A 144,179-nucleotide genomic window follows, 5' to 3' on the forward strand; every position below is an offset into this window, starting at 1 on the left:
GACAGTTCAGAGTTCCACCTTTGGCAGGACAACCATGATATGGAAGGAATTTTCTTAAAATCTAACATTTGACTGCTGTGACCCACTGACTTTTCTGAAGTTGCATGCAATAATTTAAAAAGTTTCATATATTACAAAGCCACAGGATGAATTTCTATTTAACTACATAATAAAATATATTTTGAATATATTCATATTATAGAAAAGAGTGCTGCACTACTTTGTTGCAACTGCTTTGTCTAATGATTTTGAACTAGCTGCTTAGAGATTATGCTCGTCTGCCTTTATGGGTATGTTGACAGTCATATCCTACAAAATTCAGGCAGTGTGTTGCCCTACTGACTGAAAAGTGAGATTACAAGAATGTTTTCTCATTAACTGATTTCCTGTATTTATATGCATATGGCAAAAGTGAATTGAAAAAGTTGTATTAATTAGCAAATGTCCCTGAATTTATCTATAGGGCACAATAGCACATCTACATTGCAAATGTTGCCATACAAATGAACCCCAAATTTGAAAATTATAAAGGCGAACTTCTGTTAATAAACAATTTAAAAATTAATTTGACATTTGGATTTTGAAAGCTTATATTGCAGAGCAACACTGAAAATTTTTCTAGTCTGTCAGTCCTGATGAGAAGGGATTCATAAACCTAAAAGCTTGTCTGGCCTTATTAAAGCATCTAATATACTTGGATAAAAGATACTACCGCTTTCCTCAGAATTTCATTCTATTGCAAGTGTATAAATCTTTTTTATAGGAAAGCCTCTATTTGCTAGGTAGAAATATATCACCATTTTTTTTCTCTACTTTATCTAAGATAATATAGATTCACAGTTTTTGTAAGATTATTTAAAATTCTGTACGCTGTCTTTCTGCAAATTATATGAACAATATACAATACTGTCTAACCTTTTAAAATTTATTTAAACCTGCTTTGTAGAGTTTTTAGAATCAAGCTTCTAATATACGTGCAACGATCTGGCTTAAAATACTGAAAGAGATCTCCTTTATGTCACTGAATTCATGTGTGAATTGCATCAGATTACATCACTATTATAAGCATGTGTTTGTAGAAAAATGTAGTGCAAAACTCATTTTCATTACATTTTTAAGGGCTTTTCATAAAATCAAGAGAAAGACCATTAACATGAGGATTTTTTTACCTCTGAAATATTATAGTTTTCATAATACTTTGCAATGACTTTGGTGTTGTTAAGTACATCAACACATCACTGACTCTGGAAGAAAAATGCAGTGGGTGAAATCTGGCCCTTGGTGGTAGTGCTGTGCAAAAACTGGCTGAAAAACAGTTCAGGGTTGGCTGAACATCAGTGACAACAAATATTCTGGCACTATTGTACAAGATGGTTGAAGGCACTCAGCCATGGTACAGAAAAAAACACACTGCCATTGCTTTGGAAAAGATCAAACTTCCCCCTTGGTCAGTAAGCTGCAGATGGTAGCATATGTATTAGCAGGTGGGGAAACTGTTTACTCTCTTTGGCTCTCACTCTGGATCCTGTTGGATGTTGCTGTGCTGCTTGGTGTCCATTCTGTATTCTAATTTGAGTGTTAGTTGAAACAAAGCCCTTCATTTGCACAGGGGATGACGTTGAAAAACCTCCTCATGTCTTGTTTTCTCTCTGCATCTCTACTGAAGGCTGCTCAGGCTTTTTCCTAGAGATTTGTCATTAAATTACAAATCTGGAATTGCTGGGGAAAAATTTGGTTTTTTCTTCAGCAATCAAAAGATAATGTCTCATCAAGAAATCAAATGGAAAGGCATGGAAGGAGTCCTTAGAAATAAAAAACAATCAGCTCTGAGGGAGTGGAGATCAGCTGCTGTGGGGTACTACAAGCTGATATTCTTCCACTGTCCACTCTTTCTGTACCACCATTATCTGCTTTAAATGAACGATTAACTTTTAAGTTAAAGCTGCTTCTTTGTCAAATCTCAGCACAGTCCTGCAGCTTTTAGGGTTTACTGCACATTTTGTCTGTCCTTTTCCCTTTGTACCCGGAATCAATCACTTCTTTCATTCACTTCCTGCAGGAGGCAAGCCCAGGAAAGCAACTCAGCATTCCTCTTGAAACTACCTTGAACCTGTCTCCAAAACACATACCTGTCCAAAACACAATCTTAGTTTGGAAAGGATCTTTGACAGATGGTGTCACATGGAAGGGTTTCCTCTGAAACTTGAGGGACAGCAAACGCTAATTAAACGCAAAATTTCTGATAATTTTAAACAGTGAAGGCACATAAATTAATGTCTCCTAAACGGTTAGCTGTCCTCAAGGCAGTGTGACCTGTGGAGAGAAGAGTAGTTTTCTGCTTCTGTCTTCACTGTTGTCCTGCTGGGTGTCCTTGGGGAAACTGGTGCACAAATAAGTGCTTTTCCTACCTGTAAAACGGTGATAATGACACTGACCTTCTTTGTAAAAAAGCTTTAAAAACTAGGGATAAAAAGCATTATATAAGGAGTGAGTATTATTATCGTTGCCCCTAGCAACTAGCAGCCTGCTTCCTGACAGCCACAAGAGCAATTCTCAAGTGACAAAAATCCCAGCCCTAATTTCTTTCTCACCATTTTTACTTGTGAAACTATAGCTTTCACTTATTCTTCCATTAGTATGTGCCAGTTATATACTTATGTGATGTAGTGCCTGGGAGGGTCCTTCTACCTCTGGCTGCTGTAGCAAAAGAAATGCTGCAAGGATTGTTTTTGGGGTCCTGTGTTGCTCCAAAGATATCCTAAATGTCTAAATGTCTACCAGTAACTCAAAAGGTAAATTGAAGGACAGAACTACAAGCAATGAACAATGTTATTATCATTTAACACCCACCAAAAGTCAAAACCTGTGTTTGTGCAGGCTTACTTTGTACAACCTGTCACTCCCCTGTGAGAAGTGATGGGAGAAATGCTTGGCACACTGACTCTAAAAGCAAATGCTTTTAAAATTACAGAGTTCATTCCAAGTTTGATAAAGGTATATTAATAGGTGTTATGACAGGAACTATGTCAAATTCCATGATAAAATGAACAAATCAGGAATATGCTCATACTTTAAGTTACAGGACTTTTATGAAAACATATTTCCTGCTAAAACAGAGCACAAGAAAAAGACATTGAAGTGGTGACAAGACATTGTCACTTCTTCAGCATTTACTGGTGATCGAAATTTGCTAAAAAGTATTCTAATGAATTTTGCGGAGTGGGCGAAGGGTGCTGCAGAGTGTTTTGCTTTGAATACGGGTGGTGGAGCAGCAGGGAGTAAAAGGAAAGAAATATGCGTTCCTGGATTTCCTCTGCTGCATGGAGCCCGGTGACAGCCAGTGGGCTGATTCCAAGCAAAGGCACTCACTTTCCCTGCAGAAATAACGTCAATGTGATTTCTTTGGAACACAAGAACATTGATATTCACAACACTCTTTTGCTGCATTTCATTTCAATAGGATTTTAATGAACATGAAAAATCCCAAATTTGGAAGTGATTTTTAGACAGAGTTCAGATCAAATCTCTTCTTGTTTGATTCGTGAACTGAAATTGAACTGAAGAGTAAAATATACCTTCTAACAGGATGCTAGAATATAAATCTGTGAAATCAGATTGTTTTATGTCTTTTGGTTTACACCTAATTGAATGTGTCTTGTGTTCTTCCATGGATTTTTTCCTTTTAGATGGGCATCTCTGTTTGAATAAGTGTGGTACTTAAAGGTTAACCCTATAGATAATAAAGTGGGGATTTTTTTAATATATGTATATATATTCACTCACCCCTACATATAAAATGAAAAAACAGATGCATACAAATAATATCCATGTCACGTTCCTGAAAATGCTTCTAATATTAATCTGCTTTCTTTTGTTTGGTTGGTTGGTTGTTTTTTTTTTCTTTTGTGTTTTGTTTTGTTTCTGGAACTGCTCAAGTCTTTCTAAAAGTTCAATTGTAAAACATAAAGTGTAACAATACTTCAATATGCAATGACCTGAACACTTATGCATGCTGTCTGCTTAGCATAAGTGAGGAATGGAGTATAAATATAACTTTAAAATACAACTTTCAGTGTAAATTAGGCCATTAGCAGTTGAAATGCCTTTGGTAGAACAAAAGGTGTTAATATCTGTTGTCATCAAAGCATAAGAAAAGCACTAAGGGAAAGTTTCATATATTTTTTTGTTCTGTTCTCTGTGTGACTATGCTGTTCTGAAAACAGTCATTTAATGAAAGGACTAAAAATTTTGGGAATGTTTATGTATGATGGTGGTTGTACTTAGAATGCTTAATCTGGCATAAAGAGGAGTCTGTCTGAGTATTTAATTGAAAGATGTAACTTTCTATAGGAGATTTTCTCCAGAATTATTTTTTACTGATGAGGTGATTTACCAGAATAAGCTTGTAACTCTATGTGGATGGTACAAAAATTCAGTTTAAATGAAAAGAAATAGCAAATACATAAATATTACAAAGAAGACCTCCATCAAGGTGGAATGGATTTCTGTTAGGCTTTGGTTTTGGTGGGTTTGTTTGTTTGTTTTTAGTTTGTTGTTGTTGTTGTTGGGGTTTTTTTTGAACATTCAGTTGGAATTTTTCTGTGTACATTTTTACTCCCTTTTCTCAGCTTATTTTTTTCTGAAGACTAGAAAGAATCTGTTCAAAATTGATTTAAGTCAATTCAGAATGATCACGAAATATAACATTATTTCCTCAGAAGTTACTAAATTTATCTTAGGTCTTAGCAGTCACAAGTAGTTTTTCTGCAAAAGATCCTGAGTTAGTCTTGTAAATTCTAAGTGTTTCCAACTACTTCTTCTCCTTTGCAGTGAACCACAACAGATCTGAGTGGCAGAAAAGTAGATCCTTGGTAAGATTAACACAAAAAAAAATAGTTTTCTCCTTTCTCTTGAGCCTGTTCTAAGGTCCTATGGCCTTGAACTCCCCTGAGAGACATGTCTGAGGTTTTAGGCAATCCCATGGATCCAGAATTTTGCTAAGCACTGTTGACTTCACAGAGGATAAAGATGTGTATAAACATGAAATACCCAGCACTTCTGTGCCTCTGTTCTCTCACAGAGGGAGGAACATCTGCAGAAGCATCACTGGAAGGAGTTCTGACTTCTTGTCTCTCTCTCTACTTCCTGATGCTTAACTGGTATGGCATATCCTACTGTGTTATTTAGCACTTCTGCCCATTATTGGACCAATATTTTTTGCCTATTCAGCTGAATCCTGGTCTTTTTTGTTGGACTTTTTGTAAGTTGTATCCATTAATGTCACTCATCTTAAAATGCCAAAGGAAGCTAATAACTTCATCAGTACCATCAGACTGGACAAGCTCCTTCCATAACATGAGAGTAGTAGTATCCACACTGGATCTCACCCAGATCCTCCAAATATAGACAAAAATAAAGCCACCAAATTCTAAGAGGTTTCTCATAACCTTCTTTTCCTTCTCTGTATCTTTGGGAATCCAAATACAATGTTGCAGCAAGGTCTGGGTGTGATCCTGCCTTTAGGACTTAGAGAAATCATATAGGCATTGTTTCACTGATGGTTAAAAGATGACTTACTAGTATCTGGACTTCAAATACGTTGTTCAGATACATGTTTAGTATCCAATCTCCTTTCCTTCTCTATCAAAATTCCTGTTTGTTCATTGAATTATGGACTATGTTTATATTTGTTTCACAAAAATATTTTTTAAATTATCAAAAAATTTATGTACATAACTCCATCAGTTTGAACTTACTAATTGAAAATAGAAGTTAGTCAAAGGGTGATCTGAAGTTTTTCTGCCACCTTTATAATCTGAAAATGTAGATTTCTGGATCTGTCAATGCTATGCAATTTCCTGTTAGTTCCTCTACCTGGTCCTTTGCCTGTTCACAGTAGTTTCCACTGTGAATATAAATTCCCCATCTGTGATGTGCTGTTTACTGTGTTGTTTCAAACACAAGAGCAAAAGAAGATCTATTAAAAAAAGAAAAAGGCAATTTTAATAGAAAAAAAAATAGTTTATGTAGTCCATTTGAATGAAGAAGCTCAAAGAACTACCGGTTAGACATGTCAGGTGATAAAGTGTCAACTACTTTTATTCATTGTATGAATGCTTGAAATCTTTAACAATTTTGAGAAATTACTTGTTTTGCTATGTCAACTATGCAAAATTCTGTGAGCTCTAAATCCATGTAGGTCATCTTTGAAACATATGTTACTTTAAGGAATGCAGGGTTCTTAAATTCACAGCTCATTTTCCTAAGCATGGGAAAGTCTCATTCTCTTGCTGAAGACAAAGGCTAAAGATCCCTCTCTTTACTTTAGTGACAATGACTCATGGGATGAGAAAACTTACAGTAAGAGAAGGCAAGGAGGTACTTTTATTTGTTGATTTTCTGGACTTTCTGCTCTTCCCAAAGTACAACAATGGTACCATGACGTAATGATATCGAGGACATATCTCTACCAGAACCTTTTGTGAGGTGACTTCTACAATACTCCTTTTTTCTTTCTGTCATTGAAGAAAAGCAAACTAAAATCCTAAAATACAGAAATAAGATTATTTCTTTATGGAAAATACAATTTCTTAATTAATTTTATATGTCTTGAAGGGATAAGAATTTCTCACACCCTATTTCTTTCATCGTGCTTTCACTAGAAGCCTCTTTGAAATTCCACTGGAACTCTGATGTGTCCTGCACCAAGCCTTGACATCTTAAAAACTTAGTCAACTCCATGGACATATACCTTGTCTGTATCTGTCCTTACCTGAGGACAGATGTATTTTCACTTTCCTCTCTCTTGCCATTTTACTTCACTGATATTCAGACTTCTGATCACTGAAACACTCCTCTTAGTCCAATCTACTTTGTAAGATGATTTCTGGTGTACAGTTTCTATAAGTCAAAGAAGTTTATATTCTCTATTCTATTTCTATTTTGGGGGTTTTTTTGGGTTTCACCACACTCCCTCTTGGTTCTCTCACCCCCAGTCATTTCTCTTCAGGGACATAGCTGTTTTATTCTTTGGGTTTTTGTTTGTTTTTTTTTTCTTTTTTTCTATCTCATCTTAAGGCAGTACCTTAAAATTATGGGAATTGAATTCAAAGACTAATGGATTTCCATGTACTTTACTTTGTCAGCAACAATGTTGAGAACACACACTCCATAAATCTTTTGCTTTCACCTCCAAAAGACAAAAACCACATACATGCATTCCTATACCATCAAATTATACACTGATGTCTTACCACTGTATCACATCCATGTATATAGCTGACACATGCCTGCACGTTATTTTGACCTTTTTTGTGTCACTGGAGTATTTTGTTTGCAACATAATGTTGCAGACCTGACATGCAGCTCACAGCAAGATGTTCAGGTGCTTGTTCGGAACCACAGTTACAAACACACACATTCTGCTCCCCATAAAAAGGAGTTCAGTGTGAGAAAACTTGAAGTGAGATGTCTTGGGGCTGACAGAAGAGTCTAGTAGAAGGATAAAATAAATAATAATAAAGAAATATTTTTGATAAATAATCTAAGGGCCAAAATAGTAGAGAGGAAAATATTAGGCAGGGGTGTGGTCCTATGTCTGGCTGAAAAGCCTTTACTGGAGCCTCTTTATAATCTTTTTGATAAGAGATGAGTGCCTTAGTAGTCCAAATTATATTGTCAATGTGTTTCTTAAGTTTCTTTCTGAAAGGACCTGAAAAATAGCTAGGTAACATAGAGAAAACCTTAAAACATTATTATTTTGAACATCTGTATGAAATTGGTTTTCCCTGAAGTTGATACTAAAAATGGAAATTCTGTGGATAGTGTACATCATACATTGTTGACATATTTCATTTTTTTCCCTACATTTGAGGGTCTTCATTTTTCTTTTTTATTAAACAAATGTGGACAAACCCTTCAACCCCCAGTTAGATAACGTGATACATTTAAATTCCTCTTATCCTCTTATTGTGAAAAAGAATGTGCATTGCATAAAAGCTGATCCAGCAAATATATTTTAAAAACAAATATATACTTGACGACTACTATTAAGGCTTTAGGAAATACGCAAATGTATGCACTTCTTTGAAGGAATAGAAGATTAACATCTTTAATAAAATATTAGTTGGACTTTGGTTTTATTGCTTGGCTCACTTTCATTTAAAAGAAACTATTAGTAACATTAGATTTGTCTAATTTTCTCAAAGCCCTCCAATTTTCTCTTATTATTCCAATGAGATTAGAATACAAAAGCCTTCCTTTAATTTTGATGTTTGCTTAATTATTCATTTTTAAAAAGATATATTATAAAATTGTTTTAATATATACCAGACTAAACTTTTATACTTCTTTAAATCCTCAGACATATATTTGTTAAGTCTGCTAACTGGTCACCTGTTCATATAAGAAGTGGGAGTGAGTTTCACCATGAAACTATATTGTTGTGTCATATAGTAATACACATTGCAAATCAGAGTGCGTTTATTTATAATTACTTTCTCATATAGTTTTTCTTTTTCTACACTGCATTCCTATTACAGAGCACTCTGTCTATATCATTCTTGCACAGTACATTTTAACCACTAATCCAATATAAGGAGATGCATTAAAAAATGAAGTATTGCACAATATGCAATTTCTTTTGCTCAGACAGATTGGACAGTTCTTCACAATTAACAAAGTACGTGAGTAAGTAGTGTTTTTATAAATACTAATTTATTTAATAAAAATACAAAAATATAAATATACATATATAAAAATATTGGGATGAATCAACACACAGAAATTCTTTAACTCAAGAAATATGGCAGTAATATTAATCGATTTGAAGTATATTTTTGAGATTATGTTACAATGTAGGTGCACACTGTCCAAGATAGTAGGAAAAGTAATGCAAAGCAATTTAAAAAAATGGAGTTTCCATGTCATTATTAAAGGCACAAAAAGCCTTTTTTTTTTTCATTCTAAATAAAACCCTTTCATCTGAGGCTTCTAGGCAGAGAGGGTGAATTATAGATTTTTAAAAATCTAAATCATTCATATTCATTCACGTTGACTTATTGATTAAGCAAACCCTTACTAAGACAACACTTATTTTTTGTAAATTTTTTATTCCCAAGTAAGAGAGAGTAGGCCACTTTATCTAGTAACATAGACATGAATTCCACTAACACTGACCAGGTCACAGATTATTTTCTCAGTCTCGATCACTATCCTCTCCACCATACATATCTGCCAGTTTTTTAAACCGAGGTCCCCAGTCACTGAGGTACTCATAGTCTTGATTGCCTTCAGTGGTAAGTGACTCCAGGGAACTGAGTGAATTTGCTATGGAATCATTTCCTTCATAGGCATATGTTGCTAGTGAATCATAAGGAGGGGCAGCTGGGTCTAAATCGTTTTCCTTTAACCTTCTATGAATAAAATCTTGGACATCGATGTTTTCCCAAAGAGGTGCAGTCCGCCTTATCTGAAATATTGTTTCTGGGATGACGTCTCTTCTCATCTTACTTTCCTCCCTCGCTTCTGGATTTCTCAGTGTACCAATGTCAAAAGCCTGGGTATCTTCTTCCCCACCTCCTTCATCATTGTAGGTCACAATGTTGTCCCGAACATCATCCTTGGAGATGATCAAGGGTTCTTTCTTCCTCTGTCTCTTGAGAGCCGTAAACAAGACAACTAATACTAAAAGGGAACAAAAGATAAATGAAGAAATATGTAGTTAGCAACTAAATAAATGAGCAAATATTTTATATCGTCTGTTGAACCAGAAAATTTTTTAGGCTGAAATGGGATTTTTAGTAGGAAAATATTGATAAAAGCTGTCTCCAAGTTGAAGGTAATAAGAAAAAGTATTAATGATTTTATAGCAGTGAAAAAAGTATGCTTTTTTAAAACCTGTGAGAGCAACGATCAAAATACTATATATTTTAAATAGATATACAATTAAGCTGAAGTTAAAAAGCAGACAATGCCTTACAATATATGATCCAACTAAAGTTTGACTGTATTTTTAGTTTTGTGAAGTGCCACAGTTCTGGCAGTCACTAAGGGTGATTTCCTCAAGTATAGTTGAATCTCCTGGCAAAAGTAATTCGCACACTTGAAAGCTTGTGATTTAGGTATTCCTAAGTGTCTAATTCACTTTTAAATATGAGATCTACAGGTCCTTCTGAAAATAAGAACCTGAAGACCTTCAGCTATCAATATTATTGACAAAACCATTTCTGGCTTCAGTGACTGCAAGAATTGAAATCCAGTCTTTGCTACTGTTTCTTTTGAAAAACCTGATCCTCCTAGTTTAAGTGCTAGTTGAATGACTCTTTCTTCTGAAGAGGTGAGGATTGACACAAAAATGAACCTCTGCAAAAACAGGTGAAAAAAAATGAAGTTAAGATTTTTAAATACATTGTAATGCTATTGATTTTAGGAGGAATTCAATGCTTAAATGCATTTTAAAATCTGATCCTAGCTGCAGTAGCTGGAGTAAATAGGAGAGGCCAGAAAGACTATCTGTCAATGAGGTACAACAGTGGTTGCTAAACCATACATTACAATAGTGCTGAATGCTTTTGTTGATTCTTAGGAGCTAAGTTTTTACCCTGAGTGATTTGAGTACTGATGAATAAAATGTAAGATTGGACATGCTGTAGGTAGGGAGAAGGAAACAGAAATCTTCCACATGCCATAGAATAATGTTGTGAATATAAAGGCTGTTCTGTTCTGTTTTGGTTTGTTAGCTTTTTTTTCTTTCTATCTATACAGGAGCCACTTTTTTTCAAGCTTTCATAATGCTAGACAAGAAATAGCATTATGAGCATTACAAGAAAAGTAAGTTTAAGAACTCCAAGGACAGATCACTAAAAGGTTACTATGAAGAAGTGTCTTTCACAACCTAGTACTTAATAGGTTTCTCCTATGTTGGGCATGTTGACATCAGTCTACTATTCTAAAACACTGCACTTCATTAAAAAATTAAATAAGGTGCTGAGTATCACACTAGCTGTAGACTAACAGTTCTGTTTAGATGCTCTACAGCCATATACTTCTTTCATTTCAGATATGTCTGTAATGCTAAGTAGAGCAGGGCCTCTAACCCTGGGGCTAAAGACAGGACGTGGTCATATTTGCTCTGCATGACAATGGTCCCTGATCCTGTTCTGTCTCACGTGCTATTGATGTGATCCTAAGGCACATTTAGATTTTCTTTTTTAGTTCATTCTTTCTGTACTAAAAGGATTGCAGCTGATCAGAGCAATATTTTCACTGTGAGTGAGTAAGGGTATGCCTTTCATGTTTCATCTTTTCATGTTCTATGTTGGGGCATGACGGATGGTTTTGAAGATGCAGAGCCTGTTGACTGGTGTTAAGAACTTTGCAAGGTGAACAGCTAGGTCTGGCAGAATTGAAGCATAATTGTCTGCTGGTGGGGGTTCCCTGCAAGTTCTACTGCTCAAACTATGCCTGGGCAATGTTGCCCATTGAAAATCAGTTTGTCAGAACTCAAGTATCCTCCCTTCCCTATGCCCAACATTACAAACATAGTTCCTAGATATTGCCCCTCTCCTAATAACCTCTGTGACCCTCTGAATATTTACTGGAGGTATCTTGAATCTAGTCTAGAAACTGGGGGAAAAAAAAGTGATCTCCTTATAATTATATAAACCAATACCTGTAGCTTCTCATTGCCCCCTTGCCTAACTGTGTTTGCTACGGCAAGTGGAAGGGGTTTTCTGCAGACTTTTACTGGAAAGTTAAGATGATGGCACTTTTAAGGAGGCACTTCTCTGGTAAGCAAAACATGCAAGTTGCAATTTTTTTGTTCTTAATACCAGGGTATGAGTAGCATTTATTCTAGTTTTCTCATGTATCAATGCATTTTTCCAATGCTTCCACTCTCCAACTACCCATCTAACTTCTGTGATCACACTTTATTTAGTCAGCTGTTCTTGCTATTACTTGCAAATGATCAAAAATATCTATGTTTTTGAGCTAAACATTTCCTGAGCAGAAAAGAATACAAACCATTCACCATTTAATAGCTAGTATAATTTATATCATTTAGTCACTGCAAAACTTAACACTCAGATTAAGGAATATGATTTTAAAGTTCTGGATCTAAATGAAGATCTGATTATTGTAAAAACATTATTCAAATAAGCACGACATCTAAAACTGACCTGTATTTTCAAATTTACTTAATCTAAATAGCGCAGTCTCATTCCTTTTACATATTCTTCTGAATAGTAAGGATGACAAACAGCCCATAGTACCTCCCTCTCCCCCTCTCCCTGTTCCTTTTCCCTCTTAGACAACAGTTGGTAAAAAAAAAAAAAAAAAATGGAGAAAAAGACCATATCAGGTATGAAATATTGTTCTGTGGCTCATGTGAACAATGACCTTTGCCTAGTCAAGTAAAGATCTCATCACAGATACTTGCCTAGCAGGATAATGATGCAGAGGAGAATGGCAACCAGTGCCCCTGTACTGAGGCCGGCAGGGAGGAGCAAGGCCTCCGCACTGCAGGACTGCATGTTCCCCCGGCTGTCACAGGCACACACTCGAATGGTCAGCGTGCCCGTGCTGCTCTGGATCGGGTAGTCGTTGTCAAATATTATGATTGGTAGAAAATAGGTACTCATCTTACTACGGTTGTATCCATTTCTTCTAGTCAGAATTCCTGCTGTGTTATCTAGAACGGAAAAGTAGAATCAATAAATGTTTCTGGATTAAGTTTTATGTGATATTGAGGAGGGGATGGTACAGTCAGCGATTACCTTTGTTGTCTACAATGGAGAAGTTAGGGTGAACAGCAAATTCTGGCACCAACTCAAAGAAAAATTTGTGTCCTCGAGGAGGCTGATCTTTGTCAATTGCACTCACAGTCTGTATCAGCTATAAAGAAAAGAGTATTTTATACTATTTTAGAAATCATGTGTTTCAAACCTCTGCTTTTCATGTCCAGTAATAGTCCAATGAATCTCTATCTGAAGACATAAACGGACATCTTAAGCCAAATGTTTCCTACATAAACCAGTAGAGGTTATGGTAAATATTTTGTTTTATTATTTAAATACATAATGAAGGATGGAAAAGGATCCAGTCCTCACTGCAAAACAACCATGTGCTTTGATTTGTACTCATTATCTTGCAGTGTTACACAAACAATTCCCCTTCTGTATAAGCTGTAAACCTCCTGTGGCCTCATTGTAGCAATGATATTGTGTAAACCAGTTGTTGACTGGGTCTGATTCTCAGTCCACCTCATCTGCTCCTGGCGATAAATTGGAGTACTGCACTGGCAGGATGCTTGATTCTCCTGAGGTAATAAAAAGAGATGCTTTACTCTCTCCTAAATTGAAAGCTCTTACTGTGGAACTTAATAGCTGCCCTAACAAGGCCACTCAAGCCCGGCTGGGAATGAGTGATAAATGTAGCAGTACAGGGTGAGAGCAGAGAGGACTAAAAAAAAGAAGCCACAGCAGTACCTCTGAATTGCACAAGCTTTTCTGTTGCATCAAAATGTGCAAATATGTGTACTCTACTCATGTGTGTATAGGCATGCATATGCACTAGTAATTTGACTCTTTTTCTGCTTTCTCTGTCTATCTGGACTGATAGATAGATTCTAAGGGAAACAGATCCAGAACTGAGGAAGGAGAAACTGCCTGGGAGTAGCTGTGGTTTATGAGCGGACTTGCAACAGTTAAAATGCCACACTACATGAGTCACAGTAATGCCAGTAAGCCGTATAAATAAATGATTGTTCTATCCTTTGCCCTTCTTGATGGGTATCACACTAGAGAGTAGCCCCTAGTCCACCTTGGCTTGCAAGGACATGTTTGGGTTCAGTAACAAGATGACAAAACTTCATGGCATAAGACCAAGGAGTAAGTCTCAACTGAGGATGCTTTAACTCAGTAGAGGTGCATTCCTGTGATACCTAAACTTAAAGGCAGAATGAGTTTGTTTCTTTCAAAGCTACAAGAGAGTCAATGACTTCTTGAGTTTTCAGGTATTTCCATTGCACAGGTTGTCTTGAAATCCCGCAGACATCAAAACAACTTTTTATCAAAGACTTTGTTTTTTGTTTTTCTTTTATTTCCACAGAAGGCGCAGCATGACTTCTTCAAGAAATACAGTAGTTGACAAGTAGCACTGATACAATCTTTAAGGAATTACTTTTACTTATGTACTTTGAACACCAGCTTGAGTAGGACTTGAGGATACAGTTAAATTTTGGAGGGTATTTAGTATCTCACAGAATGGAACACTATTTTAGGCAAACATATTTATAGGGTTACAAAATATAATAAAGCATTTTTATTACTGTAACATTCAGAAACATGCTGCTGCTAAGGTGCTGTACTGCATCATGGGTATTCAACCCATTTTTTTCTAGTTAACTTTGGAATAATTTTATTACAGCTAGTAATATTAAGGTGCAATTAAAACAAACATAACACAAAAACAGTAAAGAGGTCTGAGTTTAGCTTGTTCAACTCCTAGCAACTCCTTCTAAAACAACCACAACACTTTTCTTTTTATAATTTCTTTTTATTTTTGAGGCATATCGAGGAACTTGAAAGGTAATTTGTGAGCATCAGCCTTGCACAAAAGGATGTGACTATATTGAAAGCAGGATTAGGCAGTTTCTAAGTGCTATTAGAATAATAAGTACATGTTAAGATCACTTTTAAAGCACTTAAAGATCATTGTTCTTTAAATCATTATTTTTTCCCAAGATTACTCAAATTCTCATTTATGGTTAAGTACCTTGTTCAGTATGTTTCTGAGTCTCTGTTTATACCAACATTTTTCCAATGTCCCATTGCTTTGATCTTTGCTGTAATCTACCTCTGAGACCATTAGTACAGCAAGCAAGAAAAAGGATTGGACTTAATTTTAGTTTTACAATGTTTAATAATAGTGTTAACAAAAAAAAAAAAAACAGAGAGAAGAGAGAATAAGTGACATTATTTGTGCAGTTACCTGCTGGAAAACCTAAGGAGAAAATACCCAAATCCTCATGTAATAACCACCAAAAATTACAATTTAGTATCTTGGGGCTTTTTGAGATGCAATCAGTGGGGTATTTGTAAGATCTGGATTTGATTCTCTTCATGTGCAAATCACATGGAGAAGCACAATTGTATGAGGCATAGAGGAACCTAATTGCAATGAAATATTATTGTTGAGGGTAAGGCAGAAGAAGAAATAAAAAAACCCCAACCTTATTACCTGTTCTAACTGTTGGGTTCATAAATTGAGAACCAACTGTTCTTCTACCAGAAAAGATGGGAGAATAAAAGAACAATGAGAACAGATGATTGCACGTGAATTGTGTTAAATGATGAATAGGTGAAAGGAAATTAGAAATTTTATCTAATTAAGGATTTTTTTTTTTTCAGTTATACAGCTGTAAATAACAGAGAATGATGTCAATGATAATTTCTGCAGAAATGAAACAAATCTGGCTATTTTTAAGTATCACATTTATATGAATAAATTTAGTGTTTTGTGTACATTTTGTAATTTCATGTTGGAAATATATTTAGATACAGTTATGGACATTGAATTATGATTGCTCTTCACCATGGCTTCAGAGAAAGATCTCTGATGCTGTAAGATTTATGAGAGAAGACTTATTTCAAGAAAATTACTTTTACCGGAATATATTTCAAGAGTATCAGGCTTAGAGAAGATAAAAAGCATTCCCATTCTTTTCTTTCTTTCATACTTTCCTGTGCAAATGAGCACACTTTAGAAAATACAGCATTATTGTCACTATTTTTTTGACAGCTGCCTATGCATGTGCATGTGCATGTGAACTCCTGTATGTTTTAAGAAACAGTGTCATACTCTTGAGTGGATCTTATTCGATGGATTCAAGTTTTTAGAGGTTGTTTTTCTTTGAGGGTAATGAAAATTTAAACATAAGCATTGACATAAACTTTTCTCTTTGCATTCAGAACAAGGTGTTGGTAGCAGTTTGACAATGTAAAATGTGTTGTGAATTAGGAATTATTCTCAATGGAAACATTTCTCGAAGATCTTGGGACTAGTGCTGTTTAGCCATGATTTTTACTGGTGCTCTGACAAAGACCAGTGTCTTGGGACAGATGCTCTTTAATATCTTTGTCATGACAGACAGCAAGATAGAGTGCATCTTCAGCAAGTTTGCAGATGACATGAAGCTGAGTAGTGCAACTGACACAGCAGAAGGAAGAGATCCCATCCAGAGGGACCTGGAAAACTTGAGAAGTGGACCTACAAGAATCTCATGAAGTTCAACAAGTCCAAGTGTAAAGTGCTGCACCTGGGCTAGGGCAATCCCAGATATGAGTACAGACTGGGAGAAGAACTCATTGAGAGCAGTCCTGCAGAGAAGGACTTGGGGGTTCTGATGGAAAAAAGCTGGATATGACCCAGTAGTGTGCACTTGCAGCACAGAAGACCAAGTGTGTCCTGGGCTCATCAAAAGTTGTGTGGTCAGCAGATCAAGGGAGTTGATTCTACTGCTCTACTCTGCCCTTGAGAGACTCCACTTGGAGAACTGCATCTATGTCTGGCGTCCTCAGCACAAGAGAGATGTGGGTCTATTAAAGTGAGTCCAGAGGAGGGAAACAAAGATGATCAGGGATCTGGAGCACCTCTCCTATGAAGACAGGATGAGATAGCAAAATTGTTGAGCCTGGAGAAGATAAGGCTCTGGAGTGAAATTATTGTGGTTCTCCAGTACCTAAAGGGGGTTTATAAAAAAGAGGGAGTCTGACTTCTCTACACAGGTAGGCAGTGATAGGACAAGAGGGAATGGTTTTAAACTAAAAAAGGAGAGATTTAGATTAGACATTGGAAAATAATTCTTTACTCAAAGAATAGTGAGGCACCAAAACAGGTTGCTCAGAGACACTGTGAATGGTCCATCCCTGGAAGTGTTCCAAGCTGGGTTGGATGGGGCCCTGAGTAACCCAACCAGTCTGGTGGGTGACATTCCTGACCATGGCCAAGAGGGTTGGAACTAAATAAACTTTAAGGTCCTTTCCAATCCAAATCATTACATGATTCTATGATTCCATTATTCTGTTTATTTCTTTCATGATGAAGACAGAGATTCTGTTAAAGGGTTTGGACCTGTTTCCCTTTTTTTTTTTTTTTTTTTTTTTTCCAAACATGGCAAATGTTCAATTATAATACTGTTTTTTACTGTTGTTTTGTTGTTGTTTTTTTCTCCTGGATGCTGTGTTTTTAAGGCCATGACTTTACATCACAGTCAAAATTGTGACAGTCAGTCTAGTTTATAGTTATTCATACTCATGTCTGAAAAAGTGATTGGGGCTGAATACACAGCCTAGTAACAGATTTCTTATGTGTACCTGATACATCCTTAGACAAAGGCTACTCTCTAGTTTTCTTCAAGTTGTTTAAAAGAGAAAAAGCAAGTAAAAGCTAGGTGGGGGAATTCTGAAATAGGAAGGTTCACTTTGCACATCAGAGCATGCTTTTAGTGCTCCTGAGGCTGCATTTGTGGATGCAGAGACCTGCACAAGTGGAAGACTTGGGTCATGAGCTAAGCCTTGGGAATACCTTTAAAAGGAATATAGGAACCATAAGGAAATGTTAAGATAATAGTGCATTTTTAACAGTACAGAGGTCGGCGACAGCTAGTCACATTTTAGATGGGCTTTCAGCCTGTGCTGGCTTGGCATGTCATGCAAATAAATGACAGTTGCACATTGGGTCCAGGGTATACACTTAAACATGCAGCCATATGCTTCGTAAAGATTCTTGAAAAATTCACTGAAGAAAGATGAACAAGATGAAGTCCATGGGTGGACAGATACGATGTATTTTCAGGTTAAACACTTTAATTAATAAAACAAAATCTGAGACAAATAGAATGTACACAACTAAATCTGCTGCTACTCCTTTTCAAAACAGCAACATGTTTGTGGTTGCTGTCTGGTATTTAAGCCTTCTTTTTTTTTTTTTTTTTCAAAATTCCTTATTTTGAAATTCCCTGTAAGACAGTGAAAAATAATTTAAAGATGGTCAGTGTTGTAGACAGTACCTTCTGAAGTATTAAAATAATATCATTACCACATAACATAAAAGTTGTACTTCTAGTCACAAAGAAGTAAGACCACTGGAGACAGTAGTTGCTAAGCTAGAGATACAGTAACAGCTGCTGAATTTTGTTGTTTCTGTATGCAACTGTAGAGTTGCAGAATCTAGGCTTTTAATCCACTTGAATCTTTTGGGCTTTCATTCTTGTTATATTATTCTCTTAGTTAAATCTAGTTATTGTACAACAGACATATTGTCTAATGTCACTTATCTACTTTCAGCTGTTTCAGAGATTAGACTTAAAAATACTACTAGGCATTTAAGGAAGGAATGTTGGGGGAATTTTAACATTTGTTTTTGTCTAACATTTTTCAGAAGTGGTATAGAAGAGAAAAGAACAAATTCTAGACCTCAGCACACTGGTTTTGTCATTCTTGAAAGTAATCAATCTTGTTTTCAGCTGCAAGTGTTTTTCTAGGAATCTGAAAAGATGTCACTAGTTTGTCTGCAATAAACTATGGGGAAAAATATGGTGAGAGAGACTGTGTTTTGGACAATCATGAGAACACAGTAGTGTGCAAATATTATTGGGGAACGGTGGAAGAACAGCTTTGTGTTTCTCCTGTCCTTTCTTTCCCTTGCTTCTTTTTCCTGCCTGTATGATCTAGTAGGGCCAATCCCTAACTAATCTTGAATGTAACAATTAGTAAACAAACAGCATAGTGTAAATGTGAGGGAGGAAGATTCTGTAGAATGTTTTAAGTAGCTACATTTCTCTAAGAGTGAAGCAATGTGATGATTCATAGAAGTGTTTCAAGATCAATCCAGCTGTCACTGGATGTCCATCTTGTCATTATGCGGCTTGAGTGATCACACATGAACAAACACAATTCTAGGATATACACCTGTAAGCTCCTAGCTGCAGAAAACAGCCTCCATCACATGTGCACAAGCTAGAATACATGCCTGCCACTTAACAAAGCTTCATGTTGAGTAAAGCAAAGCAGTTTGGTTTTCAGATATTAGCTCTGTTCCAGAAATTTGTTGGCAGTTTTAAAGCAGGACTGAATGCTTATCAGGAGTTGGAAAACTCTCTCTTGCAGTTCAATTCTTACTTCAAAAGAGAGACAGATTGTTACATGGGTCTCTTACTAAATCAAGCCAATAGGTGTCTACCTAGAGCAGCAGCTACAATGTATAAACAAGTCATGACTCATAATTATCAGTGGCCACATGAGAAAAAGTGATCTCTATCTTTAGAAGTCTGCTCTATCTTTAGAAGAGAGGGAGGGTATGGAGAGTAATGAAATGAAAAATCAGCCAGCTCTCTGAAGGAGGAAACAAACTTTCTCCATTCTGATGTCTGAGAGCCTCTGAATGGCAGGAAAGAATATAGCATCAGTGGGAAAAAAATAAAAAAAAGTAAAAAAAAAGTGACCCAGGTTATTTTCTTCAATATTATTATGGGTGGATGTTGAAATTAGCCAACTTTTTTACCAACAAATTGTTCAGTTAAATGAGTCTCCTTTTCAAGTAAATTTTCCTGGTTTCCATGGAGAGGACTCATCCTCTAATCCAGCTAAAAAGACCCAATTAATTCCTGTGACAAGGCCATGAGAGAACTTTTACCAGAGCCTTCCCCACAACAGTCCCTGGAGCTCCAGCATGCCATTAAAGGATTAGGGATTTCTAAATTGAATGAGAGGAAGGCTGCTTCATACTTTTCTTTAGCCTGTGTACTAGCCCGTGGAACGAGATTCACATGGTGACAAATGTGTTCCAGCCTAGTGAACACAGTTTTTTATTAACCTTTAGTGATAATGTTTCTCCCCAGTCATACCATTGTTGTTTGGAGGCAAAAGAGGAGGAGAGACTCTGCAGGATTTCCTTTCCTCTGACCCTCCTAAGGCTACCTGAAAAACACGAGTGCAGCCTCTAATATCTACTGATGTTGCAAATAAGTAATGTCACTTGCTAGCAGAGAGCAATGTTTGATCAGTCTGACTGCTTCCTGATGCCCCTGAGATTTAGAGAGCAGTGTGATTAATAAAAAAATGTGTAGTTAAAAAAATAAATTTAGAAATTAACTAAATATATTTATGTTCTCAGTCTGTCTCTTCTGCTATGTGCATCAGATGTAGAAGCAGTGCTGTGATGTGTCAGGAAGCAGCAATGTTTCTAATAAGACGGCTGGTTTAGGTGATCTCCAAAATAAGGTGGAGCAGTACTAAATGAACACATGATTCCATATCTTTCTTGTATTGTAGGGGACTGCTAGACACAAGCAATACAGGCCATCTGGAACTTAGCATCCTTGACCAAAATATTCAAGTTTCTATCTCTATACTTGTTATTTTTAAGCACCAAAATAAAAGTAGTCTCACGTACTAAAGGTAGTCAACTATCTGTAAATGTCCATACCTGTATTCAAGGTGCCTGTCTTGAGGAACTCAACTATTAATAAATAGAAAACAATCTGGCTCTGTCATTTTTCTGTAGCTACACTTGGTGCATACTGTCTTTCTAGTAGTTTTGTGGGGTTTTCCAGTGAGGGAAAGTAATTGCTGAAATTATGTTGGTAAACTAGATGTACGGGAGGTCTGAACAACAGTATGCCTGTTGTATGGGTCTCTGTCATCTCTGTTTTTAGGAAAACACAGAATTTACCAGAAAGGTAAATGAAATGTCATACATTAATGGATATTTCATCAAATATGCCAGACTAGATGGAAATGGACTTAAGGAAACTGACAGGCAATATGCCTGGGTTGAACTTCTTCAAATATATAAAAAAAGCTGTGTTTGCTGCTTGATAAAATTGCACAAGAATAATTTCAATAAAATCTTCATTTGTAAGCTTTAGAAAAAAATGTTTTTGTAATGCAATTAAAATACATGACTCACTTTTCTAACTGTCATTATACTGAGATTTTAAGATTTATTTGCTTCAGTTTCATCTTCTGCAATGACACTGATACACAGACAGAATTTAGGTTCTATGATATCTGTTTGAAATTAATGGATAGAGTTCTCTGAATGTATTCCACCTGGAAAAACAGCTTATAAATCATAAACCAAAACAATATTGTTAGAATAACCAAAAGTTTAGGGAATTTTTGTACATTCTTAAACTATATTTTTGCAGTGACAATTTAAGTCGCTGGTTAGGACAGAATGTTATGATCATAAACCTTAGTTGTTTTGAAAAGTGCTCTTTGCTCATTTTTCTGATATTATAGTTCCTTCCACTTTTCTAATTTAATTCATCACTGCCTTTGATATGTATATTCATCTATTTATGTCATTTGTATGAAAAATAGTAAAACTTTCTTAAAAAATAGTTAAAATAATGGTCAAGTACCATTAAAGCCAAGTAATTTTAATCCAGCTATCCTCTGTCATTCTAACTATAATAAATAGAATTGAATGCAGTCTACAATAATCTACTGTATCCTCTTTTTCTCCTTTTTTTCCCTTTTTCTATCTGTTAAACTATTCATAAAACATCATTTGAATTGCAACTGGTAAATTATGTGTTCTTTCTCTGTACAGAGTTCTCAGTACCTGAAATTCTAGACTCATCTCAAGTACCATCTATGCTACTTTCAGTAGAGCCTCTGAAACTACGTTAAATACAATAGTGGGCAGGAACAAAGGTAAAACATAAGCATGCTATGCTTCCTGATGTGTATCCATATCCACCATCTTTGTAAAGTCTTTGAATGTTGCATGGTCACTGTGCTCTAAAAACAAAATATTATACACATACTGTCTGTGAAGTCAGCCAGCTTTTTTTGGATGATGACAGAATAAAATTAGTGAGACATGAGGATAGACCTAAACCGACCTTAGGGTTCCAACTTGGACTTTCTTTGCTAGAGTAGGAACACACTCACATTTGTGCTGGCAAAAATAATGATCTCAATATTTTTCTTCCTGTCAAGAATGGATCAGTCCAGACAAGAGGCTCATGTATGGTCTTAGGCCTATTCTTGAAAGATAATCTTGAGGTCATAATAACATATATCTTTCTTCACAGGATTTAAAACTGAAAGACTGACTGACATTACCATAAACAGACGATGTTGTAACATCAGTAATATTAAGAGATTTCTGTAATACACTGGCTCTGAGTTCTGTTGGTCTGTCTACTTACTCAAATCCAATTATGAGATTGTTTATAAAGGGATATATATGAGCTTTGACCAGATTCAACACAATACCAAACTGGGTTTCAACTTACAGTGGAAGCAGCTGCATTGCCTTTTATTTTTGTATGAGTTTATTTTTCACATCTTCTTTTCTGAGGTATAATAAAGATTTCCTGTTTTGTGTACTTGAAGTTGTGGCTACATTAACTAAGGCTTTGATAAAAATCCAGAAAGATATTGAATTATAAAACAGTGTAAAGGATTTTATAGCGTTATGCACAACTTTTTCCCAAAAATATGTTTTGATACTAGAAAAGGAAAGCCACCTAAAACTATCATTTTTTATTATATTCTGTGTTATTACACTATGGTATTATTCTTCATCTTTTATCTCCTCCTTTTTTGAACCAAACGGTATTTTCTGTATAAGATAAGAAATAAAGAGGCCAGGTTATTTTGCAGCTGCTCAAATTAACATATGTTGAAGTATCCATGATGGCATTCCAGGATAGTTTCATTGCAAGTTCTTCAGTAACATAAGCATTGGTTTACCTGTCCTGCTTTTGCATTTTCACAAACAAATGTTTCATAGTAGTTGGCAAACTCTGGTGCATGATCATTTATGTCTAAAATCCGGATGAAGACAGGTATCTGGCTACTTTGTTTAGGATTATCTGGAAAAAGAAAATTATTTATATTACAATACAAAGAGGAATGTCTGTGAAAATAGTCCAATACATTTTTTCCAACAGACATTAGAAATGTTCATTTTTATTATACTAAAACTATTATGTTTCATTTTCTACTGATGTACAATCCGTTTATATAAAAGCCCTATTTATACCTGAAAAAAATTTTTATTATGGTATGTATGATTTGAAATAATATAAAGTATACTTAAATGGATTCGCATTAAAAACAGGTGACGGAGTTATTGTTGCTTTGTATTCCATACATCAGTACAGCAAATGATTCATTGCAAAAGTTGTTTCACGGGGTCGAGCTGTCAAGAACACTTACTTTTTCAAATCAATAAAGCAGTAAAACAGTGTCAGTCAACAACGACAACACAAACACACACACAAAACCACAAAAAACCCCCCAACAAAAAGTTGTCCTTTCTCCCCAAAACGTAAAAAACAAAACAATAAAAGGAGATAGGTAAGATGTGATCAATCACTCCTCACAAATTTGACCTCCAATCTCAAGCTGTTGCCAGAAAAGGTTCTCACACTACACATATCAAAAATGGAGAACGTTTGACCAAAAAATGAAAAGAATTTATGAGGAAAAGATATCAGTGTTTCTGAAAATGGGGATAGGATTCATCTCTCCATATTACCTAAATCCCAAGCTGTTAAGCACACTGACTCCTAGGGAATCTATACAGAGAATGAAGTAAGGGAGAAAAGTTGTTCACTAAAATTAGTGTCTCTGTTTCCCCTTTGATTACTGTTGCCTGGAAAAAAAGTAGGCAAGAGACATCCATATCTATGAGTGCCTAGTAGAATAGTAAGGAATCCAAGTGAAAGACTAAGGCCTAAGGTTTGCTTCAGAAGTGGAGGGAAAGAATTTTCCTTGGCTTCAAACAAAACCAGTTTCTGAAATAAGTTAAAGTAGTTGAGGTAAAGCATAACTTCTTCCCATTTACAGTGGCCATTCTGACAATGTATTGTTGGTATGTCATGGACAATTTTTTATTTTTTTTTTCCAATGATTTTCCCAAAGACTTAACTTGGGTCAGAGCCAGTGCATCACACTTGCACCAAATTATTGTCTGTGAATTATCAGAGAACCAGTTAACTTGTCACATATATATATATATATAGTACATGGTTTTGTTGAGCCTGAGAATTCCAAATTATCTTTTCAAAAATGGGCAAAACCAATCTTAAAGTAATAAATTGAAATCTTAGATGTGCATTTAAAGTTGCTCTGTATATTGATAATATCCAAATAATAGCAAAAGTAATGAAACAAATAAGTCATAGATACTATAGAATTTAATTCTTTTCTCAATTCTAATATTCCTCTGAGATAAATTTTCTTCAACTTACTGATTTCAGTTGCTATGACAGTGATGTTGTGCCAGGGAGTTTCTTCTCGGTCAAGTGGCTTTGAGATGAATAAGGATCCATTTCCTGAATAGATGTTGAATATTCTGTCAAGGTCAGTGTGTCGATCCACAGAATATCTGTCAAGATACAGTAGAACTGAGCATTACTTTCTCCTGTTGCAGTCTCCAGTTTAGCTTACAGCCATCTCTAAAAGTTTTCTAATTTTAACTGTGGTTAATCAAGAATGTTTTCTTAACAAGTAACCTAACCCTTCCTGTAGCTACCTACATGCTACAAATAGCGAGAAACAAGTTTTTAAGACTAACGAGCAGGAGGAAGAGCAAATTATTATGTGGGCGGTTTGTAGATCGATACCGGAACTTACATTTCAGCTCATAAAGTGAATTCTGAAATAACAACTAAAAGCAGATATTTTTAGATAAGATTTTATGCAAATCAATTGTCTCTTAGAGAACTCTGTCACCAAAGGACACATATTGCAGATATAAGTATCAATTTTTAAAATAATATTTTTGGGGTGTCACAAGGACAATCAAACTCACCAGAAAAATCTTCATGTTAGTTGCTGTTTCAGATGAAATTTCTTAAAATCTTGTTTTATGATTCTTGCTTTTGCTTTGTTCTTACCCAGCAAAGAAAAACTTATTTTACAGGTGTTTTTTAATTAGCCTACTAGTTACAAGTCACTATCAAGTTAGATTGAGATATTATACATAGTTTACTTTAAAATATTTTATTCTCTTCCTCCTCTCACACTTCCCACCTCAACGTGTTCTTCTACAAGATACAAAAGGTTTGTTCAGAAATGCAGAGATCAGGTTTCATAATCACTTACATGGTAGATACACAAATTTAAGTGCTGTATTTGTCACTGCAGATAATAATAGCAGAGGGGTAACAATTACAGAAATTTCACAGTGCTGAACCCTCACCTCTAATTGTTATGACTTTCTAGCAATTGTTTCTTATTCAATATACTGTGATCATTAAATTGTTAAGCTATAGAACATGGTAGACAATATTATGTACAGAAGGCTGACTGCTATCAAGCTTCAAGGAACATAGAAATACACAATTTTGAGTTTTTACCTGATATAAAACATAACTTTATGAACAGTTTGGTGAAAGTACTAGAACATACCAACAGTTAAATGCTGACCTCTCCTTTCTTTTTACCTAGTACCTATAGGCTATTCTTCGAAAGCATTGTCTACACTGTTGATTGTGTTAATTGCATTTGTCTTCACAAGCTCCACAGCTCTCTGTTTGACACTTTTCAAGAGACCACATGTGCTTAGTTAGTCTCCTAATACATTTCACTCTCATCACTCTCAGTGCATGAGACTTGTCCCACATCCAAAGCATTTTATATTGTGTAAAGGCTTACTTTATTGCATTCTTTGCTATATCTGGATCTTGGGCTACAACTTGCCCAATAATGCTTCCTTCCCTGGCATCTTCATCTACCTCTATTAAATACCAGGGTCTGCTGAACACTGGAGGTTCATCAGTGTCTTCAATAGAAATTTTGACCAAAGCCGTGTCTTTGAATGGCCCCAGCTGAAGAAAACGAGGATCAGGATGAGCATTGGTTGCTTCCACTCTTAAGGTATATAGCACCTTGTTTTCAAAATCCAGATGCTGAGGATCAAATAATAATAATAAAGAAAATTATGTCACTTTACAAAAAATGTGAGTTTTATAATGCTGAATTAAAAATGGAAACATTTTTAGAAGTGAAACTCTAAACCTTAATGCATCCTGGTGAAGATTGAGTATATTAGGTCTTTTTCTAGGCATAACAAAAATAAGGATTGTTATAGGAGAGTAAGGCAAATATGATCCCTCTGCCTACTACTTGTTTAGGTTTGCAAAAACCAGAAGAGTTCAACCTATATAAAAATACAAAGAAAGAAAGACAGAACTGTCACTCAGTCCACAATTAGGAGTTGTTTAAAGTCTTATTTGTCTCATCTCATTGGTAGGAACAAGAGCAATTTTCTGTTACTAAATGTTCTGTCATATTTACCTTTTCTTTACTCCTCCCCCATTACCATCTGCCCTTGCCTGTTTGGCATCAGGAGCAACCCAGACTTGTCCCTGAACTCCATATTCCACAGTGAAAAGAAAAACCGTGAAATCTGATTTCCAACGTGACACTTACATTATTCATATCCATATATACGTACATATACAGACATTCATATCTACACATATGTACATACATAAATATATGTGTTTCCAAATATGTTTACAGATCTATATTATATGGAGAGAAATCAATTAATTCTCAATATATTCAATAATAGAACTGGAAAGAGTGTTCGGAGTCTAATGGGCTGAATTTTGAAAAGCAACCAATAAATATGTCAGAGATGGTATTTTGAATTAAGTTTCTACCAATGTCTTTGCTCTTTGGATTTTCACTGACATAACATGCAACAACCAAAGTTTCACCATGGTTGGACGTAAACTGAGACAGATTTCAGGCCCTGGAGGCTGTTGCACAATTAGAGAGGGAGAGTTTAGGCTTGGACATGTAAGTTCATCAAACTTCAGGTGAGCCTCCCAACCTGGTGAGTCTTACTGCAGCAATCAGCTGACAAATCCCACTATAAACTGAACCCCTCTAGCTTTTCACAATCCTAATTTGAAAGTACTGTGTGCGAGACTATATATATTGAACAGACAGCAGCCACTGAAATATTGCTTTATGTGAAGTGACACGCCAGTAAATTTCCCTTGAGACTTGAAAATAACAGATATCTGCTGAAGAAAGAGAAGAACAAAACTAATACAACAGCTCCTTGGCAGCCTGACCCCTTGTGAGATCTACCCTCCCTTCCCCTGGAAAAAGAAAAATAACTGTAACACTTGGAGAGCTAAGTACATATAAAAGAGAGGGAGGAAAAAATAAACCTTTTTGACAGTTATAATCCCTTCCTGTGTGTCCTTGTCAGTGACGATATCAAACATATCTGATCCATCCCCACTGGAGATGCTGTACTCAATCTCTGCATTTTCTCCCACGTCAGGGTCATTGGCTTTAATTCTGCCAAGAGGAGTCCCAGGTGGTGCAGATTCAGGAGAGCTGAATTGGTAGGTTCCTGGAAGAGCAAATTCAAGCATTTATTGCTTTGAGAAACTTTTTCTTCTGAATAAAAAACCCCTCGAATTTCACATGAATTTATTTAAGTAACTTGAAGTTCCAAACACATTAAGAAAAGTGCTGTTAGTCATCATACTAAACTTTAAAACACGGTTTGGAGTTAATTGACAAACTGTTACAAAAATCTGAAGTTATTCTTCAAAGCCATTCAGTACTGTACCTTTATTTTGTTGGGGTTTTTTTTCTTGTTTTTTCTTCATCTGTAAGGTGCAGAGAAGCTAAACAATAAGGTATCAGTTCTTATCTTGATTATCTAAAATTATATGTATATAAATGTATTCTCTCAGTTTTCTAGAAATGTTCCTAGATATATTTGGATATAGGAGGGGATTTAGTTTTGTTTTCTCAATGCATAAGCATCATAAAAAGCACAGAGGATTTTGGAAACAGACTAAAATAAAATAGGGATCTTTTTTTATTCTTTTGAAATATGTATTCAGGTAGGTGTTCTGTGTGAAAGTAATTAATTCATCCACTAGTGGCAACACCTACTAAAGAGTCATGGATATATGTTCATTTGGATATATGTTCATGTTAATTGCTATAGTTAATTGAAATGCAGATACATTCAGATTTTCCTTAATTTGCTCTGCATATACTTTTTGTGCTCTTTCAATGGTTGGTTTCATTTAATGTTTTTATAATCAGGGTTTTCTAAAAGAAATCTGATTACAAAGACATTTTAATCTTGCCCATGTACATGAAAAGTGAATTTATGTGTATTTTCTGACAATATTTGTAATAAAAATCAAATTATAAAACCATGCTGTTACAGAAGTATTAATTGGATGGATTTCCTGACCAGTCAGAACAAGGCATTGAAGAGTTTTCATCACTAGCAAGACAAAAAAAAAATTCAAAATCAGTATTTTCAGTTATTTATTAAAAAGAAAATGTAAAAAAAAATAAATTTGATATGTTCAGATTTTGCATAAGATGCCAGGATCTGGTATTTCTTTTGATCTTTTTTTTCCATGTAAATTCATATTAATTTACTGAGTTAGGTAGAAGCATTGGAGAAATACCTTAAGAGTCTGACAAAACTAGCACCTGATAAAATGTACAATCCTTATTTAAAGGGTTCAGTAAGAACCCTTCAATAAGTTGTGTTGACTTGTAGTGAAGTACAGTCAACTATCTTTCTTGCAACTACCATATTTCCTATATTTACATGCTCTTTACTGTCTTTTAAGACTCCTAAAGGGTCCTCAATGTTCCATTTAATACAAGGAAATACCAAACATCTGAGTGCTGGATGAGTTTCTGTCCCCAGTTGTACAAAGCACAAAAGAGAGTCACTGCAAATACCTTATATTAAAATATATGTGCAACAAAATGGAATCTAATGCTTGATGCCAAACTGTTGCAAATTCAAGGTTGTGAGTGAAAACTCAGAGCAGCCTGTTTGACTACAATCCACACAGACCAAAGTACATTTGTTTTCTTAAACCAATCTGAAAATGGGAAAAAAGGTAGGATTCTTGGAAGCTAAACCAAGAGTTTGAAGGCTTGAATCCTTGACAAATTCAAGGGTTTGACAGGTGAGCCAGAAATAGCATAAGAACAGATTTAATCATGTTACCTATTACTCCTTCCAGACAAATAATTCCCTTTAGTGCTTTTTCATTTGAAAGTATTCCTCATTTTTGTGATCCTGTGTGAATGTCACATATTTTTGGCATGTGAGGTGGATGTTTGGGTTAGAGTACAATAAAATTAAAAACGTGTAAGATTTCCGTTATGATGCCATTTAAATTCCATTTAGACCTAAGTCTTCTAGATGTCCAAGATTTCTTTCAGGAAACAAAACAAAACAGAAAATCTGTTTATGCAGATTTAATGCAGTCTGAACAACCAGTACTTCACAGTGCCTCTAAGAAATTAAGCTTTAGTTCTTAAATACCTTGATATTAACCGGTGCTGCTGGCAATTGCCATTCACCCTCTATTCTGGCAACATTTTCACTTATTGTTGCCTCACATAGGAGAAAATGGAAGACAAACGTTTTTGTAAGAAGCAAACTTCCAGAACTAGATAGTTCTTTGAAGGTATGCCCTGCTTCATAGCTATCTAAGAAGAACTCAAATCCTTCAGATGTTTCTCTATGTTTGATTTCCTAGTAAGTATTGAAAACCACCCTGCTGAGGAGAAAGAAAATGACAGGGAAGGGTCATCAGCAAAATTAAAATTGCACCACTGAACAGATTCCACAGCAAGCCTTCTATATGCCATCCAGTGTGTTTCAGTGGTGTTTGAAGTCGAACGCTGCAGAGAATATTGTATGAGGCATCAAATTGTGTAAATTTCTCTATAAAGTACGAAACACAAAGGTTATTGAAATAATCATAAGAACTTCCATAGACCTGGGCCTTTAGTTAATTTTGAAAGAGGAGCATCATAAGGAACACATGCTGAGGAGATTGGAAACCTTAAGTTATTTTGCAGTTCTATACATTTTTCATTTTTTATTTTATCTTATTTTATTCAGCAGCAAGGCTTGCAATACAATCTACTATACTAAATTATAATTTAGGTTCAAGAATTCTTATTTGCCGAAATATAACAGGCTCTTTCGTGCTATACATGTTTTAAAAGTATCCCCTCATAAAGTCAAACAGGTAATTTAGCTAAAAATTGCTGTTTGAGTATGCCATGTGAAGTTGATTTTCAGCAAGTGAATTCTCAAGAAGTGAATTCACTCTGAATGTGAATTCAAATTGTCTTTTCTTTATGAGTGTTGCAGTACTTCCTCTCCCTTCTTTTTTTAAAGTTATCGGTTATCATGGATAGAGATTAAAATAGTTATTTGTAATTCATTCTTCCATCCTGTCAGAGTTTTTCATTATTTTTTTAAAATCTGCTCTGGGTTGACCTGTTTGTACTGCTCTGCATGTACTTATTGTCATGGTACTGAAGTGCTTTTCAAGTTTCTTCAAGTCTGGAGGAACATTTTCTAAATTAGCTCTGTTTGTTCAGTCCTTAGTGAAACTGAAAGAGAGCCAGGTCCCTCATCAGCATGAACAAGCAATTCAAAATTTATAATGTGGACATTTTTCCAGCAGGCACTGAACTGAGGCCGTAAATTTCTCCTATCTGCAGCCTATCAAACAGTTATCAGACACTGACTATAACAATTTGAGATTGGATTTAAACCAGAGGCCTAGGATGAAAAGATCTGCAGTGTGCTACTGTAAAGCTGTTAGTATTGTGCAGCTTTCTGTTATTTGCCATTTTTTATTCTACAGATGTATTAAAAAAAACTTTATTGTGTCAGACTGGCCTAGATTTTCAAAATCACTCAACATCAAGAACTGAACAGAAATTACAAGTACCTAAAGCAAATATTTAGACTGCAAGCACAGCACACCACCTGATCAACTCTGTCTGGGCAAGGCAGAACATTAGAAAATTTGCTGACCTATTTGTTTGCCCAAATATACGGAACTAAAAGTGTCTCCCAAAACTGAACCCTATATTTTGCAATTAAATTTCTCTGAAGGCTTTCAAGTCCCTTCAGTTAGCCTAAGTCATTGTTACATCTTATATACCTGTAAGCAGAGTAAGAGTGAGAAGCAAGTTTATCATTCCAAGAAATAATTTACTATTAAAAAAATGTAGGCAGAGATTCCCATTTGCCTTAATGATGCTGCAGTGTAAACAGACACAGCAGTGGGCCAGTATTTACACTACCAAAATAATGAAGAAAAAAAGAAAAAAAGAAGTTTCCAGGTGGGCAAAGCAAACCAGGTGATTCTAGAAAGGTTCTTTGGAAAACAGAACTATTAGATGCTCCATACTCTGGGGGAAGCGAGGTGGATTGTCGTTGACATCAGTCAGTGTGATATTCACGGTGGTGGTCCCTGATAGTCCTCCCATCTGGCCTCCCATGTCTTTGGCCTGGATGACCACCTGATACTGTTCCCTGTTTTCTCTGCTCATGTCCGGTAAAGCAGTCTTGATTATACCTTGAAGAAGTGAGAAAAAGGAGAGACAGAGAGGTGAAGGAGAAGCACCACACACTTTGAACTCAGAATTTTTAAATGGATTCATATAAGATATACTGTGCAGATGATAATCCATAGCAATCACAACAAGATATACAGCAACAAGCCTTTCAATCTATAACTGATTTACTGTGATCTTAAGGAGAAAGATAAATAAATGTAACAGAGACATTAGTCGTTGTTTTTGATGTGCTAAATCAATTTAATTATTCCTTCAATGACAAAAATATCAATATATCTGTTGAATTAAGGAAATTTTTCATTTACTAATCCCAGTTATTATTTTAATACATTGTGTTATGTCCAGCTCTGGTGAAGTTTTGATATTATAACACAAGGCTAACTCTAACATGCCCTGTATTCATTATTCTGGGCTGCAATAGATCATAGATTGTAATGCTCAGTGATGGACACTGTAAATCAGGTAGGACTATAGCTAACAAAAGACTTGAACAAGACTGTAAAATTAGTGTTGGAAACCCTTTTTTGGGTGTTCAGTTTCAAAAATTTCATAAATGCAATTTAAATACATCAAGGTCTTGTATGGCACACAAAAAAAATAAGGGTCTCAGGTGAGAAAAACAAAAGACCTTTTCATTAAAGTGGGCATACACATTTTCTTTTAGAAAACCAAGCAGAGCTTTTTTTTTTTTCCCTTTTTCTTATTTTTATTTAGAAGGGTGGTGGCTTTGTAGGGCTGGAGTGATGAGAGTTTTCTCTTGTGAAGTCGAAAAATTTAAATATTGTGTCCTTTTCTGCTTGGAGGATTCCCACCCCTGTCCTTCCTTTCTCAGAAGAATGGTCTTGTTATAGGCTGTTAGATATTATACAGAAAACCACCCAATGAACAGAAAACAACTCTGGAAAACTTCTGCTTCTAGAAAGAGAGAAAAAACCCCTTTGTAGTTTAGTGGTTATGATATTTATGTTTGATCCAGGATTACCAGATTCTGATTACCATACCTAGGCTTGCTAGTATATGTAACATTAAACAGTATATTGGTTTAAAATGAAAGATAATCCCTGAACCAAAGGTGAGAGCCCAGGTCTGCTGCAAAGTGACTGCCTGCCTAACCACCTGCTACCATCAGTTACTGTCCATGTGATACTGGTCCTGTTTCCCTGATCATGCTTGTTAAAGGTGTTTGTGTAAGGGACTGGAGAAAAGAGAAAAAGGAGAGACATTGAAAAAGGCGGGGGAAAGTCAAACACTTTTATCCAAGGCAAAATCATTTTGCTCCCTTTTAAAACTGTAGCCTTGTGACTTATTTTCTTTTTTATACCATGCCCTTGCTATATTCTAAAAAGGAAGTTGTTTCGAAAGCACGTTAGCCATCTTCTGATCATGCTCAGTGGATTAGGAACTTCAGGGATTCTGGGCAAACTAGCTCTTAAATTCTCAGTTCTCAAATTAGAACAATTTTGATAACATGCAGGAACAAGCTAATGCAATTCCTGCTGAGTCTTGAGTCCCTTAGGACTCGTCTGGAGGAGAGGCTGTGGTTGAATGTTTCTTTTTTGAACCCTAATTTTGAATTATAGATATCCGAAGTTCACACATTTTTCTAAATTTTTGTGGTCTGTTTTTTTTTTTTTTCTTATACAATTTTCTGCATAACAATGAAAAAGACTTTCATTCGGGCTTTACAACATTCATGCTCCAGCCGCCTCTCGACTCGCGCTGGCTCTGCTCCAGTGCTGTGTCTGCCCACTGGTTGCAGCCCCCTGGTTGGCCGATTGGGCACCTCGTCGCCACCTCTCCCTGGCAGTGGGAGGGGGGGCGCGGTCTTAACTCAGCATCCTGGCCCAGTTACAAAGCTGTCCCAGGTTCTACTGAGTTAGGGCCGGGGAAGGAAAGAAGTCCCCGACCCCAATGGTTAGGACCGGGGGAAACCCCCTCCCCAGCCCGCTGTTTAACACGTGGCGTCTCAACTCATGGCGGCGTCTCAACTCATGACTGCCTCTCTTCCAGCTACACAATTAAAATTAACCTCTTCTCTTCCAAGGAGGCACTAAGTTTTTTAATTGGCCCAGTACTAAAAACACTACCCCTGGGGCAGACTATCACCAGCCCCAGTGGGGAAAGGTTTTTTCCAAACCACCACATTCTTGCTTCATTCTAATAAGTGTTGGAATTAGAATACAGTTTCATAAAGCATCTTCAGTTAAAAAGTGTCAGTGGTCAGGAATCAATTCCAAACTTTTAGAAATAATTAATTACCTATGAGATTTTTCTTTGGTTTTCACCCTATAATGTGAATTTGTTCATCTGCTATTTCCTTTTCTTAAGGATAAACACAAGAAATTCCCAGAAATTGGTGTAAAACAGGCTTGTGACTCATTTTGTTAGTTCTTTTTGACCTTTTACAATTAACAGTCATCTTCTGGAAATCTTACTCATACCATTTAAAACAGTTCTTCTTCAATAATTTCATTTTAACAGAAAAGGTGTACTTTTATTGTGATTCCAGTTTTCATTTAATGGTATCAGCTTTGTGTCAAGTCATATGATGTCATACACCTGTTCCAGTATTGAAATGGAAGCAAAAAGTGTCTTGGTCCCTGCATCCTGTCTCAGTTATTGCAAAAAGTAAGACTGAACGAGTTGCTAACCTGTTTCTGGATCCACTGAGAAATATGGTTGTCCCTGGAGGATGCTGTACACCACTTTGGCACTGTTTCCATAGTTGGCATCATCAGCATCTGTGGCTGTCACCTGAATAACAGATGTACCTAAATGGGTACCAAACAAGGAATCAGTAGATTTTAAGAAGGCATCTACTTCTTGTAAACCACATACAATTGTGACAGTACTGAATTCAGTAAGAAGTCAAAGTATCCAGTGGACAAATCCAAAGTTACTCTGCCCAAGAAACGGTAAAATAAAATCAAATCTCATCTTTCTTGTGACTAAATCTAAAATAATTATCACTTAAGATTCATGCTTCAATTAAACATGAGTAAACACATAGGGACTGACACATCTTTGAAACCCAATACAGCATTAGGTTTTTTGGTGATCAAACAGATTTGAGTATTGTTCTCTGGTACATGACCTCAGCTGAAACTGTTCACTTAAAGGTTTGCCTTAATCAATAAATAAACCTAAAGCAAATTTTCCCATACACATTTTCTGCCTAGATGGTAAACTCCAAATATCTGAAATCAGACTGAATGTAAAATTTTGTCTCATCCTAACTGATTTTTAAGATGCTCTTAAAAAATAGCTTGGTTTTGCAATGAGAAATTGAGTGTGGGGTTTGTTTCTTTCTTTCTTTTTTTCTTTCTTTGTCAAAGTTATCCATCTATTCAGCAAATAAATGTCAGTAAATGATAACTAATTTTTTTCAGCATTCAATTATTTTGTGTGACAATAGCTTACCCATGTCCTGTGATCATAATGAAGACACTATAGGCTATATGGGATCAAGAGCACTGTGAGTCAATACATTTGGCATAGTTTATGGATTAAAAGCAAATGAAAGTCTATAAAGACTTTTTTATAAGATATATAAAAGGACAAAGCTGTTCTTCACAAGCTTTTATTTCTTAGTACTTTTCAAGATGTCAGAATGCATTTTGCTAACAAAATTTTGAGCTGACAAATGTCTAGATAAATGCAGGCAGTCCAATAGCTAGAAGTGTAAAGGTCCTTCACTCCTTACCAGGAGAAGAAGGCTGACTGAGTAGAAGCTCTTTACCCTGTTTTTGGCTAGGTATTTTTTATGTATCTCACTTTCCTTGAAAGAAAAAGGTCTGTTGAGCACTGTTCATTTAAGTGAACATCATTCCCTATTCCTTTTTTTTAGATCTTCATCCTCTCTAGATTGAAATTTACCCAGATAACTTGCAACTTGACTATAAATTTAGAAGATGCTCATTTACCTGGGACTATTGGAATTGAAATGAATCATCTCTACTCTTGCTTTTCAGAATATACAAGGGATGGGGAAAAATAGAAATCCAAAGTAATCAAAACAGATTTCATATTAATATGAAATCCTGTTAGATGCAACTATTTTTTTCATAGTACATAATACAGCTTTACGAATAATTTTACCTATATAACAGCAACAATTTCCACTATTTCAGGTTATCTGAAAAGCATGTCAAGAAGGGAGGAATACTTCTTTCTTTGCAACAAACCAGCAGAACAAAGATGTAAAAATGATCTGTCACAAGTCATCAAACTCTAAAGAGGATTTTTGCCATCAGCTATCTGGATTACTTTTTTGCCTGGTTAAACAGTTGGAGGTCATCTGTGTGCCAAGCTTAGCTGCAAAGATAATCCCAAAGAAATTAATATTTAAGGACATTTTTATCACTAACTGTTCAGCAGAACTGCTCATCTGGACAAAAAATGAAGACAGCTTTTTGAGAATGGTAAAGTTCCATTAGTCTTATCTATTTTCAGAAAAGCAAGTAAGTTAAATCCCATGCCTCCTCAAGACTAACAGGGAGAGTCAATATCCCTTACTAGCCTAAAAAACCCCATAAAGGTAATCAGTAGACTCAAATGCTTATACTGTCTGCCATTATGGTATCTAGAAGTTACGAATCAAGAGAAATGTATGTATATATGTCCATCCCACCCTCCCATCTTGCCCCTCCAAAATAAACGAAAAAGAAAACCAACCAAAATACCTTCATCAAGAAAAGTTATTGGTGTGGCCTCCTGATCTAGACACTGTCATGAGACTGACACAGAAGTTTGAGTATGGTTATAACAAATGAATGCATATTAATGTTCTTTCTTTCTTTTCCTAGTGTACTGCTTTGATGAAAAAAGTCGCTGAATCTTTGAATTTCTTTTGAGGGTTTTTTTTGTTGTTTTTTTGTTTCTTTGAGGGTTTTTTTGTTTGTTTGGTTTGGTTTTTGTTTTTAAGACAGGTATATTACAGAGCTCAGGGCAGTCTTTGGGAAATTTCTGTCTTTGTCTCATTGGAATGTCTATCTTTCTTTCCTGAGGCTCAAGTGCCATATAATTATGGTTGCTCAGGAGAGTATAGAAGATGTAACCCTACAGAAACTTTTGGGATGGTGAATAAATAGTGTTACAAAGCTCATTCTTTCTAGGAAACTAACCATAAAACTGTGAAAAATAATTAACAAAAGTATATCCTCAGAAAATTCAGTGTCAGCCTGCAGTTAACTTTCTTCTCTGACACAGTCTGCTGTGTCGTAAAGGAGGATACGCACAAAAGATGGGTAATACCTGTGAAAGGTTTTTTCATGAGGAAGGAAACTTCTCTCAGTTTTTTGGGGTTGAAATGGAAGTGAAAAAAAGGTGGTGAAATAATGGAACTCAACACTAACTATGAAATCATTGGTAATGAGGCAAAAACAGTTTAGAACTTTTTAATTAAAGTATGTCTTTTCTATACCCCATTTGAATGGTACCCATAGAATTATCTATTTATTCATTTGTTCATTTATAGTCTAGATTACTTCACGAGCAGCCTCTTAGCACCTGTATTGATGAATACAGCAGGAATGAAGGGAGGAATTGGAGCCTGGGAAGAACTGGATGTGAAGGAAGGTGTTTTAGTGTTTATCTTTTTTCTTACCATCCAACTATTTTTAATGAGCAATAAATTAAATTGATTTTCCCAAGTGAAACCTGTTTTGGACATGATGGTAATTGATAAGCAATCACTCAGTCTGTATTTCAACCCATGAGCTTTTCGATTTTCTTTTCTCTCCCTGTTGTTTTTTTCAGCAGAAGGAGATAGCTGGGTGGGCTTCTGGCAGCCAGTCAAGATCAAATATGTCACAGGAGCAAATTGGTGCGAAAGATCACCAAGAAAATGTGAGAATGACTACAGTAGCAGTCTAAGCAGTGATAACACCACTCCTCTGCAAAACAGAGTCCACTTCAACCCAACCCAAACCAGCCAGCCTATTCTATCTCAGGATGATAAATAAATCTCAGAGTTCTCAAGAGGTGTGTCTTTTTCTTTTTCTCTTTTTCTTTTTCTTTTTCTTTTTCTTTTTCTTTTTCTTTTTCTTTTTCTTTTTCTTTTTCTTTTTCTTTTTCTTTTTCTTTTTCTTTTTCTTTTTCTTTTTCTTTTTCTTTTTCTTTTTCTTTTTCTTTTTCTTTTTCTTTTTCTTTTTCTTTTTCTTTTTCTTTTTCTTTCTTTTTCTTTTTCTTTTTCTTTCTTTTTTTTTTGTTTTTTCTTTTTCTTTTTCTTTTTTGTTTTTTTCTTTTTCTTTCTTATTTGTTTCGACAAATTCTCGATACTTCTTTAACACAGCTTATTGATCATTTTAGTGGCTTTGTCTCTCAAAGATTCTCTATCTGCACACAGTAGGCAAGAAATAGGAGTTTGCTGTATGTGTTGGATTTACCAAGCTTCATGAGTGCTATAGCATCAGCATTTCCCCCCCTTTTTTTCTTTGCTTTGAGTCTGGAAGCTCAAGCACTTTGATAACATATCTGTGATGTATGGGGTCCCAATGTAAGGGCAGAAAAATACAGAAAGATAATTGTGAAGCTAACCTGAGAGAAGGTAAATCTATGCTAAATCTGTGAAAGTAGTGTTGGTGCGCGTGTGCTTGTGTGTTCATATGTATTAATGTATGCTCATGTCAGAATGTAGAGTCCAAAAAGGAAAAATGAGCTAGAGAGAGCATCACTCCATATCTAGGACAATATAATTCAAATGTCAGAACTGAATGTCGCTAACACAGGCTACTAGAACTTATGAGGAGTGAGACATAAATTTGAAAAAACCCGCAACATTTGAAATGAGAATGTTTTTATAAATTATGTTTAAAATACTTTCTATCCTTTGTGCTGTGTTTGAAAGAGTCCCACTGGTATAACTAGGTCTTCCAGCATGACACCAGAGTGCATTGCAACACTGAAGTAAATAGCCTGAAGAGTATTGCTGTAGTGCAAAAGAGGTCTTCCACTAGATGAGAGGAAAATGTTTTGCTACATTTTCATATAAAGTCATGCTGTTCAGCATGCAACTCGTGATCCTACTTGACTCCTTTGGTTGACATGAATTCTGCCAATCAGAAGAATATATATGCCTCTATTGGAAAATGCTATTTTTACTGATAACTTGTTCTGTAACCTTCATTTTGAACAGTATTCTCAATCTTGGGTGAAGAAAATGAGCAGATTATGTTGTTAGTAATGTATGTTTCAAGATTCCACCATGAATATTGGATCAAAAAATGACAGTGATTTAAATATCATTCAGAACCATGTCAATTTTTTTATAAAAGGCAGTGCTATAACTTCAAAATGCATTTTGATTCTGACATTTTTATAAAAGTAGGATTTCAGAACAATTAAAAATTTTCATTTTAAGGAAAAATAAAAAGGCTTAGACTTTGGCCTTCTAATATAAAGCATTCAAAAATAATTTGGAAATAAAAAAATCTGAAAACACTGAAGTATTATGAGACAGCTTCATTTCTATTCTTTTTTTCAAGTCAACTTCTGTCAAAATTGGCAATTATTTAAAAGTTCTGGTTTTTACAGAGAAGTTTTGTCTGTGCATGTGCAGAAAGTCTGTTTCATTTTCAGAAATAGAAGACCAGCTGGGGCAAGTGAAGAGGCAGGAAGGACTCTATCTCCCTAAAGGAGAAACTCTTGTGCTTGCTTCCTGTTTTCAAGCACAATGACAATCTGCTGTTCGTCAAGTTTATTTACAGAGGGAAAATTTTAGAAGAGGATTACTTTTATAAGCAAAAAAATTTGGATGGGCTCTGGAAAACCTCTGGAATAAGGAATTTTGTATGGCTAGAAGCCTAAAGAAAATGAGTGGACAGGTAGTTTGCTCAGACAATAAGGCTCCAATGATTATGCAGGTATACTATGGAGGTGCCCCTGCTGAAGAAATAACTAAAATTTTAAGTGAGCAACAGAAACTGAGCGATGTTAAACTACCTTTTTCTTTGTGAGTAGATTGTTCTCTCCAGATAGTAGGCTGTGCTTAGGCAATGAACTGGACACATTATGCAATAGGAGCTAGATGGCACCACCCAAGCCCAGAAACATTGGACTCACCATCAAGGATCTCATTTCCACATCGGTTGGATGACTTCACTTCTGACTACTTTGTATACAAAAGGCAGGGCTAAATAAGGTTGAGCTACAACTCTCATATTTTGATTGTAAAACAAATCTACCTAGGAAGCTGAAGGAATTTCAACTTCACTGCAAAGTGAACTTTGCTCTTTTGTGCATGACCACAATTTAGTGGAGCTTTCACTAGACTACTCTTCCTTCGATGCAGAAAAGGACAGGAGGTTGGTAACATGAAAGATTTCATAGAGCAAAGGAAAGGAAAGAGTAAAAGCAGAAAAGGAGCAAGTGTCAGCAGGTAAGTAGATAAATGATCTAACGCTAGAAGAGGAGTAAATGGCCTTTACTGATTAAAAAAAATGAAGCCAACTGAGAACAAATAAAGAACCTGAGGAACCAGATTCAATAAAAGCAATAACACAACAATGGGAAATTAAAAAGTAACTTAGAATGTAGTTCAACCATATATATTGAGAAGAAATATCTAAAAAAGGAGGAAAAAAAAAGAGCTGATGCAAAAAGTTGACATAAAAAGGACATGTAATAAATAATTAATTTTTGTTTTTACTAGTCTACTGCATAGATATGAGGTGAAACTTAGGTTCACTTGAAAACATGTCTTATTTTTGTGTATATTGTCTCAGAAAATGTCTGATTGAGAAGTCAGCTGATATGCCAGCTACTGCAAATGGGTTCTGTGCCTTGAATTTCAATGTCCACTGATCGCCCATGCAGGAATCACAAACTTTGCACCGCTGTGGTGTACGTAAACAGTCACTGCAACCCCTGCTAATTTGACCAAAAGTAAATTGTGAGAGATGTAAGAAAGACAAGCATTAAAAGCAGACGGACCTTACCACCCATTTCAGAAATACAAGATGCTATTTCTATGCAGTTTTACTTCAGAAACAGTCTCATTTATTTTGTAAACATTATGGGGAAACAATGTTATAGTTTTTTGTGTGTGCTGCATTTTGAAGGTTTTGGGTTTTGTTTGATGTTTCCTTTTCGATGACAAAGAAGTCCCATTTTAAACTATGTCATCAAAATTTGCATTAAAGTAACTACCTGCTAATGATATTCTCATTAGGTACAATGTGACTAAACTATAATCTGACCTGTCTATAATCTGCCTGAAATGCTACATTTTCCAGTGAATACAATACGTATACTACTGTAACATAATGTCAAAATTTGAACTAGAAAAGAACTGCTAAAACTGAACAAAGCCTCTAGCCCTCATCCTCCTGCTGTTCAATACCTTGATACAGTAACTTAGGTTTCTTTTGGCAGTAATTGTAACTGTGAAGTGTATCAAATACCCTGCATGAGAATATGAAAAGCATTATATATGCACTAACAAGTGGGAAACAGTAAAAAAAATTAGGAATAATTTGAAGGATTGGTGAATGAACAACTCTAAGTTTATTCTTTTGTGAAGCTCCTTTTCCTCCTTCTCACCATAAAGTCTTTTACTCTTTCCTGAAACTGTAATACTGCTGCAATCAAATGTCAGAGATGAAACAGAGAAAAGAGTAGTCAGACTCTTTTAAGTGTTAATGTAGATTAGCTTTCACATTGCATTTTCTAGTGAATAAAGAGGTACAGTATAAAGTGATCTACCATCCATAATAAACGAACTACATGTTAGAAGTCCTCTTCATTTTGTTCAATATTGTGTACATACTTACAATTAGAAAACACACTTCTTTTAAGCAGAACAAATGTCTACAGTCCATGTTTAAAAAATAACTAAACCCTAAAATTAAAATAATCACTGAATAATCCTCAAAATTTCTATTCAAAATAATGATGAACGTCACCAGTAGCATGTTTCTGGGCCTGAAGCTGCTATGCATATGGTAGGGTTGTTCCAACTAGAAACAGTGTCTAATGAAATCAACATGTTGAAGGAGCAACAAGTAATTCTATAATATGGCACTTAATTACCTTGGTTACTCCTAATCTGACCACAATGCTTTTACAGAGTATGTGGAAATGGGCCAGCTGTGGGACCTGACAACTGTTCTCCATGACAGGTCAATCACAACTCCACTACTTGCTTCCTTTTATAAGATGAGAGCTAATATTTTTCATCCTTTGCCCCATCTTAATTTCTGGAATACTCCAACAGAGAGAAAAAACTTTCAGCTGCTTTTATGATTAACATGGGAAAAACTTATCCCTGTTGATCACATTAGACAAAGTAGTAGTTCATAAAGGTTGCAGCATGATTATCTGTTGGTTAAAAATCTCTATTCCTAGCCAACACTTCCAGAGAAGGCTTTAGTTCTATTTATAATTTTTAATTTAGAAAATAGTTAATTAATCATAGGAATATTATTTATTATTAGCTCCCTTTGTTCATGTAGCACAACTTTAAGACACTTTCTGCTTTGCCCTTTTCTCGAAAGAAGTTACTTGTGGTCCTCCATACAATTTGTAAAGTTCTCACTTAAAAAAAAAAAAAAAAAAGCAAGCTTAAAAGAATACATTCCTATACTGTTATTTATTTTGCAATGCAACACATAGAAGTTAATGAATTATTTTTTTTTTTGAGAAGGAACAAGTTAACTTTTTGTACTTATTTTTCATTTTGTCCTTTTCTAAGCTCAGCTTCTGCATTTACTTATTAGCTTTGGATTTCTATTTTTGAAAGGGAACTAGAAGCTTACTCTCATTTACGTCTTCAAAATTTGTCTGTAATGTGAATTAATAGAAACCTCTAGGGAGCTTCTACCTTTTGCCAGTTCTGCAAACAGATGCATTTTAGAATCACATGTGAATCTCTATTATGACCATGAGAATGTAAATAATTATTTTTAACATTATAGGCTGGTCCTATATTTATTTTACTTGGGGTCATCTCTTGCTTCTGTCATGTTTAGATACTGTGATGGCATCTATGAAAACAACAATAAAGACCTATAATTTTGAAGAGACATGGAGTCTAAAGCAAAGAAAAGGAAGCAAATTTCAGGGTTATTTCCATCGTTTGCTTTTTAAAATTACATCAATTAAAGTACCATTTTTAGACAAAAGCAAAACACTTCTAGGGCTTGCATAGGTAAATACAGATGTATTTATATATATGTGTGGGTGTAGGTACATGTATAGAGATAGAATATTAACTAAGGTCACTCATGGGACTCTTCTATTATTATTTCTAGACCTTTTATTTATCTTCAAAAGTGTTTAAAGGTCTTGAGAATAATCTGTCAAATGATTCACAGGCAGAAGTGTTCTGCTAAAGACTTTTCACAATGTTGGTAAATCAATTACAAGTGTGTTGGCTATTAACTGCAGGATTACGGTCACAGTAAATGATGCACATCATGAGGACAATTTCATTTGGACATATAGATTTGAAAACTTCTGGTTGAGAAAAATTAAAGGTGTTGATTACAAATTACTTGGTTGGGAAATACTCTTAAAAATACCTGAGCCAATTTCAAAAGGTTTAGACACTGAGTTGATTAGATCTCAGTGAAAATTAATTTGACATATACATTTAAACAGTTTGTTTATCTTCCTCAGGTAGACACATGTTCCCAATAGTCAAGGTGTCTTTTAAAATTGTAGTCATGAAGTCAGTAAGTATTAGTCTTCTAGACCATGAAATATAAGATTATTTTTTTTCCTTTCCTCTCTCTTAACCACCTCTGTGTGCTAAAGAGGTGTCTCTCCTTTAGGTGTTGTTTGGTTGGTTTTTTTTGCAACTGTCACATATTTTGACTTTATGAGGAAATAAACCTTTCAATTTTTTGTTTACATCTCCAGTATACTGTGTACATAGCCTTATTTATCACAGGTTATTTATCATTTGCCTTGGAGCAGAATGAAATAACTGTTATTAAGCTGGCTTTCTGACAAGAAGCTTTGATGAGAATCTGGGGTTTATTGACAGTTAAACGCAAGATATTCATGCATGTGTACATACTTCAGAGGACATTAAGTTGTTTTGTTCTGGTTTGATGGGGCGTTTTCATTTGTGTCAATTAAGTGTGAGCAATATATTTTAAATATGAAAATACGAACGACTTCTATAAGGAATAAAACTAATACTTGTACAGATCTTAAACACATTTGATCTTAATTTCACAGTGTCACACATCTATGAGGTTGTAGGAAAAAGCTATTCTGGAAACTATTCTCAGGCACTTGGTGAGATAGCAGATAATAAAATAAATGTGAACATCAGGATTGCTTGCATTGTGAAAACTTGCAGATGTGCATTTTGCAAGATATTGAGAAAAATACAGTGATTTCCAAGAGAAATGCAGTAACCCATCTTGTTCCACATACTTAGTAACAGATGAGTATCAGTGGGAATAATACAAAGTAGTTTTCAAATAGGCAGGACTTAGACAGGCTAATCCAGGATAAGGCTTTTTTTCCCTTTATTTTCTTGACTCTGTGAAGGGTGTGTATAGTACAGAAAATTTCCAAAATGACTATATGGTTGGCAAAAAGAAAAATACTGTTGTATAATAGAATTAAAACTAATTATTAATTGGACTAAGAAACCACAAATGCAGTAACTGTCATTTCTATAATTCATCATCTACGTTGCTAAAAATTGTAATAAATTCTCATACTTTCTTTAACAATTTAAGTTTAAAAATGTCATATTTATGTAACATATATATACACATATCTTTTTGTATATATACATATAAGCACATTTTAAGTGATAAATTTACTTATTTATTAATACTGTATCCATTATGAGCAGAGATTTCATAGTCCTTCTGTTTCTGTAAAGAATTATTTTATCATATCTGTTAAGGTAAATAGTTGACTTCTTGGGGACAGGTAATGTTCCTTTTCTGATCTTCCTACTCTTAGGCTGCTGGTATGCTGCAGTTAAATCATTTGTAATAGAAGTGGTTCTAATAATTAAGATTCACATGAGATAAAGGTTTAATTTTTCAGTGACTCTACTAAAATTAAGGATTAGGTTGGAGGGGGATACCTCACAAAAAGAGGTGTACAGGATAAACAAAGAGTTGAGTCTGGACCTTTGTTTTGTTACAGATTGATCCGTTTGATAAGACTACTATGGTTTTGGAAGATTGAAAATTATGTCAAAGCATCTTTCTGTACATTTTACTCTGTGTTTAATGGTTAATTACATTAATTTATATTGTATTAGAAAAAATATGTTTTATCTGGTATGCAAAAGCAAACCAAATCAAACCAAATCAAAACCACAGAAACAACCCTAGCTTTGTGTTTTACTTTTAAAATAGATGCCTATATGTGTTAGTAGGATTAAAAAGAAAATACAAAAGTAAATCTCTGAAATTTTACACTTAGTTACATAATGTTAGCAACTAAAATGTATATTCGAGCATTCAGAAAGTTGTTTTTCCTTTTATAAACAACTGAAAATATTCTGTGTTCAGTAGATTATACTAAGTGAGCATCCCAGATGTGTTTTAACAAAATTATTTAACAAAAAATAATAAAAAAAAAATTATATTTCTCAGTGTAGTTTGTAAATATCTTTTATGGCTATAAATAAACAATTCTCAAACAGGTTTACCTTATATCTAGTTAATTACAATTCTTGACCTAAATCTGTGTGAACAGCCTTCCCAGCCAACTACAGAACCAGCATTGAGAAATCCATTCTCAAAAATCATTTAAATGAAAAGCAAGAATTTTTTCAAACAGCCAAAACTGCACAAAGGACTTAATTACATGGTGTCAGGAAAGAACCCGGTGCATCAACGTAATATAAATCGTGGCATTAACATTAGCACTTTTAAGGCAAAAATCTGTCCTTAGACAACAGATTAACTCCTCTCCACTACTAACCTGTTTAATTTAATATCTACCATATTTTAGTTTTAAAGAAGGATATAACATATGTATGCCTCTATTTGACATGTTCCTTCTGATAAAGACACAAGTGTTCCTAATATCAGTGCTGTTAATTAGTACCAGTCCTTAGTACGAGCTGTTCAATTGCTGCAGGTTTCAATATGGTCCCATAAATGTGAGAAGGGGCTCACTGCAACTTGTATACTTTTTCTCAAAACAAGGAAAACTATTTGGTGGCTGGTAGCTGCAAAAGCTCACAAGGGAATAAATTAGCTATCTGTAAACTGGTATCATGCATAGAAACTCTATTTACTGTGGCTCTGAAAACAGGTTGCACATGGTTGTGAATTGTAACATGTTTATATCAAAGGATGTGTAAAAATGTGTATGTTCATATTAAGAGGTATACATACTGGCTGAAGCAACATGGCTATTCCTTAATAGTTTCAGAATGCCAGTGAGATTTTTAGTTTTCAGATGTGAAGCCATGAAAGATGGAAGGACCTTATCAGAGGGACAATATCATTGTATCAGAGGGACAGCATCTCTAATGATGCAAAATGTATCCCATTGTATTGCACTGTAGTATGAGCAAAACTGCTGATGTAAAGAATACAGGTCCTCTATGCTTCTGTTCAGAGATTATAGTGTTATAGCTGAAAATCTAATGAAATAAAATTAAGAAAAATTGATACATCAAAAAATGTTTAGTGTAAGTATGGGACAGGAATTTTAATGCTAATTCCAGGCTCTAATTTAGAGAGGTGCAGGTCTTTGGTTATTTTGTTGCTGGGAGTTTTTTTGGTGTATGTGGTTTTGGGGTTTTTTTTCCCATTTTGTTTTGTTTTCAATGTACACAGATAATGAAAAATTATAAATTTGTTGCAATAAAGTAGCCAGGCAAACAGTATTGTACTGAATCATTTCAGAGTGATATAAAGGGGAGGCATATTTAACATAACCCAGGCCTGAAAATTCCGCTTGGCAAGGAAACTGTCACTCCAAGGCACTGCAATGTCCATTGCTGTAGCAGCTGAACACAATAAGACATATTTATGAAGTAGAATTTTTCTAGTCTTCTACTAATTGGTGGGAATTTGAGAGTTTGTGGTCAGCTTAAAGATGCATCTCCAAAGTTTAGATTAACCAGCTGACAAATTCTGAAGTCCCATATAGTGCTTTAAAAGTCACCCATCCTGCTTACTAATTGCTGCATTTGAACTGCTGTCATCTTATTTCTTCCTATGAGAAATACTTTAGACCAGAACATAAGGAAGGGTCAGCAGGTGGAGGTCTAAGGACGCTCACAGTAGGTCACACACTGACAATGAGTTGACAGTGGCTCAGTTCTCACAGGACAGACATATGAAAATTATTTATGCTTTTCTATGTTAACAGCAAACACTAGCTACTTTTACTTGCTGACAGCGCTTCTACAAAACCTCAATTTCTTATAGCACCATAGGTGAGTTGTTACTCACAATGGGTGAGTAAATGATTCTGGTTTTCCCAATGTGTTGTCCAAGAATTGTGGTGTTTTAATAAGAAACCAAACTTCCTTCCACTCCCCTTCCAAAAAAAAAAAAAAGATTAGAGGGATTTGGAGCCGAAGAAAAATAGATATGTCAAGTGATCCTTTAGCTGAAGTTCGATACTGCTGGATGAAAGAGTCTCTCCTGCTTTTACCTGCTATACATTGCACACTCTTGCCACTTCCCTAGCACCAGTTCTGGCATTTAACCTCATGTGATCTGAACCAGGGAACAAGAGTAGCAGAAAAGGAACACTGACCTTGAACAACCCACTTTTATGATGATTTAGCTGCTTAAACTTTCTTCTTTTGAGTTCACAGAGACAGTGGAAAAGGCATAAGACAGAACACCTGGGAGCAGAGAGACCAAAAGGAGAAAAAGAGAGCCATTTCTTTTGTCTCTAGCTTGAGATCTTATCTGCAATATTAAAATGTTCTGTAAATCTTAAATTTGTAAATGATTTGAATTCTTCAGAAGCACTACATTGAATCTTGTTAAATCTTATGTTCCACACTTTTCTGAATTTTCGGTGTCTCTCAATTTTTTCAAGTGTGACATTAATACATTCTGCATAAACTTCAAAGAAAAGATGGTATTTCTGATGACTTATCAGAAATTTCCCAAATTTTATAAACATGATTTATTTACTTAAGTTTCCTCTTTACCTTCACAGATATCAGGCTTGCCCCGAGCAAGCTGTGGGATCAGATGCAAAGATTAAAGGGACAAGGTACTAGCAAGGGTGACTCAGAAGTGTGCCAGCTACACTGGAGCACACTTGCACTCCTACAGAGATGAGACATGGACTCTGGAGGTAAACAGAAGCCAAGAGGGAAACACCAGTGAAACATCTCAAAGGAATTCAGTGGTGTCCCTCTAGGAAGGCAACGTGCTTGACAGCCCAGATGAGGTTCCTTTAGAGCAGTGCAGGCAGCATGGATGAGAAATAGGAGGAGCTCAAAACCACCATGCTGCTAGAACCTAGTTGCTATTACTGAAACTTGGTGGGATAAATTCCATTATTAGAGTGCAACTATTGATGGCTACAGACGGCACAGAAGAGACAGAGGAAGAAGTAGAGGGGGAGGTATTGTCCCCTATGTAAAGAAGTGGATTGAGTGTGAAAAGCTGTTTCAGAAGAACAGCCATGAGCAGGTTGAAAGCCTGTGGGTAGGAATCAGAGACCAAGGCAACAAGGGAACCTTGTGTCTCACGTCTATTGGAGGCTACCTGATTGAGGGAGCCTACTGATGAAGTCTGCTCGCTCCAGCTACAGGAGCCTTTGCACTCACAGGTTTTTGCTCTTCATGAGGACTTCAACCACCCCAACATCTACTGGGAAATTAGCATGGTAAACTGTAGGCAATCCAGAAGACTCCTCGAATGCATGAAGGATAACTTTTTGAGCCAGATAATAGACAAGCCTACCAGAAGGGGTGTGTTATGGGTTCTGTTTGCACCAAGGAAAGTGAGCTAATTAGGTACATAAAAATCAAAGGCAGCCTGGGCTGCAGTGATCGTGTCTTGGCAGAGTTTGCAGTCCTGAGGGATGTAGGTCAGGTAAGGAGTAAAGTTAGACCCCTGAACTTTAGCAAAGTATATTTTCAGCTCTTCAGGAAGATAGTCAGTGGGATCCTATGAAAGGCTGCCCTCAGGGACAAGGGAGTGGAACAGAGCTGGTAGATCTTTATGGAAATATTCCATAGAGCACAAGACCTAGCAATTCCCAGGAGCAAGAAACAAGCAAGGAAGGCAAGTGACCAGCATGACTGAGTAGGGAACAGCTGGTCAAACTAAGGGGAAAGAAGCAAATGTACATGCAGTAGAAACAAGGACAGGTAACCTGGGAACAGGATAATGATGAAATACAGTTGTGCAGGGATGGGGTGTGGAAGTTCAAGACGAAGCTGAAACTGATCTTGGCAAGGGATGCAAAGAATAACAAGTAGGGCTTCTACAGATCTGTTAACCAGAAAAAGAAGGTCAAAGAAAGTTTACCCCTGCTCATAAACAACACTGGTTAACCAGTAACAATGGATGAGGTAAAGGCTGACGTACACAACAACTTTTTTGCCTCAGTTTTCAAGGATAACCACTCTTCCCACATGTCTCGACAGGATGGATAGTAGGATGCAGATTGGAGAAGCAAAGTGCTTCCCACTGTAAATAAAGATCAGGTTGACCACCTGAGGAACCCAAATATACATACCTATGGGACCCAATAAGATACATACCAGAGTCCTGAGGGAATTGGTTGATGTAGTTGCCAAGCCACTCTCCATGATATTTGAAAATTTATGGCAGTCAGCTGAAGTCCCAGATGACTGAAAAAGGGGAAACATTGCACCCATCTTTAAAAGGGGTAGAAAGGAAGACCCTTGGAACTACTGGCCTGTCAGCTTCATGTCTGTGCATGGGAAGATGATGGAACAGATCCTCCTAGAAGTTGTGCTAAGGCACATGAAGGACACAGAGATGACTCAAGACAGCCGGCATGAATTCATCAAGGGCAAGTCCTGCCTGACCAAGCTAGTGGCCTTCTATGATGGAGTGACTGCATCAGTGAATAAGGGAAGGGTTACAGACATTATCTATCAAGACTTCTGTAAAGCCTTTGACACACTCCCCCACAACATCCTTCTCTCAAAACTGGTAAGAGGTGGATTTGATGGGTGGACTGTTTGGTGGATAAGAAATTCATTGGGTGGTCGCATCCAGAAGGCAGTGGTCAATGTCTCAGAGTTCCAATGGACATCAGTGACAAGTGGTGTCCCTCAGGGATCTGTACTGGAACCAGTGTTATTTAGTTTCTTCATTGATGACATAGACAAAGGGATTGAGTGTACCCTCAGCACACTTGTAGATGACACCAAGCTGAGTGTTGCAGTTGACATATCTGAAAGACTGGATACCATCCAGAGGGACATGGACAAACTTGAGAAGTGAGGTGATGGGAATCTCATGACTATTAACATTCCAAGTGCAAGGTGCAACACCTGGGTCAGGGTAACCCATAGTATCAATACAGGCTGGGGGATGAACAGATCGAAAGCAGCCAAGAAGGACTTGGGGCTGCTGGTGGATGAGAGGCTGGACATGAGCTGGCAATGTGCACTTGTAGCCCAGAAAGCCAAAAGTGTCCTGGGCTGCATTAAAAGTAGTGTGGTCAGCAGGGTGAGCGAAGTGATTCTGTCCCTCTACTCTGCTCTGGTGAGAACACACCTGCAGTGCTGCAACCAGCTCTGGGGCCCCCAGCACAGGAAGGGCATTGACCTGTTGGAGCAAGTTGAGAGGTGGGCCACCAAATGATTAGCACGATGGAGAATGTCTTCTCTGAGGAAAGGCTAAGAAAATTGGAATTGTTCAGCCTAGAGAAAAGAAAGCTTCTGGGTGACCTAATTGCCGCCCTCCAGTACCAGAAGGAGGACAACGAGAAAGAGGGAGAAAGAATATTTACAGAGGCATGTAGTTATGTGACAAGGGAAATGGTTTTAAACTGAAAAAGTGCAGGTTTAGTCTAGATATTAGGAAGAAATTCTTTACTGTGAGGGTGGTGAGGACCTGGAACAAGTTGACCAGAGAAGTTGGACCTGTGAGTGTTCAAGGCCAGGTTGGATGGAGTTCTGAGTAACCTAGTGGAAGGTGCCCCTGCCCATGGCAGAGAAGGAGGAGCTAGATGATCTTTATGGTCCCTTCCAACCCAAACCATTCTATGATTATGTGATATACACAATATATGCATATTAGTTTTTTATGTGATTGCTTATATTATATTTTAGGTGTTTATTTTACCTTCATTCAGTAACAAAAAATAATAGTAGTTGTAAATGGATATTTGAATATTGCAGAGAGTATATACATTGATCATGAAATGAAGACCATGCAGGGAGATCCTATCACTTATGTAACATCCAGCTTGAAATCAGCAGAGCTGTACAAATTCAAAATAACATCTTTAAAGTATCAGAGATGCAATAAGTTGCTTGTTGAGTAGACATCCTTCTTGCTAAGAAAATGCTATCTGTATTATATACATAGATAAATGTATAGACAAATGATAGAATAATTTAAAGCAAAAATAATCATGATCTAAATAAGATTTCTTTGGTGTTCCAATGTTTTTCTTTTATTCCCTGGACATTTGAAGTTCTAGAGCACCCCGTGATATTACTATGAAAGAGTTCTGCCTCATGCCAAATGTAAAATCCTTTTATACATTTTCCTAATAAAAATGTAGTGCAAGCCTATTGTAAATAAAAATTCTATACGTCCTTAACAGAATGCATGATCAAAATTGAAAGAAAAAAAAACAAACAGATACTCCAAAGTTCTTGGAAAACATCCTGGAAACATGCATATTTTTAGCTATTTAACAAAAAGAGGTTTATGACTTTTTCACCTTGATGGTTTAAAGAAAATGTTACTGGGCATTGAACTCTTATTTTATTTTTTTTTTTTAAAGAGATTTTTTTCTTGTAAGAAAATAACAGAGAGCACAAATTAAGACAAAAAATCTGCTTATAAAGTTAACTGTATGCAGATTCTAACAGCTTTAGACGTTTTGAACTTCTTTAATTCTAGTGGCAAATACAAAAACAAATATAGGAAGTATTCTAGCTACCGGATTTATGCTGTCATGTTTATTTTGACTAAAAGGAATTCTAATTTTATATTTTAGTGGTAGAATGTAGAATATGAAGTTTTCTAATAAAATATTTATTTGAAATATATCTTTATCTTAAAGCTAACTCAATAATTCATTTTAAAATAGAGTGCAGATTAACAATTAGCATTTTGAAATTTTGCAAGTTAGCAAAGTAGTTTTCATAAGCTTCTGTCAAAGACAGTCATTCATAGCTTCTTTTTATAAACATCTGAAACCAGGGAAAATATGCAGAGGAGAAAATATAATTATTTCCTGCTGAAACATGAAAGATGAAAGCTGCCTCCCTTTAGTTGTTTACACACATCTGTAGATTAATGGTTACTGACATAAGCAAATTCAAAAATAGAAAATGTAATGGTTACTGCATTTGGCTCAGTTATTTTCCTTTTTTTTTTTTTTTACGGTAAGGCCTACTTGTTCTTACAAGATCTTCCTATACAAAGGAACAAACTGTTCTTGAAAAATATATTTATGATTATGTGATGCTGAAAACATGATGTAGCTAAAAATAATATCAGAATGGAGTGTAGTCTTACTTAAATGCAGTAGTAGTTGTGATGATTATAGATTCCCAAGAGATACTATAGAAAAAATGAAGAATGATAATAGAACTTCTAAGAGAATAATTGTATAATTGTTGTTTCTGTATATACTACTGTGCTCACAGACAATAGCACAGTAAGAAAAATGGTAATGTTAATACATTTTACCCTGTGTGTTTTACTGCAATTTCATCTCTCTTTTTCTTCATGTATATGTCTTTTATATATGTATATATATTTTATTTAGAGTAGATGTTAAATACAAGGCCTGTTTAATCATGCTATAATCCTGTATGCCTGAGATAAAAATGGCCATATTTATATTTCATATATAACATTCTTGCATCAAATCTCATAGATCAGCTAATGAAAACCTCTTGTATTCTATTTTCAATAAAAGCAGTATAATGGAAAAGTTATATGTTCTAAATTTAACCATTTAAAATAAGCTCCTCTATACTTATACAAATCTTGTCATGTAGAAATCCTGAACTATGTCAGGATTTAGATGTCTTTGGTTAGATCCATAAAATCTAGAAAGAAGCAGTTAAGTCTGAAGAAATGACTGCTAAGTTAAATTACACATTGTCCCTTCTCTTAATAAGATAAATTCAAAGATTAAAAATATGTTATGAAGTACTCATCAGCTACATGTTAAAGATGCTTAATGAGATAAAAATTAACAAAGAAGGTACAGAAGATGTAATATTGATCCTGGTGCCAAAAGGGATTGAATTCTACAGGACATCTCATTGCTAACCTCCCTTTTTAAAAATTTCTTAATAAGTGTTTTTCAGCATGAAATGTGATGTTAGTTTTTATTTTATTTTATTTTGGTTTTTTTTAGCAATTATGTTGCACTCGGAAAAATACTTGGACCATAACTTACACTCATGTAAGTTGAAGATGAAGATGAAATTAGTAGATTTTAAGAGTGATCAAGGCTGTACTTTTCCTTCTACATGAAGAGGAAATTAAAAGATTATTCTCATGATGCAAAATATGTATTTAGCTTCTCTGAAGTTTTCAGGTTTTTTGATAGGCAAACCAGAATAGATCATGCTTCAAATCCATGTATTCTTCATTGTCATCAAGATTGTACTTTACAACTTTAGTATTCCATCAATTTAATATATGATTGTCTTTTGTAAATTTACTTTCTATATTATGTTTTGATTAACCTTTATGGGTCTTTCTTGACTTTTTTTCTCCATTCTTGGAATTATTTTTTATTGAATTAATTTACAAAGTCTGACATAAATCCCAGGATTCTTCCAGTCAACTCCACTATTCTTCAAAAATATATCTATAGCAGTTATTACCCTCCAGTTCTTCAGTACAGTAGATGTTTTTAATGAGAATTCCATATGATTGAGTTTTAGAATCTTTTAAACTAACTTTCTCATTTAAGTTAATACCACTGTGAACATTTAATGTGATAATTTCCATAACGTGTATCTGAAATGCCACTGCAGTCAGCCCAGTTCAGTGGCTTTGACTGTTTCCAGTACTAAATTTGCTACACATCATTTTAGGTAAATGGTGGACTGGATCTCATTTAGACATAGCAAGGCTAATTTATTTATAGCTTGATGGCTGCACAAACTAGTGCACAAATAAGCATTTGTATTTCCCCCAGGCTTGAATAGGTTGTGCTGAAAATCCATGTTATGCTTTCACTCTTCTTACAACCAAACTAGTTAAACATGACTGAGATTTGCTCACTGGTACTGAAAATCACACATTCTGTCAAAGGTGTTGATTTACCATTTTCCCTTGTGTGCTCTAGACATACTTATTCCAAGAAACAGTCAGTAACACACTGAGAAGTACATAGTATGATATGTAATTTGAATAACAGATATACATGCAGCTGGAAACATTGCTAGTGAAGATTCCTCTTCAATTTATCAATCTTAGTGACATTTCTCTGAGCTTTCATAAATATCTGCTGTCGTATTTGTTGGACTTGGCAAACAAATATAATAGTCAAGAAAAAAATTGCATTTTGAGACAGAAAATTGGGAAGAGGTAAAGAATTGGAATAAACTGGGATTTTCCCACAGATTTTTGACTTGTTTATCATGAGTATATCTATTTCTTAAAATGTGTATAACATATACATAGTAATTTCTTTCTCTTTCTCTTTCTTTCTTTTTCTTTCTCTTTCTTTCTTTCTTTCTTTTGCTTTTCTTTAATCTTTCACTGTCCTTTTCTTTCAGTTGTACTTACTTTCACAGGGCAACAGCCCTAATATGCATTGCTCAATCAATAATTTTTCACTTTGTTCTTACTTCATGACTTGGCAGCCAGGAGAGCCAACCGTGTTCTAGGGTGCATCAAGCACAGCACTGCCAACCAGTCAAAGGAGGTGATTGTCCTGCTGTACTCTGCAGCCTCATCTCAAATAATGTGCAGTTTTGTGTGTCATAATATAAGAAAGAAATTAGAAAGACAGAAATTAGCATCTTTGGACACCATTAGAGAGGTGTCTAAAGCATAGAAAGGAGGGTTATGAAGATGGTGAAGGGCCTTGAGGGGAAGTCGTATGAGGCGTGGCTGAGGTCGCTTGGTCTGTTCAGCCTGGAAGACAGGAGATTGAGGGAAGACTGTTGGGGACGACGAGGAGAATCAGCGAGAGGAATGGGAAAGATACCAAGCGTGGAGGAGAGTTTACAATTCATAAAAAGACTATTTATCACTGGAATGGACATTTATAACCTGAAAAGACTGTACCCGGACTTGACAGTTACACCCCTGTTTCCCCCAGTTGCTTCCAGTTTACCCCAGTTTATTGTTGCAGAGTTATTAATGTGTTTGTACCCCTGGTTGTTGTTTTAAAATCCTTTCCTCCATATTGTCTCCTTCCTCCCCTCACAGTTTTCCCGCCAGAACCTGTTGTTCTCCCCTGCTTTCCCGCTCCTCTGCCTGTGATTGGCTACAGTTTGCCGCAGTGCAGAGGTAGCTCCCATTGGTCCTTTCCCCTGGAGACCCAATGTTACCACCCCTCCTAGTTATAATATCCAATCCCTATCTTTCCTGACCTGTCAATCCTTCCCTCCTCCCCTTGCTTGAGTCCAACCCCTTAAGCTACCCTATATAAGTCTGTGTTTCCCCCAATAAATTTGGCATTGCTTCCCTCACCCTCAACTGTGTCCTAGTCCTTACTGCAGTGCCCTATCCTTTCCCTTACAACCCACGAGCTGTGGCAGAAGACCTCACTGTAGTCTTCAACTTCCTTGTGAGGGGAAGAGGAAGGGCAGACACCAATCTCTTCTCTGTGGTGACCAGTGGTAGGACCTGAGGGAATGGCCTGAAATTGTGTCAGGGGAGGTTTAGGTTGGATATTAGGAAAAATTTCTTCACCCAAAGGATGGCTGGGCACTGGAACAGGCTCCCCAGGGAAGTGGTCACAGTACCAAGCCTGACAGAGTTCAAGGAGTGTTTGGACAATGCTCTCAGGAACATGTTATGATTCTCGGGGCTGTCTCATGGAGGGCCAGGAGTTGAACTTCAATGTCCCTGAGATTCCCTTCCAACTCAGGATATTCTATAATTTTATCATTCTATGGCTTAATTATCGCAACTCTACAACATCAAATTCAATTTTAAATTCTACAGTACCAAACAAACTAAAAGTTTGGCCCGTCTGCCTTAAAAAACTAGAGTTTAGGTTTCTATTTAAGCTGCTTTCTGCAGTTATAGCATTCACTTCCTTATCTGGACGAACAGAATAAAGAGACTCCAAGAAGGAATATATATGTGCATAATCCTTATTTACTTGTATGTACATCCTGACTCTTGAATTAGCATTCTTATGACTGACTTCAGCAACACTTCTGTTTCTAGAATGGACTGGTCTGGATTTTGGTTCTTATTCTCTTCCACTTAAATAAATTATAAAACTACTTTTACTCATTCAAATTCACACACTAAGACTTCCCATTCCAGTGTAGTTTTTATATCCCTAAATGGAAATGTCGAGGAAAGAATAACTCAGATCTCTATTTTTGCCTTCATATTGGAAACCAAAAGGCATTTTTTATTGTTTATATCCTTTTTCCCTAGTAAAAGGATATAAACTCTTCTTCATAGTATAACTCACCGTTACTTGGGTCTTTTGTGGACACTTTCTCAACTTAAAGTACATATACTGTCATCCTCCTCATCAAATATAGACATTTCATAGACTTTATATTTCTCAGGCAGTGCCAAAGCGCTGGATTTTATTTGGTTCTCTTTTATTCATGTGTCTCCATTTACTCTAATGAACTTGAACTAAGGGATAAGGTTAAACATAGCCATCATCTTTTCTGTCCAATCTCTTCCCAGAGAGTTCCTTCCTTAAAACTATATTTCAAATTACATATGACAGGTGTACTGACAAAATTTTTCTTTCAGTGATTATCAGCAGAGAAAACTCTGAATGGAAAGAATTTCTCTATTTTCCATGTATCTTTAAAAGAAGCATACTTGGACTCTTCTCATTACACGTAGTAGTGTAAGTGTTCCCTTCTCATTATTATAAAATAATATTTTATTACTATAAAATATTTTCTAAATATACAGTATTTTATTTTTATAAAATAATATTTTATAGCATCACAATTATACAATAAATTCCTGTTCTGTTTTACTTCTACTGCTCTCAGAGATAATTATTAGCTTCTGGAAATTATTTTACAAATATGCATATTAATCACAAGAGTCAATGGGTATTTTATTATCTCTCTTAGCAATGCCATCATCCTGGACTGATTTTGCAAACCATTACAATAACTCATGACAAAAAAATAACTCTTAAGAATTTATCTGTAATTGTTTTCCTTAGCCTATGTATTTTATGCTTACTCATCTTTTCAAAGAGACTGTCTCAGCTGCAAGAGAGTGGAGCACTTAGGCAATCATGATAACTTCTGATGAATGTGTGCTGGTGAATATTATCTATGACTTTTTATATTTAAACAAAACTCAGATAATTACTTTTTATGTTATATTTCTCAAAGAACTTCTAATGTAACTCCACATCTTTATTTTTCAGTGCAGCGGTAAGTTTTTACCCATGAAGACAAATATTTTTGAGACAAAACCAGTTTGTTTTCTGGGGACAGATTTCATATGGTATCAAAAAAGTCATGACCAAAAAGACAAGTCCATATTAAAAAAAAAACAAACACTACCACCACCACAACAATCAATATTGATACCAAAGAGAAAAAATAATTAAAAAATACATTCGTAGGAATATATTTTACATCATTTTGATATATTAATTGATTTACATACTTAGATGTTTAAAGTTGTTTGTGTCTAAAGGTACAGAAGTTTTTCAAAGCTTATACTTCAAAATACAAAGATGATACATTTTATGTAAGTGATATTCTCAGGTGCAACAAAACCGATAAGACAACCGTATATGCTCCATTTCCTTGATGATTCTCCTGGTCTTAAAAGAGCAGCTTATAGCATGGAAATAGGATTAAAAAGTGGATGAAGATCAAACAAATGAATAAAAGCAGAAACCAATCATTTATGATACGTTACTGGCAACAGAAATTGTTCCATGGATATTCAGAGAAGCTAGTAGTAAGTGTCTCAAAAAAAATTACTTATAAGTTCCAAATCAGCTCAAATGCATTTATATTTTACATAAGGATAAGTTTTTACCTACCGACTCCAGACATCTCTGGAACACTGGCGGTGTACATGTCCTTGGTGAATTTTGGTTCATTGTCATTGATATCATGGATTTTAATGATAAATTCAGACTCTGGCTCCACTTGTCTTCCAGTTTTTCTGTCTATAGCCTTGGCACGTAGCACATACAGGGACTTTTCTTCTCTGTCCAATTTCTTTGCAGCATGAATATCTCCTGTATTTTCATCTATAATGAACAGACTGCCAGCCCCATCTCCTGTTAATATGTATTTTAAATTTCCATCTCCTTTATCTTGGTCAGTGTGTAGCTTCAGAGAGGTAGAAAAGAAGAATTCTATAAATATATGTATTATTATTACAGACCAAATAATTCAGGATATATGAATAAGTCTGTACAATCTTGACTATAATTGGGGTCAGTAGTGGTTATCTTCTGTTTCACTGTTGGAAAAATTGAAAATTTTAGACTCAGTCATACACAAAAAATAGCTCTTATCAAACTCATAAGGACACAGGAGGATGTGTTGGAATAGTATTTAATTGGAATATATTGGAATAGTATTTAAAATTACCAACTTAAAACAAAAAAATATATTTCTTTGAACAGTCTGACCAGAAGTGACCAGAACTCACCTTTTTGAAGATGACAGGGGGTGTAGAACTCCCAGGTAAATAATCCTTGCCTTGCCATTTATTGGTTGCTGATAGGGCAACCAGTTAATTTGAAACAACATAGAAGAAATGGGTTTTAAGGATTAGAACTTCTGAACTTCCACAAATCACCTATAACCGTTCTGATTTAAGTAATTTATGTTTCTAGTTGTCTTCCTTTCTTTTCTTTTTCCTTTAGGAACATCTTACCTCAGTTAATTATTTTTTTCCTTCTAGTCCTCCTCATACAGGAGAAATAATTTTCAAGAACACTAGGAGGTAAATTTTCAAAGGATAAAGAGGGGTTTAACAGTCCTTTTCCTACTCCATCTCTTGTTAAGGGTTCAAAACACCGTCACTGTGAACTTACAGGCACTGGTTATTTTTCCATATAGCACCATTATGAAAAAGTGTTTGAAACCAAAGACAAAACAAGCCACTGAAGCTGACACAGGCACTAGAAATTCTCACATAATGCTCTTCTTCAGAAGTCTATTCTTCTAATTTCTTTTGCAGGGACACACAGTCCCTTTTTATGAGCTTCTGCAGGATGCTTTCCTTAGATATGTGCTTATAGTCACATCTGGCCACAGATCAGTGACCTGAGTGTTTATCAAATGTGGACAGAGCATTATCGCAGCATTTTTTTACTTCTATGAGTAGAAAAATATAGTATATCATCAACCTGAGAAAATATCAGTTATCAGTATCAGAAAATACAGGATCAGTAAAGGTATGACTCTAAATAGTCACTAGAGCAGTAAGTTATTTTTGCCACATTTTGCTTTGTTTCTGCCTTCTTGCCGGTGTTTGCCTCATGAACCATTGCAAATTTTTTATTACTCTACCTATATGAAGAATGATTGCAATGGATTTTGTTCAAATTCTTCACTTTAATTTTTTCCTTTATTTTAACATTGTAGCATAACACTAGTCACCAAATATTATGTGGTTATTGTTTTGAACTTGCAGAGGTAAGGCTGGATGGGATGACCATCCAGTTTTAGCACTTAGCATAATCAGAGTATATATGTAATAAATAGCTGTGAAAATTATTAAAGATTGCAAACAGTGGGTTGAAACAGTTATACACAACATGCCTTTAGCACTCAAAAAAACATGTTCCTATCAACTTGCAGCTCTACAGGCAATACAGAGAAAATAAACTTTAATACCTTATGGGAATCTTGACACAGAATACAGAGCATTAAGTAATCAGTTTCAAAGTTCATGAAAAATATTTGATTCTTATATTCATATTTGATATAGCAAAAAGGAGTAGACATGTCAAATACAAAATATGGCATATTTTTTTCAGTCAGATGATTTTGTCTTGTGTCGCACAGGAGAATTTCCTGCTCCTCAGAAACAGTGCACATTCCTTCTTGTTGAGATATTCCTCACCTTGTGACCTAAACATGGTTTTATCTTCTTTCTTGAGTTAGAAGATTTTTAAAATGTGCAAATAAGAATCAGATCTTTAGGATTGATGAGTACCACCTGAACTCAGCTTTCTCATGAAGACAAGTCAGCTCTTTTTGAGTCTTTAAAATGTTACAATGGTTTTGTTTTTATGTGCCCCCTTAACATGCTCAGCCAGCCAGCCAAGGGTTCAGCCAGAGTAAGAACTGTGCCTAAGGACACCATGAGGGATCAATCCCATGGGTAAGAAGAAGGGAAATAATTTAACATAAGGTTTAGGGAAGTTGGAGCCTCTGAGAAAATAACATCCTTTCTCAACACTTAATATAAGGAAGCACTTCTTGATTTTCACACTATGAGTCATCACTGACTAATCAGCAATTTATTAAACTGTTTGTAGCACTAACATTAGTCATGTACATGCTTACGTTATATAAGTTCTCAAAAGTTAAGTAGTTGTACATTCATTACTGAAGGAAAATATTGCACAGTTCTGAACTGAAAAATAAAAGAATGTGGTAGGAAGTAGAATGAGATTTTTAAATTTGTCTTGATTTAGAACAGAAAGCTAAATTCTCTATTTAAATAAGCATATACAGTATACATGGGATTTTATGAGAAATAATAATTACATAATATGCATTTTATTGGAAATTATATCTGGAATTATATTTTAATATGGTAAAGTGTAGTAGTAATGTATTTCATTTTTGAAAACCTTCTAAATGTTTTTCCCAGGCAGTTCTGCTGCCTAAAGAATCTTTCAGAGAACATAACTTGCAGTTAGAACAGAGCTGGTCATCTGTTAAAAGGAGGTCCTATGTACTAAAAGAATACAGATGCAGATGAGTATCAGGCTGTGAATGTAAATACTGTTAGCTTGGCAATCTCATTTTGACTGCTCAGATGAGCAACTCTGCTTCTATTCCAGGGTCAACAACATCTTGAAAGTGACAACAATAAGCAAGTAATGGGAGCAATGATCTTTTCTGTGCTAACAAGTGGTTCTGACAAAGAAATCACATCTGTCCAGTGGAATTCCTTTACCCTGCTTTTCATAGACTCACTGAGATTAGGTTAATTTATTTTATCTGTCTTTTCAAACTAACAACAAAGATGTCAGCTAGTTCAAACTGTGATGTGTATTTTAAGCTTCCTACTTATCTCATGTTTCTATGAAATGAGAAACAGGATTTTCAAGCATGATGAAATTGTGAATAAATAGTGATTTCCTAAGAATGAAGAGTTCCACCTCTTATTCCCAATTTACTAATAGAAACATCACAGAAAGTTGAAATATTTTGGTTTGGTTTACTCTACATGACCTTTTTTTCTCTGTTTGGGGTGGGGTAGGCTAGCAAGCAAAAACCCTACATGGTTGGAAAAAAGAACTTGTCAAATATTTCCTTTCCTATATCATAAATTGTTCATTCTGCAGGTCAGAGAAAGCATGAAACACTTTAATAAATGATAAAGAAAAAAATAAACCCACAAAAATACCTGAAATCAAACTGACAAAGAAAAAGCCAAACAAACTCAAACAAAAGTGGGTAATATATTGGATCAGACATTATAAATACGTTGAGTACATAGTCACCAGTCTGATAACGAATGCCATCCCCATGAATTAATTTAAAACATGCTGGAATGAAGACATAACCCAGACACACTGCTGAATATCTGGATTTCTTTATTATTTTTCACATATTTCTCTTTCTATAGTCTTCTGCGTGGCTGGCTAAACAGTTCTCAATACAACTTTTCCTGTGGATCATCAGAGATAAAGACATTCCTAATGTTTATGGGAGTGATGATTAACTATTTCTGTAACAATGTATGTCTGATAAATACTTATAAATGCCCTCTCAATCTTTTTTTCTTTATTTACATAGGAAAAATGTTCATCTCAAATTAACCTGTCTATTCAGTTTTGCAAAATTGAATTTTTATGTGATGTGATAATTGAAATCTTGATGTTCTCAAAAATCTTGACATAAATTTACGTGGGTCACTGTTACTGTAATTTCCGATAAATAAATGAGTAAACAAGCAGCCAGTTATCTCAGAGTTCTGTAGCATAATGCTATTTTCCCTAAATCAAATACCTTGCTCCTTTGGCTTACACTTCACCCTTATGCAGTACTCAATATTTGTCAACAAAAGGTGTTTATAAGCACATGACTTCTTGGTTTCAGGAAGTATTTAATTTGACTATGCATTCTGTCTGAGCCTAACTCATGACTTCTCTCAAAACTGTTATTATTATACACCATAGAGAAGATATCATCATTCTTTAGAGCAAAAATATAGCTCATAAATTATCAAGTTCAGGAATTAGTATGGAATGGCAAAACAAAATATAAAGGAAAAACTGTTGCCTTAGAAAAGAGTTTCTTAAAGGTCAATGTTTAAGAGTACTTGACTGTTTCTTATCAATTCAATTTTAAATTTAAATTCCTGTAAATTCTACAGTTAATCTTTCTCAGCTCTTTCTAATAAATAATAAGTCTTTTCAAGTTAGGTAGACATATAATCAATGGAAGAGGGGAGAATCAATGGACATAGTTACCAAATTATACAGTGATATGAATGCTTTTTCTGCATTTAGAAGCAAGAAATTGCCTGACATCATTTAACTTTCATTTTATTTGCAGTTTATTTCTGTACAACTATTGTTGCAGAAGAAAAGGAGAAAAAAGAGCAAGAAGAGCTACTTATCACTAGCAAGATTGTTATGAATAAATACAGTGAAAACATTTATTTGCTACCTAAATTCAGAAAAGAGGTATAATCTCTCTTGTAGAGAGGAGTGAGGGGAAGGTAAAGACACAAACACATCAGGAGAAGGTACACCCATGTTTATGTTGTGACAGACACTCTATTAATGCTTTCAACTTAGGTGGTTTACATCGTGCCTCTGTATCATGGTACAGAAAAAGGTTTATTACTTCAGATCTCTTACCTTCACTGCCTCCACCCACACAGTTGTCTCCAGCAGAGGAATCCTGATACCCCATGTTCTATTTTCCTGTAATTACCTTCTAGTAAGTGTGAAAAATTTTCTTTCCCTACTTTTAAAGTGAAGAAGATATGCTGGGGGGTTGTTGTGGTCAAATGAACTCTTTTTAGTGGCACTAAATTGTCATATCTGCATATTTTAATGGGAGATGAAGACCATGCTTATTTCCACATTGTTGTGGCGAAACTGCTGCCAGAACACAAGTCGACCTCTCCAAGGGTATGTCAAAGAGTCAGGATTGCACTGAGCAGCGATCACAGTTAGAATGCGGATGCACCTTGAAGGGCCAAATGGTGCAAATACAGAGCTTTAAAGTCAGAAGTATTGTATGGGTTTTTTCAGATGTGTCAAAAATTTACCAGATAGATAGGCAGGTGATTGAAATATGATCTGGAGGACAAGTGAATTGAGTATGCCCAGTCCCAGGCCCAAACATCTGAAACTCCAAACACTGTAGTATCCTGGTCACACAGAAGAGTAATTGGAGGTTCCTATCTGTCATAGCTATTTTTATTTGCTCTTCTTAGACCATGACAGGGAGGAATGAGAAGAAGATGCAAAACTGGGTCTTTTCTTGGCATGGGGAAGCAGTCCTCGATACCACAAGCTAGATACACTTACAGTGTGTTACCTTTCTTCCTATATTCACTGTCAAAGACATTGCATTGTATATTGTGCAATACTGTGCTTGGGTGTTCATCCTGACTTGCTATTTAGTGTTGTGTATAAGTAGAAGTAAAAAGTTCTTCGTGCAAAAGTCCTACAAATTGCATTAGACAATTTTAATATCCTCACAGTGTTTGTTAACTACATCCCGTAGAAGTGTGAATGTATTTTCATAATATCTGTAATTTGCTATGATAATTCAATGGGATTAATTTTTTTTTTATTACATCTGTGTGATGCAATTTCTAAGGAATCTGCTCTACAGCGGTCTTTTCTGTTATTTCTTTCCACTTTCACCAGTAAATTTAGATTGTGTTTGTATTTACATGAAACATTGAAAATGTTAATGGTGAGTTTGTGAATACCTGTACATGGATTCCAGATGTTTGGAGCATAGCCTATTGCATGTTGTTCACTAATTTTGGCTGGAATAGGGTTTCATTTCAGTATGTATAATTCTAAGGCCTTTCTTAAAGGAGTATATTAGGGTTTACTTGCTGGGGTTGTTTTCTTCCAGTTTCGGGAGGAATAACAACAAAATATGAAGTGTAAATGGTGCTGGTTATTTTGCTTTGAGATTATCACAAGTCAGAAGAAGAAAACTGAAAGCTATAAAGGACAAAGATTTTTTTCTCCCTGTGAAAATGAAAATTGAAAAAAGTTGCATTGGTAGTGTCTTATTATGCCAAATGTATTTCTGTTTAAAGTTTTGATAAGCCATAATTCAGCTGTCCAAACATATCTCTGCTCTTTTTTTATTTCATGTGGAATTTATGCTCCAGATGGAAAACATTCCTCCTGCACCACAAAACCCCTGTATATTTAGTCTCTTAGTTCCTGGTGCAGCTAAGGTGCTTTCACATAGAATCATATATTGAAAGGGACCTTAAAGACCATTTAGTTCCATCCCACATGTCATGGGCAGTCATAACTTAACCTTAGCTACAAAGTCTTTTCCTTGACTTTATCTTTCATAGCATTGCTTTCTTTATAGCCTAAGGCAAAGGTTCCAAGCCATATATAACTTCAATTTGAAAGTATTTTTCATGAAATTAACATAATGAAGCATTACATTAATAACTTGACAGCTACAAAATGTTGAGTTTTGGCTGTAATATATCCAGACCTACTGACTCTGGAAAATGTATAGAGAAACAATAATAGACTGTACATGGCTTGAACTCTGAACCTGAGAAAGTGTCACGAACTGTCAGATTTAGTATGATCCTTTCAAGTATGCTTATATCTTTTTAAATTTGAAAGCAATAAGCATAAATAGTAAGCAATGGGAAGGAACAGGGAAGCATAAGCTATTCATAAATGTCCAAAGTGACCCTTTCTGAAACTAATGGAAAATAAAGAAAATTTCTTAATTTTTAGGTTTCCTCAAACATCTTTTAATCACAGTTTTTAGCTAAAACTCCTGGCCTGAAGGAAGAAACATGCTAAGTACTGGAAAACATGTGTATGTTTCTTCTAGAAAGTCATGTGTCTATTTACATCAAATTTCTATTCATATATGGTGATTATACTATGCTATTTATTCTGAAGATGTGGAACACAAAGAAATTGAGTTTTCCAAGTCATCCCAATATGTATTAAACCACAAATTGATTTGACCCCAGGAAACTTGACTGTAATTGTTGCTCTAAGCTTACTCCAAGCAAAAAAGGTTATTTATGTAAAGGTGAGAAAGAGACAGTATTTGTGAAAGAGGATGGATGAATATTACCTAATATAAAATAGATTAATTCTTATCAAAAAATGAAAGTGGTGTACTTGAAATAAGAGCTTGTAGCATCCCAGACATAAAATCTCTCATTGAGGGCTAGTGACAGGCAGAATATTGACCAGTACCCTTACTCTATGATTTCAGACCTTTGTGAGACTCACAGCAGCTAGGATACATCATCAACAGCAGCTCAGCCAATATTCTCCTTCATTTTCATTTTGACTAATTAAAAGCTCTGAAGTTATCTTAATAGCTGCAGTAGTTCTTCAGTGTAGATTGAAGTAGCAGTGTAAGCATTGCTTGAATTTTCTATTTATATGTGTTTAATCAGAAGTTTTATGTATATGCTAAATGGTAATGTATTTACCTGACTTAATTTGTGACATCAGCACAAACTTCTTAATTAAACAGCCAAACTCTGTGTGTGATGGTAACCTAAGTGACTGTATATTAAACAAGGTAAATGACATTTACTTTTCTTATCTTCTGTTTTCCAGCATCTGGTTCTTGTGTTCAGCTGTCTATTGTTAGGAATTCTCTAGAGAATGATATCGTGAAAAACACTGCTGACATTAGTTGCAGGTGCTGATTTTGACTTAGTAGGTAAGCGTAAATCTGATTTCCATTCTGGAAGGCTTCAGCAGAATTCTTAGTAGTCTTTTGGTTCTGGTGATACAAAGACAATATAGGGAAATTCCATGTATATCCCTTCCCCCTTATACCTAAGGGGGAAGTCCTGAAAACGAGAGCTATATTCTCAAGCATCTCCTTTCCCTGCATACCTTTTGTATCTCCTTTGCCCTAAATGCTAAGCTGTAGTCAAATCTGCAAAAGTGGTTACATTCTTACTTCTGTTCAAAGAACCGGATTTCAGAGCACATAAAATTTTTTCTCTCTCTACTCTCGAAAGCAATGGCTGGGTCACAGGTTTTCAGCCTGACAAAAAGAGCAAACTTTTTTTTTTTTTTTTATGGTTTGCTATACACTGTCATTTGTCTGTTCCATAGCATGAGATACAGATTTACAGGAAGTGACTGTAGTTATCAGTTGTGTCCACAGGTCAGAAATTATCACATCATAACATCAAACAGTGTCACTTTAATCAATCCCTGGAACAGATGTTAAATCCATCATTATTTTAAAGGCTTCACAATAACAAAGGATATCTTTTTCATGGATTTGTCTCACTAAAAGCTCCTGAGTGAAATCTGTCTGTATGTGCAATATCTCTTGCTGTTTTAGAGGCACTCAAAGTGCACTGTAGTTCCAAAAGATGTGCACAGAGATAGACAGGAATAAAAGCTCTGGCCATGGAAGCAATATGAATTTGTCACATGGATAAGGATTATCCCTTACCCTTTACAAAACTAATTGATCTGAACTCAGGTCTACACCAATAACCTTATAAGAAATACTCTAATAGGGGAGACCAGTTGTTCTTCTAGCCAAATGCTATATATGAAGCAACAGGAGACGCTGGTTTGAGAGGATAGCCAGTATGGTCACTACAATTTTTAATTATTTTACAGTCTCTTCCTCCCTGGTCCCAACATCTAGAACTTTCAGATTAGAATAGACCTGTGTGTGGGTTTGTGCTGTGTTATGTTTTGTTTTGTTTTATGAATCTGATGTCCTTGAACTTGTATGGTTACCCATTGCCCTACCTCTGGACAAATACTGCATTGGCTGAATATCCTGAATGCCATACTGTTTCTAGGGACGTGTCATCCACAATGACCTGAAGGACACGTCAATAACAGGAGTAGTTTACCACTTCTAGTCATAATTTTATGTATATATATGTGTATATAGATATATGTGCAGGCAAATATCAGAACTGCATGATTTTTAGAAATTCATACAGTATAATGGAATGGTAAGATGTTGAGATGTAAGCCAATATGATAAGCGTCTTTTTTGGCTTTAAAAATGTAAACAGACTTCTAGGTTTGCAGCACCAAACAAACAAAACCAGACTGTTGTCCTGCTGACTCAAAGGAAGCAGATCCCAGAATACACATTTTTCCTAAGCTGTTCAACTATATGTAGTTTCCAGAAATATTAAAAAATATTTTAAGTTATTTACTATTCCTAAACCATATTTACTTTTACATGAATGCATTTCAAACCTAAAAAAATATTATGTTGAACTATTGATTCATAATGATCTCTATCACAAAGCTTCACTTTAAAATGACATATTTTTCCTATGATCCTGTTTTGAAAACTGATAAAGTAAATATTTTGTGGGCACTGTACACACCTCACAAAAAGAAATTTGTTCATTCCTCAATATTCATTTCAGAATGCTGTTGTTAAGTGGTGACACTTTAGATATTTTAAATGTTTATCGAAAACTGAATTTTCAAATGAACAGTGGTAGAAGGTAGGTAAGGTCATTGCTTGACTTAAAGCATCAAGCAAAAAAAAAAAAAGAAACAGACATATTAAAGTATTATACTGTTTCTCTATCCTGCTGACTGTATTGCAAATGTAAACTGCCATGCCAACTGAAGAGTACTCAGTGAAAGTACACTATAGAGGTATCCATGTCATGCCTTCATCAGCCTGAGTGCAATTCTCCTGCCCCATGCCTGCTCCAAGGCACATAGGCACATGCCCAACTCTTGGTGAAATCTGGGAAGCAGATTCTCAAAGGAAGGTATATCAAAGAAAAAGGTTTGTAATCAGGACAGGACTTAACAAGCACCAAGCCTCGAATTTGTCTTGTGATAATGTAGCTTTCTAAGTGAAGCTATTTTTTCAAGAAGAGCATGATGAAAACCAGTAGTTAGGAAAGGAATATTTAGGGTAACTTTTTTTCTTATTCTTATTTGTCATTGATTTTGTATTTACTGAAATTTTCATTGCTTACGTGTATGGTTCTTTTAAATCTTGTTTGAAAATACCATCTTTGGAAGGTCATAACTGTAATGGGGGCAAAGACAAGGTGGTGGCTGGAATAGTTAACAAAACTACTTAATAACTTTCATGGTAAAACAGAAACTGATAGAGTGTAACTCTATTTGGAGGAGGCCTGAGATGGGCTTCGGGTTCTGCATAAACCAGAGGCTAATTGCACTTGTCTGAATAAACATGAAGACTATGAAGACTTTGACTTAGAGGAGAGCCAGGATAAGGCTGCCTGAGGCTTCAGATAAAAACTCAATGAAAGAGAAGTATTGCCTAGACAAATCAAAGCATAAGGCCCTAAAGCAAGCATAAAGCCCTGCAGACGAACAGGTTGTTTCATCGAAAGAATGTTTAATTTAATAGCTGAATCTGCAAGCTGATCATATGAAGTGATATTAATACGGAGACATTAAAAAATTCAGGAGTTATTGAAGAGGTTTGCTTTTGTGTTTTTTTTTTTAAATTCATAATGCAAATATTAATGAAAAAGAAACCCAGCAGGAGGAGCATAGTTAGTTTAAGAGCAAGGATAGTCAAAGCTTTTGCACGTAATCAGACCATAAAAAAATCTGAATCTATTGATGCTAACTTTCTATTAAATTTATGAAAAAAAAGATTTTTGGGGGGGAACTGGAGTCTTCAGTGCTGACAGTCTTCATTCTTTGGTGAAATACTTTTTTGTCTAAAGAATTGCTCTGTACTTTGGAAAAGCACACAGCACATAAAATAAAACCTGATTGTTTTATTAATTATCCTATGACTTTGTCTGGAGTCAAATGTTGACTATGGTCTTGTCAATCATTTGGAGATAGGTTTTAAGACAGAACTTGAGATTTTGCTAATATTCGAAATAAGGTATTAGAAGTGCTCTTTTTTTCTTTTTTCTTTTTTTTTTTTCCCAGTTAGTTTTTACTCTTGATGAGAACTGTCCTTTCTTGTCTGGACCTCTACAAATATATAAGCCTTGCCATTATGCTAAATTTGTCCCTATACGGTGGCTATTCAGCTCTGCATCTAAATGTTGTCATTGACTCACTCTCTGACCTCAAATCACTGTTTCAGCAGTTTTGCTACAGTTTTCTCCTCAGAAGAACAAATATGGAATTGCCTGTCTCACAATAGGTACTGTTCATTTAATGGAAAATACTTTGATATATTTGACTGAATGATACTCATGCAAGTGGAAATTATTAAAAGTAATCCCAGCATCATTATTATAACATTTTACTTATCCTGTTCTCTTTTATCCTCATCAAAGGGATCAACATAAATCCTTTCTTTATCCTGAAGATAAAACAGTGTTATATATAGAGATACACACACACATTTTCTCATAGTATTTTAGGAGCATAGAATGACTTTAAACTCTTTTTTGTTATTTCTTTTTCTTTTACATATTTTGAAGTTAGACCAGATTTAGCCACCTGAAGTACAAAGAAAATTAACTGCAGTACCACTATTAAAGATGAAAACAGAATGAGTGATTCCTGTTTCTATCAGTACTTTTGAAGGGCTAAAGAATTCTTCTGCTATAGATTCACATTTTGCCCTTCATGCCTTTCTGCATGTGATTCTACGTTTTTCATATGGATTGGGTGAGAATCAAACTGTTACCTCTTCGACTTCATAATTGCTAGCCTTTACAGAGATTAGTGTATTTGAATGTTCAGTGAAACTTATAAAGATAGTAAAAAATAAACCAAAACATTTTAATAATTGATTTTGTTTTTTTGCCACAACCCTGCTTCCATTGACTTCAGTGAAAATATATATAGAAATATTTGCTCCCATGCCAAATTTCTATTTAAATTCATTTTATTGTCCACACCACTTGTTTATATATAATACAGGTTTAAAATTAAAGGTAAATATACATGATTATTTCTTTTAGTCACTTGTTTTACACAGAACCTACAGTATTTTTTCCATTTTTTTTAAATTATTGTGGAACTGTAGTCTTACAATTTTAAATGCAAATGCTACAGTGCTAGAGAGACAAGGTAAGCAAACACTTTCAGTATTTTGTTTTTCATTTGTTACTTTGGTCCTATCAGTCAGCTACCTGACCCAGTTATATATGAAGATTTAATGCTCTGTTACCTCCTGTTATTTGACAGTGTTTATTCATCACAAATGCTTATTAGAAAGAAAAATATGTTTACTTCCACAATCCCTGTAAGACTGAATTATCAGAAAAGCACCATTTTTAAAAGTTGCATCAGTACTTGCAACATTTTTATCAGTTTGATATATTAGTGTTAATTCCACTTAAGCTGTGTAGAAGTTGTAAACCGGAACTTTTTTATGAGAACCCTATTTATTCTTAATATTTGGAAACTTAATTTATTTCAACTCTTAACCAGAAATATGTAGCAACAGCTGAAAGTTTAAGGGGCAAAAATAGCTACAGGTGTTGACAACAATCACAAATTTTAAGTTAAGTAAATGCATTTTATGAATGTTTGACTAGAAGTATAACAATATCCCCACTTAGTATTTCTATTGTTATACAATAGGCAAAGTTAAAGCTGTCATTTGTATCACAAATTCAAACATTCAAGCACTGTTCACCAAGTAAGCAGATATTAAATATTTGGTTCTTTATTTTCCTCCTTTTCGTAGTGTGTCCTGATGTATTGTTCACCCCAATACTTCATGGTTGTTTTCATTACATTCTAGAGCTTTTTTTGTAATATTGTGTGGAAACACCTCATACATAGACATGTTAAGAGGAAAAGTGTTGTTAGAGAAGTTACATTTTACAGATGGAAAAAAAAGCAAAATTTATACAAAGCAAATATTTAATCAAATTTTATTAATAATTATTTACAGCATTATCAAGTATTTATTATACTAATTATTATTTTTTACGGGAAGATCTAGGCTAAAAATGTACACCTGTAGCTGAATTAGCCATTCCAAAGACCTCTTTGAGATTTTGTTAAGAGTTTTACAACTAAAACAAAGGAGAATTTTTCCTTAGGCTCCTTCTACGGAAATGGAGAACACATAATAAAAATTTCTCTTCAGTTAAAGAACTCATTTAATATTATCAGCCTGGTTGTCATTTCTTCATACTCACAATTTGACATCTGAAATGGGGATACTTCCCTAAAATGTGAAACAAGGCAGGGAGAAATTGGTAACTTTTAAAATGTTCATGGAGGCTATAATGCTTTCTCATAGTTTTTATTAAATTCTGCTGCGTAAAAACAGAAAAGAGAGATTTCATCAGTTCCTTGACCTTAGAGTTATGTAAGAGTGAGCAGAACTTACCCCAGTGTGTTTGTGCTGCTACAGCAAAACATACAGCAATGATATGTCCGTAATTATGTATTTCTGTAACTGATGGGAGATTACAAGTTCCTCTTTTGATTGATGCCTGGCATAGTGCTAAATTAACTAATTATATGGACTAGACTAACTTTTTTTTTTCAGTTTTCAGAAGACTGAAACATGTGATGAATCCTGCAATAGACAGGAGTTGATGTATCAGGCACATACAGAAAGAAAAGACTTGCTCTTCTTGGCAGTTGTTTGTTGACAGCCTCCCTATTTGTCATCAAGGTGACTATTCATAAACGCATGTCCGAGAGACAAGACATTGCACCATACCATCCTCCAGTGCAGTCAAATTGATCTTTTTAGGTAGTCATATATTGTTTTGTTCTGACGAGTTTTGAGCAATTTTTATCAACAGGCTGGGAGGTATCAGTAAACCACAATATAGTCAAAACACTTCCCCTCTTCAGAATTGCTCCCCTAATATAATCAATGGAATAAATAAACAAGATAATGAATAATATCTTGTGAAACACATTTTCCTCACCCTTTCACCTTTTTCTGCACCCTAAATGATTGCCTGATAACAGATAATGATAGGTCTGCAGATTGCCAGAAGTCTAATCTTCTCTTTCCAGTCTTAAAGCTGCAAAGCTGAGAAATATCAGCCCATGAAGTTGCAAAAAGATAGGGCTATTCTACGAATAACAATTTCTTGTAGAGCCAGGTTCCTGAGCCAGGCAGGTCTTGGAGGCAGACCTTCTTAGGCCTTTTCACATGAGGAGCTTGACAAGAACAAGAGCCTTTTAAGCTCAGAAAAGCCGTTTTTTATTAAAATGACAATTTTATTTTAAATGGCAGCTGGAAATTACCACCGGAGACAGAAGAGGACTTCATTTTTCATTCTCACTATGTTTTTAAATCAGGTGCTTTTACTTCAAGTCTTGTTTTTTATTAGCTTGTCAACACCCTCAATCCCAGCAAACTCCACTGGGGGGCCTCCACTGTGCACGGCCCCTGACCTCCATTACTGTTTTCCTGTCTCACCCCCCTTGTGCTCTGAGTACACTCAGGAGATACCCGGGGAAGGGAAGTTGTGACTAAGCCAAAAGCAAGCATTGTAATGAACTATAAACTAAACTCCAAACAATAGCCTTTGCTACACTGGGGGCTGGGTGATCATAATTTTTTTTTCCAAAAAGAAGCATGGAGGGAGAGAGGAAAAAGGGAAAAGAATTGCAAAATTATTGTTGTTTTGCCTTTGTTGAGTTGTCTTGCATTGGTTTTGGCTTTAAAAATAGCTCAATAATTTTTAGATGAAGTTTTAAGTTAGAGTTGCTAAATTTTAAAAAATTATCTTGCAAATTCTCCTTTTTTCATTAAGTGCAAAACACCTATAAAGGCACATATTTGGCAGTTTTTTCTTTTTTAAATTTAAAATCATTGCATACTGGATGTTCTGTCCCAGAAGAGGATGGGGAGAAGAAGGGACAAGGAAATGAAAAAAACGAAGAAAAGGAGAAAGGGAAAAGTTCGCGATAAAAGGTTTGAGGATTTCCTTATTTCGTATTTCTTATCCTTTGGATTTATTTTTTGTTGTTTGTTTTTTTTTTTTTCCCCACAACCAATCCAGCTAATTTAGCAATTGAACTTGAAAAACACACACAGAATCCTTGAGAGGAAAACAGGTGCGGCCCAGAAGAGATACCCATCCTCCTGCCTCCAGGTAGGATCAATGTCAACTTTCTGGCCTGTGGTTTTTTTTTGTTTGTTGTGAAAACCCGCAGTATGAAAATAATTCTGCTTCTCTGAGCATTCTTTACCTAGTACTTCACTGTATTGACTGTATTTACTATCAAAAACTTTTTTCTGATGGTGAATGTAAATCAATCTTGTGACAATATGAACCCAACTTCTTGCCCTGAACATGACAAGAACTTCAGATTGTTTTTTTAGCAGTCTTTTATGTAGTTGAAGAAACAGAAGCTGTCAGATCCCATGACAGCTGCTCCATCTGTACCAAACAATGCCAACTCACTCTTGTTATTCATGTCTTTGAAGTCTCTGATCATTGCAGTTGTTTTCAGAAATAATTCTTTACTTTGTGAAATATGATGTTCAAACTTGACAGCAAAATTCTAGCTTAGGCCTATTATTGCAATGTAACATTCAAGTTTTTTTGTATTTAAACTGTTTATACTTGGGTTATGCATGATGTGACTAGATCTCTTCATTATTTTTGAAACTTCAATTAGAAATGTATTTAGGTTATCAGAAATGAACTGCTGTCCTTCCTTCGAAACAAAACAGTTCTATTGTGTTTGGAAGATGTAACAATTGTCTTTAGCAATTTTCTTCTTTTTTTCCTGGCCCTTTAGCCTTCATTTTAGCAATGAAATTTTATTGAAAACTTTTTTTTCACTATTTTTCGACAAAAATAAATTTTACTTCCAGTAATTTTTCAATAAGGCTTATGTTGGCCTTCAGAAAATAAATTATTTTTAAACAAGTAAAGCTATGGTTCTTTATTGGTGTTTGCAGTTAAGTTACGAATGTATCTAAGATAGGAACTTGTTATGGTACTTTTTTAACTTTTTTTTGTTTGTTTGCCTGTTTTAATTTTATTTAAGAAATACATCTACCTAGAGATATATCTGCTTGAAACTAGACCAAATATTTGTTGAAGAAATACACTAACTGAAGAATGCAATGTAAGTGAAGATACTATATTAATTTATTAATCAAATAGGTTTTCTGTTTTGTATTTTTTAAAATATTGGTCAGACTTTTTCTCATTCCTTTGATATTTTCTGTCCTTATTTTTTTTTCCTTTCTCTTTTAATGCATCATTATTTCCTTGTATTTATTCAAATACAAGGAAAAACTTGAGGTCTGAGAGAGGAAAGTAAAGACAAAAGGAGGAGACAGAGGAGACCCCACTGAATTTTCTTCTTTTCTTTAATCTTAAAATATTGATTTTACGTTAATAGTAGAGTTTCTAACCAATAGATATTATTTAATCTTCTTCAAAATTTGGAGTTTATAAATGGCTTTGGGGTATAGTGCATACTAGATGGAACATACTAAGATTGTGATGAAGTCTGCCCCCAGTTTAATTATACTTCTAAATGATTATAGGTCGGTAGCATATGATTGTTTATGATTCTGTTGTTTTCTTGAAACTTACCATACTACTAAGTTAAAAGATATCAAAAAACACGCTGTTTTTAGCAGCATTTATGTGCTGTATGCATTTCATGTAAAAAATGTAATTGAATGACTTAAAGAAGGAAAAATCTTGTCCCTTTGAAATCATTTCAGTATATTGTTGCAAAACATAAAGGACTGTGTTTTCCAAAATGGCTGATGATTTTGCTTAGGCCTATTTCTTCTTGTCTAGGGATGCTTCATAATGACAGAGTTAATGGTGTTTCTCATTTTGCACAAGTGATGTCAATTCAGTGGGTGTCAGACATGTCATGTAGAAAGAGGGAGACATAAAATCAATATTATCTTTGGAAAATAAAACCAATTGTTCCTCAAGGGCTACCTGGTAAGAACCTTCAGTGTATTTTATTAGTTTTTTCTTTAATTATTAACGTCATCCTCATCAACATTTTAATACTTCTTGAATTGTATGTCCTTTTCTTTGGATTGTTGTCTCTTTGTAGTGTTTGTTAGCAAGTGAGTACATTTGATAGGCTTTCTCATAGAAAGTCAGTTTTAACATTCATTTTTCAGGTTCTACATGAGGCTTAAAGTTAGTAGCAGCTGAGAAGCTGGATCTATTGATCCTCACTAGTGAAAAAAAAAGGAGATTTCAGAAACCAAAGAATACCACAGTATGGTATATCGCCAGGTGTTTATTTTCTCAACACCTTTATATTTCACAAAAATACTTATCAGTTTGGTTTTTTTCCTTTAAAAAGAAATTAATCTCATAAATTTAATTCTGAATGCTATATTGTAAGCCATTTCAGTAGGTAGAATGAGTTACAATTCCTCTCACTGTATCCTCTGAAAATTCCTCACATTAATGATCTCATTGAAATATTCATCATTCACACTAGGTAACAGGCATCTTGAAAGAATATGGTCATTTTTATGTTTTAGAATTTATTTTTTCTTCTTGGCTAAATTTTTAAGCAGGACTCTGATACTGCTTACCTTACCAGTGTCTGACTGAATATTGCAGTTGCAAACTCTTTTTGCAACTGCAGTTTGTTTATCTCCCTGTGCATTTTTTAAACAATATCTAGCACGATGGATCCACTGGTTTCTCTTATAATTTCCTGAATATAATTTAAAAGGAAAAGAGAATAAAGGATACCATAAGCAGTTCTTGCATTTTTGCAGGTATGAGTAGTAGAACCCAATAAGTTTAAAGACTTCCTATGCACTTATTTTTTATGCATTTGCCTGTATATGAGACGGATCCTCTGAACCGAGAGAAGAGAAGAAAAGAAAGATGAGAGAGGGATACACTGTAAGTTGTCTGGATTTACCTTCACTCCCATCACGTTCACAAGACAATTGTTCTGCATATATCCCCTGTCCTTGAAGGGTGACTGTTCTCTGAGAAATTTCCTTACTAAAATTGCTCTAGTCATCAAGCCTTTTGGCAGCTGTTGAATGCTAACTTCCTTTGCTCATCAAACAATATTTTCAATTTCTGCCAAGCATATCAGATGCACTTAGTGGCCTGTATTTTATGTCACCTATCAACACTATCACTGTTTTTACCTAAAAGCTATCTAACTGTAATTAGTAAAATAAGCTCTGTTCTATCTTTTCAGGGTCCATTAACACTGTGTTAGCTCTGTTAGCAGTCTGTGAGCCATGCACCAGGTTTGCATGGAGCTCGGTTTTTCATCTGCCTTACAAGTACACCAGAGATCTTTTTTTTATTTACTTGTCACAGGCTGAGACCTACCAACTCAGATAAACGAGACATGATTGCATTTACCAGCTTTAAGTGCTTAGATTAGTTTTGCATGTATAGGAAAGAAATAAAAAATCAGTCATGGAGCTGTCGATAACTTTCCATTCTTGGAAGATATTTGGGAAGGAGACCACAGGGTGAGAGTGGTCCTAGTAAAACTGCTCCTTGGCCTTAGTTATGGGGAAAGAGACCCTGGGGCTACTTGGCTAGTGATGCCATTGACTGACAGCAATCTAACAATAAAAAGTAATATTTAAGATTATAATACCTCAGATATGAGGGAGAAACTTTGCACTCCAGGAACATTTGATATTGAGTGGAGCCTGAGCACAGGAAGTCCTCTCATGGGGCCAGACTGCCAGTCAGGACTTGGACAGTCCACTGGTAAAAGCAAGTACCCAGTTTCCCTGGATCCCTGCTCTGGTCTAAACTGGGCTGGCATCTGAGCAGTAAGAAAGAGAGGTGTGTGGATTTCACAGAATAGCTCCCCATTCCATGTACTCATCCTTCTTAGGAAACAAATTTTATCTCATTATGTCATACTGAGTGATGCTCCCCCACCGCCAATAACAGAATGCACTCATAACAAAATAAAGCTTCAATAAAGTGGCATTAGTAACAAAACACATTCAATGACCTAACAGATAAAAATTGTATGAAAATTGAACTAGAGTAGGAAAAATAATCTTTTGGTATTATGGTTATGATCTATTAGAATTTTATTTCCTGATAGTTTTTTAATTCAGTTTATTTAATTTTTAGTGCTACATTTATTATTCTACCCCAGTAATCCATCTACCTGTGCATATCCATATTAAAAAGGGCTTGGATAAGAATACTTGCTATGAACTAGTTCCCATGGGTTGGAATAAAAGTGTTCTTTCTTCACACATACCAATTTGCTAATTATCATCACTTTGAGCAGGAGAATAGTAAACCTGAGATTTAAGCCTTCCTCAGAATAATATTGTTCAAAGTTGTTCTTTTTTTTTTCTTTAAAAAAGATTCCCTATTTGACTTCTTGTTGTATCAGCTCCTCTTGGTGCTGTATGTCACATGTACCTAGGATAATTTGAACTAACTCAAGCAGATTTACCATGGTTTTATACCATGGAGGACAGAACTATGATAATTTCATCATCTTATAAACTGTTATAAAATTTATGCAACCATATGGAGTTCATCACTTCAATGCAACTCCTTCTCTTTGGAACATAGGGTATTATTTGGGGTGATTTCCATCTCTTTAGAGAATCAATGATGTTGACCTCTCTCAGGGTCTTTGTGTAATATTTTGCAGTGATGTGTGAAAAATCGTAAGATGGAATCAGCTCTTATGTTTGACAGTTCTCCTCTACAAGAGCTTTCTATTAAAAAAAATTATTCTGTGAGTCTAGGTAGAACTTACATCTATGGAATTCTATATTATCATGTACCTTTTTGTATGTTTTCTTGGCAAGTCTACTCAATACTAAATTATACTTGCAAACAATTTTTTTGAGAAATATCTCTATGCAATTAGTTCATTCTTTATTGAAGCCCCATTTTTCTACAACAGAACTTCCTATTTTACACACTGATAAACAGATCTAGCAATAGGATTATTTGCTCTCATTTCTGGTACTGCAAGTCAGAATTTCTTTCACTAAAAACAAAATTGTATGGTGTAGTGTTGCTAGAAACAAGGTCAGAATCAAGTTCATAGTTACCATAATTAGCTTCTTTGACATTGGTTTGTTAATAGAGAGAGAAGATTTTCACATTTTCCAGATGATCATGTCTTCCATGACCAGAGATACTAGTTAATGGTCAGAAACATTTTGGAACTTTTGACTATAAATGTCTCAATCAATTTCGTATCTAAGCACCCCAAAATGTGAGAGCTACCTGACAATAAGAGCCAGTGACAACACTGGGGATAAATGACAGAAACTAGAAAGGATATTTTTCACCTTAAGCCATTAAGATAGACATTTCCTTAATTTTTAAGTCATTCTGGATATATTCTAGATGTTTACCAAGTTTGTTTGGTTGTACCAGACCACAAGTCATATCTGTGGATGGTGAGACTCCACAAACGACTAAATATCTGGCAATCTTTGAGTCTTGTGTTATCAGAAAAGATAGGACTGCAGACAACTGTAATTCAGAGGTGCCATTGTTGGCAATAGCGGATGTAGATAGATTTCAAAGAGTGTAAAGTCCTTCAAGTCATTAGTTAAAGATATCAGTTTATTTCAGAAGTGATGAAAACTAGATTTTTTTCACCTCCAACACTTCATCCATACTTGGAATTGTGGATAGACAGCAATTTTATTATTAACAGAATTCTAGATTTCACTTGAGGAAGTACACAGCCCAGCATACCAGCAAATGCCTCAAGGTAGATGAATGAAGGCATAACTTTTCTATTCCCTTATCTAATATTTATGTTTAACAGTTGAAAAAGTGATAAAACTTGCATAGGTATATGTAATAAGAAATTGGAACGTTTTAGTCTGAACAGTTGCCTATTTTCTTTTCACTGAACTACTTGACATCTCTCACAACTTCTAACAGTCATGGAAACCCCAGGGGGTCTGTGGTGTGCTTTGACTTAATGAGAAATTGGGACCACTGCTGTATAAAAAGCAAAACAGCTGTGAAGAAGGAGTGAAATTACCAAAGGTGTCAGATGCATCATCTTTAGAGGATCCTTTAAACACAAGGCTTACCTTGCCCACGTATTGAGTATCTGGACCTGTGTACTCCTCCAGCAAGAAAAATTGATTCCACATCCAACCACGCTTGGTGCGGTGCAGTGTTTTTCCATCATTTGCTGACAATTCTGTTATCTTTTCACTGTGTGAGTGCTTGTTAGTCCTTTTTTGGGATGGCATCATATGAATCACATGAAACATATAGCTCCAAAGCAAAACTGTCAGGAAGGAGTAAGTCCTCATCATTTACAGAGATGCTGTTAGCCTCCACTCCTCTAATAATTCACCAGAAAAATGTTATATTCCTCTTGTAAGTAGAACCTAGGGGATGGAGAAAAGTATTTGGATAAGTTGCAACAACTTTTTTTCCCTGAGGAAACAGGAACACAATCTGATGATCACAACAATACCTCATGTGAGTGACAAATAATAATAAAACTTTTTCTAGTTCACTCTCTCACATGGTATATAGACATTGATTTAAAACACAATCTGAGCAAAATAGTTCATCTGAAAACTTTAGCTACCACCAGATTCCTGACACAAGGAAACAGCCCAAATAATCAGAAGCCTTCCAATATAATCTCTCCCAGCTCAGTCTGGTGCTATCCTCCCTTAATATCTGTGCAGAATGGTCTGCAAATATGAATTGTCTGTTACTTCATGATTAATACAACCCATTCTTCCTCCTTGTTAGCCCTCAGTTGTCCAGAGTATCTTCTTCTATTTCTACAGAAAAGAACTCATAAAATGAAATTTATAAAGTGTCACTAATGCCTTTAACAAGTTCTTTAAACAAGAAAGAAAATTGCTTTTTAGATAAGTACAGATTCATAAGAATCCTTATGGGGTTAAAAAAACCTCTGCATTTGGAACAGAATTCTCCATTTGGAATGTATTTATTTTTCCCTGAATCCTGGAAGAATGAATAGGAACTTTCATGATATAGAACTTTACTATAATTATTATTTTTCTGAAAATGGCTCTGATGGTTTGTGTGGAAGTTTGTAAGCAATATTTAATCAAAACAAATTAAATTCATACTCTTCATCTGGCAGTGCAGCTTAGGTGCCTAATGTCCAAGTCTTTTCCATAAACTTTTTCGTGATAAGTCTGTTTTTGCATTAGGATATCTTTTGCTGAGTTGTCATTGTATATCACAGAAATCATAGGAAAATAATTCAGCAGCAAAAGTACATTTTCTTTAGAGTCCTAGTCCATTAACAATGATTGTAGTATGAGATCACAGTACTCAGAAATTTTAGAATAATGAAATCTTTAAATTAAAAAAGACACATATAAACCTATCCTTCTTTCTTCTGCAACCCAATATTACTAGCAGCTACTTTCACTCTGCTGTTTGTTGTTATTTTTTGGTGGAAGGGAAGGGGAGTCTCTTTTTGTACAAAAAGATTATTTTGGAAATAAGATGCTTTTTGTGAAAATTATTAGTCTGTTGAGAACCAAAACTGTTTAATGGAAAACATTCAGTGAATTGTACTCTAAAGACCTTAATGATTAAATTAATAGAATTGTACCCTTGTGCAAAGTTTTCTTAAAATGATTATATCCTGCATGGACTCAGGGTCTTAGCTAGCAATCCTGAAGGAGGATCAAAGTCTCAACGTTTTAGTAACTTCAAACAGAGTTTTAGCTGAGAAAGAAGTGAAGGCTTGGAATATTTATCACTTTCTAAGATCATGTTCCAAAACAAAAAGAAAACAATTCAATAGGTGTCAGATTTATGCAGAAGATCATGTATATAGTTCAGGAAAACTTGTTTTCTTTTGCTTTTTATTTTAATTGAAGAATCAAAGTGCAAAGTAAATTAACTCTATTTGCATAAAATTATGAATGTACATAGATCTTGGCATACATTTGTGGATGTATTTTCTGTGAATTCTTGTTCTCTCCCTTGTAATGCTCGATATGTTCCTGTTGCAGGCAGAGGGACAAAGTACAACTCTCCTGTGGCTAATTTAATACCAGTAAATTTTGATGTTAACTGGAAAACATTTGAGTACATGATGATCTTGCCTTGTGATTGAAATTTACTGGACACAGATCAAAAGAAAAAAAAACCCTCAGCCAATCTTTTATCCATGTTTAAGTTTGATGATTTGAATTCCCTGTATAATATAGACTGAAGCAGTTTTTATCACTGAATAAAACTATTTATCAATGTAGAGCATTATCATATGTACTTCAAATTCATCGCACTGCAACATCTGAGGCAAATTGTAGAGACTCTTCATGCTTTGTAAATTAGATCCTGCTTAAGGTGTTGCAAAATGAAAGTAGATGTGTTGGAAAGATGGTATTTGAAAGGCAGACTATCAAGTTTGTCCAATGAAGTAAAATGCAGGACCTGCATTTTACATACAATATATATACACACAATTTTACATACAACATATATAAAGTCTGAGGCTGAGACTTTGTCTTTAGAATGTGATTCTGATTTGAAGAGAGACACCTTCAAAAAAATGTCATGCTCTGTAACTCTTATTAAATCTCTTGTCTTCTGAGATGGTCTTGCTTGATGTGCCCTCAAATAGTGCTCCTTCATAGCTCCATCACAACACTTTTTGTTGGACTGTCGTTCAAGAATTCATCGTCTCAACATTCTGAATGATAATGTTCAAATATTCGTACTGATTAACTTTTGGATTTGATTACTTTTGCTTTGATATCAATTATGTTTTACTACTCAGTTATTCTAATATATGTTAATATATATATGTATATATATATATTTAAAACATGTTTTTATATTTTTAAGGTCATGACTGACTTATTTCTCTAATTTCTTGTAGCATATCAGCTTTTCTGGATTAAAACATAGCAAACCATAAAATAGACAAAAAGTTCTGAAAATTATGTACAAATTTGGCAAAATTTTAATAAATAATGAATCTATGAAACTACTAAAAATCCTAAAGATATGTCTTACAAAACCTCTTATCCTTAAAAGACTGCTGTCAAAGGCAAGTTATGCAAAAATTTCAAACAGTTTAAATTTTCTCTTTAAAATGTCTTCATATCAAAACTTAGACAAGCCTAACACTCAGATGATTCAGTCTGTTTTGGTTTTACTCTTTTTTTGGAAACAGGGGGAGATACAGGTGATATTAATATATTTTCATTTGGCCATTTTGAGATGGGTGATTGCATGTTCAGTTTCATGATAATTTCAAATGTAAATAAAATTTCAAATTCTTCACTTTTATTTTTCAAAACAACACATTTTTAATTTCCTGAAACTGCCCTAATTCCTTTCTGTCCAAACACTATTTGACATATGATATTTATACTACTCTTTTCTTTGTACCCAAAGAAACTCTTCAAGGGGGTCATTGGCTTTTTATTTATCTTATAGTCGGCTGTCCAAGTGGGTCAGCAGTTGCATTTGGTACACTCAGAAGGTGTAGTTTAACACTAAAAAAAAGGATTCTGGTGTAGTACGGAAAAGTAAGACCAACTTTTCAAAGGAACCCAATGCACTGTACACAGATGTTCTGACCCTGCTCTAAGAAATTATCTCTTTGCAAATACCAATTTTTCACGGAGGTTTTTTTCTCAGAGGAATCAAGGTTCCAACAGTTTGTCTCAGGGTAGAAGTTAAACTGAGATTGCTGAAAACGTGTGGTTTTCTATGTAGCGCTGCCCTCTACTGATTTCCTTGATAATTAAGAGAAGAAATTCACTAGTACCGAAGAGAAAGAATCCTTAATGTCAAGAAGAATAAAAACAACAAAAAGAAACAAAGTTACAGTCCATTATTTCCTGGTTGTTTTTTGGTTTTTTTTTACAATAATTGGTGCTACTAGGTGTAAAGAGAGGGTTATTAGTCTCGATGTAATAGGGTCTGCTGAACATTATGATAAACATCTAAATTGATTTCTTCTAAAAGGAGTAAAGGTCTTTAGTCTGAAAACAGGGAGAATATTTTTTTTCTAAGCAATCAATCGATATTCTACATGTACTCTCTCCCACTTTGTTCCTCTTCCATCATTTAATCAGTACAATGTCAACTTATTGTTCTTGTCAAACAGTGGAAAATGGTTTTCTTCCTATTTGCATTGGAAACTTCTCTTCCGTTTGGGGTGTTCATGTGTTAAACATTTCAATGCCAAAAATTTTGGAGAACCTGCACTTCTTCCCCATTTTGCAAATCAGCGGATCTGAGTGGAGGTAATAAGTATTTTTTCTTTTGTATGGTTTGAGGGATATATGGTGTAGTCTAGAACCACTGTAGTGTCTCCTTGCAGTAAGGAGTGATATCAGAGTCCTGCAACAGTTCCAGGTAAAGGAATTATTTCTGTATGAAAAATATTATCCTCCTGAGCACAGTAACAACTGGAAAAAATTATCTTTTAAAGTCCTTTTGAATGCAAAATATTCTATTTAGATTCTTCAGGTGTAGTGTGAAATAAGCCTTGCTGGGATCAATAGCAGGGATTTGTTACTGATGATGCCAATTTAAATGTTTCTATAGCAATTGCCATGGCAATGTTTTTAATTAGTGCAGCGCAGTCACTCACAAGCATGACATGAAGAAAAGCTAACCTTCGGCAACTTGATGATGTATCCCACATTAGTTTGTTTCATTTGTTAACAGCGAAGTAGAATTCTGTTCTAAAAGAAAAAGGATGTGGTGCTCGTGTATAGCTAAAAATAGCAGAGTTAACTGCAGCAGCAGCACTTGATATTGAGCTTTAATCTCTAAATAACAAAGATGCAACTAATGTTCAGGATGATCCAAAGAATCTGTAAAACTAAAGTATGTATTTTAACAGGGTATACCAAGTACAAATCTTGTGTAACCTGCATGAATGGAAGAAGTCTCACTGGGGAGAAGTCTCATTGGCTTTGTCTGTCTCTCTTTTGAAAACAAAATATCTGAATGTAGCTTTAATCCACCTAGACTGAACACTAAGAATGATGAAGCTATAGCAACAAAAGGCTGTGCTATAAACAGCACACTACCACTGATAATACCAAGGCTTAGGTAGAGACTGGATCTGTGCCACTGTAGATTCACTTTTATCACTTCCCTCGCTAAAGATAGCCCAGGTATGCATACACATGCTGCAGCATTTACATTCTCTGAGTGCAGTCATCCTAAAGACATGAATATATCTTCTTCCTAAAGTTTTTTTTCTTCTCTTTCTCTTCTTCATGGATAAAGATGGATTTGGGGGTGAGATTGAAAGGATTAAAAGGAAACAACTAATGTACATATAGACTGAATCAAGTAATCAAGAAAGGTAATCAAGAAAGGTGTTTTCATTTATTTCTATTAGACTTGAATTAGTTTTTGAGGGATCCCCAAAACTTAAGGAATAGTTTTTTGGCTGATGAACACCCATTCTTTGAGTACAAGTACTCAAATCTAATTCAGGCACAGAAGTAGGGGCCACACTAATAAACACTTCTCTACTCAGCAGCTACCACTGCAAACCTTTCATAATAGATTTTCAGAACTGCTTTTTGCCATTGTGTTGCTGATCTGTTCAGCACTACATACAGTAGAGATAAGCTCATCTGAAAATTTTGCTAGGAAACAGCTGAATGCAATTCTTTATGTTTTGGACACCAGTGCAGGTTTCCTTAGCTATCTCACTCAAGGAGTCACACTAATATAAATATTTAGGGAGTGTGAAATAATAGCAATTTGTACTGGAATGCCTGTCGAATTACTGTCTTTAGGTAAATGAACCTATGGTTTGTAGGTGCATCATAAGAAACATTTATCTTGCTGTGACAAAAGAGGGTTATTTCAGAGCTTTACCAGCCTCTTGGGTGTGTACATTGGAAACACAGGTTCAAATTCACCTCATCGTGGCCTCAGTCACCTTCTCTATAGCACTCACAGTGAGTAATGTCAGTGCCCAAGGTGGGTGGATCTGGCAAGAGAATGTGTTGATTCATATTTGAACAATCCCTGATGGGAGAATTGTGTAGAGATACAGCTGTGATTTAAAGCAACTGTCCCTGAGCAGGGAAAATGCCATCTGCCCTTCTCTGGAGCAAGTATCTTCTGAAGAGCAGATGAAACTGTTTCTGGACTGTTCGTCCTCCAACCACCCTCCTATCAGCTAGTGAATGAAACCTGCAGCACTTCCAACCCATCCTATATATGGGTCTTTCAATTTTTAGCAATGATATTCAATGAAGCTAAAAAGAGAGTTATAAAACATCTACTTTTGAGGCAGCAGGTCACTAGATTACAAAAGTGAAATGTACAATTTCACATTGAAAAATAAAAAGATTGCTCTTTTTCTCCAATAATGAACATTTTTACAGGATCTGCTTTTCATCAGCATGAGGGAAACTAGGAAATATAGCACTTGTAAACCCTTAAAGCAAGGACTTTTGAAGATATTCCTTTGATCTTTAGTATTGATTTTTCTCTACAGGGAACACATTTCACTCTTATCATATAATGAAGCTGTATTCTAAGTTTTTATGCCACACCTTATTTACAAATGCAACACATTCATTACATTCATGGTTTTAAAGAATAGCCTTCAGACACATGAAGAAAAATAAATGCTGTCATCAAAGCAAAATTCCTCTCTTTGCTTCCCCTTTAAGATTGTCTCACGTCCTGTCATTCATAAATATATTGTCTGTACTTTGATATTGATACCCTGCAGGTGTCAAAATTAAGGTATTTATTTTTGTGAGATTTGTTTGTTTGTTTGTTTGTTTGTTTGTTTTGTTGTTGTTGTCGTTGTTTGGTTGGTTGGTTGGTTGTTTTACTTTTCGTAAACAGCATAGCCTTCTATCTGCCAGATACAAAGCCAAACCATATCTGGAGGCATAGACCCCTATTTTCCAGACACATCAATTCTCATTAGTCTCTCTGCATGAAGCAGATGAGATTCACCTATGGCAGCACTGTTAATGACGGGACTTACCAGTTCTGATAACTAGGACTACATTCTTTTGCCAAATGCCACTTTCTTGTTGCTTCATTATACAACAATCTACTCTGGTCACACAATCAGCAACTAACTAGGCATTCTAAGGGTCTACATCATGTGCCTTCTATCTCTGCATATTTCCTAAGCATGGTATGTACCAGGATGAGAGCTTGCTAAACTTTCTGAGTCTACAGCTTTTATAATGGCCCAAGAGCTTGTTACAAGCCAGAATTTCCCAGAATAAAGATGTCTTCAAGCTAGTATTGCAAAGATTCTTAAAAAACTTTAATCTCTGCCATCCTTTTATGTTTTTGTTGGGGGATTTTTTTTTTTTTTTTTGCTCATGTACATCTGAGTCATTAGAAATCTTGTTCCTATGGAGAGGGACTTAATTACTGCCTGCAAGGGAATATACATTCACTTCTCTGGACTGGAAAAACTTAATTGCTGACCAATTAAAGTTACTTAGCAAATTCGGAAGGTAATTGTAGCCCATTGTTGGTGCTTCCTTCCTGAAGGAATTGAGCAGCTGCTGAATACTGTCATTTATTAGAGTTCAACCTCCTTTTATGCCCTTCTGCTGTCTCCAATGAGATCACAAAATCAAGAAAAGTCTCATTCTCAGAGCTGAGCAGGACTCTTGGAAGCACAAGAATTTGCACACAGAAATAGCGCATAAACTTAACATAATTTTTTTTATTTATTTATCTAAGGTAATCTGAAAGGAGTCTGATGCAGCGGAGGGTTCATCCTTTATTTCCGTTACAAACACCTTAAAATACCTACAAATCATACTTCTATCACTTACAAGAATAATATGGGTCTCAGAAACATAAAGTACAATGACTTTCCTTTTCCTTATTTCTGGGTCTGAAATAACTAAAAATATTCCTCCAACAAAAGCATCTTTCTCTTGCACGTCATTTGACTTGATTAATGAAAGATAAATGTAAAATATGAATAAATTCAAAATAAGCTTAATAAAAGTATTGCTTATTCTGTTAGTATCCTGATAGTACAAAATGTGAGTGTCTTTAACAAAGACACCCATGATAGTGCATAAGCATGGAGAAGCATATAATGGTTTTTCTTCAGTATGTTTTCTCAGTCTCCAAATATTAGGTATCTAATAGTCCCCAGTAGATTCTCTTTGCCATGACTTTCTCAACTTTTGCTTTGGAAGCACACGTGCTTCTCAGAGAAACAATATTCTGCAAGGAGGCACATATTTTAACAAACTTGTGAAAGGAATCAACTCTTTTTGTTTGTTTTTCGAACATTGTAACTGACATCTTCGTTTGAGAACTAGTACTGTTGTTGGAAGGCACAATAAATAATCATTCCTTCTCTGCTCTCTTTTCCACTGATGAATGTATAGACAAATCAATTTCTCCTTCAGCTGTCTCTTTTCCAAGATGGAAAGTTCTGGGACTGCCTGCTTAATCATTTCTTGTGTGAAAGCTGTGCCAGACTTGATTGCACCTGTAGCTCTCTTTTGAATCTCTTCTGGTTTTTGGGTATGTCTCTTGAGATTGGCAATCATAATTTGTTGCTTTGTGAATATATAAACAGCATCTTAATTGCTTTCTCTACTTAATTTCATCATGATATATGGCATCGTTTGCTTTTCTTTTAACTACTGCAGAGTCCTGGGCTAAAGTTTTCCTGTTATTATCTATTGTTACATTATGTTGTTATTCCCCAGGGCAGTAGCCAGACTTTGTTATTTTAAATGTATAATCTGGGGTTTAAAATGTGTGTGGCATTACATAATTTCATAACAATTTAACCATGCATCATTTGGGTGCCCGCTCACTCTATTGCATAGATTTCAAATGTAAATATGACAAACCACTTCCTACTAAACCACTGTAAGGTAGAAATCAGTTGGCATGGCAAGGCTCAAATCCATATGGCTAAACTCTCTTCTTCTTCTCTCCCCTGCCTCAGTCTCACCCCAGGAACTTTCTAGGAGAGTGCCAGTTGGTACAAGCTAAATTGACATAAAAACACTGAAAAGTTATGGACAAGTACATTACAAAGTTTCTTTGCCAGATTAAGTATATTTCTCCCACAGTTTATATGCTGAGCATGGTGCTATATGGTCTGGAATATCCCTTGGATCAGTTAGGGTCAACTGTTCCAGCTGTGTCCTCTCTCAACTTCTTGTGCACCCACAGCCTGCTCGATGGTGGGATGCTGTGAGGAGCAGAAAAGGCCTTGACTCTGTGTAAGCACTGCTCAACAATAATGAAAACTATTCTGCATTATCAGTGCTGTTTTCACCATAAATCCAAAACTCAGCCCCATGGTAGTCACTATGAAGAAAATTAACTTTATCCCAGCTCATGCTGAATGTCACTTGCAAAGTTTATCACATGATATTCAAGCCTGTTCTCATTTCATTTATGAGAATGTATAGTACTGGCCCTAGTACAGATCCCTGCAGAAAGCTGCAACATACATTTCAATGTGAAAACTTCTATTTACTTCTTCCTGCTGATTTCAATCATTTCATCAATTTAATAAATTAAATCAATTTATTTAAATTAAATTAAAATAACATTAATTAAAATTATTTTTTAATCAATTACTGATATATGCAGGGACCTTCACTTCTAGTTCATGAATGCTTGAGAGCTTTTGGTGGGTGGCCTGTCAAAAGCCTTCTAGCACAACTAAATCATATCAAAGTGATCAAAGCTTTCCTTATGCTTGATGACTCTTTCAGAGGACTTGACTAGGTCTGAAGCTACTGTGTTCTTTGCAAGTGTTGTTAACAGTTTCATTCATTTGGGTCTCAGACTTTGTTCCTGCAACTTATTCCTTGTAGAACTGAAACTGCTTTTTAAAACTCTGTATTACTTTTGATACCTTGAAACTCTCAAGTATCAAGGAAATTTAAGTGAAAGTTTAGAATAAATAATGAATATTTCATTGGTTTCAATACTGAAATTTTTAAGATTCTTGATAGTATGCATGAAGTCCCTGCCATTTACTACAACTTGAAATCCCACTGTACTGAAATGAGATTTTCTGCTGAGTCCCTGGTCAAATAAATTAATAAACAAACAAACCAATGTGACATTTATTCCTTAGAGGTTTATAACTCCTATATTTTCCTGAAACTTTGACAAATGAACCACAGAACATGGTGTAGAAATAAGCACAGCACTGATGGTTAAGTTTTTCATGGAACTTCCAAAACAAGTTTTTGGTTCTTAATCGCTGCAGTTTGTTTCCCCAGCCTCTGAGGAAATGACAGAAAGTGTATCACACTGATACATAGTCCTGGATGTTGGGTATATATGTTTTTTTAGTGAAGACCTGTTTCCACTGTTTGTTTCCCAAGGATTTATACTCTCTCCCAAGATCTAGTAGCCTAGATGTGGCCAGTCAAACTCCCTCTGGTGCTTGACAGTCCTGCAGAGAAACCCACCAAGGACTCTGAGCTACTGCTCGTTTTAATGTTCGATTTCGTGTTGAAGTTTTGATTGTATGTTTTCCCCAATGAGGTTTCATGATTTTCTGTAGTATTTCCTGAATTTGTCCTCAATTTTGAACCACAAGTGAAGACTTTATATGTTGGTTTAGTGTTGCTCCCATGATAGGCAACTTCAGAAGACTTCAGACCCACCTGGAACTGAGTCTAATTGTAGAGAAATATGTCATCTGCATATGCATTTAATAATTTAATTGTGCTCTGATGACACTGCAGTTATTATTGCAGACGCCAACTGTTTTACTATGTCTTTTGTTATTTTGTTCCTTTGTTTCTAGCTACCAGAAAAGGAAATAACCAGTTTATTTCTCTTAAAATACCAGTTAGCTTTAAAATGACATGTGGCATGTTTCCTTCAGTAAAACCTGAACCAAATGTAAGAGTTTAATAATCTATATCTTAGTATGAATTCCCAGAACATGCAGATTTTAATGTGATTTATTAGGATCAATTCCAAACACACAGAGTACTTTTCATATATCATTCCAGAATTAATCCCCTATATTTTTCTTGTCCTTTTTGTTAAAGTCAGTAAGAAACAAAAATATAACTGCATGAAAACTGTATATGGTTTCAATTTCACAGTGAAAAAAATTTTAGAAAATACAGTTGAAAAAGTTGGTATAGCAAAGCATTTGCTTTATGTTTCCTACTCTATTTCTGCTTTGTGTTTTGTCTAGCTTTGCCTGAAAAGACTTCAAAACTTTATTGAATAAACTCAAATGCCTGTGAGTTTTCTCCCCTTCCTTCTTGCATTCAAAACAAAAATGAGGGAAAAGGCAATATGAGGAGCCATAACTTTGTGTGGGTTTTCATATTGTTAAGACAAATCAAGAACATGTGACTTCATAGAAAACAACTTAAGCACGTAACAGGAAAAAAGAATTGCATAGTTCATCCTAACATAGGGATGTGTATGCAGGCACTATTTTTTTAATCTTTTCTTGGTTGAATAGGAATAGATATTTTACATGAAACAAACTTATGCTTTCAGATAAGTGAATTTCCTCCCTCTTTTTACCTTTGTGATTCTTCAATCATTATTATAGCCAATATTTTTGTCATGTTTTAGTAGTATGGCTGGGAGTACAAAGTATCAGTTAGTGAAGCAGCTTAATTTCTACTTTCATAAGGCATGCTAAATTGTCCTTTTTTCCTGACTCTGAAAACTGCCATTATATGCACTGTCCACAGGCAGTTCTTCGTGGAAGAGATGTACCTTCATCTAAATCTCATTGCTGCAGTGTTGATATATAATAAACATGTTATACTAACTGTTACAAATAATAGAATGAATAATAATGATCCAGCATAGCCAAATGCAATTTTCTTATTACAGTTTGGGGTGCTGTGAAGGGAAAACATGTTGCAATGGTGTAATAAAAATGAGGATCATGATATAACAATTTTAAGTTATTTGATATAATCCAGATAATTTTAAAATTGTATAGCTCAGCATCTTAATGAATGTTCAGGAATGGCTATTTTTAAAAATAGAAAGTGTTAAACAAAACCTGTAAACAACTAATTTTATATATCTACCCCATCATATTTTACATAAAGGTAATAAGAAAGCCAACAGGAAGAGGTTTTGAGTGAAATAAACTGACTTCTAGCTGACACCAGCTGAAGTCATGATAGTGTTACTGAATTATTCAGGGACATTTTTTTTCCAAAACATTTTATTCCTACTTGTCTCACAGCAGCATTCATGGATATATGGAGAAACTGAACCTGTATGTAACATGAAATTATGCTTAGATACTAATGTAGAAGAATGATGGTATGCTGCCAATACTCGAGAAAGCAAAATCCAAATTCAGAATTAAATAGCAATGTCTATAAGCTAGCATTGATTACCAGTTTTACATTAGGAAAAATCTTAAACCATAGGAGTTTAGGCTCTGTCAGGAGTCACTATTTTGTTGTTGATCGGCATCTTTTAACAGTTTTACTCTTTTCTCACTTTCCCATTTGATAAAACATGTTTATTTTACAGATTTACTTTTTTTAAATTCTAAAAATGCTATACTTCTTTTATTCTTCAAAGGTATGTTTAAAAATTTCCACAAATCAATGCATATAAATCTGTGGGTTTTCAACTAAGCTGTATTAATGCTGAAAATTTTAAGCAAAGGATCCAGATGACCATTTATTTTATTTTTCACTCACAGTTATAAATGAAGTAATAGCACTTTAGGAATAAAATTTGTTCCTTCTGGTCACTTGTCCAGAGGGTAAGTTAGCTTAAGTGCTTTCATCAATCTTCCATTTACGTTCTTTATTCTGCATCAACAACACTGCTAAATAAAGAGCAATCCATCACAGAATTTCATGTTCCAGTTTTTATAAGTACTTGATAGACTAATGTTTAACGTATTTCAAAAATATTCTAACTACAGTGCTGTCTGGGAAGTGCATGTCTATTTTATGTAATGTATGAGACCTGCAATATTATTGCATTTGCAAGAAACTGATAAACAAGCTTGTTTATATTGACTGCATTAATTATGTTACACTGGGTCTGGAGGGAAAAGTAGAGTCTTGTGTTATTTTTTTGCATTAAGGGCATAATGATTTTCTTATTATTGAATACTAGATATCTGCTATCCAAACGAGGGAGCCATAACAGTATACTATATCTTTCCACTGCATAATTGTTCTATTCCTTTTTCTTAAAGATGATGCTTGCTCTGAGGTGGCTTTTTACTCTTTTGTTTTTTATATTGATAAGCAATACAGCCCGGAACTAGATAATACATGTTCATGATCTTGATGGAGCTGAGTGAAATGGTTACACTAAAACCAAATATGCTTTAACAAAACATCCTGTCATAAAAAAAAAAGGTTGGAATAATTTTTCTTGCTCTTAATTCCACTACATTCATTTTATCAGTTTTGAGAAAGAGATTAGTGTCCTTTTACTTATTTTTCATCTTTTGAAATAGAATATATACATAAGCAACTATCAAAGGAAAGTGCCTGAGGTATTTTCTAAACATATTGCACTTATCTCTGTAAAAAGTGAGATTGACATAAAATATCACTCTTAATACCGACGAGACATCCAGTTATTAAACCTTTGCTTGGAGGAACACAGTATTCAGAAATGCACTCCCTATATTTTGGAAAAAATGGACTGGATTGCCTTCATATCTGAAAGGTCAGTGGACAACAATGTACCCGAAAGAGTAGAATAGAAAAGCACATGGTGATGAATAATATGGGCTTTACTTTCATAATTTCTTTACAGCGTTCTCTTTTCCTCTTCCTGAGAGTTCTCTGTGCCACACTGGGCTTCTGGCACTGCCCAGTCAGCCTATGTGAGGAAGGACTGTGGTATTCTTAGCATCAGATGAGTATTGACCAGCTGTTTAATCGCTTTGTAATACTTTTTTAACTAAAGTATTTGATTTTCATGTGATAACTAAATTTTGATTTTCATGTTGATTTATAGATAAAAAGCTCTCCGATGGTTTATCTGTGGCTATATCTCATTATTTTGTAGGCAATGTAATTGGCAGAAAGAAACGTAAATGTTGATATTACAGACCTATTTGGTCATTGAGAAAAGACAGACCACATCCTAGAGATTCAAGTCCAAATACAAAGTCTGTGGCTGAAAGCATATATGAAATATGCTCCTCCTTGTATAGAATGTGATTTCTTCTAGTATTTTCATTCCTATTCTTAAGTAAAATGAAACTTCCTACCCTGAACTATGTAATCTAAACCAATATGTCTTTCTTTATTTTTTGGTGAAATGAATGCTAAGTAAATAAGAAGGGAAAGAGCAAATGTATCAAGGAGATGAGGAAAAGAAGAGGAGAGAGGTACAAACATTTGAGAACAACAAAGCTGCAGGATAGGAGAATAAGTATTCTTCAGAGAAGTGGATAAAGTTAAATGTAAACATTCCATCCATAGCATCTATTTGTTAGATAAAGTTTGGCTGTCCATTAGAATCACTTTTTCTAGTTAAACATCTCAAGAACATGGATCTAACTTTTTCAGAGCTGCTAATATGAGCAGGCCCGAAATTAAACTAGTTTTATAAATGTTCAGAAGTTCTGTAACAGATATGTTACACTGGATCTATGGTTTCATTTATTTTGAGATTTTTTTCTCACTGGAAATATACTTAATAACAGTACCTTCTCCATGTATTTAAGAGTCTCTGCTACTTTTAGTGGAACATTAAAGATACACATGTCTGGGAATAACCATCATTCACACAAATCAATATTTATTCCAGTGGTATCTAAAGTCATCTAACAGTTTCTACTGCAATAAAATACATAGATAAGATTTAGGAAAATTTCTGTGTTATTTGGGTTATGATAAGCTTTAAGAGTGACTCCATTACAAAGGAGACAAGAAGGACTGCAGATTTTCTTGAGTAAAGCGTACAGAATAAGCATTCCACCTTAAAAGAGTTTAGCTGAAAAAAAGCATCTAGGAAGTTTCTTCTCCAGTCTGAAATTCTTAGATAGTTTTTGCTTATCTCATATCTCTTTATGACCTATGGTCAATTCAGCCCATGATGCACCTAGTTGTAACAGCTTGTGACTTGGCCTCCCAATAATTTACTCCAACAAATTATTCAACATTCGAACATTCAAATTATCCAACATTTGAACTCAAATTTACAAAAAAAGAGAAGTTCATTTACAGATATTTATCTTCAACAAGTTTTTATTTGTTAAGAATTTTTTCACCTTTTTTAGTTTACTCTCATTACCAGTATTTTTCAAATTCCTGTAAAAGAGACATCTTTAGTCGGTATGTTTTAAAATTTGTGCTTTTCAGTTTTACTATTGATATTTCATGATCTTTATTTTATTGCCTTACAATATCAAAACAGCTTTCCATTTCACCATTTCTGTTTGTGACATGGAATTTTTAGTAGTTTAGATGAAATAATAACATCACTTTAATTATTGAAGGCCTTGTTATCTAATACAAAATGGAATCCTTTATCTAATTTCCAGATTGAACCCCTCTTCCATTTCTGTCATAATGAAGTGAGTAATCTTGCAGAGAGGTTAATTTCATACCATAAAAAAATATATTATCAGCCACTATTAGGCATCATAAAAGAAATTATGAACTTGAGGTTGAAACTTTCTTGATCTATAGCTGCCCCCTTTGTCCTGATAACTACATAAGAATATACATTTGTTGACACCAGCTGGTGTGTTTGAAATTATAAAAGACAATGCATTGGAAAATATGCTACATGTGAAACTTTCATCATTTGGATATGATCCTTGCAAATGTAATTAAAAATAAAAGTGCTTACTCTAGCCATGTTTTTACTTCTGTTTCCCTGTTGGCATTAGAAAATATGTTCATGTTTCCTCTAATTATATTCAATGAAGTTTTTCATGTGTCATCAGACTTTGAATACTCCATAACAAAGTCAAAAACATTCATAATTTCAATTTGTCTTGTTTTAATCATGTAGTCCTCTGTCGTACAGTGAACTATGATTACTTAATTACGTCTGTTTTTAATGCAGGTTATGTCTTCATCTACACTAAAAGTGGCCTTACTAAGAATTTAGGTAGTTACTTCATAGTTGGAATTCCCAATTTCTGGTGACTTCTCTATGACTCATAAAATTATAATTTTATATTTCTTTCTGAAAGCCATATATTCTGTGTTTTTCTGATGTGTTTATTTCAGTATGTCTTTATTTGGCATTGTTCAAAGCTTAAGTGTGGTAAGGCACTCCTTATTTCCATTCTTTTTCGCTTCATCACTTACACATGACATTATTTCAATATGCAATTAATCTTTGTAGGGAGTTTTGGGTTTTTTACCCTTTCCTACATGCACTGTATTTTCTTTCTTAGGTATGCATAATATTGTCATATTTTTCCCTGGTTTAGTATTTCAGACACAGAACTTTCTTCAAGTCATATAAGTCAGTAAAACCTTCTGCTAACTTGCAGTGACTTGCAGTTAGGTTTCCGCTGCATTTCTATGTTTTTTTTCACTTTGTCTGTCATTTATTTTAATGAAATTTTATTCAGTGATATATACATTTGAATGCCTTCTAAAACCATGGTTTCTTCAACATTTTATATGTATATATTTGATTTTGATTTTTTAACCAAAGATTTTTAGCCCTCTGTACAATTTATAAATCTGTACTCTGTCTTTAGCTATTGTTCTTATTGCGCAGTACTCATGTATAAATATTTATTTTATCTAATAAAAGAATTTATTTTTTATAAGCAATAAGTTCACAATATTCTATTTATATAATTTTAAGTTATACTGAAATTATATTTCAATCTCATTTTGGTAGCTGAACAAGCTATACTTTCTCTCCCAGACTATGCATAAAGAAACCTCTTTACACTATCTGTATTTTCCTCTAACTTTATCTTCTGATGTATCAGTAATCACAGTCTGTTGGCATTTTGCAATACTGTTTCCTCTGACATTTACCTTAAAATGAACATGGATTTTATTCCACTTATTTGTTTGAATACTGATGACTTCTGCACAGAACAGAATGCATTTAAAAAAGAATATTCAAATAATTTTGTTCACATATTGTATTATAATTGTCTTTGTCATGTAATGCTGTCTATTCACTTTATATACACATACACATTATACAAACTAACATGGATTCTGCACACATACTGACCTCTGTGCAGCAGGAAGGATATGAAGAGACTGGAAAGAAAAATATCTAATAATTTAACATCAGCCCTTACTGTACAACAGCTGACCATTTCCACCCTATTGCTACCGCCAGCCTGCAGACCTGGTGAGGGTCAGGCACTTCAGGCACTCCTGAACAAGCTGGTGCCAAGCATAGCAGTGCATTTTCTGTCCCTTTGCAGCTCTCCAGTCCTCTACTTGGCCTGTTAATTACTGTGACAGTATTTCCTCCCTTTATAAAGATTGTATCTAAATGTTACTGATGTCCATGGGAATATTCAGCTGGACCATGATGAGCTTTACATCAGGACTATGTGCTCTTCTGTTGTTTACCCCGAAACTTATACTTGACTGCTCTCATAGAACAACTTTGAAATACTTTGTTGTAATTACTGACTGGATAATTGGGCAATTTCTGAGGGACACAATGGGAATACTAATGTTACTTGGTCTCTAATATACAGTGATCTTCTTTCAGATCAGTGAGATAGAATCATATCTTTGCAAAGACACTGCATATGATGTGATAAAATTATTTGTATAATTTTCTTGTGTTCTAATTTCTTCTTCAAGGTTTCCGTATTTTATTCTATGTTCAATGAAAAAACCTATTATTCGAGTTCATGTATTTTTTTACTGAACAATAAACTAAGACTGTTTACACTATCCTGTTGTACCAGAAAATTGACAGGATTCAAATTCAGAAGTAAAATTATTTGGTTATTCTTATCTAAGGTGAAGTCAAAGGCAAAACTTAAAATGTGCAGGCTTGTATCTATGCAACTTGTTAATAGCTTCATATTTGAACTAGAATGGTTAAAACATCTCTTTTTTAAAACTTCACTGACTGTGCCTTCCTGATTATTGTCTTGTCCTTCAGATTTCTTAGTGGTATCAAAACAAGCATGAATAAAAACTTCTCCACTCCCTATCCTTTCACAATCTCTGCCTTTGTTTTCCTCCAGTATTTCAGTCTATGAACACAACAAGGCTACTTAGGCCACATATCTTTTTTTATAAACCATTTTCTGTTGAAAATGCAGTAGATACATATGTTCTAATTTTTTCCTTTATTATTAGTACAGATAACAGACACTATAGGTATTTTCCATCAAGAAAGCGGGATTCTGTATGACAAATTTCAAACTGCTTGTATATTTTTGTGTAGGTGTCCTAGAAATGGATTCCTTAAAAATTTGCAGTCTCATAGGGTGAGAAACATTCACTTAAACCAGTGTATCCCTAGTGATCTAGGTAGTATTATGCTGTTCTGTGAGAACTGGGTTCAGTAACTTTAATTTACAAAGGATACGTTGACTTTCACTTAACTAATAGGTAGTATTTTCCATGTTGGGGGAATGCAGAAATATTGACCTTTATATTACTAAATCATTATAATTTTTGCCAGGCAGTGACTATCAGTGGACATAAATATAGAGAGTATATAACTCATCTGAACAATGGTTGCCCTAAGAGCATGATAAACTCTGGATATCCAGTGCTGTGGGTACATGTACTTAGGCCGGGTTGCTTTAGCCCAATTCTTGACCTTTCCTGGAGTTCTCCTAATGATGGAGTACAGGCAGTAATGATTCTTAATCTTAACCTTCTCAATATGTCATTGTTTTCATATCAATAGATTGTTAAAATAAACATGATGGTGACATTAATTCTTTTGGATAACAGATCAGTGAGACTTGGAGTAAGAAGAAGGATCTTTTCCTACACTTGTTGCACCAGTTTCACCTCCAGAATAAGGGAAAAGGATTTTTTTGCTGATACATCACACTACAGCGGAGGCTGCCACCCTCTTTTTCCTCGCTTCCTTCAGGTTGAGGATCACTCAAGGATACCTCTGAAATCTCTACTTTCCTCTCTTCAAATCAGCAGGTCTCTCTGTCCCCATAAAACTCAGTAGTTCTCTGGCTCAAACCACAGCAGGAATACAATGAGGCTGGTTGCTCCAGAAGGCAGTGAGGCTAGATCCAAGGGAGTTGTACAGAGTATGAAAAGAGATAAATGTTGGAAATGTTACGATACTGCTGCCATTCTTTCAGATAATAATTTTGTAAGCGGTTTCCTGTAAATTAAGCTTCTACTGGGATGTTGTGGTACTCCCACTCACGACCAGATGCACCCTAAGAAATTATAATGTATGTGACTCTCATGACTGAGTACTTCAGCTGCTATCTTTTAATTGCACTTATTTATTCTCATAAATGCACATAAATATAAATATATATGTATCTCACCAAAATATAGGATATGTAAGTTTTTGCATTTAAATATTGAGTTTTTTACACTGAGTTTAAATTTCTTTTGCATGTACTTTTGTAGGACCGTAGTCAATAAAACAAATGAACATTGACAAATACTCATTAAATTCTCAGTGAGACAACCTACAAGTTTTAACATCCAGTAATGAATATTGCTGGAAGAGTGTTAAGGTAAATCAATTCCTAGTTACAACTGTTTAACATATCATATGGTAACATTCCATGTCTTGAAGAAAAAAAAAAACCTACAATACATGCTGCATTCAAATATGAACACATTATATTTCAGGGCAAATAACAGTTCTCCATTTTTTAAAAGGGATTGGTGTTGCTGTTTGCCAACCACACCTGAGAAAGTAATTGCTTGTAAATTAAGGTGGTAACTTTGTTCTATGGCTACTTTCATATTTAAGTCTTGAAATCTTCAATTGTCTTTTTTTATAAATAGTATAAAAAATTTTGGATGCTCTGTGGTAATGATGAAAATCTCATTCTTCGTTCAGTGTGCCCTAGAATTAATGACTACTGACTACCTGCAAAAACCCAAAGAATGTCTATGTCTTCCTTGTCCTTGCTGTCCTTCAGATACTTGATAGTGGTTACTGGGTTGAAAATTTCTGTTTAAAGTAGATGCTCACATCATTTGACCTGTCAGTTATCAGGATACAGCTAAACTTCAGGACAAATTAAGTGAAGTAGGAATAAGAAGTCAACTTTTATTTGCATTGTAAAGGGACATTTAAATTCAAGTCATTACAGATATTGCTTTGTCTACCTTGGGGTTGATCATTTAGAAGACCACACAGTAAGCCCGAAGATATTCCAAAAACTGCATTGTAGCTAAAAGATTCCAGATTTCCTGAATCTTTGCTCTTTCAGATGAGAAACAGTACTAGAAGCTAAAAAGACCATGTTGAAAATATTACTTGAATTTTCTGAAGGTACAAAAACGTACATGTAATGAGGTAGACAGTGTATGGCTATTTAAGTTCTCACTGAAACTTACCAACCAGTCATGCCATGTAATTGCATTAATGTGATTTGGTCAAAAGTTCCTCTTTCATGGAATTTTTCCCTCAAAAAGAAATTGATTGAATGAAATGGAATTTTTTTCTATAATCTTGAAGGAATAAAATGACACTGATTTGACGGAGGACCCTGGGAACTGCTGGCCAGTCAGCTTCACCTCTGTGCCTGGTATGATTATGAAACAGATCTTCCTGCTAAAGCATAAGGAAGACAAAGAGATAATTAGGGACAGCCAACACGGCTTTACCAAGGGTGACTCCTGCCTGACTAATCTCGTGGCCTTCAATGATGGACTGACTGCATCAGTGGACAAGGACCTACAGAGGTCATGTACCTGGACTTCTGTAAGGCCTTTAAGGCCCCCACAATAGTCCTGCTGCTAAATTGGAGGCATACAGGTTGGATAGTTGGACTGTTAGATGGATAAGGAATTGGCTGGATGACCTCATCCAAAAATTTACTGTCAATGTCTCAATGTCCAAGTGGAAACCAGTAATCAGTGGTGTTCCTTAAGGCTCTCTAATGGGATCAATACTATTTTATGTCTTTATTAAGCATATAGACAGTGAGATTAAATGCACACTCAGAAAGTTTTCAGATGAGACTGAGTGGTGCAGTTGATATACTTGAGGGAAGGGACACCGTCCAGAGGGACCTTGACAGGCTTGAGGACTGTGCCTGCGCAAATCTCATGAAGTTCAGCAAGGCCAATTCCAAGGTCCTGCACCTTGGTTGGGGCAATTCCCAGTATTACAGACTGTGGGATGAAAAGATTGAGAGTAACCCCACTGAGAAGGACTTGGGAGCACTGGTAGATAAAAAACTCGATGTGAAACAATGACTTTAAACTAAAACAGGAAAAGGTTTAGATTGGACATAAGGAAGAAGTATTTTACAGCAAAGGTGTTGAGACACTGGAACAGGTTGTCCAGAGAAGTTGTGGAAGTTCTGCTACTGAAAGTGTTCAAGACTAGGTTGGATGGGGCTTAGAGCACCCTGATCTAGTCCAAGGTGTCCCTGTCCATGGCAGAGGGGTTGAACTAGATGTTCTTTAAAGTTGCCTTCCAACCCAAACCATTCTATGATTCTGGACTGATAATGTAGACAGAACAGATGTTTTGCTGTGTTTTCCTCTGATATTTACCTCTCTGGGCTTGATGTGAAACGACCTGCAGAGTCCTCCTCAACGCAGAGCATGTAGGCATCTAACCTTACCAGTTCCTGTCTAGAACTCAGTATGCCACTGGAGACCTTAAAGTGCAAGTACATGCATGACTTTCATGACACAGATGTTGAGCAAATAAAAAATAAAACAAAAATTTAAAAATCTATATCAATGTAATTATGCATATAAAGGTATAGCTATATTTGCATAGATATATGTAGATACATGTGTGGATATATCTAGACCTCTAAATCTCTTTATGTCATCTCTGCCTCTAAAATTATATCAGTAGTGACACAGATACTGATGTAGATATATGTATACACTAATACATGTATATTTTCACCAAAAGCAATGAAATTTCAGGGCTTTTTTAAATTACCTACTAAACTCATAGGCTGACTAGCATGAAATTTAATTAGTGCCAATTAACTAGAGGTGAAGGAAGCAGAAAATTAATGTGACTCATTTATTTTCCATTCTACCGCAATGTCCCCCTATTTATGTTCCTTAAAGCATTTTTTTTCAGATTTCAGGTTTCAGTCTGTACAAATTATTGATTCTGATGCTATTTGCACAGAAAGAGTATAGATAAATTTTAACATTCATTTTGGTCCTATTTTATTATAGCTACCCACACTATTGCATTTTAGATTACCTCAAAACAAGTAATCCAGAATCTTCTCCTTGTGTACATAAATCGTTATGCTGCTTCAGCTTGTTAATCTACTCTTCTTGGAGAGGAAGCCTGCCTTCCTCCTTCCCTCCTTCCTTTCTCCCTTCCTTGGTTCCTTCCAACTAGTCATACTTTGTACCAGGTTGGTAAGGTTTCTTCTAATAGCTCTCAGCACTTTACACGGGGTTACTCAATGCATGTAAATACAAAGCCTTGTATTGTTTGGGGACCACCACACGTAGATCTCCTGAAAGTTCTCAGTGACATACAATGCTACTGTTTCTAACTATCTGCACTTTCAGAAAAGTATCACTTTCTCCTGAGTTTATATAATTTATCTGCCAGTTAAAAAGTAGTGAAATATTTTTTTAAATAGAAATTGAGATCCATTTATGTCATGAGACCAGGAACTTTAATCCTGTACTGGTTAATCCTTAGACCCATTTTAGTTCTAATCAAAACTTAAACTATGAATATATGCTTCTCCTCTTGTGTTAGACACAAACTACACAGGAACCGTTTGTTCTCATATGCAATTTTTAGGAAATCTTTTCTATTTATTTGAAATCGTCATTTATATATTACTAAACATTACTGAGTGTATCTCTTGAGTAATCAAGGTAACTATGGTCCTGTGTCTGTGTATAACTACAGTTCACTATTTAATCAAATAAATGCTTTGCAAACATAATCTTTAAAGTAGTTAAAAATCTATTCAACCTGTAGGCTTCTAGTTTTGGGAGGGTTATGAACTAGAGTCTCAACATATTTGGGACAGAAAAAAAACATTATGGGTCTTTATGTATTTGAGAAGTTTATTTTTTGTGGATCTATATTGTAGGGAGCTGTTAGGAAAATTTACTCTGAAGTGTAAATGTGAGTTGCATGAGCACAAATTCAAATGGCAAATAAATTATTATAATGAGTACTATTGTCAGAAGTGCTAAATCTTTCATTCTAGCAGTGCTAAGAGTTACATTTCTGAATATGCAACACTAGGTATATTCCTAAAGCATTATCTATTAAATTTAACCTTTCAGTATGGATGAACATATTTATTTTAATTTTTGTTTCTTTTTTTTTTTTGGACAAAACCATCAAACTATAGTGCAGTCTAGCCACTTCCTAATTTACTCCCCATTTTGACTTCACTGATGTTATTTCCCCCTTTCTTGAATGGAAACTTCAGGAAAAGGTTCTTAACCAGTAGGGTTTTCTTGGCCACTTGTAGCTGAGAGCAGCTGTACCAACGTCTTTGAGAGTTTCTCGTCTTTAATGGCCTTAAAAAGTGGTTAGAAGTACATTAAACGCATTATATACTTTTCTGATTTGAAAGCCCTTTTGTTTGCCGCATTGATGGTTTACCATCATGGGTAGATTTTTCAGAAGGACAATAACGGGAACAGCAGGCAGTACCAGAAGCTTGGATTTTATCAAAATATGACAAATGCTATTAAAACATTACAAAATCACTACTTCAAGTGATACGTGAGTTCTCAGCCTTGACGCTGCTATTACTACTACTACTACTACTACTAAGTGAAGAACAATATCTTCAGTGTTATAGATAGAGTAGTTCTATTTCCATTAAGGAAATTGAAGAGATTAGTTAATTTTATTTAGAATACAAGGAGTTTTACTTATTGTCTTATCCTTAGAAAAGGTATAAATACAATCCAGAAAGCTGTCTTGGTAAGGACAGAAGTCATGTATAACAAAAATTTAAAACCACTAAGAACAAGATCTGACTTAATTTCTGGTAATCCATGGGATGCTATTAACAGAAAGGAATGAAGAGTCTACATTATTTTTAAATATATTTCATTTTTCAGCAAGTCTGAATTCTCATTAAGAGTGAAATTACCTTTTACATTTGGGAAGCAAACGTAAGGATTATTGCAAATCTTTCAGGAAATGGGAAAATATTTTCTGTAACATAATATTTTTATGTTTACTCTGAGGCAAATAGAAATTTTCATCAGATAGAATTGTTATAAGAACACAGATTCAGCACTCATTTTTACTCTGGGTAAGGGAAATGCACAAAAGCAATTTCACTGGCTTCAGTGGGACTAGTCTTATTGCAAAATGTTAGTCATTCTAAATACAGGTTCCAGAATGTGGCATAAGTACAAACAGCTCTCCTGACATGTAGTTTAAACAACTACAAGAATTTCCTTTGAAATAAGTATGTTTTCCTGATTGTTTTTCTTTTACTACATAGGCAAAACGAGTTCCAGGAGATTACCCACAACCAGCACCTATGTCTTAAAAATCATAAGAAAGAACTTTTTTGCAATAGCTTCTCACTGCAAAGCTTGATATTTAAATCCATTAATATAAAAAAAATTACAAAAAATAATTCAAACCATGTAAAAGTATTTTGATAAACAACAAAGTAAGCAGGCAAATTCATCCAGAAAACAGCACTGCAAACTTAAACAAACCCATTTTAATATATCCTTTTTTAAAATATTTTATCATTCTTCTTAGAATTGCATAAGTTATGCTTGGGTTTACGTTTCTATTTGTATGTATATGTGTATAAATGTGTATATATGTATATATACATATATAAAGTTCTGTTCATAAACTGGGGTTATTTTTATTTGTTAAAATCAGCTTTGAATAGTTTACTGATACTTTCCAATCATACAGAACTTATCACTGCTGGATTTCAAAATACTAATTTTAATTTCTACTGTAACTACTTTTTCTTTCAAATAGAAGTAATGGGATTAACTTCTCCTTTATCCTCAACTCACACCTTTTTCTCTTTGCCTCTTCATCATCTCCCTAGGAGCAAATATTGAATGATGGAATACAGAGGAAATAAAGAACAATTATTTTGGTAAGATCTTTAACTGAGGTTGTTAGATCACTATATTTTTACATTCCTTTATTGAACCCTCTTTTACAACTCGATGTTTTATTGAATACTTTTTTAAGAGGTGCCAAAATATAAATGTCAAATTCTACACCACTGATTATCAATATTATAGGTCATAATTTTTTGAAAGTAATGGTTAAATCTAATTATTCATGTATATATTGCCATAGGCTTGTATGTATTGTTAATTGACTTCAACTGAACTATTAAAAATATGCTAACTGAGATAATCTCCTTATGACAGTTGTTGTGTAGCTTGTCTAAAATGATGGAAAGGCCTACTGTTTCCATCCCCAAACATAAAAATATTATTCCCAATTTTCTTTATTTCACAGAGTCTTTCACAGAGTATAATTTACAAAGATCATGTTTTGAATTTGGGCAAGTGGTTTAGAAGTTTTCTTAACATCCTTATATACAATGGGAATATGCTGTTAGTATTTTTCGGAAATTGGAATCACTAAGTATCAACCTGCATGGTCTAAAACTGTAATATCCTTCCAGGCAGAATTTCCATGAAGCTGAGGGTTATTTCCCTCAAATAGGGTTTTTGAGGACAAAGCAACTTGAATATTGCCCAGCACACAGAAAATTTTTACTTACATAAACCTGTCTAGTATTTACATTTCATATCAGGAGTTACAAATATGAAAGCTATGTTTGTATGAGATAGGGAAACAGAATCTAAAATGATGTTGTCTTCATGTTGCTGTTACTCTTACTCTTGTTAAAAAGTGTGAAACTTAATTATAGACTTTTGCATTTTACTAACAATGGAATACATTGGCCATCACTTTAAGCATCCATTTTGCAGTCGCAGAAATATATTTCCAGAGAAACATTCGTGGTTGTTTATGGTATCAAATTTAAGTATCCAAGGCACATATGAATATTGATGTACTCATACAGAGAAATTGAAGGATTGTGAAAGGGGAGGCCCCATTCTACCCCTGGCTCTGACAGAGAGCTAGTCCACAACTGAGACCAAGTCAACTTTCTGTGCAATAATACCTGTGTATGGGATGAAGACAGTGCCACCCATGTCCTTTTGTTGTCTTTCCAAGATTGTGGATCAGAGATTATAAGTAGCATACTTTATTTCCTACCATTTCTATAATAACTTTACATACTAGGCATTAAAAAATTATTTTCTTTCCAAAACATACTCATTTTAGAGCTTTCTTTTGAGCTGCACTATACATCCAGTATTTTTTCTTTCTCCTGAAGTTAATAACAACATTTTCCTGGGAGTAACCAAGGCTCAGTTTTGCTGGGATTTTGCACTGCAAACACATGACATGATCTGCTTAAGATATGCCTCTCCAATCACACTCAACAAGTAGTCCTTGATGCCACTGGGGTATTTTTATCATGATCAGTCACAGAAAGTCAGGAAAATAAGTCACCTTTTGCCATTCAGAAATTTCGCATGTACTTAAAAGGCAAAAGGAGAAAGTTGTTAAAATGACGATGACTGCTTTTATAAAAATCCTTTTTATTCATTTCCCTTTGCTTTATTTTCCTTCTCTTCCCACCCCCTTTAGCAAAATTTTGGATTTATTCCTACAAATGACTTTTCATAAATTCTCTCACATGCGGAATGCAGTTAGCTTTCACTCAGGCATCCCTATTCATGTTCAAACATTAATGCTTCTACAGATAACATTTGCATGTAACACCTGCTGCAAGCCTTAGAAATTCAGAAGCATGTTCTGATATGAGTGGGAGATGCATTTTTCTCTAGGCTTTTTCCTCCGTTACCTTCTGCAGTTAAATAGCTCTGACTTCATAGAAGAAACACATAACATTATATATCTATAGTGTCTTACTGTCTTATATCCCAGTCTATATAATCCAGTTTTTCTTATAAGCATAAGGTTGTGCAGAAATTAGGAGAATTTTTAATCAGTGATCATTACTGAATTCTGATTTTCACTAAGGTCTTCCTGTGACTGCAGAACAGTTTGCAAAATTGGGAAAAGATGGGCAAGGAGAAAGAAAAGGAGAACAGTTCTGTGCTTCTGTTTCTCTCTGAAAATAGTTGTAAGAATCTGTGTGCTTGTGGCATCCTATAATAAATGAAAATTCTGAGGTAATGGTTGTTCCTTCATGTGTCATGTTATCATCAGTCAACAGGAGACACTAATCTACCTTGTCTTATCTCCCAAATAAACTTGTTTTCAGAGGAATTGTCAGTCCTGTTACTTTCTGGCTCTACTTCTCAAACGCTTCTGCCAGTAGATTACTTGCAACCATATTTTACAAATTCAGAAACCATGTCCTGATGCCAGGGCATAAGTGACTGTCAGAATCAAGTTCTTTCTGCACATTGTGGGTGATGACATTTAAACTAGTGGATTTGAGTTATTACATTTTTTTTGGTGCATAAATTGGGGAATGCAGTCATCCTTATTGGTTAATCCCATGATGAGAGGGCGTCTCTGCCAGCACCATGCAACTGCTGCTGGGATCAGCATCCTTGTGGAGGAACAGCTAGGTGAGGGCAGAACACAGATTCCTGCACATGGGTTGCCGTCTGGAGGAAGGACAGCCTTTTCAAAATGATCACTTCTGCTGAAAAGCATGCAAATGCTGAAAGCTTGAAGCACTTTTACTGTGGAGCTGTACAAAACATATGGCAGAGCTGTTTCTCTCCACATTTTCTCTACAAACTGCATCACCAAACTGCTTTTCCTGTTTAGGTGAGAGGTACTGGTTGCATACAAAACATAATTTTCCACAATAATGGCTGTAAGACAACCTCTGAAATTAAATACTCTACTTCATTCACAGGATAAACATGAAAAACTTTGATTGCAGAAATCACCCCATCAAGCTTAAAAAGACTTGGCAACAATTCTAGGTACAAGATTAGTACAGTTACATTTCTCCATTTAAAATTAATCTTGTTTATCTAACTTAAAAAAAAAGAATTATTTCTTTCATAGATATTGACTGTATAATGTGACCTTGTAAAAGTTTTATGTTTTTTAATAAAAAATCACATTAGTTATAAACATATTTAATTCTGTCTGAATTACATTATTACATAGTGAAGTACAAATGACAGGGCAATGTATTTTACCTGTCAAATTGACATACAGATAGCAAAATGCTTTTTTTTTTTAAACTAACATAGTTCTTTAAATAGAGTTCTTAAAAATCATAGAAAAATAAAAACACAAGGCTTATAAATATTTAATTAGTCCACTCAATTTTTGGAATAGAAATTAACATTTCAAATAGGGAAAATGACTTGGAAACAACATTTTTAAAGATCTGTTATTAGCAATTCCTATCGCTACAGCCAATATTATTTATTAAACAACCCTTTTGATCATATCACTGAATTATTACAAGTATCACACTTGTGTTTTTATCCATACTTATCCTTACCATGAGTAGCTAGTGTAACATTCAGCAATGAAATATAATCTTGCTGTAATTTCGGTAAAATACAAGTTTTATCACTGACTTTAATAAAAGCAAGACTGACACATTGGTTGTAAATTTGTCTACTGAAAATGGAAATTATCTTAAGAAAATACCATTCTGTTTCTGACCTATGACTTAACTCTGTGACAAGGTGAGTAGCTACTGTATGCACATTGCCTTACAACAGCAAAGTATATAAATTTCCTTTTAATTCATAAGCATCATTCTGTCTTTGAAGCTTATAGAGCGAAATTGAATGGATGTGACAGCGTGTTTCTTGCATGTGAGAAGAAAAGGCAAAATGTCATTCATTGGGGTGGTTACTTCGGAATCAAGTGGTCAGTGTGACCTTTTGTGCTTTCTGTCTTACTTTCTTGTGTGAATCTCTGATTATGTATATTGGGCTGACAAGGTTGTTTGGAAGCACTTCTGGAAAGCATCCTTGCACTTTAAGCCTGTTGACTTTGACTTACTGCTATGGATATCCAAAGAGACATCTCCCTCAGATCTCAGTCTTTCTGAAACCTGAGTTGTCACTTCTCCCTATAACGCATATTAAAAAACCCACTAATTTTGCTACTCCCACTAAAGAAAAACAAGCTAAAGCGTTGGTACTTCATTCTTAGTAGTAGTAAAGACCTCTATTTTTTCATCCTAGATTTTTGCCAGAAAAACAAATGTGAAAGAAAGAAAAAGAGGATAGTTTCTATCTGGACAGGTGAAAAAGCATCCTGCACAAAAGTTAGGCTGTATCGTTACTGCTATATGGTAATAAAAACTGAGTAATGTCAAATAGTACTGCCAAATAGCATATACATTGCTAGTTTTCTAATATGCACATCAGTTGTCGTATATACAGTAACAGATGTTTAGATTTCAGCAATTTAGTGTGCAGGGAGATGTTTCTGAATTGTATAAGAGAAATACCCCCAAAGTGTTCTGTTGATACTGCCCCTCCACACACACCCACCCTAAAAAGTGTCTGTAAGACATCTTTAACACACTCCTAAAGAAAGCATCTGCTCTTTTGCCGTCAGGAATTCCGGTGCTAAAGAAAGTTAATCTACTCACCGAGTCTGTCAGCGTGAGCCTAGCTCTGTCCGTTCATTGCTGCTTCTCTACCTGCTTCCTCCCTTCTGCATGTTACCGTATCTCCAGCGCTGAATGCACTTGCATCTCTCTAGGGCTCTCTCTCTCCCAGCATCACTTTTAAGTCAGGCAGGCAGCGAGCAGAAGCAAAAGGGACTCTCTATCTGATTGGTTTCCATTCAGTGCCCCTGATTAATAAGAACAGTCCCTCATAGGAAGAGGTGTTGCTGCCCCTCACAGAGATGTTACTGCTGATAGAGCCGCAGTGTTCAGCGAAGGTTGGGGCTGTGGGGGACAGGACGATGGCTTTGTCAGCCAAACAGTGATTTGCAACTGAATGCAGTGGGAGGGTTCAAAGAGGAGGGCTTTGTTAAGGACCCTCTTATTAACTGAGGCTTAAATACAGAGACATGCTATCACCTCAGTTTGGTCTGTTTTAATAATAGGAATAAAGGCATACCCATAACCTGCGCATTATGTGGAGAAAAAAAATCATTTTAAATATCTACACTAGCAATACAGTGCCATTTGTGTGCAATACACATCGGAGAATGCAAAATTATCATCTAACACTACTACAGTGACAAATGATTTTAAGGTGAAAGAAGGTAAGGTGTGTGAGATTTCCCCCTGAACTCAGTAGGTTTACAGCTCTAGCATCACTTACAGCTATTGATAATGATGGGCTTGTCACTGTACCTGAAAGTGGACATAATACAAAGTTGCAAGGGATGTTTTGGGAATTGTGACTAATACTGTTCAAGTTATTGTCTGAAATACACAGTTTTACCAGTAACAGTAATGAGTTTCCTGCTTTCTGGCGCAGCCTGTTTGGGTACAAGTAATCACTGCTCCATGCTACGATAGATGTTCAATATCACACAATATTGTGGTTTGCTTGAACTAGCATTTTCGAGTGAAGCATAACATGTCTCCTAATAAAATGAGAGAACTAAAGTATTGTAAGTTCTGGATTTGGATATACATATGTATATATATATATTTGTTCATTTTTGGGGGTTTCTGGGTACTAATGACTATTTCAGTCAACAAGATAAGATAAACATTTGAAATGGGACTCTCAGGAACTGGTTGCTGTACTGACAAACCCTGAAGATAGTTTTCATCAAAAGTCCATTGTAGGCATCAATAGAATAACATGAAATGCTGCAAAGTGTAGTTTTCCAGTCTTGTTGCATAATTAATTTAGGACCAAAATTTCCTCTTAGATGAATCATGAGGCTAGTTTGTAGTTATGAAATGTTATTAGGGCTGTGCTTTCAGTAGTTGCTTAATGCTACCATTTAGGAGTTCAACAGACTAATATTCACTGTATACTGTTCTTAGCGAGAACCAATTCACCATTAGATCTCCTCTGAAATTATTAAGTGATTAATGCAATTCACATAGACATAAGTCAGAGCCTTTCATTGTTTTAAATGTCAGTCAAATTGGCTCTGAATGAACTAGATCTTCTCTGTGAACGCTACACATCCCATGAAAACAATATTTGTATATCCATAACGGACTGCAGAATTTGGTCTAATATTTCTAAATCAGAAACCAAATCTAGAGCCAGAAAAAAATCAATTAATGTACTTTGGGTAAAAACACATAAAGTAAAGTTTTAATTAGTAGTTTCATCACAAAGTTGGTCCACTTATCAGTGGAACTACTGAAAAAAAAATACTTAGCATAATTTTTGTCTCAGTAGTCTATGGGAGAGCAAAAAGAAAAGTACAGACAAGTGCATATCTCTGATGTCCTAAGGTCCCAGTGTAACCTTAAATCTTGTGGATCCTAAAAAGATATTTTCCTAATAGGAAGATGTCTGGATGATAAGAAGGCATGAGTAATGACTCTACTTTTTTCATTATATTGGCTTTTTTTTGCTCTTTTGGCTTCTGTTTGGGAACATGTGGCTACTCTAATCAATAATACGAGATCATCCAGGTACAGAGGAATCCTGAAACATGAAAGGAACAAAGTATCTTTTCACAATACTGTCTTGAGCTTATTCAGTGTCATCTGAGGAATGGGCCTCTGATTAGATTGTCATAGATCTGTTCATAACAGTCATAGGACACTCAGATAAATGGGAGTGTCCCCATTTTTCTTAATGCCATCTACAGGTTTGTAGTAAAACAAGCAACTTTATTTATATTAGCGTAATGCCTGCTCTCTAACATGTATTTTCATTGTGTTGTAAATATGGCACAGTGACTACTACAGAGAAAAAATATTGAAATTACGTGCATTCACCAAAAAAAAGAAGCATTTTTAACGCAAATGGAGTTGCATGATGGGGGTAAAAGTTTTATAACATACACTGTAAATGGAATATACATCAAAAGTAGGCCAAAAAGGAAAAAGTGTAGGTGGGACAGCAAATAGGAGAGATGAGTGGAAATTTAAGCCTGTGCTCTAACATGCAGAAGGCTACTCCATACAGGGGAGGAATACAAAATGCTCCTTCTGAAAAAAGAGTGTGGGCAGTGGAAAGATATGGAAAAACAGAAAGTGCACCAAAAGGATAAGGCAGGGTTACTTTTATTGCAAGACAGGCTGTACTTGAGTTTTATATTTCATATAAATATTATATTCATCTTTCTTTTTTTACATTCATAAGATTTGTCTGCTAGCATCCATGGGAAACAGTGATTACCGATCCACTCTTCGTGAAATTCCAACATTTCCTTGTTTCACAGAGGCTAAGATCACTCAGCAGTGCACAGAGTTGGGCTGGTTGCCATGTTAAATCATTCTGGTTCAATCACAGTTTCCCATCAGTTTTTCGTTCCTGACATGTTTGTACTTAACCAGTTTAAGCAAACTAAAAGCAATTAAACTTCAGAAGGGGAAAGGAATAATCTATTTTTATCCCTAGGTTTTTCTACCTATATGTAGTCAGCAGCTGATATCCAGAAATCTGCCAGTGGAACTGATATCTTATGTGATCGATCCCTTCCCATGCTTCTTACAAGCCAAGACAGAGCTGAATTTTCACAAATCTATGTTCCCACAAATCTCCTAGGGTCTGTAGGAAATCTTAGTCTGGGGTTTAGTAGTAACAACTTCCCTTAATTATGCCACTTCAATATGAGTTTTTTCCATAGTCAGAAATCTTAAATATGTATTTAATCTTTCTTAAATAAGAGACCCTGTGTGATGCAAAAAAGAACAGTGCTGAACAGAATGGAACAATCAAGAACATATAAATAAGAAAAGCTCCCTGAGATACATATGAACAAAGCTAACAGTTGGATAGCTTCAGCTCTGCTGTTTTCACCAGAGCCTTTAAGATTATGATACATAAAGAAACTAGATCAAATAATTACCACTAGTTGAAAACTAATCTGAAACATATCTATATTTTTTGTTTAGTTAATCATTTCAAAGATTGCCATTAGCTTCTTTTCCAGTTTTTCTCCTAGCTTTCTTCTCTCTTTCTGTGAAAGACTTTATATGATCCATTTGTCAAAGAATATGATAAGGTACATAACTTTCAAAGATTGTTGGAACATCATTGTGTGAATAGCCACAGGCAGGCAGCCAGAACACCACAAAACCACTACTGAAATGCAAAAATTTATTTCATTACCTCACTAACTGGAGGATCACGAAGCAACACCTGGGCAGACACACACAAGTAGGAACCCAGGCATTGTAAGGCTCAGTCCTTTCTGGCGCGAGGCGGGTCTGCTATTTGAACCCATTTATCAAGGGCCCATGCATAGTTCATCACTATGCTGTCATCTCTGTGCTTTTTCATGATCTTTGAGTTTTGATCTTCTCTCTCCCAAAACAGGAAGCTCAAGAATATCAGCGAGAGTGCCTCCCAGTCTCTCAAAACACCTACGTTATCTCTACACAGAAATTCTGCTTCTCGAAACAGATAGAAGATAAACAGCAGCAGGTGTAATATAGGGGATTTCCCACGCTGTTATTGTCCAGGCCTTGGCAATCCCAGCTGCAAGGTCACTTGAGTGAATCTACCATCCTCCTTACCATTCTTCCAGTTTTAACCTTTCTTCCCAAGAATTGCTAAATCAGACCTGTCAAACACTAGATTTTGGCTGGCCCCAGCCTATGTGTATCCTATACACAGGATGGGTCATAAGAGAGAGAATAAAAAATCTCCTACTTCTTTCCCACTTCTGAACCTCTTTCTTTGATACAATTATGCAAGGAACAGCCACTCTGTCTTGTTTGAAGGAGAAATATATTTCTTTATATGGCTCTAAGTTCCCAAAAAAATCATGAGAGGATGGAAGACATGTATGTGGGAAGGAACATATATCAAGACCAAAATGTGATAAGAACAATTAGATATTGCTAAACTTTGCTTTGTTTTAAACAGCTCAAAGTTAAAACACGTGTATAAAGCAATCTGGTGTAACACAGACCATTGAATTAGGCTAATATCTCCAGACTTATTTATATTTCTGGTTTGAGAAATACAGTAGTAAAATATTTAGTTAAGAATATATGTGATAATCCATTTCATAGCTTAGTCTGTATAAAGCATTTTTAAAGTAAATTAATTCCCTAAATTTGAATTTTTCCTGGCTTGGTAAAACCCAGTGGTTTGTTTAGATAGTTGGTGCAAAATGATTGGAGTTATTTGCATACACACACGTGATATGCATATTTACATACATGCCCTCTTATCCATTTATTTCAATGAGAACGCTTATTTATCTTAGTAAGTCAAGATTCAAAACTAGAATTCAATACCATATTTAAGTTGATTTTATGGGTTAAATACGTAGAAAAATAGTTTTAGAAAAAACCTAGTAGTTTCAAATGTATTAATTTATTTGAATTGTTTTTTTCGTCATACATAATCAATGGTATTGACCACTGTTATCTTGCTTTCTTTCCTTGGTCTGCAGATATACTGTTTTGAAATACTACAATAAGATAAATCTAGGTTAGGTTCTGCTGAACTGAAGTTTTAAACATCAGACCAGATTTTACAGCAGCAAGGCCTTAATGATTTCCACACCTTTAATCAGTTCAAAGCTAGTTAAGATTTTGAAAGTACATAATAACCAATGGAACTATGAATAAGAATTGAAGTGTTCAGCTTTTCAATCAATTTACCAAAGTTGTCATAGAGTATGATTTATTGCATACACAAAAAGTAAAGTACAGTATACTAAAGTAAAATGACAGATATTGGATGGATGGTACTGACACTTGAAGAGAAAGTGAAAATAGTCATCTACATGAAAGTGTGTCAAGCTGAGTTTCAAGTCACAACTGCTTTATAAACTGACTTGCTTAGAACTTTATTTTTATTCTTATATAAACATTTTTTGCATGAATTTGTAGACCTGGTAACAATCTTTAAGACAGATTTTTTTCTTGAAATACTGATTCACTGAAAGTATTGACAAATATTGTTTGCTCCTTGTTTTTTTTCCTTATCAATTCTTTTGGGAACAAAATTGTGAGCATATGATTCATGCATGAAATGCAACTTTATAAATTATTTAAATGCATTGTTTTGATTGACCTAGTCCTGATAGCTTTCATTTGCATCTTAGTCTGCAAATGTTTTGAAACTATTTTGCTTGGGGATAAAGCCTCTCATTTCCAAGAAATTTGAAAAATCACACCGAATGGAAAATTTATTGACCTCTCTACAGTAACTATCCAATTAATTGCAATAGCAATACACTTTTACAAGATGTACTTGTGAAGCAAATTAGCTTACCTGCAGAGGTGAAATAATAAAGTTAAATATTCTTCTGGTATAGGAAATAAAGTTAAGGCAATAATTTGATCCGGATAACCTGAATCCACTTTCTACTCAAAACCAAAAATCATACTGATCTCCAAACATTAAGAAAATAGGGCTTCTTAAATATTAAATATTAATAAAAATATGCAAGACACCAACAGAGCATATGTCCCAGCACAGGGTAAACCTCCACATACACCACTTACAGAACAGAAGACCAAATCTACAATAGTGTTTAAGTATCTTCTAGAGAAAATAAGCAGATAAACAAAACATGTAATACCTTTTAGAAACAGTGCCACTTCCATGGGCAAACATTACCCACCCTCACTTTCATATTATAGAAACATGATTTTAATGGTCCACAGCAAAGCACTCAGATCAGACACATTGATCTCAGACTGCTCCCACTCTCATTCAGGTTTATACACACACACACACACAAAAAATCAGGGCACAATAGAAATACTTGTAGCTCAGAAGAGACATAAGTAAAGTGCTCTGGAGTGTAAATGTCACCGGCTAACTACAGACACAGTCAAAATTTCTGAAAATAAAAATAAATACTGTGATATCTGTAAGGCACAACTAGAAAGTATGTTAACTCCACATGAAATTTCCATTCTTAATTCCACAGCAAGAGTCCTAAGGAGCTTTGTATGTGCATTCAAAAATTAATCGAGGTGAACAGCTAACTGTTCAGCTGTCATATCTTCATAAACTTGATGCCGAGATTCTTTGCTTAGAGTGTGTGATGTATGACAGTTGTGAAGAGTTTCTGAAAAAAATCGTGGGAGGAGAGTTCTTTTCCTCTAATATTGGAGAAGAAGCTGGTTTAGAATAAAGGAAATAGCAGAAGAATGATCTTTTTTTAAAATGAAACAAAGCTCTGTCGGATGATGTTTTACCCCTTGATATGACAAAGGTAAAGCATGAACCCAAAACTGAATGAATTAGCTTTCACTCTTTTTAAACTGGGATAAATGTGCATGCATAAATGAGTCTATTAACAGTGATCTTAGTCTGTTAGTGCAAAATATTCCCGGACCTCTCCCATGTTGCTCTGTGCTTATGGATGTAAAACAACGCATAAATGCATAATCTTCTCAGCATGCGCCATTGCTGTACTCCACCAGTTTGGGAAACATCTATTCTTTTAACATCAGGTTATTTGGATGAAATTCCTTACCTTCTGTGTGGCAATATTCAAGTTTCCTTCCACTACAGTCCTCGGAGCACAGCCAAAATCTCTAATTTTGCTGTAATTGGATCTTGAGATGGAATTAATTTCACCTCTTTTACTAGTCCAGAAGTTAGACAGCCACTTCAAGTTATTTCATGTATAATGATTGGAAGGTAAAAGAGGTCTCCAGAGGAAGATTCATCTCATTTTAAGATATCTGTCTAAGATATTTGAAGAAAATTGAAGTTGCTAAGCAACCTCATCTAGATTTTTTTTTCTTTCTCTCTGCTGTCTATGGAGGGCACCCTGCTGAGGAACTCAGCTCTTTGCCTAACTTCCAACTGCTCCTGATAGGTGACATGAGTCCTGTCATCCAGTTCCAGCTCTCAGAGTTCTGAAATGTCTATAATTCATGATGCCGATTATTTGAGATGCATATTTTTCCCCAATTTCTTATTTAAGTATGTTCCTAGTCATCATGACTGGAAGGAAAGAATGAAAGGGCAACCAAAAAAAGAGGGCAAGAAAGAAGATTTTGGCATTTTGTTATTTGTTAAAAATATGATGGTCAGTGTTATCTCAGAGCTTGGGTTTGTCATACTGTTGAATTACAAGAAGGTATCTATGTAGATCATACAAACATAGCAGTACTGAGAGATTAAGCAATGCAAATGGTTTGACCTGGTCACACCAGTTGTGTTTAATGATTCATAGATTCTACTGGTTGTGTATGCATTAGCAGATGATTCAGATTTTTCTAATTAAAATATTTTAAAGTAGAAAAACAAGCAAACACAACAACATCATATTTATTACTCTTGATTTTTGTTTCAATTATTAGCTTTTTTGACTTTAATTTTGTTTTGAAAATGTAAAAGCCACTCTCGACTACTTAAAAAAAAATTCTGTTTCAGTCAACTCTAATAGCAGTGCTCTCTGATAGGAGGAGAGGAGAAAGAGAACTAATATTGTGTTCTCATGTTTGTATGACTACCCTTTTATTATGAAAACCCTATGCCTTGTTTTTCAGAATTGTAAACTACACAGTTCTTGTTTTCCTGGCCTTTATTTTCATAAATGTGATTGTTTTAATGTGAATTATCTTAACTAGAAAACTTATGTGCCTTCAAGTCTCATGTAATCAGTTTTCTCTAAAATACATGCATTTTTGATAAATGTTACTCTAGTCACAGCAGCATAATTTTTAAAGGAGAGACCCTTGTGGGGGCTGTGTAAGTTATTTACAAATATCAGAGGCAATACTGTCTAGGTTATATTGAAATCCTGGATATTATCAGGAGGGTGATGGAAACCCCATTATCATATTCTGTAAGTATGTACACAGCAACACTTGAACTTACAGAGGTTAACATGAAAATGCTATACTTTTTATTTACCTATTGTCTTTACATGACCAGTAACTGTTCTCTGCTGTTTTCCAAGTACCTTAAATTAGGTATGGAAATGAGGGGAAAAAAGAAAACAGGAGGCACCATAGCTCACAATAAGAATAAAAAGAAGAGACGGATGAGCAGAAAATATATTAGATAAATGCATCCAAATATGAGGCCTGATTATCTGGTTATCTTCTTTTCTAATAAAGCCTCCAGAAATTATTCAGATTCAGAATTTATTCAAAGTCCAAAATATATTTGCATGATATGAACAACACCATACACTACTCAAAAAAGCATTATTTTAAGAGGTACAGAACAACTCAAGCTTCAAAATAATGACCTGGAATGAATAGGCATCCTCTTAGGATGAAGGTCAAATGGAGTGTTGGAGTACCTTGCTTCTGAGTCCCTCCAAACAGCAAAACATACAAATTACTTTAGCAGACAGACTAGAAGCGGTTTAGACATAACTGGCTTTATAAACTTGTGTTTGAATGGGTCTCTGTGTTGTGACAGTCAGTCTTTACTATTACCTATTTCTATTATTGTGGAGAATAGAGGGTTTTTGAAGGACTTGACAACATATTATGCAAAGTGTTTTGAAAGCATGTGGTAAGACATTGATTTTACATTATGAAGTGTAAGTTTAGACTAGATATTGAGAAAAACTCCATCGTGGAAAGGATTGTCAAGCACTGGAACAGGCTGTCTAAGGAAACAGATGATTCACCATCCTTGGAGGTATTTAAAAGACATGTAGGTGTGGTGCTTAGGGACATAGTTTAGTGGTGGATTTGGCAGTACTGGGTTAACGGTTAGACTTGATGATCTTAGGGGTCTTTTCCAAACTAAACAATTCTGTAATTCTAAGGTACAATTTAAATAGACAAAGATATTTTAATGTGAGTGTAAGGGATGCAAAGTAACAGCACATATCAAACTGCTGAGATTACTCCTCTCAGTCATAAAGTACCTTAAGGCATTTCCCCTTGTGTGCTGTGTCTTCCCCTGATAATGCTGATTTCAAACCACTTTAGTTGAACCTGTGGAAACTTAATTGTCACCACATTGCCCTGGTTAGCGGATAGAGAATATGCAGCTTCTGCTCTCTAACACAACAGTAAGAACTTCAGCAGTGTGCTGCCTGCCAGTTGAGCAGCAGCAGTTTTTGTCATGGATATGTTTTAGATTTTTCTGTTTGTCTGTGGGACTTTTTGGGAGATTGTTTAGGATGGGTTGTTTTGTTTTGGTGGTGGTGGTGGTGGAGTTTTTATTGTGGTTTTTTTGCTAGTTTTTGTTTGCTTGTTTGTTTTTGTTGTTGTTGCTGTTGTTTGGGGATGGGAAAGGGGACAGGTATGTCTTTCTCCAGTACAGTTCAACATACCACCCGTGCCTAGATGAGGATTTTTTCCTCGAAAGGTCATACAACATTAGACTACCATTGGCAAAAATGTAGCTTACCTTTGGCAACGTTGAGCTGTCTTCTACCTTGTCAGGAGACATTCAGTATTTCTCAGCTCTAACCACTGCATTCAGTGGCCAAATGACTGTTACACACATTGTTCAGGAAGCTAAAGTAGTGATAACAGAGCTCCATTTGCTTGCACATTTTGTCCAGTTGCAAATCACAACATTCACATTAATATATTCATATCCTGCCAGTTTCCCATTTCTTTCTTTTTAGAGTCCTCTGTCTTAAGAAAATTATTTATTATTTGATTAAAAGAGTGGCCAGAAGAATTTGTACAACCAAAGATCAAAACCTGTGAAGCCAGTTACTGGAATTAAAACAAAACATGTCCAAAGACATTGCTCTGAAAAGATGAGCTGGAAAAAGTAAATGTTACTGTTTCTGATCTTAGTTGTTGTGCACGTCACTTTTAAAATTTTGTTTTGGAACAATGTCTCAGTTTGAAGAGACTGAAATGTTTGCTAAAGAGGATGAGTTATGAGGCAGACCAAATTCCTCTCTCTCAGCAATTGTAAATTCAAAAATTAAGGGGCTTTAATCGAGGAAGTGTGAAAAAAAAAAAGAAGAAATAACAACCCTTTATTAAAAGAAATATGTATATTGGCAAGAACAGTAACAGAACATAAAAACAACTAAACAATAGTCCTGTACCCAGAAGTTCCCTTCAAACAAAAGAAAAAGTCAGAATACTTCTCTGTCTTCTAGCACAGTTCTAATCACTGTTGGCGGGGGGCGCTGTTGGATCACTGGAGGTGCAGGACCTGCAGTTCTCTGTGTTTACCTGTAGGGGGCGCTGTTGGGCTCTGGCGGTCACCGTGTGGGAAGGGGGTCTGGGGGGTGGTCTCAGGAGAAACCGAAAAGAAAATGGGGACCCTTCCCCCAATGGAAGAAGGGGGAAAGGAAAACAGTCCACCCCCACGTAACTCACTGTTGTCCTCAGATGACGATGTCTCAGGGCTCCTCCTTTTTCTCCCAGTGAGCACAAAGACCTCCCCGATGAAAACACACCAAAACTCGGGCTGGAGGCAAAGGCAGCCTACAAGGAAGCTGAGACCAGCAAAAGAAAACCGACCTCAAGGCTCCCCTCTTCCAAAACTACTCGCACAAAGACTCTGTCTCCCTTCTAGAGAGCGAACTCCACAGTCCGCTCTCTCCCCCCTGAGTAGAGCCCACATCCCCCCCCAAAACTCCTCCCCTCTCCCCCCAGCCTCTTGTGGGCCATCAGCTGGAAATGTGGCCTGGCCAGCTAGTTCTTTTTTAAGGATACTTGACTCCCTTCCCCCTTTCCATTCAAACTCCGTCTTTCCTACAGTGGGGGGCAGGGGGAAGAAAAAATTCCCCCTCTCGGATTTCTAACCTATAACAAAAAAATAAAGATGAAAACTTAAAATTAAAGCTACATCAGCTGTAGCAGTAAGAAAAAAAAAAAAAAAGACTCAAACCAAAGCAAACCACCATTCTTGAAAGAGTTAAAGTATGGGAATAAGCAATTCAAGTCCTAAGTAATGTGTTACAATAATTATGTTGCCAGTAACACTTTTTCTGTTTTGTTAGTAAGTAGTTTATTTCTTTTGTAAATAAGAGTACAACCATTTCCAATTACCTCAGTTATTTCTGAGTATTGAGTCTGTAATTTTGATTGTAGAAATATATAGTGGCAAATTAAAATATTAAGACTTGTGTAAGGTTTATTATTGCTCAAATTTTAAATCTTCAATGACAATGTTGTCTAATTGCCACCAAGAAATCATCTTCATTATATGCATAAAAGTTACTCCATTGTCTTGATGATAAACTTATGTATTTAGTGTATGTGGTGTTAATACAGTGAATTCTCTTCTGTCCTCTCAAGTCAAGTCAAGCAGAGAGCTGAGGGCACTGTAATAAGGAAATCTGCGTGTTAGAGGCCCTCATAGCTGATCAAATAGATTAACAAATAGCAAACACTGACTTGATCTTACCATATCACCAGTCACAATTCTTCTCCTCAGGTGCTGATATGGGCCCTGCTGGAAAGGTTAAAAAGGAGCAACCACCCTTTTGTTGGTCACTTCAAACCAGATCCCTGGTGTGATCCTGCCTCAAGACTTGCTCTCCTGTTACTGCACTGCTCTTTTCCTTCTGCATCTGATAAGGTATGAGGGGACTTTCACACACTCTTCTCCAGTGTCTAAGCCCTGAGCACCACTCTGCTGCTCTTTAGCTTGCAAATGTATGTTTTACTCATACAAAAAGAGCTGAAGGACTGTAAAAAAGGGGGCTCTGAATTAGAAGAATTTCCTCTGAAAAGCTTGTATTGCAAAATTAGTTCACTCCTGCTAAGTTACAAAACTAGTGCAGTCAGAGGGTCCTTCATGTCAGGGAAAATGCAATGATCTTTCATTCCTCAGACCTGTGGTCAGAATCGATGCAGGGACTAGCTTACCAGTGGCTGCTAGATTTCCTCTAGTGTAGGTTTCATTCTTTTAAAACTACCCTCTGGGATTTTTTTCAAGACTCCCTTCTCTAAGTTCTACATTATTTGTCTTATTGTCCTTCAGTTTATATACCTTCTGCCAAGCTTCTTAAAAGATTAAATTGAATTTGCTCCCCTTTTAAGTTAGGGATGCAGTGAGAGTGAGAAAAGAATTTGATAATATTCTATATGTCACTGATTAGTTTTAAACTATGTATTATTAGTGGTTCGAACCACAGTTTTATTCATAATCCTAATGAAAAATGAAAAAAAAAAATCCATCTATGTGCAACTTTCCCCAAGGACAAAAACTGTTGTTGGCATTAAGGAGAATATAAATCCTAGGGAAATCAGACCACTGCTGAAACTCAGTCTGTGTCAAGCTGCCTAAAACTGTTTGTAGTACTGTAGAGCAAAACAAGGTCTCCTGGGAAATTGCTCGATGTGTCAGGAAAAGCATGCAGTCTGTGTGAACTACTGTTCTGGAGACATTAAAGACCTCCAAGACAAATTAATGCAGCCCAGACACCATGCCAGCCTCATTGTGATAATTCTGACACGTTCCTTTTACCCCAAAGGAGAGCTACACTCATTTAGTCAAAAGTAATTTCTCCTCTGACTGATGGTTGTTGCATTTAGAGATTAAAAATATCCCAAACCTACAACACTTCAGTTGTTGACATCTTAGTACGAGCAGTAGGCAATCATAAAGCCTCAGATTAATAGGACTTCAGGGCAGATTTGCTTTATTCTGACAGTTTCCATTTCATTGTGTTGTGTTCCTCTGTTGCCATAAGGTTTGATTTCACTAATTCATTTTTAATAATCAGACTTTTAATGCACAAAGTGTAAATAATCAAACAACTACCAACAGATGCCCACAATTTTTTAGAAATTAACATGGGGTTTTTTTGTCTAAAACACACTTAAAAGATGTTTGTTTAGGATTTATTATTACCATGACTAGTGTTTGATAATCAGGTGCTGAATATATAGTATTGCTTCTCCCATCTTTTTAATACTGAGTGGACTTTTAGAATTACAAATCCAAAGGTATGAGTTGGGCTTCAAAAAAGTGTAGAGTCACAGATTTTTAATAATTAGACAAGAATTACTCATTTTCTGATTTTTGTTCTTGTATGTGTGTGTGTGATGTTTCTCAAGTTTAACAATTACCTATAAGCACATAGACACGTCCATAATTGTCGTATACTTATTGACAAAAAATCAGTTTCTCATAGCTCTTCTCTGTGTAGATTTGGGGATCTTGTAAATAGAGCAGATTCTAGCAGTGCTAACTAATATTTCTAATTTTAGGGGTGAATGGTGTAAATGAAAATTATCAAAGTAAAAAAGAGAAAAAAAAGTATTTTAAAGCAACCAGTCAGTGGTGTGATTTTTTGGCTGTTGTTGCCTATGAAAAACACAATATGTGTGATTAAACTGGATATGGACTGAAGGATTAGTTAGCCCTCACTATTTTGTTTTAGGGATTTTGACATTGCTGGTCTCATTTTAAATAGGAAAAATTTGATAGGTCAAAAATTCTCAAAGGACAAGTAAATTATTTCTTGACAGCTGTACTGATAAGATCAAGTTTGTATAGCTTCAGGCTATAAATTAAGTTATCCTTTCAACACTTTGAAATTGATGTATGGCATGATATTATAGAATATTTTTCAAAGTAGCATGGAAAAAGAATAAGTATGTTCATACTAAATGAATATGAACTGTTAGGATAAGTATATGTTTAAAATTGAACATAAACTACGCATCATGATAGTGCTATTATGTAAGTGTACTGGACAAGTCATTAAAATAACAGGTTTTTCTTTGACATGAAAAGATTAACTCATTCTCCTTTTCATACGTACTAATGTTGTCAGTGTGCCATTATCGTTTTCCATCTAATTGCTTAAGATAATATCTTCTCACATACAAATATGTTATTAATTATTGCCTTTTTACGCACGAAGCAGCCTTTTACTCAGCATGAGCTTCAAAAGAGGAGATGATGGATGCTAGTGAAGATAAGACTGAGCAATGTTCTGTATGGTGAGTAAGCACATCATGCTTTCAGACCTCTCAGTGAGAAATTTCAGAGGGTTTAAGATGTGTGCATGATTGTTTTCCTATGATGTTTTTTTCAGTGTTCTAATACTACAGTAAATTAGGTGGCATGATTAAAACAGCATCTGGGGAGGCTTCTGAGGATATGTGGTGATGTATACTACAGGATTTGGCTATTTGGCTTTCAGGAGAACACCACCCGAGGATGCAAACCTGTATAAAGAAAGGAAGGAAACCAAATAACCGAACAAGATCACAATGCAAATGCAGCAAACAGAATGAGCAGAGGCCTGCCAGAAGAGGCAAATTTTCTTCCTGGGCAAACAAAACAGTTAATTCAAGAATCGTAATTTATTTATAAATTAGGGAAAACTTGATGCCTACACATTAAACTTTAAAGAGGTAGCTCAACACTAAGTTCTTTCTTGAATACTCACCAGTTAATGCTTTATCAGTTAAGCACATTAGCACCTTGTAGCATTGCCGTGGATTATAAGGTGATAAAATAAATGAATTCCCCAATAAAAAAGTTGGAAACTTTCTCTAATGCTTTGATGTGTACTGTGAGTGCAATATGCAGAGCAGGTCCAGATTCTTTGAAATACTAGTGTTGCACCCTCCTCCTTTCCACCTGTGGTCACATTCTTGCACTAAATCCTTCCTCATACCACTCCATCATTTTACCCAACACTGGAGCACCTAATCTATAATGTTCCTAATGTTAGGAATGTAAGGCCTGATAAGCCATAATAACAGCTGTTGAAATGTCAATAACTGATCTAGAGTGCATGATTTTTGTTATGATAGGAAACTTGGTTCCTCTTTGTAGGAGAGAAACAGACATCTATGTTTCTTTTATTTAACTTTGCCAGCTTTTGCTTTCTGAAATAAACTAAGTTGATGCATGTTTTATTTTATAGTTACATCAGAATAATTGCATACAGAACAACCATGTATCCATGATTGTCTGTGTTTCAGGCCTTTGAAAACATGCAAAATTCAACAGTTTTAGTCCCTTGTCAATGTTTTTTTGGCATCCTGATGCCAGCAGTCATGTCTGCCACAGCTTGGTTGGATGTTTCAGTCTTATTCTTTACAAATAGATCAGAAGTACAGTGTGTGTATAGTAGTTTCAAGGCTTTCCAGACACAGTCAAACTACTGTTGTGTGGTGATTTGCACATCTGAATATGAATGGTATGTGTCATGTGCATCAGTTACACTAAGTCCACAAGAGCTGCGTGCAAAGCACGTGCATTAGATGGTGGCGTTTTCAAATGATGAGCAAAAGTATGGGAGGTTAATTCATTTAGGTAGGAGAACTTATACTATGCTTTTCTACCAAAAAGATTTTAAAATAAGTACTTTTTGAGTGACAGATGAATCAAGATATAGGAATATGAGTCTCTACTGGCAATAGAGCTCTGATTAATCCACTAGATGCATGTATGTTCCCATCTCTCTAGCAAACCATTTTTACTCTTCTGCTCCTCTCACAGCATCTGTGACACTGCCTTCAGCAACCATTTCACTAGCCCAGCTGCCCTATAATCAGTTTGGAAATCAGCTGATGCTTTCTCCATGGAAAATTCTGTCTACTTCACAGTACAATTGCTCATGACTAGGATGGCATTGCTGAACACACAAAACTGACTGTGCCTGCCTCTTTGCCCAAATTGCATTTAACATCACAAATATTAGATAACAGAAGGAGGCGTTCCCCCGCTACCTGTGGCTGCAATGTAAATCACCTTGCGAAAGCAATCTACATTTTTTGAAGAAATACACCTTGTATTTCTAGTGCAGTATAGTAGAATTTTCAGCCTTGAACTAACAGATATACTTGGAAATCTAAATCTGATGTAGAAGCATTTCAATTTGGACAGCATCCCTTCATTTTTCCCATTACTCTAAATTAAACAAAAGATCCACATAACACAAGTAAACCAAAAGCAGCAGATTTGGGTTTTTTTTTAATGTTCAGTTTAGCTTACAGTTTCATAATACAAATCCATAAATTGTCAGAAATATTTCATAACAACATTTTCTTCCAGAATGCCTTTGATCTGTATTTGTCTATGATTAAAATATTTTCATGGGAGATTCTCAAATAAATTTGGAAAAGTTAGAAGTCCATATTTATACTTCCAGAGAAGAAATGAGTATGCTAATATAATTATTATAAGACCAAGTACTACACGTTCAGAAAATGTAGTGCTAATATTTATATTAAAAGAAATAAAAACTTATGTTAAAATATTTAAGTCGACTCTAAACTGTCAAAACTCTCATTGTTATGATGCTAGAGAGGAAAAATTGTAACGAATGTCTCATGAAGAGACCTGAAAAACTTTTTCTTTACTCCTAAATGTATTTTGTGTTGTATAATTAAAAAAAATGGTTTTAGTGGCCTTGACTATATATTTTAATGTAATAATGAATTTAATTTTTTTTAAGATCACTTTTAATTCTGAAAAATCTTCTGAAGGACATTTAAGCTATCTGACTGGAATTCTACATCTGTTCTCTACCTTATATTTCAAAATCTTCAATAACATTCATTCCTTCTTCAGTAAGAATTTGGTGGGGAAAATTAATATTTTTGCATATTTGAGTAATCAGAGACCAAATTCTAAATTTCAAGGGCAGTTTCAATTATTGTAATTGAGTTACATTGTTGAGAATATGTGCAATGCATTTTCATTCAGCAGAGACAACCTCTGAAGTCAGCATGTGATTTTTTCATACAAAGTGTAACTCTAAAGAAATAAAATTGTTTTGGGACAAGGTTTGCATACCAGGTAGATGAATTTGATACAAGTTTAAGTAGCTACTGTGTTATTCTGTTTATTAAGGATTGCAGAACTTGACATGTTTCCTTACCTCTCCTTCCTTATTGAAAGTTAAATGTTAGCTTTTGTTGTGTTTTCTTTGAGTTTGGGATATCTATTTAAACACCTGCCTCGGTATTTTGAATGAAATTCAAAATGTCCTTCTTCCAAACACTGGGACATTAGAAATGCAGCATTGAACAGAACACATCCTGTTATACTGTAAAAAGGAATTTAAAATGTCAGTTTACTCAGTCAGGTGAAAGTAATCCCATTCTAGGAAGTAATTAGAAGGGTTTACAGCTATTAATTGTCTCAGGTCAGGATGATTTGTGAAAGAATCCTATTTATTTAAATAACTATGGGGCATTATTATTATCTGTACTGCCAGGGTTTAAGACTTTACTGTCACTTGACGAAAAGGCTTTAAAAATTACTCCTCTCTGCCAAATTATTTTATATATAGTAGGAAAAAAAAATTCTTGCTTGCATAGAAATTACTTGGTAATCCCAGACTGCGCTGTATTTGTTACTATCTTAACCTACTTTTCCCTTATCCTTCTCATTTCTTCTTCTGCTTCAGTTCTCTTCAAATTCAAATGCGACTAAGGGACAAAACTGACAACCCTTGTTTTATAGTAGTATTTTCAGCTCATTTTGGCTGTTATTTGAGCAAAACCATAGTGCTTAACTAAGGGTTATGATTGTTTGAGTGACAGTAAATGACACCAATTTTTTTTGAAAGAAGGAGATAAATATAGGTTGGAAGTATAATAAATGTCAAGAAATAGGTGACACAGAAATACTTTCTTCTTTTTCAGATGGGGCTTAAGCTCTTATCTCAAAATGAATCTGACTTTCTTGTATCCAAAATTCCTTTTTTAGCTCAAAGGAATCAGGATACAACAAAAAAATTCGGTGAAAGCAAAGGTGCTTGTTGCTTTAATATGAGTTACTAGTGCAAGTTAAAGTCTTTAAGGTGAAGACTTTACTTTGACATGTTTACCCATGTGAAAATTACAAGCTACCTTGTCTTGTCCTCACATTAGTTGAACCCTGTAGTGAAGCCACATAGCAATTGCTGCAAGGCAAGCAGGGATATAATAAAGATACAACAATTCTTCATATTATACCTTATTTTAATTTTAAAATTATTTAAAGAAACCAGTGGAGGTTTTGCTAAAAAAATTTCTTGTGAGATATAGAAAGAATGATAGAGGCAATAGAAAATGTAATGGAGGGAAATCGAGGATTTTTTAGTTTCGTTTTTTTGAGACACCTGGGCTTCTCCGTTATGCTCAGTTCACCCTACAGAGTCTGGGTCTCCCCATATTTAGTAGCTTTGTGATTATTTTTTCCTATTTTTGAGCTAAAACAAGTAACTGTAGCAAAATGACTACTGCTTTTCTAACTGATGTTTCTTCTGTAGTAGTATCTGTAGCTTGCAAGGAGAATGTGCTTATACAGCTAAAGAATAAGCAAGAAACTTCAGTTTAAATAGTTTATCTTGACAATTTCCAAAAATCCACATATTAATTGCTTTAGACCACAGGCATCTTCAGTATTCATATATTTTATTTATGGATTTGTTTCTTTAGAAATCAATTTCCATTAATCGAATTAGGAGCCCAGAGGGCATTTCTGCCTGAAAAAAAGTCATGAGGAAATACTATTGAAAGATACTATTTTATATAATTCTTGATCACCGTGGCTTGACAAAAAGGAATAATCCAAGTATATCTACCTAAATGGTAAATTTTCTGACCACCAGTTCTGACATTACCAAGTGACTGTTCCTTTTCTGATTAACACTATCTTGTTGAAAAGCTTGCTCTTGTTTATATCTAATTACCTACAGAGGCAGGTTCTTTCAGGAAACAATAAAAGGCAAAGAATAGAGGAGTTTTCATTTGCCTTAACCCAACAGGGAGGTCAAAACATGTATGTTTTTTCACATGCAGGGAAAGTACTGCAACTATTTAAACCAACCAGATAATATAAAAATATTTGCTGGAGAGAGAGAAATATATGGGGGAGAGGGAAACATTTTTGAAAAATAGCATCTAAGTATCACTTTTCTGAAGACTCTTCTAAATTGTTTTCCTTCTGCTGTTTTTAGTCTAGGAAGGAAAAAACTGACAAAGCAGAGGAAACAAAACAAATAATTTTTCATCTTATTTTTTCTTCATAAAATATGTGAAAATAAGTCCAAACATTATTAGAACTCTAAAAGAAAAATTATGATTTTGCCTTCTCTATTAAAAAGAAGGAAGGACAAATAATCTCATGGAGTTTTCATCTTGTCATGTATTTTTGATCCAATTCCTCTGTAAGTAGTAGCAGTCTTCTCTTGACTTCAATGAAAACTGAAGTATATCTTGGTCAGAAACGTGATTAAAATGCCATTGTACCTGCACTTTGCCCTCCAGCATTTTCACTTTACTTCTATTCAACAGCAATGTCACTCTATTAAAATGATCTTAAAAGTTATGGTTTGGTTGCCCATGCAGACAGAGTCATAAAAGAAGTGTTTTCTTACTGTGGGAAGTGATTTAATGGGCAGCAATGCCCTTCACACAATTTCAAAGATCACGAGTCAGAAAATTTTATAAGACTTCAAAACTGAATAAGGGTTTATTTGTAACATATTTGCATTGAATTAATTGAAAGGCGCTTTGGGAAAGATTTTCACTTAAAATGCTAATTCATTAGGTGAGTCATTGTCTTACATGTTTCATGGGTTTTTTTCACCTTTTTTTTGTTTGTTTGTTTAGGGTTTATGCCTTTATCTCATGCTGCAATGCTCACACTTCATTCATTCGTCCATTTCTACTCATCTTTTTTTCCTTCTAATACCTTACTTTTCTTCTTTTGCCTTATCCTCTTTCTTCCCCTGACCTCTCTCATGACAATTCTGTTTTGCTCTTCTTATAACCATCTAATCTTCATTTGTTCTTCCACCGTTAAAATCAGTGGATGCATTATATTTTGCAGGGTTTCTTCTCACATTCCTTTTTATCCAGAAGATTGCCCCGAACTTCTCTTTTCCACCAAGAATATTTTTTTCCTGTTGACATCATCATTATTAATTTGGAAATTTACTAATCTTTCAATTTGTTCTATATATCTCTAAGACATCTCCTTTGATGGCTGCCCACAAAGCTGAGGTCCTGTCTCAGGTACTGTAACATTATACCACCTAGACTTGATAAATAAATAAATAATTTTTTTTCTAGGATTCATATAAAATCCTGCTGCAAAGTTTATTTATATTGTCTGTTATCAAAACCATAAATACTTCCTTGCTTTCATCTTCTTCCTCTGACTTACCTTTCTATATCTTATCTAAAAAAGCATTACTTTTAAGGGTATTAATTGCAACTCTACTTATCATTCTTTATTCTCTGCCAGTATTCAATATTCTCTATTGTTTTTCTAAACATTGAAATAAACAGCTTCAATATTATTTAAAATGCTAGTCCTCTAACTTAAGTATGTGTGTTTCATTGTCACTTGTCGAAACCCTTTGTCAAAAATTTCCCCAGGAAATTTGACAGTATTTAGGCTCTTAATGTTTCAAAATTACTGACTTCCAGGGCAGCACATATCCATAATTTTTACCTTATTCTTATCATACTTCTTCTTTTATGACTGGAATGTGAGCTCTGTGGTACACAAGTTTTTAATTATTTTACAGCAGTTCAGCATTGCCTCCTGTGATGATGTTTCAGAACTGTGACAGTTAAGTACCATGATCAATTATACACTGTCAACACAAACAAAAGATTCTTTTTCTGCAGAAAAATATATCAGCACTATAGTCACCAATAGCCTTTGTGGACCTTCATGATAGCCAACCTGTTGAGAAGTCAAAACCCCAGTAATTTTAGTTCCTAGAATAAGAACCAAAGAACAACCCTAACATGTGACACTAGGTTGCACAAGTTGTATCACTCCACTGCAGTATGCATTTCTTTTAATCAGTGAGAATTTTTTCCCATGCACCGGCTTGTTACTGCTGCACAGTTTTATCTTTTGAATTCCAGATGCCACTGAGGATTATTTTCAGGCACTTCCCTGGCTATCTTCAGGAGGACTAGTCCTCTCTGAAACCTATAATACCTACTAGCAGGTGAAGCTTCTGATATAGTCCCTTCAGCACAGGATGTCTCCTTTACCCTGCTTTTGTTATTATGAAAATGTCCTCTTTCACAAGAGAAGACTTTTGAATATCATGCTAAAAGTCTGGTGCTGACAAATATGGTAGTTTATTCTGTAATACTTCTCATTTGGACAAACACTGTATCTCTGTTAGGTGGTATCAACCAGACCTCTGAATAGAAGAAAACAAATTGTGAGTGCAATTTCAGTTATTGTTCAATAATAAAGCTACATATTTTCATGATAAACAATCAAACATATTCTTTCATATCTGAAGTTGTTAAATGTTAAAGTATGAGTTTCAAGAAAATTCTTCTTCCTATGAAACATCTCTCAACTATGGTGCTAAGTAGACAGGATGAGTCAGCGAATCGCCAAAATTTGTGCAAATTACATCAAAAAGCAGCCAAGTAAACAAAAATTAAAACAGGAAAGAACATAGTCTGGAGACAAATATGATTTATTGGAAGATTGAGTTTACAGAGAAATAAATCATCATGCATTTAGATCAAATGGATATTCCATTGGTAAGAAAGATGGGCAAGATTACCATGTAACTTCTGTTCTTATTGCTGAAGCGAAGGCCAAAATATCTTACAAAATTTGGTTGATCTGAAAATATATTAGAAGGGTCTGCCACCTTTTGTGTAATTAATAGCCTTGGAAAACATTCAAAAAGTGTTTTGACTGTTCTGTGAGATTTTTTAAACCTCATTTTGAAAGCTCTGTGATGTGACCTGTCACTAAATTTCAGTCATGACACTGTGCTCGGGGATGTGAAACTTCAGAGAGAATTTGAACTCAAATCAAGATTAAAAATTAGGTGTGGAAAATTGTTCCTGACTTAACTCTGCCGAACAGCTAGATCCCATGTCAATACCTAACAAAAGGCTTATTTTCTCCACCAGTGGAAATCTTCTGAGAACCATTACTTTCATGACATTTCAAACCTCTAAAGTTAAGGACACTTATAAATACATATGTCCTCATGAGACACCCTTTTCAGGCTAGAAAATAAATATTTCTCATTTCCAATTCAAATGACCCTAAAACTATAAAACATCTCTGGCTTCAAGTCTGTCTTATCTTTGAATGTTAATTCCATTCTCCAGAAGTTTAAAAGAAGTTCTTAATAAAGACTTAGATATATTGACTAATTTTCTATAGATGGAGTACTTTTAAAAATGGCTACAAGATATTGAATTGTAATTCCTGTTTACAGGAAATGCTGTAGTACTTGGGAGATCAAGGATACAATTTTTCTGACTACACAGGTACATAGAAACATTAGGAATAACACAAAAATATTCTTTATTACTACGAAAAAAATGAGACTATATCTGAAAAATGAGCAACATTCAAAATTATCCAGAACAAGTCAAGCTAACTGCATCATAAAAATATTTGTGTGTGGAATGATAACATCTTCTGTTTTGCATATGCATCTTATCTTACAGAAACAGAACTTGTTTGGTCCCAGAGAGCGGGGGATTGATCCCAGCTAGCAATTTAGCACCCACCAGCCAATTTTTCACTCCCCACTCCCAGGATGATGGGAGAGAGAATTGAAGGGCAAATGTAAGAAAAACTCATGGATTGAGATAAAGACATTTTAATAAGTGAATTAAAAAAAGACACCCAAAACCCCAAAAGTGATGCAAACACAACTACAAACTGCCTCTTGCCAGCAGACTGGTGCCAACCAGTCTCTGAGTAATAGTTACCTTGAAACCCCCCACCCTCACCCCCAAGTTATATTAGTGAGCATGATGTAATATGGTATGGTATATCCCTCTACTTGGTTTGGGTCCACTGTTCCAGCTGTTTCTCCTCCTAAACTCTGATCCACAGTCTACTTCCTAGGGTAGGCTAGTGATAAACAGAGAAGGCCTTGATGCTGTGCAAGTATTGTTCAGCAATAATTAAAACACAGGTATGTTATCAACACTCTTTTCCACACAGATCTAAAACACAGGACCATAGCGGTCCTGAAGAAAGTTTTCTGTTCCAAGCAGACCCAGTACACAGACCCCATATAACAAGCAAACAAGTATCCAAATAAATAAAAAAATTAAAATTAATTGTTAAGAGATAAGGTTCTTTTGTTTGTTTTCTTTTGCTTCTAAAATAGTGCTGTTCTTATTATCATGAATTCAAGCCAGGAGGAAAGAAACTATAAGCGTAAGCATTTAGGAAACCTTAAATTATTTCATAATTAAGTGTCACAGTACTCTCAAAACAAATGAAGCACCCGATCACATCTTTGAAGGAAAAAAATTTCAGATGTGTGAATCCTTGAGGAAATTAAGCAGAGAGACGGTGTAGCTGACATAGCCAAATATTCAAAAAGGGTATATTAGAATACAATTTTCCAAGTGTTTTATAAATATTTCTGACATGAGTTAGAATTAATGTTTCTGCTCACCTTGGTGACAGGAAAAGCTTCAACTGGGGCTTGCAACTCAGAGACTAAAGTGATCTAACATTGGGCACCACAATATAAAAAAAAGACATCAAGCTTTTAGAGAGCATCCAAAGGAGGGCCATGAGGATGGTGAAAGGTCTGGAGGGGAGGCCTTATGAGGAGTGGCTGAGGTCACTTGGTCTGTTCGTCCTGGAAAAGAAGAAACTAAAGGGAGACCTCACTGCAGCCTTCAACATCCTCACGAGGTGAAGAGGAGGGGCAGGTACCCATCTCTTCACTCTCCTGATCAGTGACAGGACTGGAGGAAATGGCATGAAGCTGAGTCAGGGGAGGTTTAGGTTGGATATCAGGTAAATGTTTTTACCCAGAGGATGGCTGGGCACTTCCAAGGCTCCCCAGGGAAATGGTGACAGCACCAAGCCTCTCTGAGTTCAAAAAGCATTTGGATAATGCTCTCAGACACATGGTATGATTCTTGGGATGTTCTGTGAAGGGCCAGGGGTTGGACTCGATGATCCTGATGGGTCCCTTCCAACTCAGCATATTCTATGATTCTATGATATGCATTAGATTCAATGTTCATAAAACTACTTACTTCAAGGTTGAAGAGGATATTACCAGTGTTTCAAGCTCATAGGCATTCATAATACTATACTTTAAACATGCTGCAAGCAGCAGATTAGTCTTGCTAATAATTAAATTAAAAAGAAATATTAATAAACAATGTTTAAGGTCACAGTGGCATATGTTGCTATCAGTATGTCACCATGTAAAATATTTAAGCTGACTCACATCTTCTAAATAAATCTTCTCAAAGCGTAAGAAACAAAGTAAGGTTTGATTATGCCATGTCCTCCCTGGGTTAAGAGCAATATAACCTCACACTAAGATAGTCATGCAGATATTTCTCCAGAAGTAAGAGTTACCTTACAGGGGAGATTCATCTCTCAGGTAAATGTTGCCAGAGTAGTCACTTAGATTTTCCTAATTAGTTAATTAGTTAACTTCAAAATTCCCTAAATCCAGAGCATGATACAGCTTTGAAAGTTTTACTAAAGTCAAGGTAAACAGCATACTGGTCTCCATCCATGGATAGCTGAAAAGCAATGTTTGTATCAAAGTCAGGACTTCTGTTTTGGATCAGTAGAGAACTAGATGCCTAAATAACAGATTTGATGGTCAGTAGTTGTTAATCGTTCTTATTCTACCTGGAGATCTGTGGCAAGTATCTATTGCAAAGGTCTGTCTAGGACACATTTTGTTTAGCATCTCTATCTAAATGACCTGAAGAAGAAGGTGAGGGAGAGTATTCTGATAAATCTTAGAGGTGGCATCAAAGTCAGAGGTGAGAGGAGGGAAGGGGAGGGTAGTGCCACTGGGTGCACTCAAGGACAGTCTTGCCACCCAGAGAAAAGTAGACAGGCTGGAGGAAGAGGCCAACAGGAACCTCAAGTATTTCCATGAGGACAAAGCCAAACACTGCTCTGGGGCAGGAAACACTGATGTACAGACACAGGCTGGGTGCTGCCTGATTGGTAGTAGCTCTTCAGGGAGAGATCTGGGGGCCTTGGCAGACACAAACTGAGCATTAGGCAACTGTTTGCCCTTGCACCTTGGAAGGTATTCATAGAGGCAAATGCAGGGCACCACTGGGAGGAATTATTGCCCTCTACATAAAAATTACATTTGTCATGAACCAGGAGCCCAAGATTTTGACCAGCTTTTGCAATACAAGTAGAGCTAAGAGCCCTTTGTCGCATCATTAAAAAACAAAGGTGTATTCAGATGTAAGCAAGAGTGTTTCCTATCAGCAGCCAAAGTAGTTTCACTAAAGAGGCACACATCATTCATTTACACATGTAAAATTTTAAAGGTATTTGGAACATGGGTATTTCATAACATCTTTCCACATTCTGCAGCTCAATGTCAGCGAATATTTTATAAAAATAGACAATAAAACTCTTATTTCTTATTGACTAACTTCTAAACAGTACTCACTGCTGCTGTGGAATACATTCTGTCACTACATGAAAGCATGAGAGAAAAGGCAGTCTCAAAAATTTAGATTCCTCCAGGGTCTGTCATGACTGCAAGAGCATAAGTTTTTGCAGAAGGATAATTGGCTACTTTTATCTCCTGTTAATTTCTTTTCCCTTTTTTGGTTTCCATGGTAAGGTCAGTCTAGATATCATCAGGAGTATTTGCCTGTCACTCTTCAACAGCAACGTGAATCTCTTCTGTCTTCTGTTTGCACCCTAATAATTTATTCTTCCAAATAATAACCAGACTAAAATTCCTTTTCTTTGTTTTCTGTATTTACCGAAGAAAGAATGGGAACACTTTCCACTGTTTGTCTCATTATTATTTCATTTGTGTCTAGATAAGTAACAGACTGGGTAACCTTCATTCCTCCTTACATGATTCAGTCAGATATGTCTTTTGAGGTAGCCTTGCATGAAGATATTAACTGAATTGCTTGATAATTTTTTCAGATAAAGAGTGTTTCATAAAAAATTTAATTTGTGAAACTCTATTCTCTCTGCAGAAAAAAACAAACACCACATTTGTAATTAAAAGGACCGACTAAAATATTCTTCAAGGTTCCAGGGAGTTGCCTGGGGTATTTCATAACTCACAGAACTATTTCTTTATTATGTTTGTGGACTCACAATTCACTTCCAAGGCTCATTTCATCACCTTACAGAACTGTTACACCTACCTTTGTTATCTAAGTAGCACTGTACTGAAACTTATGTTTAAAAGATCTTCACGTTAATTGAGTTCTGAATTTTGATAATTTTCAGTATGGTACTAAACTTGATATGACTGGCTTTATGCCAGATGCTCTGAAAACAGTACTGAAGTAGATTTCTAAGGACTAAATATTTAAAATAAGAGGGTTTTGCAGATGTCCAGTTTATTTGTATCTTTTTACACGTCTAAAGCTATTTCTTCTCTTCAGCACTGAAGAAGATAGATTCATTCATTGCTCTCCCAAAGAAAGCCTCTGCATTCATTAATGCTATGTTCATATTTTTTAACTTTTTCTGGAAAATTAATTACTTTTTATATGCTTTAGTCTGTATCATTTCTGTCTTATCACCCAATTAATATCTCAAATGAAGCAAGTGGCATCTCATCATTATTTCATTTCATATTAATAATTGCTTTATTCATTTTTTTTTTACTTTTTCTATTGTAACAAATGTCAGAATTCCAAGAGAATTCTTTCATAGCACACTATTGATCTCTTCTCATTATAAAACTATTTCAATTTATTTAAAATATAATTTCTGACAGATGTTTCATATCCCTAACAGCTGTGATGAACCTTCTTTGGCTCACTGAATAATTTTGAAACAACCTCAATAATCACTATCCACAAGTTCATGTGCTAAGTCTAATATAGAGTAGATAATAATTATCTTTAGCATATTTTAGTGGTGAGAAAATGGAGGCACTGACTACTTGTGGTCATTTACAGTCTTGGGACACTTTTTAGGAAAATAGGAGTATTCAAGTGAGCTAACACTGGCAAATTCCAATTTCATTTGTGGATTCCAAGCAACATTTTGTTTCCCCTGGTATTTCAGTGTGGAAAAAGGAAGTTATTATTTCTCTTTTTATACTTTCTGATTCAATAGTTTGTTCAACACTTTGGAGTAGTGAGTGACACCTACAAATAACTGTAGCCAGCCTATGAGTGTGCTCAGCAGATAATTAACTTGGAAGTCTTCTGACACCATTATCTTATTAGGAAGGAAGAGAGACTGGGAGAAACGAAAAACCACATCAGTGCAGAAGTACTGTGACTAATATTAAATTGTTCAGAAATCTTCAGCTGAGGTTATGACATAAGTCACCACTGTATTTTTCTGTGGTTTTGTAATGTACATTTGTGATTCTGCTTAGTTAAATACGACCTCATAATTTCCATACGATCCCTCTGTGGTTTATTGTAACATTTAGTCCATACACTTCAAATATGCTACATTCTTTAGAAGACGCATGCAACAATTTAAATTTCTCTGTTTTCAGTTACTCAGAGAATTAAACTTTGTAAGTTTTTCTGAAGTTAGTTTGATTTTGTTGTTCTGAATTTCCCTCTCTGTTTCGTCTAGCCAGACTTTGGGATGTCAATTTTTTCCAGTTTTTTCTTTTGTCTAAAGCTTGTTCAATATTTCACAGCAGAGCTGAAAGGGGTGAAGCCAATATACACAGTTTTGTCTTCTTAAAGAACAACAGGACTTGTTTTGAATTTTAGTCTTTTTTTCTTCCTTAGCCCTTAGATGTGCATAAATTATCTACAATAGTGACAGTTCTTGTAGGAATAGATTGGGTATAATTTTGGGTATAAAATGAACAATGGAGGTCAGAGAATATAATGTAGTGGCTTGACCCAGGGGCCAATTTTTCAAACCCCCACAAATTTGCTCAAAGGTGAGAGAAGTTTCCAGACAGGCAAACAAACTCAGCATGGGGAAATAATACCAAAATTTATTGCTAACAGAATAGAAACTCTAGAATAATATATACACGAATCCTAACTAATCTTCCTATGATGATAAAACCATGTATTTAAAAAAATCATCCCTTCTCCCCCCACTAAGTCCAGGAGGAGAAAGAAGTCTCTCCTTCACCCTCAGAGTCACATTCCAATTCACCATAGCTGGAAAATCTTCTCTCTTCTATAGGGTGTGGGGTCTCAGTACCCCACCTCTAACCACTCAGCTCCCACTGAGGGTTCACCATGGGCTTCGAGGGAATCACGTGTCATCACCATGGGATACAGGGACTTAAAATTTTAAGCTTTTTCCCTGATGCGTGGAGGTTTCCTTCCATGGGAGTTTCAGGGTCCCCCTAACCAGGATCCACCCCCCCCAGCTCAAAGGCATCTTGGGGGTTTGGGCTCAGTCCATACCCCAAGAAGGTTCCAACTTAGCTTCTCTCTCTCTGCTCCATTCAGGTCCCGGACTCAGGCTTCTCTCTCTGCTCGTCCGTTTCGCTGCCGCTGCTGTTGCTTCTGCTGCTTCTTCACAGGGACTTCTCTGCTCTGAGCTACTGTCGGCTCAGAGTCATGGCTGCCAGCCCAGCGTCCTCCTGGCCAGGGCCAGCAGGATCCAGCCAGCCTATCACCACCCCTCCTGAGTGGTGAGGGAAGTCAATGAGGCAGCCAGAGAACTCCTGGGGAGTCTCTTTCTGCTCTGCTTCACGATCGCAGCCAAATTCGGCGATCCCCCTCAGCCACCCCTGGAGCTAATTCTTTCCGCGTTCACGTCTCAGCTAGGGGCCTAGCTTGGCTTCAGTGCCGCGCCTGGCCCCGGACCAGGGCCAGGGGAAAGCCACTGATCCCTATGGGCCGTACGGCCCCCAATCTCTCTCTACCTCTTGGTCTCTAATTCTTACTGCGCCACCAAGCTTCTCTTCCAGTGTACCAAAATATGTCATTTCGCAGAGGTGTAACTACAGCTTTTGATTGGCTCTGCATTGGAAGAGCCACTCTGGAGCAAACCACTTTCAGCCCCAGGGGAGGGGGCCTTCTCAAACCGCGATATATAGTTATCCATACAGTAGCACGAAGAGCACACTTACTTATTACTAGGTCGTATATATCTTCCTATATTATTTATTAATGCCATTTTACAAAATTTCTTGCTGCTTGCTCTTCGGATTGCTTTTGCCCCAAATATGAACCTCTGTAATAATGAAAGTTATTTAAAATAATGTCTATAATAACATAGGTCATTACCTCTTACTGTAATGAAATTATATCTTTCTATTGCTCTTTGAACCACTAAAAAACTCTCCTACAAAGTGGTCAACAACCTCTCCTCCCAGTGTAATGAACAGAGTACTAAATGTTGCCTTCTTGACTTTGAAATCTGATATGTAGGCTTGGGGAATTATAACTGATGCCACACGCCCCTCAGATGCCTGGTCCCACCTTAGTGATTTCCTTTGACAAGTTTTCTACTACAGTTTATGTACATTAATTCAACAGTATTTTGAAAATTCAAGTTTCGGATATTAAAACAGAAATGAATACCAAAACTAATTAAGAATGTACTTTGACACCATTTGTTAATTTCCATATACAGTTCAGCAAAACCCTTCAGTTCATCCTTCATCTTAAGTGACCAGGATATGCAAAGGGTAGTAGTGAAATACTTTACAAAGAGTCTTGGAGGCCAAACTAGAACTAGGATTTTGGTCATTATTTTATACCTGTTGTGCAAAAACATCAAAAGGAATTTTTTCTATAATGAGATTGGTTTATGAAGAAAATACAGGTAACACGTACAATGACACACCTAAAAAATTCTATCATATAAGCCCATGCATTCATGTTTGTGTAAATGTGAAAACCTTTTTTTAAAAACACTTCCTTTTGTTTTTAATGTTGTTACTGAGTTAATATATATAAAATATATTTTGTTTCCAAACTTCTTATCAGAAAGAAAAAATCCTGGATTGCTTTTGTTAAGGATATCTGAAACCTCATTGAATAGTAGCTGTTACAAAACTCCCTTGATTTTACATTTTTCCTTTCACAGTGTGTGGCTCTGTACTCTATTTCACAGGGCAATGCTCTGTTGAAATCTGTCACTCTAAAAAGCAGTATGGTAGTTGTCAGTGATACCCGAAGACGACTGAATTATATATACTTTTTTTTTTAATGTGTCCCTAACACATTGACTTTCCTGGCTGTGGGAGCTTAGTAAAAAAGAGAATCAGCATAAGGTAAAGCATATCTCCCGCTGGGTGGCCAAACTGCATGAAAACTCATACTTCATTAATGGTGCTTCTCATACTGTCTGGTCAATGGATCATGAAAATGAATCAGAAGTATAACCGGGATTTTTTTTTCCAGTTGTAGCGATCATAAACAATTATGAACTGCTGACTTATACTTTTTCAATAATTAACAATTTCATTGCTTTTGCCTTAGCCATAAAAGTAACATAATATAATGTTTAAAGCTGATGGAGTGGCGAAGGCATTAGCAATCTATTTAATCAAAAGGTCTCTTATTTTGGTTAGATACTTATCCTACCTGAGCTTCATTTTGTAATGTAGACATGACATTTTATGTCATAATATAGAAATAAAATTCTTTTAGTTATACGCCACCAGAAAGCTTTCACTTCTACTTAACAAACTTAACCTCTCACAAACTTAAGACACCTCTCACAAACTTAAGACAATGATTTATGGTGTCTCTCTTTCTAGCTTTCTCATTTAAAGGAAAGGAAAGAGAGGCCTTAGGTTTTAAGGGAGAATACTTATCACCTGCTGAAAATCTGATTTTTAAAGTGCTTTGAGGTATATGGAAATAGGAAAGAAAACCTTAAGAAAAAGGTAAGATATTAATGCACAGAATAATGTAGGACTTCCTTACATATCTCAAACTTTTATCTTTCCTTCAGTCCTTTGCTTGATGTTTTTCTCAAATAAGAAAACTATACCCCTGTCAGTATGTGTCCAGACATGAGTAAATTGCCTTCCACTGTTGTCCTTCTTCTAACAGTCCAAAATTTCTGATCAGTTAAGTTCCACCAGAAAAGAAGGATCTGAGAAAGAATGAAGGTTTTCTTCACAGCATCAGCTTCTTCTTTTCTCTAATTATTCAAGACAGTTTTATATATATATATATATATATATATATATAATGTGAACCTTCTCTTTCTGCTGCCTAAATTGTTCAACTACAGGAATTACACTGTATTTACTTTCTGATGGCACAGCCTGAGCTTTAAGAAAATAGGAAATTATACCAAATTAAGACTTTCACCATAGTGGTTTGTTCAGTGCAACAGTGTGAAGCATTGTCTGGGAAAGAGCTAAGAGCTGAACAGTACATCACCATGTGTACTAGCCTATGAGAAGTTTGCTCTGTAATTAACTATTATTAAAATGTGATGTGCCATGCAGGTCAGTGGGAAAGAAAATCGGTTCTAACATTCAAAAGATTGCATCACTAAAGAAAGATTTTACAATGTCTGAACAGAGCAAATGTTAGGGTATTTTCTGGAAAAAGGAGAGAGGAATCAACTAATCAGCACTTCCTTTTAGTGTTCACACTTCAGTCCTACTTAATCCTCTATGCTCTGATGAATTGAATTTCTGGGGTAGGATTTGCAGTTTCAGATAGTACAAGGTTCCCTTGTCTGAAATCAGCAAAGATTTCAGTCTGCCACAAAAGGAATAGCTTTTATGCAGTTTTTCTTTGCTTAACTTCAACTGTGTATATCTAAAGATGATAAACACCACATAATCTGTGCTATTGTTCTTTTCTTTCCTCCTCTGCATCCTTAACTCTAAAAGAAAGGTTATATTTTGTCTACTGGGATTATATGTTTATCAGTCTACATTGTATTTGGATTAACACAGTTGTGGCTTTTTTTCTCTTGGTTTGGTTAGGAGAGATGTGCAGACTGCTGTTTGTTTTGATTCATCCTCTTCCTTTGTTCACTGCAAAGGTCTGAATCTTATAATTTATCTGCCATACTAACGTAACAGCTTTTAAGCTTCATAATCAAATACTTGAATAAACATGCAGTATTCTTGTCTGTGTCTTACATGAAATATAAAAGGCTGCATAACTCTAGGCCAAGCGTATCTTTCACACTGTTAATTCTTATCAGTAACTACAGATCGTAACAAGACTGAGTTCAGCAGTTGGAATCACATACTAAAAAATGAAAGCACCAGTCAATATACTTTTCTGTTTTTACTGTGGATGAAGAAAATAACAGCCAATATACTTCATAGATTGACATTGTCAAAGATCAGCACAGATTTTTATGTCCCACTGACAAGGAACAGAAAATCCACCTGTTAACCTAGAAATTAACTTGGGGACCTACATCTTCCCTCTGCTCTTTTATTACTGCATGAGAACACTATAAAATAGAAGCAGTCAAAGTAGAAATCTTTGTAATGAAACAGCTTCAGTAATTTCTTTAGCCAGAAGTAAAATTTTCAGACATGTCTAGATGATTTAGAAATTAAATCAACTTTCACTAACAAACTTCAGGTTAAGGGAAGTTTTAAAATGTGATTTAAATACCTAAGAGCCTATGAAATTTTCATAGATTCCAGGGATTAAAGTTTATGAGTCACAATATTCAAATCATTCGTTGGAATGTTTATAAAGAATTTACTTTTTCTTTTTTCTTCTAGTATAGTTTTGTTATATTTAAAATAATATTCTACATTGTTCTTTATTTCTGAGAATTATGGGGGTTTACATTTTCATGCATTTCATATAAAATAAAAAAAAGCAACATCTTTTTTTTTGTTTTCATGAGTGTGTCCTCATTAAAAAAATTAAAAATATTAATGGAAAATGTTATAGGTATTTTACAATTTAAACAGCTGTGATGTTATTTTTAGAACATTTGGAGCATGGACAAGTAAATTCTGACTATTATGACACTTCACTTTCAGTGTCTTGTAGTTCTGTATGACCAGTACTTAATTTGACAATTATTTTAGAACTGATTTTAGATACTGAATCAATTATACTGTGATAGTCATCTAAGAAATGGTTATTTCCAAATATAGCCCTTCCAGACTACAATCTTAAATTATATTTCTGCCAGTGTTACTTCAATTTACATAAGAACATGACTGTTTTGATAGTATTAGTATTTTGTGCTGTGACTCTCACTACTACCATTCAGTGTGAAGGGCACAGCACACAACTCCTAATTGTCATCTTCATTAAACAATGACATTAACGAGCAACAGACTTTAAATATTGATTCTTTAGCACATCTCAGGAAGGAATTTTTATTATAAGAGTTGTTCTTGGTGCTTTCTTACAGCAGTTGGTCCTTGCTGACTTGTTTTTAAAAAAATACTGAATTCAAACTTTCAAAAATTTTTCACCCTTTCTTGTCAAAATTTATTAACTTGTAATTTTAATCACTCTGCAAAATCAACTTGTTATGATGGTTATTTTGTGAATGAAACCACAAGTATTATTAACATATTCTGAGCTGGTGTAAATTATCCTAGCTTCATAGAAATAGATCAGTCAAAAACTAATTTAAATTTCACACTAGCTTCAAATTGGAATAGTCTAAAAGAACACATTTAAACACACCGTTGAATTGGAGCAAAGTACTGAATCATGACTCCCATGCAAGGAAAAAACCCCTTCAGGAATTGTCATTTTTCAAACAGGACACATAGAAAATGTTGAAATAGGTACATTGATAAAAAACAAGGTGACCACACTACACAACCCATCTGTGGACAGAGCGTTTAGTGAAGCTTTGTGATCTGTGTTTGATTATGAACTTAGTTGTATCCCCCAGAAAAGAACAGTACATTGTCAGAGTGGAATAATGAGCCTATAGTTGAAATTATAGCCCAAACTTTGAGATTTACCCAACAGCTGGAGAAGTACTATGGGCAATGACAAGTACATAATGTTATAGTTTTGCTAGAGATGCAAGTAGTAAATCCATAATAATGTCATGCCAATAATATATGACTGTGAAAAAAATGTTAACATTACTAAAAATAATAGTAACTAATACTGAATAATAATAATTGTAGCAATGTGATATACAGCCTAAGCGGACCAATAGTTTGTCTGGAACTGGTTCAAACAGGTTTTTTTCAATCCAAGGTTTCTGTAAACCTATAGAAATAGAAAAATTCCCAAATATATTTGGAACACTTTAGTCAACATTGGCTCAAGCAGCGCAACATGCTCTAAAGTGCTACACTGTAGAGGAAATTGAATATGTTGTTCAACAGAGAGCATGATACAATATAGTGGTTATCTTATCTGATTTTTTTTTTTACAAGAATCCCTCACTTTTTATACTCTGACCTGCGCTTATGTAAACCAGAATAATTAATACAACGTATGTGGTCTTACATCATTGGTGACATTTACTTCTGCCCTGTTAAGAAGTGATTTTCTTTTTTTATGTTATATTTTTGCTGTCTTCTTTATTGATTTTTTAGTCATTCACATTTTAGGCAAGACAGACACCAATAAAACAATTCTATTATTTGTCTCTGCCATTGACATAATAGCTACTTTAATGAAAAAAGGGATAAAAACTTGGACACTGGTAATTATTCCAATCACATTTCCCACACAATGCAACATAATTCAGTGCATCTTTATACTGTGCCCTTCATGTACTCACATCACAATGAGAAATACATAGAACTGTCACTAAACATAAGTCAAGCTGAACGAATGGGGTTTTAATTTTAACTAGAAAATACAGTCAACCCACTGTTAGTGATCTCATATGGAAGGGCATTGCAAAGCCATGCAGGGAAGTCTTTGAACTAGTGGAATCAATCTGATTAGGAGGAAGAGATTTGAAGATGAAGCAACATTATTACTACATAATGAGAATAGACTGTATGAATGTACATTGCAGTGAATATAAATTTATATGTCCAAAAAGAGGACAAAAAAGTCTCCAAGGTGAAGTTAGTGAAATAGCTCAAATGCACAAGATAAAATTTTGGGATGTTTAGGAAAACCTGGAGAGCAGCTGATTTCATTAATTAACATTTGGAAGCTAAATAAGGACAAGTGGATCAAAATGTCAAAGTGGCCTGTAACTTTATGACAAATTATAAAAAAATTACTGATGTGAGAAGAATAAAAGACCCCCTCGATTTATAATTTACTACTTACTAAGTCCAAATCTTGGTTTTA

The 144,179-nt window shown here is 35.2% G+C and overlaps 1 protein-coding gene across 1 annotated transcript; it reads right to left on the reverse strand.

The window, feature by feature from the left end:
- Positions 1-8,696: 8,696 nt before the first annotated feature.
- On the reverse strand, positions 8,697-109,081 carry CDH9 (cadherin 9). The gene is made up of 12 exons (XM_032691127.1): positions 108,720-109,081; positions 79,078-79,383; positions 57,750-58,044; positions 34,082-34,201; positions 31,262-31,429; positions 27,215-27,402; positions 25,683-25,936; positions 24,275-24,411; positions 22,770-22,891; positions 12,777-12,894; positions 12,440-12,691; positions 8,697-9,684 (listed from the first exon to the last, which is right to left on the reverse strand). Exons 2-12 carry the CDS (start codon positions 79,306-79,308, stop codon positions 9,197-9,199), a joined length of 2,373 nt encoding a protein of 790 aa, XP_032547018.1. The 5' UTR covers positions 79,309-79,383; positions 108,720-109,081; the 3' UTR covers positions 8,697-9,196.
- Between the last annotated feature and the right edge of the window lie 35,098 nt (positions 109,082-144,179).

The sequence above is a fragment of the Chiroxiphia lanceolata genome, chromosome 1 (genome assembly GCF_009829145.1).
Source record: "Chiroxiphia lanceolata isolate bChiLan1 chromosome 1, bChiLan1.pri, whole genome shotgun sequence".
NCBI lineage: Eukaryota > Metazoa > Chordata > Aves > Passeriformes > Pipridae > Chiroxiphia > Chiroxiphia lanceolata.

Excerpts from the sequence above, each read along its gene's own strand:
- CDH9 (XM_032691127.1), bottom strand. The coding sequence starts at position 79,308 with ATGATGAGGACTTACTCCTTCCTGACAGTTTTGCTTTGGAGCTATATG. Across the intron at positions 22,892-24,274 it reads TGTCATAGCAACTGAAATCA|ATAATCCTAAACAAAGTAGC; the intron begins GTAAGTTGAAGA and ends TTCTTTTTCCAG. Across the intron at positions 12,895-22,769 it reads AAAATGCAAAAGCAGGACAG|CTGATACAGACTGTGAGTGC; the intron begins GTAAACCAATGC and ends TTTTCTTTATAG.